The 120385-nt window shown below is 40.9% G+C and overlaps 9 protein-coding genes across 12 annotated transcripts; 4 read left to right on the top strand and 5 right to left on the bottom strand.

The window, feature by feature from the left end:
• Window positions 1-11009: 11009 nt before the first annotated feature.
• On the top strand, window positions 11010-20753 carry atp1b1a (ATPase Na+/K+ transporting subunit beta 1a). Its single transcript, XM_061077515.1, has 6 exons — window positions 11010-11252; window positions 15223-15351; window positions 16706-16861; window positions 17441-17625; window positions 19212-19295; window positions 19380-20753. The coding sequence occupies exons 1-6, from the start codon at window positions 11159-11161 to the stop codon at window positions 19635-19637; spliced, it is 906 nt and encodes a 301-aa protein (XP_060933498.1). The 5' UTR covers window positions 11010-11158; the 3' UTR covers window positions 19638-20753.
• On the bottom strand, window positions 20511-36080 carry nme7 (NME/NM23 family member 7). Its single transcript, XM_061077514.1, has 12 exons — window positions 36009-36080; window positions 34130-34234; window positions 33777-33943; window positions 33260-33370; window positions 32370-32420; window positions 31965-32172; window positions 31766-31871; window positions 27703-27767; window positions 27121-27189; window positions 26769-26870; window positions 21342-21449; window positions 20511-20821 (listed from the first exon to the last, which is right to left on the bottom strand). The coding sequence occupies exons 1-12, from the start codon at window positions 36009-36011 to the stop codon at window positions 20789-20791; spliced, it is 1128 nt and encodes a 375-aa protein (XP_060933497.1). The 5' UTR covers window positions 36012-36080; the 3' UTR covers window positions 20511-20788.
• A 680-nt stretch (window positions 36081-36760) lies between these two features.
• On the bottom strand, window positions 36761-43077 carry dnai2b (dynein, axonemal, intermediate chain 2b). The gene is made up of 12 exons (XM_061077513.1): window positions 42895-43077; window positions 42353-42514; window positions 41319-41440; window positions 41084-41226; window positions 40895-41008; window positions 40675-40814; window positions 40453-40575; window positions 39409-39632; window positions 39188-39323; window positions 38927-39073; window positions 37510-37734; window positions 36761-37092 (listed from the first exon to the last, which is right to left on the bottom strand). The coding sequence occupies exons 1-12, from the start codon at window positions 43075-43077 to the stop codon at window positions 37042-37044; spliced, it is 1770 nt and encodes a 589-aa protein (XP_060933496.1). The 3' UTR covers window positions 36761-37041.
• Window positions 43078-43667: 590 nt separating this feature from the next.
• Window positions 43668-48957, top strand: zgc:172121 (uncharacterized protein LOC337599 homolog). Its single transcript, XM_061078038.1, has 8 exons — window positions 43668-43861; window positions 45113-45180; window positions 45286-45458; window positions 45551-45654; window positions 46613-46774; window positions 46853-47058; window positions 48488-48567; window positions 48658-48957. The coding sequence occupies exons 1-8, from the start codon at window positions 43763-43765 to the stop codon at window positions 48744-48746; spliced, it is 981 nt and encodes a 326-aa protein (XP_060934021.1). The 5' UTR covers window positions 43668-43762; the 3' UTR covers window positions 48747-48957.
• Window positions 48958-49996: 1039 nt separating this feature from the next.
• Window positions 49997-56252, bottom strand: LOC133010727 (basic immunoglobulin-like variable motif-containing protein). Of its 3 annotated transcripts, none has more exons than XM_061078354.1 (10): window positions 56070-56252; window positions 54699-55255; window positions 54489-54618; window positions 54145-54240; window positions 53159-53263; window positions 52973-53067; window positions 52764-52896; window positions 51242-51325; window positions 50757-50853; window positions 49997-50668 (listed from the first exon to the last, which is right to left on the bottom strand). In XM_061078354.1, the coding sequence occupies exons 2-10, from the start codon at window positions 55174-55176 to the stop codon at window positions 50366-50368; spliced, it is 1521 nt and encodes a 506-aa protein (XP_060934337.1). In that variant the 5' UTR covers window positions 55177-55255; window positions 56070-56252; the 3' UTR covers window positions 49997-50365. The 3 variants fall into 3 exon arrangements, with proteins under 3 accessions (XP_060934337.1, XP_060934339.1, XP_060934338.1); XM_061078356.1 differs by having other exon boundaries at window positions 52764-52890; XM_061078355.1 differs by having other exon boundaries at window positions 54699-55252.
• A 240-nt stretch (window positions 56253-56492) lies between these two features.
• Window positions 56493-60296, top strand: si:ch211-201h21.5 (uncharacterized protein LOC555526 homolog). Of its 2 annotated transcripts, none has more exons than XM_061077768.1 (6): window positions 56493-56578; window positions 57547-57735; window positions 58800-58982; window positions 59064-59175; window positions 59253-59389; window positions 59883-60296. In XM_061077768.1, the coding sequence occupies exons 2-6, from the start codon at window positions 57613-57615 to the stop codon at window positions 60246-60248; spliced, it is 921 nt and encodes a 306-aa protein (XP_060933751.1). In that variant the 5' UTR covers window positions 56493-56578; window positions 57547-57612; the 3' UTR covers window positions 60249-60296. The 2 variants fall into 2 exon arrangements, with proteins under 2 accessions (XP_060933751.1, XP_060933752.1); XM_061077769.1 differs by lacking the exon at window positions 56493-56578 and adding an exon at window positions 56609-56662.
• Window positions 60297-61272: 976 nt separating this feature from the next.
• On the bottom strand, window positions 61273-87504 carry tmem131 (transmembrane protein 131). The gene is made up of 41 exons (XM_061078869.1): window positions 87136-87504; window positions 84546-84607; window positions 84387-84427; window positions 81906-81974; window positions 80575-80695; window positions 77662-77778; window positions 77451-77573; window positions 77249-77329; window positions 77000-77150; window positions 76503-76559; window positions 76345-76406; window positions 76149-76257; window positions 75256-75364; window positions 75011-75164; window positions 74736-74906; window positions 74074-74184; window positions 72764-72898; window positions 72367-72471; window positions 72188-72274; window positions 71904-72056; window positions 71736-71811; window positions 70682-70796; window positions 70421-70559; window positions 70214-70323; window positions 70063-70135; window positions 69799-69947; window positions 69550-69692; window positions 68439-68625; window positions 66348-66533; window positions 66077-66232; window positions 64653-65092; window positions 64365-64549; window positions 64134-64264; window positions 63934-64052; window positions 63690-63845; window positions 63454-63595; window positions 62910-63025; window positions 62728-62809; window positions 62537-62637; window positions 62275-62426; window positions 61273-62193 (listed from the first exon to the last, which is right to left on the bottom strand). Exons 1-41 carry the CDS (start codon window positions 87305-87307, stop codon window positions 61927-61929), a joined length of 5415 nt encoding a protein of 1804 aa, XP_060934852.1. The 5' UTR covers window positions 87308-87504; the 3' UTR covers window positions 61273-61926.
• Window positions 87505-97459: 9955 nt separating this feature from the next.
• On the top strand, window positions 97460-101447 carry cnga3a (cyclic nucleotide gated channel subunit alpha 3a). Its single transcript, XM_061077928.1, has 8 exons — window positions 97460-97630; window positions 97871-97960; window positions 98500-98673; window positions 98819-98878; window positions 99331-99504; window positions 99634-99735; window positions 99823-99929; window positions 100024-101447. The coding sequence occupies exons 1-8, from the start codon at window positions 97536-97538 to the stop codon at window positions 101418-101420; spliced, it is 2199 nt and encodes a 732-aa protein (XP_060933911.1). The 5' UTR covers window positions 97460-97535; the 3' UTR covers window positions 101421-101447.
• Window positions 101448-103253: 1806 nt separating this feature from the next.
• ube3a (ubiquitin protein ligase E3A) lies at window positions 103254-110729 on the bottom strand. The gene is made up of 11 exons (XM_061077927.1): window positions 110480-110729; window positions 109316-109362; window positions 108893-109164; window positions 107592-108805; window positions 107360-107504; window positions 106267-106472; window positions 105966-106130; window positions 104832-104987; window positions 104665-104738; window positions 104407-104550; window positions 103254-103665 (listed from the first exon to the last, which is right to left on the bottom strand). Coding segments are annotated over exons 2-11 (2499 nt in total). The 5' UTR covers window positions 109318-109362; window positions 110480-110729; the 3' UTR covers window positions 103254-103544.
• Window positions 110730-120385: the final 9656 nt, after the last annotated feature.

Here is a 120385-nt window from a genome sequence, read left to right as displayed (position 1 = left end):
ATAGCTGTTATTTCTCTCCTTCTTCTGTTATCTCTCTGGTAGCTACAGGATAGTTTTGATTTTTAAGTCAAAGATTGAATTCTAAAATAAAGATTCAGAAAGTAAAATGTAAAACAGCAGAGTATGTATTGAACATTAAAAATCAAAGTAAATGAGAAGAAATATAGACGACAAAGATCATCTGCAAATGCAAATCCCCTGAACCTTGTTTCGGGAAAGTGTGGAGGGGAATAGATGATGAGCTTTGTAGAAGACAAACACACTAACACTCTCCAACTAAAGTAGTAGGATATTACACAATCAGATTCAAAGTACACCATATCATCAATATGCTGTTGTTTGTATAAGCTTTTTTATTATTTTTGGGAACAGGTCAACCTGAGAAAAACGTTGATGTAAAGCTGTCTTGGCCAACAGTTTGCCCACTGACTGCTCTTACTGCCCCCAATATCTTTTCATGCATAACTGGAGAGCCACTAGCTTTTTATTGGCTCAGGTTAAATGGCAGGTTCTTAAGAAAAGATGTTCTTTCTCTATCAGTATAACTTTACAGTCTATGCTGCGCCAGGTCCTACAGGTAATTTCTCTAGTGACGTACAATTAGTCTAGTTTGTAAGGTGACACTAGTCAATTCCAGTATATTTTAGTTTAAAAACACAATTTCCCATATTTCTTAACTGAGACATTGAACTGAAAATGTGCAAACTTAGGTTTAATGAGAAAAGGCCTTGTTTCTTGGCATTGAGCACTCACTGTGGTGTGTCATTGTTTCTGTTCGTCCCATCATCAAAAACACAAAAACACTATCAGAAACTTTTTTCTGATTTGGTACTAACGTCGGGGGCAAGGATAAACTGACAACAATTTGAGGGTCAAAGGTCAAGGTCAAATTTTTTGCCACATTCAAAATTCAAAATTAATTCTTGTGGGCCCCTTTAGGAACAGAATGGGAGATGTGACCATAAACCTGTATCTTAACTGATTGGCTCAGGCATTCAAACGTGAGATGGTCATTCTAATTGCTTCCAATGTTCCTTGAACAACTTGTAGGACTGCACACACTCTTTTGTGTTTGAAGAATCGAGGACACAATTGATTAAGTGTCTATTGATAATAAGACCTATTTAGAAAAAAAAAAAAAACTATTTCAATCCCAAAATCAGGGGTTCTAATTGTGAATGAATAGCATTATACTTCACTTCTAAAAACACAATTATCTCTGGTATGCAGGGTTATGCAACTGCCACTGTGAAGATGTCAAAAGGTCCCACAGCATGGTCTATTTTTCTGTAAGGCCTTTGCTGTTTAATAGTGCTTCACTGATGAAATCAAGAGGCCAGCCAAAAGGCCACCATAATAATGTCTACTACAAAACAAATCACTTTGCTTTAGGCTGCAACCTCATTAGAACAATGTGTCGTAGTTGCTCGGAGGATGTGTCTGAGCCATGACTGGTGAGGCAGGCAGGCAGAGATAAGCCTCACTGACAGCAGTGATAATGGGAGAGCAGGAATGAAAGTAATCAGGCCCCAAGTATTTCAAGCGCATGATATCCAGTTCTCATTTATTTGTATGTATGAATGCCACAGCTTTCCCGTCCAGCTTCAAGGTTATCCGGGTAATGATATGCAGTTTGATATGAGACCAAAGGTTTCTTGATTGTAAAAATGAACAGAGGAATGCACAGTTATATATTACAGTTTAACTAAATGCACATAAATGTCACACAAACACCACAAACTAACCTTATCTTGTTGTCAAGTATTGATTATTTATAACTTCACATATCTGTGAATCATATTTTGACAATGCCACTCACAATTAAATGAATGTATTAGTTCTGCCTGGAAAACCAGAACAGTTCAATAAGTTTCACCTCATGTCTCATCTCCTCTGACAGATCCTGGAAAGTCGGACAATCAGACCAAAAACAAGTAGCACTACTGCAGCAATATCAATTATTATTATTTAAATCCAAGTGAAATTTGGACTTTCTTTACTTTTTATTGAAGAAAATGTGAATAAAAAATAATGATGTAAATGTGGAGCATATGAAGGGATGAAATCAGAGCGACAGTGGTAGACCATGTTACCAACCAGGGCATGAGCATAGAGGAGACTGGGCAACAAGCCGAAGGTAAAAGGAACAGTACATCATAAGCTAATATACATGGATGAGACAATGTTCAACCTTGCAAAACTAGGTTGCAGATAAATCATCACACACAGTATTAGTAAAGACAACGTGATAGCGACATGTGGTTGCTATGAGTCAAAATTACATCCTTTACCCTCATCCACTCCTAGGCCCACTTAACACTGCTCATATTATCACATTTCTGGACATATTTCACAACAGTGTAATTCCTAATGACCAGGGGCCAGAGCAGCTAAGGTGCTATATCATTTGCAGACGTGTTAGATCCACATTTGGTTCACAGGTCAACCACTTTACATCGCACTTAATCCACCATCTATACTCTCTGTTCTTGAATCCTATTGAAGAATGCATGGTGTTGGAAGGTGTATAATCACTAACCCCAAAAACACAACCATTCTACAGGCAATGGGGTCATGCCATGCCTGGGTATGGCATTCCAGGTATATAGGTTCTGAGCTGCTCAGCTTAAACAAAATTAATGTGGATGAAATCTGATGGCTGAAGCCACAAATAGAGTGAGATTTAGCCAAGGAAATAATAGAGAGATTGGACGACAGGACAACTCACCAGCTGAGATTGACTCCATTTGGTAGGCAGGTGTATCTTCTGGACCTCGATACAGCGAACACACTCTCTGCACCACTACATATACTCTGTCACTAAATGATGTCAACAACGTAGGATGGAACCACTCGTATCCGGTATATTTTGGCATCATTTTTGTACATCGGGTGGAGTCTTAGACATGACACCATTTCAATATACAGTCATTGGATCAAGCCTATTTTTTTCTGGGTTTTTTTCTTTCTTGCACAAATGGTTTTGTTTTCATGTGCAGCGCTTGTTGTTTGTTGGAGTGTTAGAACATTTATATATTTGTTCTTGCTCAGCGCTGTTTGTCCTACACTATAGAAAGAAGCAAGGGGTTAGCTAATGTTTGTCGTTTCTCTTTCATTAGCCTTGTTAGAGAGATGTCAAGAAGGCTAGATATGTCGGCCCAAATCTAATAGGGTTGACCTCTATTTCTTGTGCCTGACCCCACATATATTGGACCAATAAAAGTTTCAATACCGACAACAACAGTTGGTACACTATTGATCAAGTAAGTACAGAAGATAGAGCAGAGACTAATGATTATATATTGTTTTCATTGGCACATCTGAATATATTTTAATTTTGTTGAGATAGCTGTGATCTCTAAAATGACCGACTTTTAATAAACATGAGTATTCTGTTTCCTGCATACGACAATAAAGTCTTACATCTGAGTCATTTAATGGAATATCTCTACAAACAGGGATGGGCATCTATAATCGAATTGGCAGTAGAGGCTGGTGGTGATCATTAGTCTCACAGTGGATAATGTGGAAAGTGACACTAATTCGGCTAATGCTGTATTGCTTTTCAACGTCTGATGTTATTCAAATTACTGTGAGGAAATTAGAGTGAGGGAGATGTTTCACAAACAACTGTATTTGTATTCTTCCTCAGGCTCCGCTCGGAATTTCAGTCTGTGATTTTAGCTTCAAATGTAAACCATGTTCGACAGTTTTCATGCATGTCATTTACAGGCCGATAACACTTAATGTGAGCTGTAGCACATGGTGAAGAAATCTGGTCTACAATCTTTATCCAAATCATCCTCAATTAATGATTTGCATACAATGTTAACATGATCAAATCAAGCAGATTTCTAGTTAAACAAGGAAAAATGCTCGAGCAAATTCATAAATCACACTCCTGCACCGGACATTAACATCTTCACAGGGTTTGTTAAACTGGTTCAGGTGGTTCTTTTAACGACTGTAGCATAGAACATTTCATATGAAGTTAGACGTGAGAACGAATAGCAATAACGACATCACTCAACGTGCAAAGTGAACAGTTGTGATTACATTTTGGTTTATTGTCGAAATATCGATCATGTGAATTATTTGTTCCCAGAACTTCAACAGCTAGCAACAGTAACATTTTGTAATAGTTTGACATTTGGGAAATAAATGTCTATTCACTTTGTATGCCTGAGGTTATGAGTAGATTGGTGAGACTCTCATTATAACTACTGGATGAAGGTGAGGTCACAGGAGTCAGCCAGCATATAGCTCTTAGCACCTTTGAAACTCAACCCTTGTCCCATTTTTATTTATTTGGTTAATTAACATTAAATCATATTATTAATGTAACTTTTTTTTTCCAATTCATATTATCTACACCTACAGTAAAACTTGGAACATTATTGCTCCATAATAAGCATTACAGTGAAAAAGGATTATGGAGCTAGAATATGTAGTGGTGGCGAATTAAAACCTATTGATAATCATTTTGATTAATAAGATAACAGAACTGACAAATTCTGACATTATCTTCTGAGAGGATCTGCTGTCGCTGTGGTCCCAGTATGGAAAAAATGTGACGTGCTGTTTATTGATTTAGTAACGTAACTCAGACCCTGCAGGGCAGACTCTCCATCCGCAAACATCCTCTACTTTCTACTCTGCCGGTGACTCACACTGAGAATCTCTGTGGTAAAAGCTCTGAGTCCCTACTGATCAAATTGCAAATAGTTTCTGTAAAGGAGTCGCATATTTTAAACTTTAACTGCACTGTGAAATGAAGACGATGTCCCAAATCAGACTGTTCCAGTGATCCAGTGAATAGCTGCCAGCAGGATTTACCATTAACCAACAACTTTTACAGATATTTACAGCCTTGTAAACAGACACAGCATTTGGAAATTCAAATAATGATGTTTGAGATATTAATAATTTATCGTATTGAATTATTAAGTATTGAAGAGATGAGTTTGAGTGAAACATTACATCAGCCTACTCTGTTTTTCTGTGATAGCTGGTATCACATTCTGTTGTAATCTGCCTGACTTTCAGATATCAATTCTAACATTGATCAATTGATTCATCCATTCAATTAAATGAAGGAGTTATATGAGTATAGACTACATAAGATATCATCTTTCATTCAAATATAGTGATATTTATCGTAGCAGGAGTATAATGTGGGAAAAAGGAAACCAGCATACACTCACCAGGCGCTTTATTAAGAACCTGCACTAATACTGGTCTTCAACATGTATTTCATGTTGTTGATTGTGTCACATGATCTCTGTACATTCATGCTGCCAATCTCCTGTTCTACCTCCTCCCAAAAGTGTTCCACTGGATTCAGATAAGGTGATTTGGGAGACAATTAAACAACCTTTGAATGGCTATAATAATATTTACTGCATCCTTCAAAACTCCTTTTAATCCTTTTGATGATATAACATTCAGCTCCAGTCTGTTTTTCTTTCAATTAATGTGGTAATTAACTATGGGAAGGACCATAGATACTGTAAAGCACTTTATTTATTTCCTGTGATAATTACTTTGGGATGCATACAATTTTGTTATTTGTGTCATCGTGACATGTAATTTCAAATGTCTCCATTTACATAATTATTATACATCATTTTTTTCATTCCATGTTCCATATAAGCTGTTTGAGTCTTCAGTCATGTGTTGTGCTGTGTGATTGCATTGTAAGGCCTGCTTACTTACCTGCTGGAAATAATAATACAGTCAGACCATGTGGCCTCAGAGCATCCAAGTGCTGTTGAGCAAGTGTTGAAGGATAGTGTGCGCCAGCCCCTCCCGGAATAATGCTTCAAATTAGAAATTCAGGTCAACTTTTCCAGGCGGCAACACAACCACAAGGTATTTTATTGAACGGCTCACAACAGAGACTTGTTTGTACTCTATATGAATGCAGCACACAGAAAGGATACGGTCAACCCAAACTGAGGGGTGTAAAAAGACTATTCCACCAGACACTGGATCAGGAAAATTCAAAATCCTACTATATATGTGAATGATTACTAGATTTAAGGTTACATTAAATCACCATGTTCATATTATTATAATTCTTTATTAAATAGTATTAAAATGACTTGCCACGATGACAACATTTCCAAACTGATACCCAATTTTTATGAATATCCCTGGTAAAATCATAGAGAAGCTAATTTCAGTCACAAAACTGCATTTTATTTGGATTTAATTATTTTCCATATACTTACAAGTTTTACTTACAAGTTTTGAATCTATCACTGATTTGAATCTATCACTGTAAATAAAATTGCTTTGTGTTGCCACACTAAAATCCAGGGCCACTAAAGAGTAACAAAGAAACTGTAAAAACTCCAAGCCCACTGGGATTAGGCCAGGTATTCCTGGGTTGCACCAGTGCAACCCTGGATATTCTGTGATGAGTCGTTCCAAGCTTCATTCACCCCCATCCCAGACCCCATGAGACTATCACATTCTCTGTCCATGTTTCCTGTCACTTGCTACTGTCTAATAGACTCGGAAATGGTTGAATTATGTGGATGTCCGACAAGGAACCATGTACATTTCTTTAAAGTTTTTGATGCCCTATACCTTCAGCAACTAGGGGTAGAGGACTGACTTTTAACCTGATCTGGTCTGATGTGGTTTCTTTCTGCAAACAGTAGCTAATACTATACTAGTACTATACAATTTTTTTTACAGTTACAAATCCATCTAAATTACTTATTACCCAAATAAGAAGAGTTGAGCATTTTAAGTCCATTCATCCCCTTTTTCTCAGACGATTGTTTTGATGGTAGGCTGTTTGGCCCTGAGTAAGTATGTATCACTGCACTTTCATACAGCCAGTACAAGAGGACATGTCAGACCTGCGCACCTCATAGACATGCTGTTATTGATGAGCTCAAGCCCAGCTCACACACTGCATACCAGATTTCATCCACAACCTATCTCAGAATGCTGCACCTCCTGACAATCTTGGCAAACCCTTGATCTATGTAAACATTGGGCTGCTATGTTATCGCTGCAGAATCAATAGTCTCACAAAGGAGTGTATTACATTGTTTACTTTTAATGGTGTGAAAACAGACCAGTACTGGCTGTTTTGCTCGTTCTAACAGACTTACTGGTTACTCAAACGAAGGAAATTAGTTGTAGTTTGCAGCATTTTGACTTGCATCCAATTCGAGAATAAAAGAGGAATTTAGAGGAGTTCTTTTTACATAATAGAGGGGTATCTGGTTAGTGTCAGTTTATTGGAACTTAATGTCTTTCCCCTCGTTTCCAGAACACATTTTTTTCTGAAGTTGTCTAGAAAGGGCTATGGCAGTTAATCACGTTGTGTTCCCTTTCCACAGTCAAATTGACATTTGTCGCAACTTTTTGATGACTTTCTACTTCTGGAACTGATATTTTTGTGTTATTTTTGTCTTATAGCACCAATTGGTGCTCATTCTGACAGCTGATACTTTCATATACAGCTGGAGGCAAACTACAGTTGATATAATGCATGTAGCATACAGTAACTTTAAGCACTTCCTGTGAGCCATATATGGGTATCTATAATGTGCAGCAGAGAACAGAGGGCAGTAGCAGACAAAAAAGCTGTGGTATGTTTCAACAGCTGCCACTAGGGTATAACAAAACATAAACACATTTCAGTCAGACAACTCACGTTCAAATGTTTATTGCAACAGTAGAACATGTTAGTGTTTGGCGTCTAAGCTCCGACTGAATCCCTCCCACCGCTATGATAACATAGATATGATGGAAGTGATGAGCAAATACTTGTAAAAGGGTTAGGGTTGATAACATGATAACTTGTAACTGTGACTACAGGACTTAAAACTGTGAGAGGACAAATTAATTAGTTAGGCTACTAGTAATTAACTTTAACACAGTACATAACAGCATATTTAACTCTTTGCCTACACTGCATTTGAAGCATCTCTCCAAAAGCACTCACTCTAATTTTTATAGCATGTGTAAAGTTATAGGATATACTTATTGTTTACCATCTATTTTCATTATTCACAAATAAACAAAAACTATTGAGATCTATTGACTGGTCTTGTTCTTAAGAGAGGGGTCTTCAAACAGGTCCTAGAAATCCTCTAATGGCACGCCCTCCTTTCTGAGCAGCCCCCTACCCTTCCATCGCCCCACTGTTATTTGTGACAGAAACCTTAATAGCAGCTAGAGCTGCAGCTCCCTCCTCTGTACTTATCTTGCTGGGCCGATCAGCAGCTGTTGATACAGTGAGCCAAAGCATCCTCCTATCTGTACTCTCAAATATGAGAATCTTGTGTCATGGCAGGTACAATCATCTTTATCTCATCCCTTCCCCACAGGGGTACCCTAACATGCAGTGCTGGAGCCCCTTGGCAATATGCACTACTTTCTAAGGTCCAATTATCTGTTTACAGTCTCTCATATCACTGTTATGCAGAGGATGCTCAACTATACCCGTCAGTCCTGCCAGGCGACCCTATAGACTCGGCAAGGATCTGGGCTTGTCTCTCCAACATTTCCAGAATTCTTCAATCAGCCTGAAAGGTTACATGTCACTTTCGTGGTCATTGGCCTCCACTATATGCCCATGGCCTCCAAACCTAAACTCAAGCCACATATTGTTTACGATGTGACATCTGGATATGTAAACATTGACTTGAACTCTATTATACAGGCTCTTTTCTCCTCCTAGGTGCGTCGTCTGGCACTGCCATCCCTGCACACAAGTCCATAATGTTCTCTTTTGTGGTTCCCTGATGGTGGAATTAGCCACCAAATGCTATCAGGGCAGGGGTGTCCCTCTCTATCTTCAAGAGACTCTTGAGGACTTATCTTCTCTGAGAGCAACTCCTCTCCCAACACCTCTAACACACTAACATGCCTAACTGGCGCTTACTGTGCACGTTTGGTCCCTTCTTTACATAGTCTCCTGTACTTTGTCTTATATAACAGCACTTGGTACTTACATCAAGGTCTCCAGCTGTACGGACGCTTTAGTGTTAACACTTAGAAAAGATGACTGCCAAATGTAACTCTAACACAGTGTGCAGTGGTAAGAATATACAAACGAAGCAGTGACCCACTCACCCCACCGTCATCATTTTATGACTCATGACCAGGTGACACTGAAAGTACTGCAGTGCACTTCAAATCATCATAGGATTCGGCTAAATGTGAGCAGAAAACCAGAATATCGTTGATGCATTATTTAGAAACATTAGCTGGGGTGAAATATGTTTTCTTGCTTTGGCTGCAGGAGTGATGCTTCCTTTTAAATCCCTCTTTACTGGTTTTCAGTCTGTGATTTTGTTATGTTTATGTTAGTTGTATCCTATTCCACTTTGTTACCCATATTACTACATATTAAACACATTGTCAGTTCTTCTTCAGCTATAATCTGGCCTCTTGTTAACATAAGAGTGTAACAGTGATCGCACAAATCTAAAATGGCTCTGGTTCCAAAAGTTAAAACCCCATTCATTCTCTCCATTGACTTCCAGGGTGCTTCTTTGCTAATTTTACTTTGTTGTTAATATAGTAAGCAATATATATTGTAGTTTGTGTCTTGAATATATGTACATTAATTGCCTTTCATAGTGTATAATTGTAAACTATCGTAGTAATGCTGAACAATCCGATCGTAGCCGATTCTAGTGGTTGTGGTAAACGTTTCCAGGGAAACAGGTTGCTCCACCAATGAGAGATGTCACTATTACACTTGAGGCTTGTGTGTGATGTAGTACTTCTCCTTGTCCTGTTTTTCCTAAAACACAATTCATAATATATGAACTTCTGGCCTCTATGGAGTAACATTGTTTCGCAATTTCGCAGTTTGTGGTAAGTCTACCTTGAATGTTTAATATATTATGGATGATAATCAAAATCTATACATTTTTACTTCTGGAACCATACTGTTGAGCTCTGCAGCAGCCATTTTGACACTCCGAAAATAAATACTGGTGTTCCATTAAAACTTGGAGCTCGGAAGTTGCAACTTCGGAATTTCGACTTGGAAGGACGGAGGGATCTCACCAACCCCGACTTTGAAATCAAAGATGGCCTCTCCGTATATACATTTCTAAAACCAGTAGCACTGTCTTTGCTTAGATTTTAAAACCAATAGCACTGTCTTTGCTAAGATTTGAAAACCATTAACTCTTTGCTTACATTTAAAACCAATAGCACTGTCTTTGCTAAGATTTGAAAACCAGTAGCTCTTTGCTTAGATTTTAAGACCAGTCGCTCCTCGCTTGTATTTTAAACCAGTAGCACTGTCTTTGCTTGTATTTAAAACCAGTAGCACTATCTTTGCTAAGATTGTAAAGCCACTTTACAATGCAATAAATGACTGTAGCCTACTGTCTTTTATTGTATTTTAACCCAGTAGCGCTGTCTGCATATATTTAAAACCAGTAGCTCTTCGCTTATATTTAAAACCAGTAGCATTGTCTTTGCTTGTATTTAAACCCAGTAGCACTGTCTGTGCTTAGATTTTCAAACCAGTAGCTCTTTACTTGTATTTAAACCCAGTAGCACTGGCTTTGGTTAGATTTTCAAACCAGTAGCTCTTTACTTGTATTTAAACCCAGTAGCACTGGCTTTGGTTAGATTTTAAAACCAGTAGCTCTTTGCTTGTATATAAACCCAGTAGCACTGTCTGTGCTTATAGATTGGGCTCTTTCTATACAGTCTGTGGCTCGGGGCCTTGCTTCGCCACCACAGTAGAGTTTGGAGACTGGATGGGCTGGAGGACACTGGTTGCTATGACAGGGTTTAAAGACGACAGTTGGACATTTTGTGAGGACCCTGCTCACTCGGTCGTGTTCTTGCCTGTAACAACCCCTCTCTCTCTTTGCCTCCTCCTCCCTTCTTTCGCCTCTTACGCAGAAGGCAGCGGAGGGCTGTGATTTGCCGGAGCCCCCCTCCCTCTCGGGGGGTAACTTATTACTGGAGCCGGCGGGCGGAGCCGCTTCCCCACACCGATAAATTGTGTGTGGTACAAGTGACGGAGACGGCTGCGAAACGTTCCTTTCGCATTTCCTGTGGGGGACAGTCGACTGCATCCTGAGCTAGAAGTGCCCGAGCCGCAGCCGCGAAATCCCAGTCGAGTGAAGCAGGTGGGGGACGGTACCGAGGAGCTAACATGTCTGGAAATAAAGACAGCGACGGCGGCTGGAAGAATTTTATCTGGAATTCCGAGAAGAAGGAGTTTCTTGGACGAACGGGCTCCAGTTGGTGTAAGTACTCGTTCGACTGGTTCCCCGTGTGTGCTGTGAAATGACCGGTGGTGTGGCAGGGAGGGACATGTGGGTGTTCGGAGGCTTTTCTCCGGTGTGTTTCCGTGTGTGAGTCCGGACTCTCAGCACCTGTTAGAGCCCGACGGCTCCGACATGCTGCGTCGTGACTTCGCCTTTCAATGGAGTCTGCGGGGAGAAGTTGGTTTGTTAAATCACAAACTCCACCGTGGAACACGAACCCAGCTTCTCTCCCCCACACACATGCCACAGGTGGAAATTTAACACTATTCCACACTTAGATTATAGCTAGTTATAACCACTAACTAATTATTAACAACCGACTGCTGTGTGATGTGTGACATTTAAAATGGACATGTTTAATATGTGCTGGTTGGAGATGTTTCCCCGAGGGCGTTTCACACATGAAGCCGGCGGTTAATAAACGTCCTTTATGAAAAGGTCACCCTGAAGGACAGGGTGTGCAGGGCCAGGACTTTTTCCAATCAGCCCCTCCTGGTGAAAGTTGCCTGCTGTGTATTCTCACTGGACCACCGCCTCTTTTTAAATATAGAAGGAGAGAAAACACAGGACGTTTATTCCTCCGTGTTAACGAACAGAAGCGCGGATCTGTGGCTCCTGTTCGACGGGGGCCCGGGTCTCCTTCAAGCCGCCTTTCACCCCAACCCCCAGATTAACGGCTCTCGTTCCACAGGCTGTTCTGAACACTTTTAAGGCGAGCCCGCCGGAGAGAGTGGATTTGATAGGATAACTGCATATACTGTTATATAGCGCCCGTTAATCTCGTTAAACCGGTTTACCAATTAGGACTCGCTTTCCCCCCCTTCCCTTTGTAAAAGACAGCCGGGTCCGTCCAGACACCGCTTGAAAATATGGTGCTGTGAGCAGATCACGACTCACATGTCTCAAGGGCCGCCCCTCCATCTCCCTGCTATATTATTCATACACTTCCCTGTGAAGGGAAGAGACGTCGAGCGGCGCGTTTCCTCCAGTTTAAACCTCGCAATCCCGAATATGTTAGTGAAAGCTCAAATGAGCAGTTTACAGATCCTTGTGTGTGTAAACCAGGTTGGCAGGAAAACCTGATCCTGCTGTAGTTGTCGCCCTCGATTTCTGCTCAGTGCTCGTCAATGGCGAACTTCGAGCTAATTAAATGTGGTGTTTTACATTGAAGTGGTGCTACAGATGTGTCAGTGAGACTCCGGGAGAGTGATGTCGCACTATTCTAAAGTGAGCCATGTTGTTCTGAAAAAGCAACAGGTACGCATGTCTGTGCCCTTGAGTTGCTGGCGCCATGGCGGCTGATCGATGCAGCCCATTGGAAAATATGAAATGTGCATTCATCAGTTTGCAGGCAGGTATTCATATTTCTGCTGTTTTCGATGCGGGGAATGGGTTGGAAATGTCAGCTGCGCTCATTTCTTCACTCATTTGTGTGTTCGTGACGAGATGTGTTCACGTCGACGTCTGAGGAAAAACACCGCAGAGCTGTCGAGACGTCAGGAAAAGTCTGGAGACACGAGTGTGGCGTGGACGTGGTGATGGTTCCCTTCATGAGACGCTGCAGCAGTCTGGTGGGGGAGGTGCTCCCCATTCAAACAGCCGCTCACCACTAGTGGGCCAGCTCCTGCGCTATTTACATGTGTGGGCAGCAGTGTTGATGTATGGCCTCTCTGACTACAAAATGGTGTTGCACCCACACCTACAACCACACGTGTTCTGACACAAAAATGGATCCCTTGTCCTGTAAAATCTCAAAGTAATTGGCTCTAAATGTAATCGTGGAGCTTCAATGCCCTCAGCTGCAGTCAAATAAGCGGTTGTCGGGCAGAAAATAGGAAACACCAACACCTTCCAAGAGACTGACTCACTCCTGATTTCCATACAAAAATGTAATTTGTTTTTCAAATAATACAGCATGGGCTGATTAAAATAGTTTTGTTTTCTCCTCATTTGATCACATTTAAGTCTGCACAACTCTTCAGCACTATCCAAAACATGCCAGAGTCAATTCAATTAATCAATCAAGTATCTTTAAAGTCATGTTCACAAATTGTAATTTGACTCATAGGTTTGAAGAAGGTGCTTGCGACATCCTCTGCCCTTAACCATCAACAAGAATGAGGAAACTCTAACAAAACTTTTAGCTTAGAGAAACCTCAGAGAGAGCCGCAAGTGAGGGATCCCTGCCCAAGTGCAATAGATGTCGCGCGTAACAATAAACAACAATATTCATTAGACCTAACTGATTCACTCACAAGCTACCAACCCCAATCTGAAACATAATGTTGTTTCTGAGCCGCAGTTGGCACATTGTGTAAAGGCAATTCATTCAAAAAAAAAGATTTGAGAACTTAGATGACACTATTAATGTCATTTGTAAAACAAGCTTCTCTTTGCATTAAGAAGCAGGTTTTGTGTCAAACTGCGGTGCAATATTGAAACAAAAAAAAATCCTGGATGTCTCTTTTGAAATGTATTCTTATATTCCAATTATGGTTTCAGTTTCAGTATGATACGAGTAAAACTGCCCAGTGTGCAGCATCTGAGCATTTAACACAAGGATGTTGCTCTCCATTTTATGTGCAGGAAACACTGCTCACGTGTTCTAAGGCAAACACTGGCAGTCTAAGAGGGGCATGGAGGGAGTAGGCCCGAGTGAGTCTGAGATGAATTTCCTCTCCACAGTTTACAGTCAGTGTCAGGAAGTTAGGCTGTGGAGCTGAACCTGTGATCAACCAGTCAAACTGGTTTCACAGTTGCTGTGGTGATGAAAGTTTTACTACCGACATACAACACAAAACCTACCAAGATCACACATATAAGAGTATTTCCTGCCGCTGATCTTGAATGAGAGTACGCAAACAGGAAATGCTAATTTCAAGTTGCTCCCTATAAAGCCAGATTAATCTATGTGAGCTCAGTGTTTTTAGATTTTATACCTAACCTGTTGTAAGTGTTGACAAAATGGGGGAAGGGTCTGCTGTGTCGGGAATGACTACTGACTCATCCAGTTGTACCAGAAACTGTGGCACTCCTGCTGTTGCATAATTAGGTTCAAATTTAAATTGGGTGAAACAACTTCGCATTGTTCTCATGTGGCTTTGGCAATGAGAGAAAAGGGACAATGTGTGGAGGCTGTTTGTGGAGGACCTAATTAATGCCATTGTCATGGTTTCTCAAGTTTTTTTTAAAGATTTGGCACAAGTGTAGTGTCTATCTGGGATAATAAAAGCTTTACTCAATTGTTGTCACATCTGGTATATTCTCTTCATTCAAGACAGGGGCTGATCTTATTCTAATGTGTTTAATTTAAAGCTCTCTCAAATATTACTTTTTGTTCTCTGATGTTTATTGGTCATGAATGAAAACTAGTTTCTCTATTGTAATAGTCAAAAAGTTCATTGCTTTTATTAATTTATTATTTGAGTTTACTAGAATGAAAAACCATGGAAAAGCAGCAAACTGTCACCTTTGAAAAGCTCAGATCAGAAAATGTTGTTGCATGCCCCTTCACTGGATATAGCGTGGCTGGATGATTTACTGTTTTTGCTCGTTCATCAATCTGTCTGTCTCATGAACACGGTATCCCAGGCACGCTTTCAGGGAATCTTTTCAAGTGTGTTACGAAGATTTTTTTGGGAGTCAAAGATAAACTTGGTCAAAGGCCAATTTCACTGTAACCTAACAAATCGTTTTGGCCATAACTCAAGAATTTATACACTGATTATGACAAACTACACCTACTACCTTTTTGTTACATTTCTTTAAAAAATGACTCCCCTACATACTACATGAGTCTGTAGAGAGGCATACAACCACAATGCAACAATTCTAGCTGCTTAAATTCCTGAAGCAATTGAATCAATAATCAATGTAGTTGCAGATAGATCAGTTAATTTACATTTTTGTTGTTCATGGATTTTAAAGACATTCATTTTCTCCTCTACAGTTAAGATCTTAGCGTTCTACGTGATATTCTACGGATGCTTGGCTGGAATTTTCATCGGGACCATTCAGGCTTTGCTGCTCACATTAAGTGACTTCAAACCCACCTATCAGGACAGAGTGGCTCCTCCAGGTAAATATAATCTAAAATGATTTATTCCTCTCCCTTTGCCCTTTCAAATCATGTGCAGGATTGTGCAATTACCTAATATTTGTGTCCATGGCTCATGCTGATAAAAATGACTGTTGGGGTGTGCCTTTAAGCAGTTACTCTATCACAAGTCTGTCTGACCTTAGATAGGTTCAGCCATTTTGTCCTTCACTACTCTCTGCCAGTCAATGTTTCCCCCCTCGGGCAACATGGGAACCGTTGAAGCTTACACCCACTGTGACTGAAACAGCTCACGTGTGCTCTGATCATGCGTCACAGCCTGCGTGTTTATACATTTGCATATTCATGCATGGCAGTCGGAGTTTGTAAAGAAGTTTGTAAAAAAGGTTTAGTTTTGTCGCAGCTTAGAGGCCACTAAGCTTGTTTAGCTGGAGGAAAATTCCAACCTGTAATCTTATGAGAACAACACCATTAAACACTGCTACAGTCACACTACAAGAGTTTTGAAATTTCCTGCAAGCTTGGAGACGGTGCAGATATTTTTAAAGTGCAGAGCCTTGTCGTGTTTGCACAGCACATGCTGTAGCCGCAGTAGTATTTTTAGCAGCCATTGTAAATGAGTGGCTGCATGCACACGAGTTAGTTTGCCTGGCGTTTTGTCTGTCAGCCGTCCACGACTGTTAACAATCAAAGAGCAGCCTGGCAAAGCAACAAAGTAAGTGTGGAGCGCTTTGAGCTGAAGTGAGTTTCCAGCAGTGGCATGATAAAGGAAGCGGAGAGTTTCTTTTTTTTCTGAGCTCAAGCCTGCCTCTCACTCTAGGGCTAAAAGTTTCCATTGTGAGAGAGACACACGTGAGTGTGGCGGGGTGGGGGCAGGGGATTGGTGAACTTTCACAAGGCTCCAGGAGAAATTCTAATGACTGAATGTTAGTTCTCTCTCTCTCTCTTGTGCACATTCAACACCGATCTCGCTCATACCTACAGCAACAAAAACAGACCCAATAGTTTGATTAATGTTCTGTTTCCTTTCACTTCTCTCACCCATCTCATTCTCTTCCTGCCACGCCTCACTGAGGCCTTGTCCACAAGGCCTGTGGAAAATTACTGCTACAGAGAGCTGACAGAGACCATCTGAGGAAATCCCCAAGACCTTACATTGTGTTACATTGTAAACGGGCAGGGACCAGTATCTCTGGGTCTGACAAAGAACAGCTTGCATGATCTAGAGTGCAGCTCCTCTTATACGCACTGCCTAATATATATAAAAATATATATATAATTTCTCAAGTTTTTGCATTAAGTTATCTTTGAATTGACCTTGCATTCCCCTTTATTTTGTTGTATTTTATAAAAATAAACAATATCTGTCTTTCAGGTCTGTCACACACCCCACGCTCCGAGAAATTTGAAATCGCTTTCAAATTGTCTGACCCGAAATCATATGAGAAGTACGTCGCCAGTGTGGAGCAGTTCCTTAAAAAGTACAACAAGGAGAACCAGACTAATCAGATGTTTTTTGAAGACTGTGGAGGCAAGTATAAGCCAATCATCATTCAGGGATTGTCATACTCTCTGGCTGATCCCTGATGTGTATGTAACAATCGTCAAATCAAGATTTCTCACTGATATGCATTTAGATTCATTAACTACCTCATTAAAGTGCATACCTCCGCCAAGGCCCACCCTTATGAAACCACCTTTAAATTCACAAGACTCTGACATTGATTTGGATCCTCACCAAATTGAACACACTCATAAATATCAGTTACCTAAATGTGATTTTTTTTTTGTCTTGTTCAATATGTTTGTTGATTTATTCTCTTAAAAAATCAACAAACATATTGAAAAACTCATCAAAAATCCTGGATATTCCCTCTAATCTGGATTCTGTTCTTCCTTGGGTAATGTCCCACGGCTTTATAAAATTTCAGGGAAATTGGAAAAAGTTAGTTTCTGCATAATGCTGCTTACAAACAGATGAAACATAACTTTAGTGGAGGTAATATGTTCTCATAAGAAACAGTGATATCTCTAAATAAGTCATCCTAATTTTAATCTAAATACAAGTAGGTTATTGAAAAAGATCTAATATATGTTACAACATCTGCAGAAGTTCCTGCGGCGTACAGGGACCGCGGACCTCTGGAGAATGATCGCGACGAGAAGAAATCCTGTCGCTTCCACAAGACCTTGCTGGACGCCTGCTCAGGAGAATTCGACCCCTCTTTTGGCTTCAAGGAGGGAAAGCCCTGCCTGATTGTCAAGCTCAACAGGATTGTCATGTTCAGACCAAAAGTAGGTATACACCTCCAACACAACAGCTTTGTGGGTCCAACATACATTCTTTAAATATACATTCTTTAAACATACATTCTTTAAACATCGTCTAAAACCACCCACCAACCTGATGACACATCTGTTGGGATCAACGAATGAACCAGGCATTGTTCACACCTGTAGCACACATCCTGGGTGTTTAATAATTAAAAAGGCATTTTACAATCTCTTTGAAAACCTCAGCGTAGTTTAACAGTAATTTTCAAAGTACATTGTTTCTGAAGACCATGCAGACACTGAAGGTGTTTCTGAACATGTGTCATTTCTTTAAAGGGACACGTCACTGAGTGTATATATAAAAGTATTTTTCCAGATTCACATTTTGTGTCTCCAGAGGAAGCTGTCTTATGAATTACCTTAAGTGCTGTTATTAGAGTCAGAATTGGTTGGTTCTTAAGACTACAATTTTGAATAAAAAATAATTTTATTTAGAATGCACTGAGCCGACCATACATCCATAGCTCGCCTGCGGGTAAAATCCGGAGAACTGGCTACGAAGTTTACCAAGAGTTTTCCTTTCACACTTGCACAACACATTGGGAGGTTCTCTGCACAAACACGTTCACAACAGCAACAAATCCTTCGTATTATTCAGGTGAGAGTTGGAGCAGCCGGGTGCAGCAGGCAGAGGCTTATTAACTCCGCTGATGAGATCACGTGATTTTCTTGACACCGGCGTCTGCTCTTATCATCACAATCTCCCTTGACGTCTTCGTTGGTGTCTTCTTTGTCTTTTTTCCCCCGGGAGATATCCGTTTTCCTTTTCTGAGTTTTTTTTTAGGGGATTTTGTTTAATGAAAATATATTATATAAGCTAAAAAATACACATTCAACTCATTTTAAAGGAGCTGTTTGTGTCTTGTCCTTTAAAGGCTGCTACAAAAAAGTTGTTATTTCAGGCTGTTTATCTGATCTCTGGTGCTTCCCTTGTCGCTTCATGATAGGGAAGAATGTGTGGAGCAAAAAAAGTCAATATATGCGCTTCTGCAGCATCAATATTTTTCAGTCTGACACTATACAGAAACTAAAATAGTGGAGAACTCTTCTGTAAGGACAAACTTTGGGATTAGAAATCAGTAAGGCCTCAAATTGTATTATATCCCAAATAATTAATAAGTATGACAATTGCAGCAAAGTAATTGTGCTGTATTCAAGGTGGCAACATATGTTCTAAAGCCCAGTTTTCCACTGGTCATAAAACCCACTAACATCAGAGTTTTTTCTGCAAAGAGAATGGATTTAATCTACGTTCACTCCCTGGTCAAATGACTCTACAGTAGAAACAGAGTTTCTTTAGCTTTGGTTCCAATTGTTAGTGACGGGAATGCGACACCCAGGTGAACACGCTAACTTGGTGAAACCGCGAAATGAGAGAGCACCTCAGTTCTCGTTGCGTTTGTAACGTTGAAAATTAAACACTGGCGGGAAAAAGGGGTATATGTTGCGTGCTAGTTGCAAGATTTAAAACCACACCTACCAGCGCTGTGTTCCCGCTAACTTAACCACCTACTCAGGATGTGGCTCAAATACTCTCTTTCTTTTAGGTTCCCGCTAGCAATACATCACTCCCAGAGGCTCTGCAGGGCAAAGACATGCCCAACCTGATCCCCATTTTCTGCAAGAATAAGGTACGTTTGATGCGACATCTACCCATGATTTATAAGTGCACTGTAAAAAAAGTTTGACCTAAAACCCAACTATCACATTTGTAGAGAGAAGAGGATGCAGACAAGATTGGAGAGATCAAGTACTTTGGCATGGGTAACGGCTTTCCTCTCCAGTACTACCCGTACTACGGCAAACTGCTGCAGCCTAAGTACCTCCAGCCCCTGGTGGCCATCCAGTTTACCAACATCACTCGGGACCACGAGCTCCGCATCGAGTGCAGAGTTTTTGGAGATAACATTGACTACAGCGAGAAAGACCGCTACCAGGGACGTTTCGATGTTAAGATCACAATCAGCTCGTGACCTCAGCCGTGACGAGCACTCTCATTTTAAAAAACAAAAATAAAATGTAGAGAGAATTAAAGAGTTCAGATATACACCACTAGTCTTTGAACATTCATAATATACAGGACCTACACTTAATCTGTGTGCTTTACACTAGCTTTTCTGTGTGTTTGTCGAGGGTTAGAATGTAAAATACAAAAAGTAGCAATAGCAAATATTTATTCTACTGTAAATGAAAATATTCCTTGAGCCATGGGATGTGTTCATCTATTACTGTAAAACCGCGATTCCACTACTGACGTGTAGCGAGCTGTGTTTCTGTCCCCAGAGTATTTCATCCTGATGTGGTTGCTATATATTTTTGGAGTGTCCAGTGCTGTAGTCTTGTCCTGTTGTAATCTCTTGTCTTATGTCAGCTTTAGTGGTCCAAGGTGTGTGCGTGTGCGCGCTCGTGTCTGTGTGCAGGTGTGTTAGTTTATGTGAGCGGGTGGAGTGTGTGTTTATGTGCTCTGTTAACTGAAATACTAGCATGGTACTCTGAACCTTTAAGGAGTAAATGACTGCGCTCCATGGAATCTTTTTTTTGTTGTTTTTGGTGTGTGTTTGTGTTTCTTTATCCAAGTTGTTCATGTTGACAGTGGAGGGATACACTTGTACAACTTTTCTTTGCCGTTCACTTTAGCTGTAGGATTTGGTTTGATGACATTTCTGTTTGATACTCTTGCATCTGTTCATTCTTAATTCTTAGTGTAGAGCTTTGTGGGTCCAGCCTAGAAGACTGTCACCTCCATCGAAACCGTGGCAACTCAGTGCTTTGAAATCTGTCTTGCTGGCGACATCACCTGACGTGATGCAACTTACTATTGAATGTTTTAGCCATTTTCATGGTGGAAGAATTTTATATTTATGCAGTTGTACATTTTTTTTTCAAAGTGTAATGTATGAATCCAATACCAAAGTCGCTGGTCAAAAGGTTAGAGAATATCAGAGGCAATGCAGTATCCCATGTAATAAGATGTGTAGTTGGTGTGAAAATACTTAATTCAGTGTTGAAGATCAAAACACTTGTCAGGAGTCTGCTCTTGTCACTATTTAATCTGCATAAGGCTGAAACAATAAACAGACAACTCTCAAGTCTTTGTGTTTGAAGTGAGTGTTTCCTCTTCTGCTCATCCGTCCAAAATCTTGAAGAAATACTGCACCTAGAAAAAGAAAAAACAGTTCATTTAACAGCACGCACTGAATCAAACCCTAACCTCAAAGTATTAGTTCGTCATCCATTGTGCTGCAATCAGAGCAGTCAAGTTTTACAGCGTCATTTCTCCTCTGTACACAAGCCCCTTTCTTGGCCACTATGTCTAAGTCTTAGGAAAATGGCAGCTCAGTCTGGCTAATGTGTAACAAGGGGGCATTTGTCCAGGCCACAGATCAGGAGTTCTCCTGAACAATGACGCTCAATGGGTCAGACCCACTCTCCGTTAAACAATGGTTTTGTTTAAAATTCCTCTGCCATTCTTGTTCTCCTCAAAACCAGTGTGATCTAAGGGTGACCCAGCCCACAGAGCGGAGTCATGGGACTCGGCTTCACAGAGTTGAGGGGGTTTGGCAAGGTAGTTACTTATGCATGGCCCGGACGACAATGAGGAAACCTATGTGCAGGGGCACAGCAGAGTGGGTGTACTCACTCGTACAGTGTGTATTTGTCAGTGAAATGCCACCCACCTCTAGAACACCGTCCTCGGGGAGGTCTGTGCAGTGGACGCCGTTCTTCACTTTGTCTTTGCCGTAGAGAGCACGCAGTGTGGCTGGACGAAGGTGCCGTGCAATTTCCTGTTGAATGAAAACATCTGGATTGATGCACTGATGAAACTGACAAATTCACATGTAATAGATTCAACTAAATAACCCAATATCAGGTTGACAAGAAGGTGTTTCGAAATGGAACCTCCTGAGTGATTACTCAGCAGCTGAACATGTGATATGTAGAGGAAAAGACAAAACACTGACACTCAGCAAATATTTTACACTGAATGTAGGAAGATAGATTAACATGACCTTACATTTCATAATAGATGACAAGCTGACCTATAATACTGCGAACGGGTATGATAAATGTCCTTTACTACTAGTAAGATTACTATGTGATTAATTATATATTAAATATTAGTTTAGAAATATATGTAAAGTGATTTTCTGGAGTTGCAGCTTAAAATGGACGTGGACCTTTTACCTTCTTAACAAACCAGACACCATTCCATACTGTTTAAAAGGTTCTCATCACTACACACTAAAAATATAACTACAGAGACATGTTTATTTCACAGCTAAGCAAAGACTCCAGAGTTCCTCTTTATATTGCTTATAAACATTCAGCACTTCCTCTTCTCTTAGGCGTGTTTCCTTTCAACATGAGACACTCCCAAGGTCAAAGCTGGGCTCTGTAGCTCTTTGCTACTTGGTGCCTCCAGGAAATGCAACCCTCCCACAGGGTCCACCATCAGGAGAGGGACAATGTGAATAATTAATTCACAGAGATGGCTATTAACTCCAAAGGAATGTTGACATTATGTAACATAGTGCTTGTGTAGTGCCTCATACATGGGGAAAGCCATGTTTCACACGCAGGTTAAAAGGTTGGTAAAAATAATACACTGAAAACCGATGAAAACAAACTACTGTGAAAGTCTTTTTCCAGTTTCTCAGAGACAAATATATACAAGATGGAAATACAGTTGCTAAACACCACCAAAAGAAAATAATCTGATGGGGGCTTGCGGCAGCGGAGTTTTTCCTATGACAAGCTCTTACTCTCTGGTGGTTTATGAGAGCGGACACAAAAGACAGGAATAAGGTTCAAGGTCATAAATCCACTGAGCCTTCTTCTCAAAGCCTTATTGTCTTTTAAAACGAAAAAGCCTTCTGGAAAAACATTCTCCTGGTTTAAATAACTGTACCACACAACACGGAACTGACAATTGCACAAAGGATCATGTGAACTGAGGAAGGATCATGGGAACTGTGGATCGCCGGGATCAATTGGGTTCTATTTTAAGTGTGGAAAAAAACTTATTTTCATCTGCCATCCATAATCTATATTGCTTATCCTGTAAGAGTCGCAGAGTGTCTGGAGCCAATCCCAGGGGCCAACATCGTAGATACACAACCATTCAGGCTCACAATCACATCTACGATCAATCGCCCCTTATCCGTCCATGGGTTTGGACTGTGGGAGGAATATCCGGAGAAAACACAAAGACGATGGCGAGCGTGCAATCTGGTTGTGAGTGAGACGACAATGCTAACCACTACATAACAACTACATATTTGTTATGTTTTATTACAATGGCCAATAAAACAGCCTCAGAGAGCAGAAACTGGAGCTTTTCATCATGCTTCTGTGCACGTGAATCGTCTGCCTCCAGACTTCTTCTGCTCTCAAATCTTTTTGTCTGTCAAAATTCCCCAATCAATAGAATGCCAGGTGAAGAGATGACGAAAATAAAATTACCAGCAAAAGTTCTGGCTACATTTGCTGTTGGTGGCCATAAAATAAGAGGGAAAGAAACAGGGTGATCTCTATGTCTAAGCACAAGCAGGGTCAATGTGAATGCGAGCGCAGGGTTTTGAGTGTGAACATTTCCAAATCTGAACATGAAAGCAGTCCTGCTCTCAAACTGAAAGACCACACTCTTGAATCAAGAGAGAAATCGAAAAAAAAAACACGACACATTCTCATAATACGAGGTCTGCTCAGACTCAGATTGTGTCTGACAAAGCTAAGCACAACATCCTGTGCAGGAATATCTGCAAAATGTGTCCGGCATCAGCAGCAGCATGTCCTTTCCATGTCCCCTGCCACGTGAGACTGAGGCCGAACACAGCAGGGGGACATGAGAGGGAGAGCTACCTAGATAAAAGAAGTCTTTTCGAAGCAGCATTCTGTGTAATTGAATCAGTTTCCCATGAGTGACCTGCTGTCAGAGTTTAATTTGATTGTAATGAGTCCCATAGGGTGCTACACTGATGTCCATGTAACAGACTGGCTTTTGTGGCCAGTGATGTCTGGGGCAGAGTGACTTGTGGATACACCACCAGCCATTAAAAAGTCTCATGTCCGGTCCTGTCTGTGTGAGGGAGACACTGAAGCCTAGAACTGTGCCCTTTTCTACACCTGTGTCAGGTTTTTGTTTGATGTGATACGTAAAAACCAAGCACTTCTTTATCAAAGATTCCCCTCCCCCTGGACCAGGTACTTATAAACTGCAGCCCCCCCCCTCTTCACATAAGAAATACCAAGGCAAGCCTACAGTGGAATAAAGGTATCACAGACATTTACATGACATATTTCCTACTTACAAATAAAATGAAAGTGAATGTTGTACAAATGCTTCATAGAGCCTTATACCTGATAACACTTCTTTCAAAGAAAGTAATAAAACATCCTGTTTACTTGTGCTTTTATGACCATTATATTGTTTTTATTCATTTATTACTACCACTACTACAACTGTTAGCACATTGCCTCCTCCGCACATTTTTCTTCCGCTCAGTGACTAACTGGATAAAGAACCCCAGCCTGTTTTGTTTTATGTATACAACATGATGTGAATACAAAAGCCTCCTTATGAAGTATATCTTACATCACAGTGGAAACTATTTCTACCTGCTTGACAGTAGTTATAGTTTCTCCTTATCAGCATCATATTGTTGGTTTAATCAGAATAAGTCTACTTGCATTCCTACTCAGATGTATTTTTGAGACCAGAGCACTAAATTTAGCACAGGAGCCACCGGGCTCCACAAAAGCATTACGCAGATGGATCAAAAATCAATGAGCAAAATCTATTTAATGTTGGCTCATATAAGAGGACATTTAGGGCCTACTTGATCATCTATCTCTGTGAGACAGAGAGGCAACACAACATGTTGTGAACACTGCTTATAGAGATGTTTATGGTCCATTAAGTGGCTCACTAAAAGTTTGTGTAGAAAAATAAAACCTTATGGAAGACGCTGGGCCAGGACTGTCTAACAGAGGACTGCTGTGTCCGTCCACTCTGATATCAGGACACATCTCAAGACACAATACACTAGGATCCTTTATTGAAAGATGTGTGGCCCCTGTGGTGAATACTTCTTATGTCAAAAAGGTCGATTGCATCTGGTCGCTCCTGTAAAATAAGTCATTTAAATAGTCCGCCATCAAGTCTAACATGATGAAGTGTTTGAGGTCACTTCATCCAAACGCCCAGCTGCACAGTCATACGTTTCTTCACACACAACCTGTGCTATTTATGGATTGGTGGTTTGTCAACTGGAATGGATCAATATGCTGTTCTCATCACAAAGAGCAAACACTAGAGCAGACATAGACATTCTGACCTCTTCATACAGTCTGAGGTTACACTGATTGTCCAGTCCAATCTGTCCACATGATAATGACGTCTGGAGTGTCGACGCACACCCCGACTTTAAAAAGACAAACAGTCTGTACTTTGGTACTTTATCAGAACAATGTAACATGGCGTCACACATGTGCCCTGCTGGTGACCTCATCAGCTCGCCTCTCACACACTGATCTAGTTTGCGACTCTTACTTGGAGTTCTCAGGGCTGCTGTGACTTTCCGCTTATCTCCAGGATCAAATGACTGAGCTTCGCTGAAGAGTAGGAGTGTGAATGTTTAGGCTATTTGTAAGATAAAACCGAGGTGAGTCTGAGATCGTGGCAGGATCGACCTCGCAGTTAGTCACTCAGTCAGGTCTGAAGCAATCAAAGAGGTTACAGTGGACGGAGAGAGAGAGGGCGGGAAACAAAGTGGAGCAGCTGAAGGGGGACAAATTACCCAAATTTAAACATTAATTTATAGTTAGAATACGTTTTTTTAATAATTGGTTTTAATAACCCACTGGATTTAAATATAATGTGTGGGTTCATCAAAGTGATTATTTAAATGTTGCTATCAATAATAAATTACAATGCCATTTATAACACAGGGCTGGTAATCATGGAAAAACTAGCGGGGGCAGACTACAGTGAGAAAAGGCAACCGATACACCCCCCGCCCTCCCATTGGTCCTCTGGTCTAAGCTACGCCCATATGAACGCTCACTGCCTGACAACTGTCAGAGGACTTATTTTCTCTCTTTTTCGCACACAAATATATTTATTGAGGGCTATCAGGGCGTGAGGAGGATTTAAAAAATTAAGGTTAAAAACTGTTTCAGAAACAACTTAGTAACCCTACCCTAAATCATTATCATTGTACTCTACACACATGGGGCTGATGTGGGTGACTACTAAACAGAGGGCAGTAGCAATGGCTTTATTATTTTGGTGTCAATGAGGTGTAGGGCCATGTGACCTAGAAATCATTAGCTAATTAACAAAGCCCCTTCCTGCTGAGCAGCTTCAATGTCAGTAACATTTTGGCTGTGGTCTGCACGGCTGATGGTTAAGCAGAGAATTTTTACAAACAATGTGACCAAATACAAAAATAATCACAAACAGAAGGGAAAGCCGAGTCACAGACAAACACTGAACATGGAGGGGAAATGTGCAGGTGGGTGCAGTCCCTCATTTTTAGTGTAAGCACACAATGATTAAAGGCAAAGCCTCTTATCATTAGATTTCACATCACGCTCCGGCACAGCCCTGCAGCACTGGTTCCACAGCACCCAGGAACATGCATGAATGTGTGTTTTCACGCACACAAGCACACACTGGCACCAACACACACACAGTCTATTTCACGAGCCAACTCTTATCTAATCGCATAAGCCACAAAATGTTTACAGCGTACACTACACAAGGGCTAACAAAAACTTCCAGTTCCTCTCGTCTGATTCACCATTTTTTAAATGAATGAGCTCGAAATCAAATAATGAGATCAGCTCAAATTCAGGAATGTGAGGCTCCTTATACACCTAGTGGTGTGTGTTTTTTTTTTTTACTGCAGATTTATCCCAGATTACATAAACCCTGAACATGTAGCCAGGCTTATGTACAAGACAGAAGGAGTATATTGTCTGCTATCTATACAAGCCTTAAAACAATGTAAGAAACATGAGAACCTTGACTTGTTCGAAGGGTAGCTAGTTTAGAAGAGAGTGAGGATATAAGAGACCATTTTGAATATGTTTTGACTCACTGGATCAGCAGGTCCACAGAACTCCCTGAATGTCTGCGGTGCGTCGGTGCCACGGATCTCCAGGACCATGCAGGGTCCAGTACATAGCTGGGTCACCATACTCTGCAAGTGGAGGTGGGAATACAGTCAATACTGTGATTTTGTGACTTTTGATTTATAATAAAGAATTACACTTATGATGATAATAAGCTTCATGGGGCTACTGACAACATCTGACACACTTTTAGTGACTGTTTATGATCCTGACATAAGAAGAGATGTTTGTATTTGCATTACTATCAGAAGTAGCAATTTTCAGATCTAAGATACAGGGAGCTGCCATGATTGCACAACAAGTAGTGTTTATACTCACAAGATACTCTGTCACAACACCTTTGTAAATTTCATAGAATTCTTCTGCATTGGCTCGGTCCACATTGAACTGTCAGGATATAAAAAGAGTAGAGGAGGCAGTGAACTTTTGGCAGTAAAGCGAGAAGAATGTGTTTTGAAATGTAAGAACAGTCCAATTATCATAAAACAACTCTTGTAGTTTCCATAATGAATTAACAACATCAAGGATATGAGATTGGATCCCTAGAACAAATGTGCTGCATCAATCAAAGCACTAATTCTAATCCCATTACATTATCCCTATGTCCTACAGGGATTGATATATTCTTGTGCTGCCGACCAGAATGTGCATCACATCTGATGTGGCAAAACGAATGGACTGTGAGAGGTCACCGTTGGCAGCAGTGACGCTGACTTCCATTATGAGGTCAGGCTGGGTCAGAGCAAATCAATACAGGACACAAACAGGTTATACTAGATATATGTGGGCGTATGAGCAAACTAATTACCTTAAGAGCAGATTTACATGAACACAATGAAGGGGTGTATGGCAGATCAAAGCACAAAGACATGAAATATTGAATTAAAGTTAAACTTTTACCATCTGAAGAGCTGAGATTTCAAATCCAGCCGCAGATATGGAGTTGAGGATCTTCCCCGTCAAACCTGTGAACACGTCAGAGCAGTTGATGTCTGTGAGCTTTAATGGGCTTTTCTACAAGTTAAGACATAAACTGACAAATAAACAGTTTAGTGCTGCAATAAACTCTTCAGTGTGATATTTAAACAAGTCTGTGGATCTTATATTCTTATTTAATCACTTAAGTGGTTTATTATTGAATGTGCTGCTTAAGAAGTGATTATAATGCAGTATTATCATATCGTGCAACATCACATCTCAGTGTCTCCTTTAGAAAACATGTTCCGTCTCTCAGAGGAGACATTATTTTTGTCCAGTCAGTCAACACATTACAGATAGGGAGTTTTATCTCTCGTCACCGTGGCCATGCATTAATGTAAAATTGGTGGAGCTGCAGGGACAAAGGTGCAGCAGTGACAGTGAAGGTCAGACTGCTGCACACACATGCACAGCACACGCATGCACACGCACACGCACACACACTCATGGTCTAATTGAAAGTAGGTGCTAGTCTCATAATCTCAGCCAGACATCGTGATAACAAGAGGCCTGCGTACTCGTCAGGCAGGACAACGACTGTCTACATTTTCCACTCTTTCTGGAGGCGGCTGTTGTGTAATCGTGACTTTCCGTTTGGACCAGGTGCCGCACCAGCGTTGATGAGCTTCTCTTATTTGAGTAATGGTTCAGTCACAGCTCGGTTGCATGTGTTGGAGGCAAGTAACCACCCCCTGAGTCCTCTGTGCCCTCCCCAGGCAGCAACCTGCAGAGGATAGGCACATACTCAACGCAGCTCCAAAAAGCAGCTGGTGCTGTTGCTAGGAGATCCTATTCTGGGTGCCTGGCAACAGAAGCTTCTCTATTCCAGTCATGTCTGATTGCATTTTCAGACACAACTTCCTTTGTCAGCACCGTGATTGGGTGCGCCCTGAACACGTAGCTGTGGCGTACATTAGCCTCTTAAGTGATCTTGAGGGAAATCAGAGCAAGCTTTCTGATTGTGCTGGTCTCAGAGTCTGCAAGTCTGATTTAAGATCCCAGTTTGGGCTGCGCTCGACCAACCACCCACACTGAGGTACTATTTTGGGATTAGACCACAAGTGTCAGCACACGTCAGGAGGTAAACAGTGTGGTCAAATTAAAATATAGAAAATACTGTAATCGGAGCAATTTATGACCTTTCAACGACGCAACTCAAAAACAAAATAATTAATTCTTCAGCTTCACCTTTTTAAGAGAACCAACAAAACTCTGAAAACAGTAGAAAACAAGACAGAGCTTTGAATATATATTCATATGCTGACACTAATCCTAATTTTATACCATGACGCATGTCTACTCTATGTTTTGGAGAAATGTATTATTGCAGGTGATTTCGAGTTCAGTTGCTCTATCGTGCCCTGCAGCAGAATAAAACGTGCCTTTACTTGTGTATGTTTTTTAACGGTTCCTTTCCCAGAGACCTTTCTCACACGGGACATTTTGACTTGTCAAAACAGGAAAAGCACAGGTGTAACTCCAGTAATAACACCAATCGTGGCACCGTTCCATATAGGTGTGGTAGAAAGTCCTTTTCAACTAGCAGTGTGCACAGGATCAGGGTCCTGGCACACCTACATGTACACATGAGGAGGAATTAAAGATTACACAACATTAAATGGTCCATTCACATGAATACTAATATCAAGTCAATTCTGCCTAGTCCTTTTTATTAATGTATTCCCTTTCAGATTTCCCTGTTAAATAGACAGCTCAAGCTAGGACAAAAGTCTCCTTATTAAAATGTCTTCTCAGCTCAGAATGTTCAACTTATATTTTGTCATGTGTTCTTTTGAAAAGAAGAGAAAAACTGAGCACAGGAACATGCGAGGAGACTAAATATAAATCCAATCCTATATCAAAGAGATTACTGCCAAGGAGAAACACTCAATGATAGGACCATAGATCAGATTAATATACAGGACTGTCTCAGAAAATTAGAATATTGTGATAAAGTTCTTTATTTTCTGTAATGCAATTAAAAAAACAAAAATGTCATGCATTCTGGATTCATTACAAATCAACTGAAATATTGCAAGCCTTTTATTCTTTTAATATTGCTGATTATGGCTTACAGCTTAAGAAAACTCAAATATCCTATCTCTAAATATTAGAATATCATGAAAAAGTATACTAGTAGGGTATTCAACTAATCACTTGAATCGTGTAATTAACTCGAAACACCTGCAAGGGTTTCCTGAGCCTTGAAAAACACTCAGCTTGGTTCAGTAAACTAAATCACAAGTATGGGGAAGACTGCTGATCTGACTGCTGTCCAGAGGACCATCATTGACACCCTCCATCAGGAGGGTAACACACAAAAAGAAATTTCTCAAAGAGCAAGCTGTTCACAGAGTGCAGTTTCAAAGCACATTCACAAAAAGTCTGTTGGAAGGGGGAAATGTGGCAGGAAACGCTGCACAACCAAGAGAGATGACCGCAGCCTTAACCGCATTGTGAAGAAGGGTCGCTTCCAGAATTTGGGGGAGCTTCAAAGACAGTGGACTGAAGCTGGAGTCCAGGTATCAAAAGCCACTGTTCACAGACGTGTCCGGGAAATGGGCTACAATAGCCGTATTCCCATGGTCAAGCCACTTCTGAACTCAAGACAACGGAAGAAGCGTCTGACTTGGGCTATGGAAAAGAAGCACTGGGCAGTTGCAGAGTGGTCCAAAGTCCTCTTTTCAGACGAAAGCAAGTGTTGTATTTCATTTGGAAGTCAAGGCGCCAGAGTCTGGAGAAAGGCTGGAGAGGAGCAAAATCCAAGTTGCTTGAAATCCAGTGTGAAGTTCCCACAGTCAGTGATGGTTTGGGGAGCCATGTCAGCTGCTGGTGTTGGTCCACTGTGTTTCATCAAGTCCAGAGTAAATGCAGCTGTGTACCAAGAGATTTTAGAGCACTACATGCTTCCGTCTGCTGAAAAGCTTTATGGAGATGAGGATTTCATTTTCCAGCATGATCTGGCACCTGCCCACAGTGCCAAAACCACCAGTAACTGGTGTACTGACCATGGCATTACTGTCCTCGATTGGCCTGCCAATTACCCTGACCTGAACCCCATAGAGAATTTGTGGGGTATTATGAAGAAGAAGCTGAAAGACACCAGACCCAACAATGCAAATGAGCTAAAGGCCGCTGTTGAAGCATCCTGGGCATCCATAAACCCTAAGCAATGCCACAGGCTGATTGCCTCCATGCCCCGCCGCATTGATGCAGTAATCCGTGCAAAAGGATTCCCAACCAAGTACTGAGTGCATTAATGGACATTTTCAAATGTTTGATTTTGTTTTGCTGTTATAAATCTTTTTTTTACTTGGTCTGAGGAAATATTCTAATTTTTTGAGATAGGATTTTTGAGTTTTCTTAAGCTGTAAGCCATAATCAGCAATATTAAAAGAATAAAAGGCTTGCAATATTTCAGTTGATTTGTAATGAATCCAGAATGCATGACATTTTTGTTTTTTTAATTGCATTACAGAAAATAAAGAACTTTATCACAATATTCTAATTTTCTGAGACAGTCCTGTATATGGGAGCAGGTTGACCCTCTTGACTTTAATGAACTGTGTCTGGTCTCAAACTGTATGTCATGAAACCAGTCCAGCCAGCCACTCTTTGTGTGCATACTTCAGCTCTATACAGGGACTTTCAAATTTCACAGGTCACAGCTCCAGTGGCATGCTCCATGAACACGGATCAGTGCAGGGATTTGGAAAAAATCCAAAGTGAAATTTGGTAACCATGTAGTTCCTCTGTGTGACACAAACCCATGAACAGCCACAGGTAGAAGAGCCTATTCAAGTCAGTGGAATTCTTTTTATACAACATCTACATCTGAAACTGGGTTAATTATGGATTTTTACACAGCTGACATTTGTGAAATGAGTAGGTAGATGTATAGGCATAAATAAATACTGCTAGTTTTAGCTTTGGTATTATGGATAATGAAAATCGTTTCATCACTGTGAGTATATGTGCTCCTTACCTTCTGATATGGCATGAGGTTTGATGATGCAGCATGTGCAGTCTGTACAGAGGGCTGTGTTAGAGGGACCATGGCCAATTGTGGATGGGAAAAAAAATTCAAGCTCCTAATAAAAAGAACAAACAGAATAAATGTAGGTGAAAATATCTAACAGTGTGGAGCATGGGTGACATGGGCACGTATGAACATGAACATGTACTTTTGCTGCTGCAGCAAGTGAGTCAGAGCCGTGTCCAATGTTTTTGACGCCATCTGTTCCAAACTGGGCACGGGCACTCTGCGGTGCCTCCCTCCGTGCCACAGCCGAGTCTGTGGGTCCCACGAGTTTCCTCCAGGTAGAAATGGCCTCATCACCCATCAGCTCCATGGCAACTACAGGCCCCGAGGTCGCAAACTGCACCAGGTTACTGCAAAACGAATTGTTCATTTAAAATGGCATATTTACAGGCAGTAGGCCAGCATCATTAAATGTGTCACAATGTCACCACAATGTCATTAGGATCATCTTCACGGGCTCAGTTAATGATACTGGCCGGCTTTAGAAAATCTTCTATTGCTGTTTGTACTCGCTCAGAATTGGAAAATCATTTACAAGGGCACTCACTTGAAGATAGGCTTTGACTGATGTTCCACATAAAACTCTGCCGCTTCTTTCCTGTCATTCGAGAAAACCATAAACCAGGGAGTTAATAAGAGTTAATAAGTGACCAAATTATCTCAAGTAGTCAGTAAAACTCTGTGTGACAAACTAATGACAAAGACATTAACAAAGGTCAATAGTATTTATGAGTGCAATTGGATTTCTTAATAATAAAAAAACAAGATATATCTGAGGTGACGGGTGCTTAAAGGGTCATGTCCTCAGATCTTTGGGGTGAATTATGGGAGTTGTAGCAACCTGCTGAGAGTTTACATAGTAAACACTTTATTTGAAACGTGTGTGGATTCTACCTTTCTGGAAAGATATTCTGTAAACTGGTTCTAATTATAGAGAAAACTGAGACAAATGAGTTGATTGATATCAGGTTTACAAGAAGTTAGTGATTTCAGAGGAATACCTGTGAAAGAACTGCAAAGAATAAATCGGAAAATTGTAAAACCTCAAAATTTCTAAGATATTAGATATGGACCAGAATTAAGATCCTGTAAAATCAGAATGTAGTGACACTAGAACAGGCAAATGTTCTTCATTTATGATGATAATCAAGGAATATGGCAATATATACTTAAGGTCAAAAGTCAGCATTCTATCAATTCACGTTTTAAAGACATTTACTGGTCCAACAAAGCAATTACACCACGAGCTAGAAATTAATTAAATGCTAACATTGACAGGCCCTTGCAAAGCCATATGTTCCTAATGAGTGTGAGACAGTCCATCTGTTTATGTGAGAATACTGGCACCACACAGCCTGTCTGCCTCTGTGACAAGAGTGTGTCTGATACTTCACTTGTAGTATCATTAGACTCTGCCCCGCGGGACTTTGCCCTTACCAAGTGAGCTTTGTCATCTTGGCTTTGGTCACAATCAGGTTGGAGGAGTATATCATTTCAAGGACATCTCCGATCTTTGTAGCTACGTCTGGCTTTATCAAAGCAAGAGTCCTAGAGAAAAGGGGAGAGAAGGACAAATACGCCACATAAGGAGAGAAAATGCATCAGGATGTGAAGGGATCATATCCGATACTTCACATAACAGAACAGAAACATGACGGAAACACTCCCACGCTACAGTGATATAAATATATTTTGATTTCATAACATATTTACATGTTAATTTATCCATTATTTAACCAGGAAAGTCCCATCGAGGGTCAGGGAATCATGCTCAAGATAGGCAGCAATGAAATAAAGCTTTTCAAATACGTATTACATAGAAAACTGAACAGAACATATAAATAATATTCAAAGAAATATTATGAGCCACACTTAAAAGGTTTCATTTCAAGTGGCATGTAACTGGAGGATATTTGGATATTATGGACTTATCACACTAAATAAACATTCATACCTTTCTTTTTTGCTGCCAAGTTTGTTTGCTGTGTACAGATCTCCATAGTCAGTCAGATTAAGCTGTCGTGACAAAACGCTCACTCGGTTCCCAACAAACAGGTCCTCTTGATGGAGGTCGTCGTATATGGTCCTTCTCAAAAATATTCGCTGGTTCTTTACATCAAACTACAAAAAACAAAATCATTATTGATGGTTTTTAAGAAAATTAAGTACTATAAAATTCAGCAATAAACATGACATCTTGTAAATCTAAAATCTGTCCTTATGCTGTCGGATGATATTTATATATTGTCTGGTGAACTTCCTCTATAAGTAACAAATGTATTGTTGAATGCAGCAGTAACTATCTACCATTTCCACTGAGCCATCTTTGGGGTAGTAGAACAGTTGGTAAAGCCGCAGGAGAGCAGCCATGGGGTCATACCACTCCACATTAAAAGCAAAGCGTTCCTCCTGCTAAAGTCAAAGACAAAAATCAGTTTAATGAAGGGCACAAAATATCTAATACACAGGTTTATAAAGACATAAAGCAAGAAAAAACAGGAGGCTCTGACTCAGCAACAAATATGATTAAGATGTTTATATGTTTAGACCTCAGTTCAGGAAAGAAATTAAATCTTTTTTCACAATAATCTTAAATGAGATCAATTAAAACACTGATTTGTGTGAGTCAAGCATTTGAAATTGAAGAGATATTCCTGTCAGGGTAAACAGCTCCATGTTTTTATTGTACACTTACTCGCTACGTTTGTATACTTACTCGTTACATTTGTAATACAGCCAATAATGTTTGGGAAGTTTTATTCCATTTACTATAACTCACATATTTACACTGCTGTGAATTATTTTCAATGTATTGTTTTGGCATTTTCATGTTAACGTGTATTTTAGCCTCCTTATCAGTCTTCACTTCTGAAAATGTATTTCAGAGAATTGAAACTAGCAATGAAAACCATGTTACTTTTAGAAATTACTGAAGTAGACTTTTCAACCTAACAATCAACGTTACGTCCACAGAGCAATGACTAAACCTTCACAGAACTAAACGAACAACTGATGTGAATTGTGTTAGATTACATAAGAAATGTAATGCAAGTTGATTTAATGCATACAAAAACACCAGTACGTTCTTTAAAGGACTAAGGTATGATTTCTTTATTTACAGTAGCATGTCTACGTTCGCACAAAATCAAGGTTAAAGTTTATTTTTTAATCGGCCTACTTCAAATCAAAGAAATGCTATCAAATGACATTTGTATGGTGACCGTTTTCGATTAAGAGTGATTAAGGAATTATCTTATATAAAAACACTTGTGTGATGACAGATCTTACATGAATTGTGTTATCTACCAAAAACAATTTAGAATTGTTAGCACTGTCACAGTGGCCTGTGTTTGGTTCCCAGCACCGTCTGTACAGACAGTCACCATGAGAGCTCTAGTTTCCTGCCACCGTCCAAAGTCACGCAAGTCAGGTGAACAGGCTACTTCATCCTGACCCTCGTGTGAGTAGGTTTGTGTCTGTGAAGGACAATGAGTGTCCACATTCTTGTACTCTGCCCATTGTTAACTTGAAAAAGCTCCAGCCCCTATGACCTTGACCCCGCAAATATAAATAAACAACGCCTCTCTCCTGCTCTACAAACACAGGGGGGATGTAAACTCTCAGTATTAAGGTAATAATGGGTGAAGTTATCTTATTGAACTAACTGTCCAAGAATGAGATGTTGTGTATAGCACACACAGATCTACAACCTATTGGAGATATGTTATGTTTTATCCTATTCAGTTTACCCATTATTACGGAGAGTCAGAATGAATGCACACTGAAGCCACTGCCTTGGCATCAGTGTCTTGCCAAAGGGCACTTCAGCAGAACAGGCGCTCTTTGTGATTGTGTTACTTCTTTCACTGAATCAGCCACATGTTTTCTGTTTGTCTACAAGTTCCAATGACTATTAGTGTTTGCCTGCAAGCTAGCTAACTGAAACAGTCTGGTTCTTTACAGTGAAAACCATAGACAGCACGACCAATAGAATAGCCGAAAGTAGTTATAACTTATAAGCTAAAAGCTAATAACATTAGCGTATCTGCTGTGTAGTCCTGTGGTTGATATGCTAACATTAGCAAACAAGCTTCCGTATAAGCACACCGCTGTTTCTATCGCTGTATCGTGTAGTTCATAAACTACGCCCATACGATAATAGACGACCAGTGATAGTTAAACTTACCATTTTCACACAGTAGCGACCACTACACCACGATCTGTTGTCACGTTGCTAACGTTACCAGGAAGGGCAAGCTCAAATCGTGGCAGCGGCAGATCGTAGAGGAACTTCCGGTGTCAACAGAAACCGCCACTGATGTGTAAAGGCGGTGCGGTGAGGTGTCACACTGCTTAAAGGCAGCAACCTTTGATGCCACACTGTGTGGCATCTGCCTCTGTTGCCACACTGTTTCAAGGCAGCTCCCTCGGTTGCCACACTGTTTGGAGGCATCTGCCTTTGATTCCACACTGTTTGGCGGCATCTAACTTTGATGCCACACTGTTTGGCATCTACCTCGGTTGCCACACTGTTTTGAGGCATCTGCCTTTGATTCCACACTGTTTGGAGGCAGCTGCCTTTGATTCCACACTGTTTTAAGGCAGCTGCCTCGGTTGCCACACTGTTTTGAGGCATCTGCCTTTGATTCCACACTGTTTGGAGGCACCTGCCTCTGTTGCCACACTGTTTGGGGGCTGTTTTGAGAGGGAAAATTACGATGCAGACGTGAGTAGGTGAACTAAAGCAGTTTAACGATCCAGTTCATCATTATTATTAAAACCAACTAAGTAATTCGTGCTCGTTGTATAAGAACCTTCAATTGAAAAATATATAAATCAACTAATTAAATGATGTTCAGATAAACAGCTGAGCCATTAATAGTGGAATTAAATCAAGAGTTTAAATATTGACACCACATTGTTTTATCCGGTCTGGGGATAAATTTCAAAAAGTATCTTTATTAGAAGTACAAATTCAATAAAACACCTAAAATCAAAAGAATGTTAGATTACAAAACTGTTGGTTTTATTTATTTTTATTTTCTTCATAGTCCTATCTTCTTAAATCTTTTCTTGTAAAATGTGTCCTCGTTTGATTTACAGAAATTCAGTCAATGACCATTTCAAACAGGTGAATTTCCTGTTTGAAGGTGAAATTACAACATTCATTACAACATTCACTTGAAACACAATACATTTTGGAGAGAAACATGTTTATATCAAGTTTCTGCCTCGTCTTTCACTTCTTTTTCTTCACAGACGTCTTTCTCCTGAAAAACACAATTGTTCATATATTTAAACGTCAGCTTGAGGGAAACTGTTGCTGCTGAGTAGAAAAATACAATTCACTGTTTAATATCAGAAAACCTGAAGACTTCATGTTCTACTAACCAATTGTACCTGGTGGTTCTAAGGCTGAATTTAAAATGTTCTGAATTTGAAATCTTACTTTTTAAATTTCAAATGACAACAGTAAAGGAGGGTTGTTGCTCCACATGAGTAGAATGTTCCTAACAATGTGAATATATGTTTTAAATGTTTTATGAATATCTATGTTTTTTGGGGGGGTGGATTAGTTTTAACCAAAAGTGTCTACAATCATGCATCTGGAAATACAGAACGAAGGAGGACAAAGGAGGACAAAGGAGGACCAAGGAAAGACATGAGCGAACGAGGAGATGAAGCACCTGGTTTGATTCGTCCTCCCTCTCCTTCCTCCTCTTCTGCTCCATCTCCACCATGCTGTAGAAGTCGTTCTCGGCTCTGATGATCAGCTGATCAGGACTCTCCTCTCCCTCCTCCTGACCTGCTTCCTCCTCTTTGCTCTGCTCCGATCGACTTCTCTCCTTCAGACGAATCTCTCTCTGCCGAGCCTCCAGGATCTTTTCTCGCTTTGTCTCGCGCTCAAACATCTGGAAATACAGAAACACAGTGATCAGTCATCTGGGATAGTCCACAGGTGGTCCTGCTACAGTAACATATATCGTTTACAGTAAACTGTACTGAGCTTCACTCCTTGTAGTTTCATCACTTTTTCTCCACGTCGGAATTTATCAAAAGATGGTTTTCCTCCTAAGTTCTGCATCGACAAGAGGGAATGGATTCTGATGCAACTGTTTTTCAATATAGTGAAAGAGTAACTGTACATTTGAGTTCAGAGCACTTTTCAAAATCTAAGTTTTAATGTGCTCTACAAGTGCAGCAAAATAAAACAGCCCACAGTAATTAGGAATCACAAATATTAAAAGATGACATTAACAACAAAATAAAAATTTCAGGTAAAATCAGGAAAGGCTCTCTGATAAAAGTTTGTTCCAACAAGGGATTTAATTAATTTAATTTCAATGACTCAGCTGACCCTTTAACTTTTAATCTGGAACACCAGACGGCCTCTGCCTGAGGATCTCATTGTACGTGACAACTCATAAATTAATAAAAGGTCTGATATGTAGCTGGAGGAAAAGCCATGGAACCTTAACATTTTGAATCAGTAAAATCTTTCTAAAAAATCAGGGACCCAGTTTAAAGATGCTGTTTTAGTTAAGGTGTGATGAAATAAAAGTATGTAAAATCGTTTAAAATTAACTTTTAGCCTTGCTGTGCTGCTCAAGAGTTAAAATGCTGTCAAACCATACACAAAGGTTCTTTGCATCAGGTTTGATTCTAATCCAATAACAGACCAACAGGTGGCAGTATTTGTTTGGTTAAACAATCTAACTTTTGTCTGCGTTCAGCTCCAGAAGGTTTCTGGACATCCAGCTCTTAATCTCAGAAAGACAGCATAACAGGCTCTGTGGGTCTAACAGGCAGGTACATCTGCGTGTCATCAGCATAGAAATGAAATGAAACACCATGCTTGTTTATGATGTGATCCAGGGGGAGCATGAAAATAAAATTGGACCCAAAACCGAACCCTGGGGCACACCACTAAAGCGCCTAAACAAACGTGCACACTTGGACACCACAGGCCAAAACCCCAGGGTTCTCTTTCCAAATGACAGCAGTGACATTGAGTTTCTGAACATCTTCACCCGGGACGCAGTTCTCCTAAAGCTAAGATTAGGGTATTAAACATGTATCTGCAGGTGTTTCAGTGTTTCTCACAGCAGCCAGCAGATTCTTCTCGTTCTTCTGGAGCGTCGACAGTCCAGAGCAGATTTCTAGCAGCGTGGCCTCGCCCTGCTGAGAACCACACGCCACCAAACGCCCGTTATCCTGAATGCAGAGGCTGTTCAGAGCCTTGTCACACACCTAAGGACGACCAGGGACAACAAGAGCGACAACATACAACAACATTAACAACAAACAACAACATTAACAACAAACAACAATGATATCTACTTTTTATGGGGGAGATAAGAGCACCTTGAGACTGAGTGTGGGGTCGTTCTGTTTGAATAGGATGTCCCAGACGTCCAAGACACCATCCATCTTTACTGTGAAGAAGACAGAGGGTCTGACTGGACTCCAGCAGGCATCTGTCAGGAACGACATCTGATATCTGAGGGGAAAAAAATGGATGTCAAAATTTGGTGTAAGTTTGACCCAAACTGAGCAGGAGGTAGAGTGGAGGGTCTGAGTCCTACTTGGTCCACATGATGGATGATTCCTTGATGTCCTCAGACCAGATTCGGGCCGTCCAGTCCCCCACGGTGAGGAAGTTTTTGGGAAAGAAGGGATTCCTCTGCAGGGCGTAGATGGGTCCGTGGTGACCATCGTACGTACAAACAATTTTCTCAGCCGGTGTCTTTGCCTTCCTGTTACAGGAAACGACGATACCCTGCTCTGTCCCCACCATGAACTTAGTGGGCTGCAGAGAAATAGGACAGAGTAACAAAGACAGAAACACAGGGTCTGAGATTAAACTGCTCAAACTAATCTGAATCTGTTGAATTACTTCTTTAATGCAACGTTTCATCAATTATGTTGTGAATCTCGTTTTTTAAAGATCTCTGTTTCTTTTAAGTTATAAGGGCTTTCTCTTTTTTCAAATCTTTTCTAGGTGTTGGTAGAACCAAGCAAATCTACGTTATCCATTATTGTGTTTCCGTCTGCATTATCTTTCTTTATTTTGGTAATATTTACATTTACAAAAGATTTATTGAATTTGTTTACCATTTCATTGACATCATAAATGTCTGAATTGTCTTTAATTATATTGCATTAATAAGTTATTCCTCTACTTTCTGCTAGTGAATCATATGAGATGACAGCTGCTTTTGATTGCTCTGTGTGACAAATAGATATTGCATCCCTTTGAATCTTTATGTTCTCACTGGGCAGAAATCCCATCACTTTCTTAATGAGATCTACAACCATCATTTTAATTTACAGCCAAAGGGGGGCTGGAGCTAATCCCAGTGTACAGTACATTGATGGATCCTGGGCAGCGGCCAACATACAGAGAACAACTAAACTAACTACAAACAACCATTCACTCTTATCTTCCTCCCTAACCCTATTCTCTCTGGCCTTGGTCTGTGGGAGAAACTCCACACAGAAGGACTCCGGCCGATTCAGGATTTGAACTCAGAACCTTCTTGCTGTGAGGCAACAGTGCCAAAGGACACAGTGCATGGGGGCCTTGTCACATCTTGAACTCCATGCTGGGTAGAATAACAGAAACTCACCATGGTGGCTTCAAATTCCAGTGAGATGGCTCCTAAAGCCCGATTTAGGTTCCCCTCCCTGCCCAGGTCCAGAACCAGACGTTCTGTGGGCTCACTCAACTTGCGAACATCCCACCACAGAACCTGACAGATAGAAGAGGAAGTATTTTTTAAAGATTAGTTCCCTTGTCCTAGTTAGGCCTCTTCAGCCTGACATGCTAATCCAAACAATCATGAGTCTACCTGTCCATCCGTGGAGGCAGAAAATGCATCAGTTCCAGTCTTGGACTGCAGCCAGACCACTTTGTAGACCGGGTCCCTGTGACTCTGCTCCACAGAGGAAAACTCCACAGGCTGGCTGCCTCTCCGGGTGTCCCAGTAAGCTAAAACCAACACATTCGTATCTTTATAAAACTTGTCACAGACAGAAAATCACCGCCTGTCAGTCTGGACCTGAACGTACCGATCTGCCCATTGAAGCTGCCTCCTACCAGAGTGTGTGAATCTTTGGGATTATAATCCAGACAGATAAGTGGAGATGTCGGCTTGAGTGTCATCTCTGGTCTGTTTGGGTTCTCTGAAACATACAACATCCATCTGTGAACAGACTGAAATCTGTGGTGCTTTTGAATTCAGCTGCTTTCTGACCCACCAATGTCCCAGATGTAGGAGTCCAGGCTCATGTCTTTGAAAGCTTTCTGGAACTCGAGGCAGGAGTAGGCGGCCGCCAGCTTTCTGCCGCTGTCCGGATGCCATGACAGACCAGTAATGGTACGTTTCACCTCATTAGGATCTCTGTAGGCACAAAGGAGAGGGAGTGCAATGAACAAAACAACCTCATCGATCAATCGGTCACTGTCTGTACATCAATTTTTTGACAGTTGCACCTAAGAACATTGATAGTCTTGGCGGAGGGTGGCTCCTGAATGTCCTCCTCCTCCTCCTCGTCCTCCAGGTACTCCTGGTAGATGTCCACAGCATTGTTCTGTCTGATGCAGTGCTCCATTACCTGGACCAAACCATGACATTACATGGTGAAATCATACAGTGACATCACGGCCAAGACACGTTCCTCTCATCTGCTGACAGCAACTTTATCCACAGTGAAAGTAAATAAGGGCAAAGCAAAAATGACTCAATGTCAACTGAGGTGAACTGGGTGGATGTGGACTGAGGTGAATGTGGATTGATGTGGACTGAAGTGAACTGGGTGGATGTGGACCGATGCGGACTGAGGTAAAGTGGGTGTATGTGGACTGATGTAGACTGAAGGAAAGTTGGTGGATGTGGACTGTTGCGGACTGAGGTTGACTGAGATAAAGTGGTTGGATGTAGACTGAGGTTAAGTGGGTGGATGTGGACTGAAGTGGACTTGGTAGATGTGGACTGATGCAGACTGTGGTGGACAGAGATAAAGTGGTTGGATGTAGACTGAGGTTAAGTGGGTGGATGTGGACTGAAGTGAACTTGGTAGATGTGGACTGATGCAGACTGTGGTGGACAGAGGTAAAGTGGCTTGATGTGGACTGATTTGGATTGAGGTGGACTGAGATAAAATGGATGGATGTGGACTGATGCAAACTGAAGAGTACTGAGGTAAAGTGGGTGGATGTGGACTAAAGTGGATTTGGTAGATGTGCTGGAGTGATGCGGACTGAGGTGGACTGAGGTAAAGTGAGTGGATGTGGACTGAAGTAAAGTGGGTGAATGTGGACAGATGCAGTCTGAAGTGGACTGAGGTATAGTGGATTGATGTGGACTGATTTGGACTGAGGTGGACTGAGATTAAATGGGGGGATGTGGACTGAAGTGGACTTGGTAGATGTGGACTGATGCAGACTGTGGTGGACTGGGTAGATGTGGACTGATGTGGACTGAGGTGAATGTGGACTGAGGTGAACTGGGTGGATGTGGATCTTACACTGGCCAGCTGCAGGACGCTGTTGCTGTAGCCCTCATCTTTTTCCACCTTCTTCCTGAACCGGATGGTTTGCTCCATCTCCTCAGGGTTGACATCTTTGGGCCAGCCCCCCTCCACATGGTTAATCCCACAGCTGTTGGACTCAAAGCGCTCCGTGTTCACCTGTAGAATTTGACTATTTAATACAGACGTAATTTGTCACCTGTCATTTCAAGGACATTAATGAATCTGTCCAGGGTTGGACCGGCCATGTCCAGTCACTACTGGTGTTTCCCAGGGCTCTGTCCTGGGGTCCCTTCTGTTTATAATCTATTTACTTCCTCTCGGCATATCTTCTGTAAATTTAAAATTAATTTACATTGCTATGTAGATGACATCCAGCCCTACCTGTCCACCAAACCTGCTCCATCCTCCCGCCTGCCTCCCTCACTTTCTGAAACTCAACAGTGATTAAAACCCAGGTTCTCCTTGTTGGCACCAAATCCACCTGAACCAATCAGAAAGTCTTTCAGACGGGTGTGTCTGTCACAGAGTGATCTCACCTGGTGCTCGGACATGTCGCAGCCCACCTGCTGGGCCTGCTCTCTGGGGGTCTTCAGGATGAACTCCTGACCCAGACCCGGGTCCGGGAGCACGTCCACCAGCAGCTCAGCAGGCCGGTCCGAGAACAGGCACTGGCGGCCGAGCTCCCCGCGGAGCTTCGTGTAGACGTGAACGATCTCCATGGAACCTCTGGTACCGTTCCACTGTTCCACTGTTCCACCGTGACCCGCGGGAATGCTGTGCTCCGTTTCTATAGTAACGGTGGTGAAAACCCGAGGTGCGTTCAGGACTCACTGTAACGCTCCGTTCAAGATGTGGAAATCCAACTCAATTAATGAAAAAGCTTTAATATACATGAAGGTTGTATATAAATAACAGAAACATACTGTAGCATCTGTACATGTTAGGCTCCGTTAGTAATATTTACATATAATATAAATAAAGGACATGAGTAAAGAACATGTCACATTAGGGAAAAGCCCGAGTGGAAGGTGCTGTGTTCTTGCTCACGTGGTGATTTCACATGTCAGTGACAGAAGTATAAAGTCACAATGATTTATTCATTCACGAGCTGAATTATATAATGATACAACACTGTTCATCTTCCGCATGCGTCACAACATTGTGTAATGCGACATCTAGCGGTGAGACGGTACAAGTGTGAAGAGCTGAATTGCCTTAATCCTTAAAGTTTCGAGCCGGTGTAAACGCACCATTTCACCCTCCTCTGTAACCCGGAACAACAACAGTTTACAAAGCGACCTCATGTATATTTATCCTTCTCACTGTATGAAGTCAGTGTCTGTTTGTCTGTGTTATAATAATAGTTACAACCTAGACAGACGTAGATAGAACCAGTGTTTCTCTATGGCGTCACGTCTGAGAGCTGACATGGCTGATAATAAACCTCTGATTCTGGATGGTGGACTAGCGACTGAGGTGGAAGCACAAGGAATACATTTACAGGTACAGCTTACTGCTCCATACATAAACACGGGTCTCTTGCCCCCAAGCCAGGAGGGAGTTCACATTTAAATATGTATGATCTTATTATGCAGGTAGGCTGCACTGAACAGTTTCATGTTGATAACCAGCTGTTTTTATGTGATAAGGCCAGAACTATCTCTGTGCATCTTTATAAATTCAAATGCAGGATTATGCACTTTGTATACCGGCTGAGATGACTAAGTAAACACTGCTGGAACTAACTGATTAAACTGATATGGCATAGAGCTTTGTTTCAATGGTAACAGTCAATGTGAAATAGTAGAATGACATTTTTAAAAGAACTATTAGGAACATTCTCTAAAGTGTAAATGGCAACACCACAATCTGATGGTGAAGCATTAGAAGTAAATCTTAAAAGTAAAACTTCTTAGATCTAAATGAACTGTGTTAATATTGATAGGAAAATGTAGCAGAGCTGTAGAGTAACAGTAAGAGTACTCACTATACAGTCAAAATGTCTCTGTCAGTGCTTTAATATAGCATAATATGGGTTATTAATATTGTTGGTGCAGCAACATGTATGCTGCTTTTTAATGTTTTTTCGGCAGTACAACTCATGTTACCCTGCAAAGCAACTACAGCTGCTTACATTTGTTTAATGGAGACAAGATATAAAGCAATAATAAAGTATGATGCTGAGCCACTTATACTTTACTTAACTTAAGTAATCAAGCAAATATAGAGTAGTTACTTTTCTCCTCTCTGAAAGATAAAGGGCTTCACACTTCCAATGATAAAGGTCCAAAGGTTGTTTATATGCAAGTAGATATGGCTGGGCAATAAACAATATCAGTTATTATTGTAATATTATTTTTATCAGTAGCAATATAACAAAGGTTCAATATATCAATACAATGCTTTGTGCAAACACAGTGAGGAGGTATAATATATCATTGATCGACCTCAGATTTGTAAAATATTTTGCTGTTTGTCAAGTCTTTGTCATTCTCTGCTCATAAAGAAGAGCTTAAAACCAGAACCTTCACTCAGGAGCAAAATTCCGTCTTAAAATTTAAGAGAAATAATACATTTGTTTTGATAATTATTAGACTGATATGAAGTTTTTATTCTGATATAATTTTTGCCTATATCGCCCAGCACTACAAACCAAGACATCCAACTCTGTATAGACAAAAAAAGGGATTAATCGTTTTATATCATCAGTGTTTTAAGATATAGACTGATGCTTCTTGTGTGTCTCACACGTAGGGAGATCCTTTGTGGAGTGCCAGACTGTTGCACACTAATCCCGAGGCCATAAGAGAGGCTCACTACAGGTGGGTCCACGGGAAATAGTCTGGTAACAAAGTCACTAGAATAGAGGTGTACAAATAATAATCAACTGCAGAAACCATGTGTTTTCTATTTTTATTTTACCACAGTTTCCTCCGCAGTGGAGCTGATGTTATCACCACAGCCACATACCAGGCAAGTATCCCAGGGTTCATCACTCACATGGACGTGAGCTCTGAATGTGCCAGAGAGCTGTTGATGTCTGGTGTTCACCTGGCCAAAGAGTCAGTGAAGAGATTTGTCTCTGAGAGCCGTGCAACAGGTACAGACTCAGACACTCTGATGTCCTCTGAGCTGAGTGGACCCAGTGCATCTCTGTGCTATTTGAATGTTGTGATTTGTTTATCTCTTCAGAGCGAAAATGTCCCCTGGTGGCCGGCTCTGTTGGACCATACGGGGCTTTTCTGCATGATGGTTCAGAGTACACTGGGGCGTATGCAGAGAAGATGAGTATTGAGGTGAGTGGTTCTTCTTACTGTGCTCATACTGGTTCATTTAAAGTCATTATCGATGCTGTGTGAAGTTGACACATACAGAACCTGAATGGCACCTACACTAGTGCATAACTCCACCTTCACATGATTGCCTGTTCTTATTGTAGAAATAAAAGAAAAGAGAAGTGGTCTGATAATCTATGTGATTTATTTGTCACAAATTCCTGGATCTGCGCTTTAATCCACATCTGCACCAAAATGTAATGTGTTTGAAAAAGACTAAATTTATAAACTTCCTGTAGGTACTGAATCGAGTTCAGGTAGTTTAAAGGATACACAATAGGTGGAGGGATGAATGGATGGATGCTTTTTTACTTAATAAACAACATAAAATAACTCATTACCATGCCTACCTAAACAAATTCAAAAATATTCAGGAAGTTACCTACATAAATTATGTCATCAAAGCATCTGAAGACACATTTCTCTCACTATCACCACAAACGTTAGGGGCCATTAGGAACTAGTTAACTTCAAAAACATAAAGTGATTTACGGTGCATAATAGACGGACATAAAACAAAGGGTAGAAATAAATTCTTAAAACAATTGGCACAATAAATTTAAGCAAACATACTGGTGCATAGCAACCTGTTCTCAAACAAAGGGATTTACAGCCGCACCTTAAACAACCTCCCCTTCAAAACTCCTCCCCTTGCCCAGACCCTGACACCAACCCTGATCTCACACAATGGGCCTAATTCTTGCTTGAGATTCATTAACAGGGTTCCTCCCAGACCCAGGCCCCTTCCAACAAGTTTAATGGAGATTTATGCAGTATTTTTGCATAATCCTGCTCACAATTAGAAAATGCACAGGGATGAAACATGAAACATAACCTCTTTGGTAGAGGTGACTGTAACTTGATAATGGTGTTATTAACTTGATTTTCAGAATCTCAGGTTTGCTTTTTCCCCCTGAAGGAACTTAAAGAATGGCATCGGCCACGTATTGGTTGCCTAGCAGCAGCAGGAGCTGACCTCATTGCTTTTGAGACAATCCCAAGTATCAAAGAGGCGGAGGCTCTGGTGGAGCTGCTGAGAGAGTTTCCCAACACCAAAGCCTGGCTCTCCTTCTCCTGTAAGGTAACCTTGTACATGAAGAGTATAAAGTTGATCCATTAGTGTTTTAAAGTGACTCATGGTCTGTACAAAAACTCTCAGGATTGCAGGTGTATATCAGACGGCAGCCTGTTCACAGACACAGTGAAGATTGCTAACAGATCCCCACAACTGGTCGCTGTAGGAGTCAACTGCTGCTCTCCAGCACTGGTGGAGCCGCTGCTGGACTCTGCAGGCTCCCTGCTGAGCCCAGATATGAGCTGGTTGGTCTACCCCAACAGTGGAGAGGAGTGGGACACTGACCAGGGGTGAGTCCAAAGTCATGAGCTGGGTCTTAATTCAGGGGCTGCATTTAAAGACTGATTACGTCACAGCGGCAAGACCATCCCATTTTAAAGCCTCCTTCAAATGCAGCTGAGAAATTAATCCTTCCATCCACGAGAAACAAAGCATCCTTCACGGCCCAGCCTATCCCAGGATTCATTGGGCTTCAGTGACAAACCATTTTCAAAGACATAATGGGACTGGCAAGTAACGATCCTGATACTCAAGCACGTTAGGATCAGGCTGCATCTCACCGGAACAGTTCACAGTACACGTGTTAAAAAAAACAAGGGGCATTAAAATGATTTCGTAATGTTCAACTCCAGCTCTGTTGCTAGGCAACCACAATCCTTTTCTGTAGACCAGACCATCTCATTTCAGTGGGGCCCACGAAGGAGGCAGTGTTTTTAGGCCAAGTAGACACATCCCCGAAGGATGCAGCTCCTGAATTTGAACAGCTATGGAGTTTTAATGAAAAAGTCACAGCTTTAATAGCCTCTGTGTTTTTATCAACAGATGTGACGTGATGTCAAACGCATATAGAGATTAAGGAAAAATTGGGCTCTTGTGTAAAGGCAATGTTTTCCTCACCTCCATAGTAGCTAATTACCCCTGTATCAGTCATTATGCGTTTTAACATTTGAGCTATTGATTGAAAACAGATCCCGAACTAAGGATCTCTTTCCATTTGGTGAATAAGAGACTGAGAATCTTTCCCTGAAAATAATACAGCATCTTACAACAGGATAGTCAGGAAATCCCTTAAAGGAAACTTGAGATACAAAGATGTTAGTGAGGCTGCTCTCTGACTTGTTTACTTATTTGAACTCATTTGAACCCAACCATGCTCTTTGCAGCTTCATATTTAGGAAAAAAGAGAATAAAATATTTCATAATTCTCTGTATCAGAATATAGTTAAAATAAAATGATCAGAAGAAATCTAATTTAACTGAGCCCTGTGACCTTCCAATGAGAAATCTTACATATCGTTCAGATTTCTTTCAGTCTGTCTTTCGATTTTTTTGACAAGCTTCCATCCAATCAACTTTCAACTTCCTCCGTGTGTTAACATAAAGTTTTTTTCAATTTTTATTCTAAACAAAATTAAAAAAACAGATTTGAGGCAGATAGTGCAGCAACCAGCGACGTCTCAGAATGTTGATTTGTGAGGATGTGAATAGCAGCAATTTCCCTTAGGCTTTTTTAAACAATGCCACACACTAACAGACACATATTCACAAACCACAATTTGCCTCATAGTGCTCAACAATCTGTACAAGGTGTGACATCCTCTGTCTTAAACCCTTGACTAGGGTGAAGAAAAACATACTTTTAGTTACTATACATACAATTTGACTTTTCCAATGTGCACAGAGGCACACAACAACATCCGTTTCTTTTTTCCTACAAAGGTGGATGACTCCAGGAAAAACATCAGCATCAATACTTGAACTCAGTCATACATGGATGAAGCAAGGTGCCTTTTTCATAGGTAAGAAGAGCTGTTTTCTCTTCTCTTTTGTCTTTTTCATCAGTCTTTTACTCTGAAGAGCTCCTCTCTCTCTCTCTCTGTGTCCATTAGGAGGCTGCTGCCGTATTGGTCCTGCTCACATTAAAGATTTACGACAACATTTAAAAGGAAGTTGTGCCTCTGCAGCCTCTGCAGTGTGACTGGACTGAAACTGTAACAGTGACAAAGACAAAGACGTCTGCTCTGGGAGTTTGTAAAAATCTTCATTTATTGTAAAATAAATTAAATAAACCACTACATCAAAACCATGTGGGTACACGATGACATCTGTATTGGGACAAAGACAAAGACCTTCTTGGTAAAAGTGTAAGAATAAATTAAATCTGTACATAAACAGAAAAAATAAAAACATGGAGTCGTTCACATTTTGTTTTAAGGTGCGTGAAGGATTCCACCATCACTTCTGTACAGATCCCGTCTTTTAAAAACTGGAAGGGTCTCACTGAAGGTTTCACTAAGCACAACAGCTGCTTTCACAACATTTGGGACTGGACGGAATTTCCACTGAACAAACCACTGTACGTCAGGCACAAAACAAGCCCACTCACTGTACCTCTACTATGGAATATGAAGGGATGATCTTTGATCTGAATTCACAGCTAAATATGTCATTGTCATGTTTCCTAAGACAGCATGAGTTGAATATAATGAACTCTAATACAGTATCAAAGCAGGGAGGTAAAGACGATGTGACGGAAACATAACTAAACACAAAGAAATGGGTTTGATCAAATGAAAATAATCCTGTAGTGTGACTGTCACATGGGAATGTAAATACACAGGTGGACAAAATAAAAGAATCACCTTCCAGTGCTGTAGCCCCGTGTTCCTAATGTTTTAAGAAGTGTTGATTCACTGATCTTCATTTTTAAGGGTTTAATGTTTGGGTCAGGAGATATCTACTGTCTCTCTTTAACACTGAAGTATTCTTCTGTTTGCAATGCGTCACCAGGATTTTAAAGAAAGACTGCACTATTTGAAACTGATGCTCAAGCAATCCAGACAGGAAATAAGGGGCACTTGTGTAGCTGATTGTGTAGCTGTGACTTGTATATGGTTGTTTACAGACCCTCACCAACACTAGCTTCCACAGAATATTTGATTAAATTCAATGCAAACAAGATTACAGCCTCAAACTGACTGCTAAGTTGAATCTAAAGCTTAAGTTAATATTAAAAGAAGAGAAGTCTGGTGTTATTTTGTATTTTTCTTGTTAATAACAAATCCCAACATTTATCCTCCGAACAAGAAATGCTTGTGTATCCAGAACTCATGCCTTTGTACACAGAACTCTGTTATTGCTCAGATATGTCAAATGTTAGTTCATAATAACAAACAGTGTACTTTATTTTTGCCATTGTGCTGGGGGGGGGGGGGGGGGGGAATACCCGCAAGAGCATTAACTGTATTAATCCACTGCTTTAAGTTTTTCTGTTCTTATTCTACTTCTGTTTAAATATAGTTTGATTAGAAACTACAAGGCCCAGTTGTGGTAGGACATTAAGTTTTGAAACCATATATAAGTGGTGCATTTTTTAAAGGTTAACATCTTCAGTATGAACTTATGGGTTTTGAGTTCAGTGCCACAAACGGAAGGCAGAACGTACAGACATATGGACTGATTGTTTTTTGTTTTACATTTATCGACGAATAAATACAGAACAAACCCAGACTTTATCTGTAACTGTATCTTAAGGATACTGAATTGTGTTATAATGTCGGTTATTTCGTCCTCCCCTGTATGTCCCGCTGAACCTTTTCAGTCTGTGATGTCTTCTTGGAGTTCGCTGTTAGGGGAGCTCTTCCGTCTGTACTCTGTGGTGTTGGACAGGCGTTTCCAGCTGGTGTCTTTCTGACTTCCCATACTGTGCGAGCGTCCCAGGTGGGCCAGGCGTTTACTCGACGTACTCTCCTCCGTGTCCTCTGAGACGTGTCCGTGGGCCCGCTCCGGGCTGGAGTGGCGAAAGTCGTGGCGCAGGTTCTCCAGATTCATTGCCCAGGGGCCGAGCTTCTGCCAGTTCACCCTCTGGAACGCCATGATGCAGTGCAGGTTGCCGCCCACCTGTGAGCCAGGGAGAGTCTGTTAGTTCTATCCCACATGTGTTTACTTAAAGAACAACATTAAAAACAACAGATGTGAGGGGAGGAACCTTTTTGGTTTTGCGCTGCTGGATCCCCCTCTCTGTGTGACGAATGTCCAGGTATTCTGGGTTCTGTGTGTTGAGGTCAGTCACAATGTCCAGCCACCTGAAAAGAGTGGTTTCATGTTACAGAGCGATATGGTGACCGCCAACTTTGCTACGCCAACATGATTTTCATAGTTGTAGTAGACATTTCCATGGAAACAGCTAGCTCTACCGATAAGAGACGTCACTTTTACACTTGAGGATTGTGGGTAGTGTAGTACTTCTTGACATTGTGAATAAAACAGTTGATATTATACAGACATTTGGCTTCTACGGGATTTTATAACATTGTTTCACAATCTCATAGCTTGTGGTAAGTCTACCTTGGATGGTTACAATATTAGGGCTGGTTATCGGAATCTTTTTTCAGAAAATAACAATGCTGAGCTATGTTCATCTCAACAACAGTGCTGATAAACTTCAGCAGAGACTGAGAAGAAACAGCTTACTTTTTACAATGAATAGCTGGGTGTTTCCTGCTGGGCTCTCCGATGAGAATCCAGTGCTCCATTTCATTTGTGGGTAGAGGGCCCCTTTGCACAGCAGAGAACAACTTGTCTGTTTATAAACTGTTATTTATACAGTGTTTATACAGTCAAACAGTTAAACAACTATATAACATCAAATTCAAAGGTTGAGAAACAGATCAAGGTTAATAAGAACATGCAGAGCTCAGACAATTCAAGGAGAGAGAGGCTTGACTGTGAACATTTCTCAATTGTGTTGACAGCAGTCTTTTTTCTGTAACCTTGGAGCCATCAGGAGAGAGCTGGGTACACGAGCGGTGCACAGACAAAGCATGAACGTTGACACCCAGTTCGCAGAAGTCTAAGCGAGGGGAAAATCACTCTTGTATGAGATAAATTATATATCTGCAAACTCAATATGCTCAAAGGAAGAACTGCATAGGTCCTCAAGCAGACAAATCCCCTGAGGGGATGCTGCATTTAATCACTAACCTCGGCCGGCTGACAATCTTAACAACACATATAGCCATATAGAAAGCTCATAGCCAACATGACAGGCAGATATATGGCTACCATAAACCACTGTGTCCCTGTGTGGAACATCAGACAGAATAAGCTACAGCTGTGTCACCACCATGGACCATCCCTCAGGTCAAGGAGAGCGCTGCGCAGTGAGACAGTCAGAAATTAATCTAATGCCCCCAGACACATTGCCTGATGGATCTGGAGCATGATGACAGAGCTCAGCGAACAAGGGGTTCCAGCTTAATCTCGATAAATATTATCAAGCTGCGTAGCACAGAACCTTGCTGTACTCTGATGGGAGGGTTGTGGGTCCGCCTACACCGTGCTTAAGGGACACGGCTGGATGAGTGGGCAGAGTTGGTTCCATAGGTCAGGAATTGACCAAACCAGTCCTCTCAGCTTCATCCAAATCCAAAAATTGTCCATTTGAGACATGGGTAGACGGCAGCTTGTTCTATGTCGAGGTCACCTCCGAAACAAAGTCGGGGAACATGGGCAAGAGGTTCTTTACCAATGTCGGCTCAGGAGGAAAATACCACAACACGACCAGTTTGTCAGCTGCACGGCAGCATTGAGAGTTCAACAGTCATTTTGGCTAACTGCCACAGTAGCAGCACTATACTGGTCCAACGTCTCCTGGTCATCCTCCGACAAACCGTGAATATACAGTCGGATGTCCAGCATGTAATTATCTTCATGATGAGCAGCTAGCTCAGGTTGTGGTTGGGTATCGCTCACCATGGAATCAGGCTCAAGCTTAAATAACCCCTCGACAAACTTGAGCTAACTTCGATCTGAAGTAGCTATAGTTGACGGATGTATAAGTGCAGGTGGGACCTCAAACACACTATCATAGGTCACGCAGGGGCATAATATCCCATACTTTATGTGTGGTACTAAGTGAGGGTCTAAACAACTAATTGATGATTCACAAAACTAATCAACACTCTGCAATGACAATAATCAGAGGTGGACCTACCTGTAAGCTTTTGCTGCTTTGAGTGGTGTAGCTTCAAAGCCCACAGGGCAGAAGTAGTGGTTCTGACAGTGGTAAATGTAGGCCATGGACTCGTCCTTCAGCCCTTGGGTCAGCTTCATCAACGCTCCTTCCGCTGAAAAGATTAGAGCAGCTATTACTTGTTTAAGCTCTTTATGAGCAGATATATGGGAGGGGGCTGTGAGACTAACCTGTTTCTCCTGCAGTCTTGTGTTTTCCATGGGGTTTGTACAGGATGTAGGAGCAGCCTCTCATTCTGAAGTTTTCGTTGATTTGTCTGAACCACCTGTAAGATCAGAAGCATTGATTAAGGAGTTGGGGTATGTTTCCTGAGATGGAGTGAATATTTTAAAAGGCCAAAGGAGACGTTTGTGTACCGCATAAGAGTAGCGTTTCCGGTGAAAGGACCAAACTTTATTTCATCAAAAGGCGGCTGAAAGCCAAGAATATGCAGAGCCTCCTCCTGAGAGATGGGTGGGAGACTGGAAACACAAATAAAGGTGCACATATTAGTAAGCGACTGCAACTTCAGTGCAACAGAAAATATGCAAATCATCTCACATGACAGGAAACTAATCCAGAACAATAGAACAGAACAACCGCTTTCAGATCACGCTGATTTCGATCTGTCTCATCAACAGTTGATTGACGGGTCCTACATTTTTTGACTGAAAGAGAGCAGTGTTCTGGGACCTGAGGGAACAGCTGTTGATCTGGAGCTGGAGTAACAAGTACTGGCTCATGTCCATGGTGCGTCTAACCGCCTTTTTTTCCATCATGTCCACTGACAGCTGCAGAAGCTGTAGAGACGACAGTTACCATGTCCGGCTCTCAGGGAACACTGTGTTGCTGTCTGGTCTGATGACAAGATTTTTAGAGTTGAATGTATCCATTGTATGTATCCAATATCCATATTGCTAATATTACAAAACAGGCAATAAAAGTATTTAAATTTTTTGTTTCTGTTGCATGTTAGAGACGTCATCAAATAGCGTGCTCGCTGGTGAAATGTTGCGGAGGATCTCCTGCTGTGAACAGGGGTTATTTAGGAAATTATCAATTTCTAAACAAGAGTAGAGCGCACTATTCTGAATTATTTTTAACTCAGTTTAGTTATTCCTCAATGTTTTTATCAGTTTGTAACTGAGATTTCTTTCACATTTCATTTGCTGGTGTGAGTCTGACACAGTCTGGTCTAGAGCATCAACTTTATTGATAAGTTCTGTTCAAAGCAGATCTAACTGAGGGGTGTGACTTATTTTAATGTCAAGAAGGAAACCAATGAACACACTGTACCTACCTTACTTTGTCATGAGCTGCATTTTTACATGAAATCTGAGAGAGAACACAATGTGCAGCTCACCTTCCTGCACCCAAAGTGCTGTATAAAAAGTTCCAAACGGACACCAAAGAGGAGATTCCACATGAAGTCTTGTACTGGGGCCGACTGATGCAATACCTGAGATAATAAACAGATCCACAGAGTAAACCAGTATATCACATTAACAATGTGATGCAATATTGTCCTCTCCAGTATAAAGTCTCTAAAGAATAACAAGAGAAAACAGTGCATGTTTACCAAAATGCCTGACTAAATCAGGTTTAATATAACTCCTGTCCTTGCATTCTCCAGTACAAGTTATGGTTTCCTGTATGTGCATCTGCAATAGTTTACTGTGCATTAATTCAAAAATGTTGGAACATTACCATCTTCTGAGGTCTAGCACTTTTCTCTGTTTGATCTCCTCCGTGGAGGCATGAGGAGGAATGTCCTGCAGATTGCGGCTGGGTCTGTCCGATGACTTCATCTTCTTGGTGCTGCATTTCTTCACATTGCCTGGAATACAGTGTGAGATTGTCTTACTGACAAATTGGATAAATTCATATCACAGACTTCAGTTAGGAGATCTTTCTTACTTGTTCTTATATTTCTCATAAGCACGGCATCGAAGTCTGCTGTGTCGATCTCCCAGGCCAGAATGGGTTTGGTGTTGCCAGAGGACCCTTGCTCCATTTCATAGTCCCCGTCTGATCCCACATGGGCCCCACAAGAGCTAAAGTCAACTGAGGGTTTGGTCTTCATCAGCGTGGACCCTTCATCCTGCTTGTTCTGTGCATCGTCCCTGGCTGTGCTCGGGGGACAATACACCGAAGCAGCCTGGTTGAGGAAAGCATAGTCTGAGCACACTGTGTAGAACTTCTCTCTGGAGTGAGTGACCGGGCAGGTCCACGGCAGCTGGAGCTCCACGCTGGAAGCCCTCCTGGCTCTGGCGGCGTCCCGGGCCAGGGAGCTGATCAGGCCGCGGCCCTCCTCCCCATCAGTTGTCCTCTGCTGCCCTGATGGCTCTTCTGGCCCAGACAGGTTCCCTCCTTGCACTTCTGATGAATTCGGCATTGAACAGCCACTTTAAATATATGATGGACAGGAGAAACCGCTGGAGCTGACTGTGATGCTGAAGTGATAGCGGCCTCTTCTGGGGATGAGAAGAGAGGCTTTTATAAAAAACAGCACAGCGATTTAAAGGGATGATATTGAGGTGGTGCAGTGACAACAGGGTTTCAACACACAACCCAGAATATCATTGTTTAAACTTACAGTGATGTTAGATAAGATAAAATAAGACTATTAATCAAGTAATTTATTGTTCCAGCTTGCTCTGAGGTTACAGTAACACACTGTAAAATACAGAGAATAAAACGATATAGAATTAAGTCGAAGAAACACAAGTGTAGACAAAATGAAAATATTGAATTTATTATAATAGAAAATAAATATATGAACAGTATTCACAGTAAATGCAGAACTAGTGTCTAATAGAATTAACAATAGAAATGACAGAAATTTGCAAGTAACTTGAAAAACTGAACCAAACTGGCAGTAAGTTATGATAGAAGTAATGAGCAATATTGCACATGACATGGAACATAATACGCTGTGTGCACACAAATAGTTATATTGCACACAAATAGTTGTGCAGATGATAAGTTATATTGTATTACAGGTGAACAGTTATATGACAGATGAGTAGTCATATTGCAGAGTTGCTATGGGAGTGTCTGGCTCTTAGTGGTCCTCCCTGCAGAGGGGGAAGGTCTGTGTCTCGTCGGTGGCCTCAGTACCACTGACGCTGTGATGGTGTGACACCACCAGGCACTGGGACGAGAGGCCATGATGCTGAGTAGGACAGGACCACGCAGCATCACCTCTAACCTACAGTATGTCCCACAGTGAGGACGCAACCTGCTGCTGGTGTTGTTATTGTTATTGAACATTAACAGACAGCTCACCTGTGACGCCGCTGTGCGCTGGTTAGCCTGTGTGCAGCTGTTACGTCTCCATGGCAACGAGGAGCGAGGTGTCACGACAGGAAGTGTCCGTGAGCCGGGCAAACGTCAAACTCGCCTCACTTGCCTTCAGCTCGCTGCACATGAACGTGGAAAATGTTCAAACTCCTCCATGTTGGTCCTGCACCGTCCTGCTGCTGACACCCACTTCCTGCTCCGCCGCCCGGGCCGTGCCATTCTGACCTCCCAGCAGGGGTGTTCTGGTGCTAGAAAATTAATCTGGTAATGACGCTGAAAACACTAAGCTGGAAAACAATTTCAAACCCAATATTTAATTCACATGTCCACACGGGAAAATGGAATTATTGTTCAATTAAATTTAATCAAGAAAATGGACGGCATTTCCTCAGCCCGTTTGCCCCCCTGTTCGAAAACAATGGACCGATCCTGGTGTTCCAAAGAAGTCCCTGCAGTCTCAGCAGAGTCTCTTTAAACTTCACTTCAGACGGGAGGTAAGTGTCACTGTAAACACTGTGATCTGACAACATGTGGCAGCTCAAACAGGTGGGATCCACCGGGACCCGGGGGAACAGGTGGTAAGGCTCCTTTAGTCTCAGGTGACAGGTTCATTACACCTCTCTGTCACTTTGACCCCACTGGGATGACTTGATATCGTATCGCAAAAGTTTTATATGATACATGAAAGCTCACAAAATATGTCTGCGCTCATTCCTCACAAAGGGGAGGCCTTTTGACCCTGTGAAGTCACAGTAGATGTGTACATGTGTATTACAGAGGCGGTAGGCTACAGAGGAGGAGGAGGAAAGAGGAAGAATAATAAAGACCAAAAAAATTGGGGTAAAAGGGGAAGGGGTAGCGAGAGAAGGAGGAGGAAAAGTGGGAAGACGTAAACAATTTGGAGAAAAAGGAGGAGAAGAGGAAGAATAAGTAGGAGGTAGAAAGACGAGGAGAGGAGGAGAAGGCAAACATGAAGGAGGAGGAGAAGAAGAGGGAGAATGACTATAACAAGACGAAGATAGGGAAGAGGAGGAAGAGAAGAAGACAGAAGTGGAAGAGGGTTGAGGATGAGGATGAGGAGAAGAAAAAGGGAGGAAAAAAGAGGAGCAGAAGATGGTAAGAGGAGCAGATGGAAAAGGGAGGAGGTGGAGAAGAGGAAGATGGAGGAAGAGCAACAGAAGAAAATGTTCTAATAGTTGTATTCATTTTCTCTAGAGCAACTGAAGAACCACAGGTTTATATTAAACCCCATTTCACTGCTGCTGAAACGTTGATTAGGCGGTTTTCCTCGATACATTTCAGGTGAAACAGTGAAGAAGAAGATGGTCACTGCGAGTACCTGACACCTTATGACCACTCGTGGCTTTAAGAGTGATATTTTTGACAGGAGAAAATTCTGAAGGGATAATTCACTTTCATCGATAGACGGTTTTGACAGATTTCTGAAATTTGAATCTTACAGATAACCATGGCAAAGTAACTGGTGATCATCGACACCGACTGCGGCATAGACGACGCTCAGGCCATCATGATGGCCCTGGTAGCACCGAACCTCCAGATCCTCGGCGTCACCTGCGTGTTTGGAAACGCTGCGGTCGACAATGTGTGTCAGAATGTTTTGAGGGTGCTCTCCGTCTGTGAGCGTGAGGAGGTACTTTCACTCAAGACACACTACATTTAGTCGGATCAATAATTATATACCTGAACGGGAGGGATAGAGATCTAGGATCAGGAGAATGTAAACATGGGTCATTTTGACAGTTTTAAGATTAAGATACATTTATTTGTCCCAAACACATGCACAGACATGCACAAGCACACTCATGCAAGGAGGAAAATTTAACCTCTGCTTTTAACCCATCTGGTGCAGGACACACAGAGCAGTGAGCAGCCATGTACGGCGCCTGGGGAGCAGATGTTGGGGGAGTAAGGTGCCTTGCTCAGGGGCACTAGACCCTGCATTTCTAATGCATTTCGATCCAGGAACAAATGTGTGGCTGACAAACTTTTACTTAATGCAACATGGCCCACAGTATGTATTGTATTGATGTTATACATCAATATCAACCACAGACCACCAGAGTTATCGATATCAGCCGAACTGAGCCCTTTACAGACACATCAGTATATAATATGAAACAATTTTTTTTAAATATGTGCATTTATAACCCTTAGTCTAAAAATAGGCTTATTTTCCTTATTCAAGTTCTACATATTTGGTTTTATTTGTGCTTACTTTTGATTAAAGTAATTTATAATAAAAGTTTAGGGTTGGGCTGTCAAATACAAAGCCTCAATTGATGGGGTTATCAAGGGTTTGATAACGACATCTTAAGAATCATATATTTATATCAGATTTCTTTATTTCCTAATATCGTTGTCCTCATCAGCCCCCAAACATCTATAGTGTTAGGGCTCTGGACCATTCACTTCAGTGACCACAGGAAGATAACAGCTGTAGTCAGACAATTATTTACTCAAGTAAATAAACAATAGAATGATACTTAGTAACCTATAAAGCTTTTAATGGTCCATTTGGTCACTGTAGTGTTCAGGAAGCAAAGTGAGTTGATCAAAACATGGTGACATTTTATAATAAGGTTGTATGAACAGTAGGGGTTAATCTGTCCAATAATTAAAGTATGTCTAACATCATGTATGTCAACAAAGAAATCCCAGTAAAAACTGCACTAATGGGAACTTTCTTTCCTGCAGATTCCGGTGTTTCGAGGCTCTGGCGTCCCTCTGGTCAGAGACAGTAACTCAAGTACGGACCACTTTGGCAGTGACGGCCTTGGAGACGTGATTGAAGAAAAAGATCCACAGTGGGAGGAGAAAATCCAGAAGGAGCCTGCAGCCAATGCATTGATAAGACTGGTGTCTGAAAACCAGAACCAGGTGAGAGGCCCCACTGTGGTGTGCCTGTAATCTGCAGCTGCCCTCTGCTGGTGGTGTACTACTAAAACATGCCTTCCACAGGTCTCCTTGGTCGCCCTCGGCCCGCTCACTAATCTGGCACTGGCTGTCAGACTGGATCCACACTTTCCCCAGAAGCTCAAAGATCTGTACATTATGGGTGGCAACATGGAAGGTAATAGCACAACATGATTACAGTGTTTGTATTTGCAGACGTGCAGGTATAAGTATACGTTTCTTTTGGCTTTGTAGGAATAGGAAATGTGAAACTGTGTGCAGAGTTCAACTTTGCGATGGACCCAGAGTCGGCCTATATTGTTCTCGAAGAGTTTCTCTGCCCTACACACATCGCAACATGGGAATATGCGTGCAGGAACGCACTGACATGGGTAAGATGTGTAGCGCTTAGTAAGCCTGTCTGTCTGTCTCACTTCCAGGAGCAGGGAGCTTCAGGCTAAAGGGACCTGGAGGGGCCTACATCCAAAGTTCAGTCAAGTTCACAACTTTCAAAGTTGTTGGATTGCTATGCGTCAAGGATTCATCGGCAAGGCTCTCTGATCGTTGATGAGTCCACACATAGCGATTGGCAATTGAGTGTTGATCTGGGTCTTTGTCGTTGATTATCAAAACTCGACAGCAACTGACTAATCTGGCCAAAAATGTGTGTAGAATGAACAAGGTTTCAGGGGATTTCCTCCCATGGTGTTATTGCAGCCTCTTTAAATAGTATCTGATCATAGAATTCAAGGAGGGTCTCACAGCAGTCTCCATGTTGCTATGGACTAACTCAATCAACCATTCTCAGGCGCTTCAGGCAATTGCCTGCTTTATCTTCCCTGTTCCAACGCCCCTGCTGGCTTTAACCTGATTTCACTCGTGCAGGACTTCTTCGAGGAGTTGATCAACCAGGATGCACCAGCTGCACGCTTCATGAAGATGATAACATCCAAATGCTGGGCCTACTCCAAAGAGGGTTTGATGAACAAGAGAGACGTATACTTTGGATCGTGCTTCGTCTCCTATGACGCCTACGCGGTGGCCGCCTGTATCGACGGCAGTGTGGTGACGGAGAGCATCCAGTGTCCCGTTCGCGTGGAGCTGCAGGGTTCCATCGCTCGCGGCATGATGGCACTAGATCGCACAAACACGCTGAAGAAGAGTCACAGTGTGTCTGTTATGACTCGGTGTGATATCGCCAAGTTTGGTCAGCTACTAATGGGGTCTCTTAGGCAACCATGTGAAAAGTAACTTGTTTGTTTTGTATACAGATTTGTAAATAAAGCGGATACACACCTATTTGTGATATGTATGATATACAGCAACATTTTAGAAGTTCAATCACTATTTAAATCCCTATTTAATTGACAAAAAGAGTAATAACTACAACTCACTTTTCCCTGAGTTAAACATCTCTTCTTCTACAAAAGTACTGCATGCCATCATTATTTAAGTCTATGTATGCTGATCTACAGTACGTCTATATATGCAAGTGAATGTATATATGCATACATATGTGCACATACATGCATACCTTCATGCAGTATGCTTTACATGTTTGTATATAAAAGGTATTGCACAGACCCTGAGCAGAAACCATTATGCAACGATGACATATACGACGTATATGACGTATTCGCTCCTCAGGTTCGGTGTTTTCATGTATGAACAGTGTTCTGGTGCAGGGGAGTGGCTCTTCTGTAAGTTTGACTGTGACAGACACATTTCTAGTCAGTATGAGACATTACTGTGCTTTTGATTCACTACATGTACACAAACCAGTGAATATTATAGATTCTGTGTCAATGGGCGATATGTATGGCAGGTAATGCTTTACTTCACTTCAGTAACATACCTTAAGTACAGACACTAACACAGTGAACCGTGACAAACATTCATGTTACCACTGCCTTCATATCCACGCCTCAATGAAGAACCACATAAGATCGGGGCTGAAAACTTGTGTTGATTCTGCCCTCTAGTGTTTGACTGCTGAGTTGCACTTTCCACACCAGCCTTAGTTTTTTATTATAAAACAAATAGGAAATATGAACATGAAGCAATGTTGATGTAAAATATCTATGACAAAATAAAACCAAACATGTCACCACACAAACACAGCTTCAAATGGATAAGGTGAATGGCTGTGTGATTCCTGAATGTGTAAAAAATGTCAGTTTTGCTCTAAAAGCTTGGTTCCACTGCCCCCCCCCCCCCCAGCCAAAGAAACCAGCTGTTGCACTTTTTAAAAGGAATAAGAAATATGAAAAACTGGTTATTTTGCTGAAATCCTTTATTTAAAGTGGTGTACCATACAAACCTCAGACTCAATGTATTCTTACAGGAGGTTTTGACAGTTTCAGGGCCGAGGCCACTTTAAAATGGGGAACATAAACTTTCATGAAGCTTTCTGGGCTGCTGCTGTTCTGAAGAATCACATGTCAGATTATGAAAGATCTCTGCTGCCAAATAAAAGCCCAGTGCAACGATTTAAATTCAGAAAAATCAGAATTTGACTTTTCAAACAGAGTTTTATAAGAAAACCAATAAGACGCAAAATGATTTTTGAAAAGAAGATGTGGTTTAAAACAAGATGTCGGCTCCAACATTAATACTGATCTTTAGAGATTCTGCAGCGTTACCAGCCTTACTATATCAACAAAATGTCTGCTCTGGCATTAGCATACCATGCCATTAACATTTTTAATTTCAGGGGCACCTGTTAAAACAAATCCAAATAAAACATAGCATTTCTGCCCCCTTGAATAAAAGAACTGCAGAAAACTAAATGGCAGGGTTGGTAAGCTACCAAGCATTTCAGGTAACGTTGCTTTCTGTTGGGATTCTCGGATTAAAAGAAGAATTTGATTCAGCGTACAGAGTACATGAAATCCACGACATGCTTCTGTTAAGTGCCTTCAAGTGCTGTTTAATTGCCGTTGTCAGAGGAGCTAGGCCAGGGTTCGGAGCTACGCCTGCTCAGGGTTGGGCGCCACATGCTCCACGGGTTGTAGGTGCGACTCATCTCAGTGGAGGCTGGTGGCGACGGGGCGGAGCTGTTGACCAGATCAGTCAGAGTTGTGGTGTTGGTAGTGGGAGGAAAAGGGTGTAAGGCTGAATCTGCGCTTGTTGACCAAATGGAGCTGCCGAAGGGCGTGGTCGTGGACCAGGGACTGCGGCTGTTTCCCAGGAGCGACTAAAAAACAAAACATCATTATAGTAGCATGAACAGGATGTGGATATGTGAGCTGCATTAACACTAAATAAGGGCTCTTACTGCAGTGGGGGCAGTGGGTGAGTTGGAGCTGCTGGGCCAGGAGTGCAGAGAGTCAGTGTTTGGTATGTCCCAGATGGACGAGTTTATAGGGGTCATCTCGGGCCAGGTTTGCTGAGGCTCAGATGATTTTTGGAGATTCATTCCACTGAAAACTAAAAACAAAACAACACAGTTAGAGCAGCCAGTCAAGCATACACTGCTTAAACAGTGACCCTGCATTCATCTTTGTGTTTGTTATTGGTCTGTGGGCCACACGGAATACCTCCTGACAGGTTGAAGGAGTTGTTGGGTCCAAAAGCAGAGAAAGAGTTGACCGAATAGTTTGGACTGCTCGCTGTGTCAATGGGACTCCATAATCCAGAGCTGTGGGAGTAAATACATATATTCAGCTGGGATTGGGTTCGGGTGTCATGTGTGGATGTATATCATACATATATACAAGTCTCACGTTACCTGTCAGAGCTGTCACTTTCCACTGATGTCATGTGTGGCAAACACTTTCCATGGCTGTCAGTTTTACCTGGGCCAGAACCGCCTGACGATACAATTTAATTATTACCTCTCTCGAATATAAGAAACAATAACAGTGTAAGAAGAAGGCGTACTCTCTCAAGTGTCAACTGTTGCATATTCACCTGGGCTTTTGTCATAACCAGCAGCTACAGCAGCGAAAGTGGGGTTCCCATTTTTGCCTGGCAGTGGAGTGGCCGGAGACAGTTTATTTCCTGGGGCCTTCTTCTGGTATATCTCGCTGCAAAAATGTCTGGATTAATTTTAGGTGTAGATAAAAACAACCCGGCTCTATACATGAATGTTAATAAATTTTTAAGCTCAGTCAAAGGAAATGTCCCTGTTGAAAACTGCATTCAGGTGTCTTGCTGCTCTGTAGGCTGGAGATGAAAACTTTATAACACAAACCTCCTAATTCCAAAAACATCTAACAAACTGTTCATCTCATCAGCTTTAAACTTAGCATGTATTAATGGCACGAGGAGGTGAAGGGTGTGTGTGTGTGTGTCTGGATGTCAGCGAGAGAGGGAGAGAGAGGGAGAAAGAGAGCGAGCGAGCAAGACAGAGAAAGTTCTGGGACTGACTTCCCTCTGAACCATAGATGTTTATAAAAAGCTCTGCATACAATTTATTGGTGATGTTAGGTTGTGTAAGTGACGCTGGGGATACCTGTTACTGTTGAGCACACTGCTGTAGCTGCCTCGGGGCAGTAAGCTGGGCGAGGTTGGTGGAGGGGAGCAGGGGGCGGATCTCTTCAGGAAAGGGTCAGCAATAATTGTCTGGAGGGAGATCTGCTGAAGACTATCTGCTTCTGTGGCACAGGACAAAGATCAATCAGTTTAATCAAAAGATCGGACAGGGTCAGACAGCTGAACACGACAGGATGGATTCAGGTCTCGACTTACGGACGCTGTTTTTCGAAACAGGCACATCCCACTCTGGGGAAGCAAAGTCCTTCTCGCCCTCAGAGCTGCTGCTGTGGCCCGGTTCAGGGGCAGAGCCGCCGCTGGACAAGAGTTTTGCCAGCAGAGAGGGGCGCCCGTCGTCCAGCTTCCCATCAACTGCCAAAACAAACGTCTTTGTGTCACAAACACAGCTCATAGTGTCGCGAAAGGCAAAGTGACGGCATTCAAACTGAAGAAAACTCACATCTCTGTTTCTGCAGGGGTTTGGTCTTTGGGATGTTGGTGAGAGGGTGAAGAGCTTTGGAAGTGAAGCTCTTACGCTGCTTGTTCTCCAGTGGTGTTATATATGGCAGCTCCAGAGAACTGAGGACAAAAGTTATTTGTCAAAACGAGGACCAAAAAACTAACAAAAATAATCGCTGTCACTTTTAATTTTACGCAAACCTGGATTTTTCTGCTTGGGTCTCTTTCTTGGTGGTTCCTTGTTTCTTGGTTTTGGGCTTGATGAGGAAATTTGAAGTTTCTTCTTTCACTTTCCCAGTGGTTACTGTCCTGCCTTTCTTTGTCACTGGTTCCTGAAGGAAATAATGGGAAAGAGATTTAATTACATTTCATATTTTTTGTGAATGCAGAGGAAAGAGTATATTTGATAAGAACTCGGACATTATAATTGACCTCTCTGATGTTTGTCTCCACATCTGGGTTAGAGGTCTCTGTGGTGGTGGAGGAGCTGTCGTCGTTGTCGGCGAGGTTATCTTTAAGCTCGTCTCCCTGAGTCTTTCCTGTGGATTTTTTCTCTTTCTCTTCCTTCTTCTTCTGGGCTTTTGTTTTACCCCGCAGCTTCCCTTTGGATTCCAAGACTGCAAACAACATAAGTTCACACACATTGAAAACCTGTAAATGATTACACAGACCTCCTGCCCCTTCTACTATCAACAGGTAGAAACAAGCGTGTGTGTGTACCTTTGCTTTGTATGGACTGAGAACTCTGCTCCTGCAGAGCCTCGACAATGAGTGGCTCTGGGCGGGCGAGATCGTTGTCCATGGCTCCTACCAGATTGGCATAGTCTGGATCGTCAGTGCTGAGGCCTCTGTGAGGCACCGACGACCCAGCTAAGTTTTGACTCTGGAGATCCAGCTGTTTGGTACTGCGAGCCTTGCGGTTGGTTAGCTGGCAGGCAGCTGGAGGACCTTCTTGGCCTGAGGTTGTACTTCCTTTGGTCAGCTGGGAGGAAGCAGCTTGCATAGGTGAGCGGCCGAAGCCCATCCTGGACCTCTTGTCTTGGCTGTCTGAGTCGGACAGGGTGCGAGTGGCGCTCTGTCGGCCTCCGACCCGCGCTGCTGCGTTGCTGGACGCATATAATCCTCTGGAGTTCTGGGTTGGGTCACTGTACTCGTTCGATCTAAATGTTGACAGAAAGGTCTGTTAAATTTCACTGAAAATGCTGCATCTGCCCTCTACAGTCACCTTTTCATAACAACTTTATTTAAACCCTTGAGATGATATTTACATCTCATTGATTCCCACTTAGATCCACAAGCAGAGGATCTCCTGGCAGTGACTCTAATATTTACCTTTCTTTACTTAAGTTTAACATGCTAAAATAGAGCACTTTTATAATCTTAAGGGCCCTTGACGCGCTGAGCTAACTCTACAGAGGTAGAACCAACAAAGGCTGATTTAACATCCTGCATTAATTACACAATACTAATTTCTATTTAAAGTTGAGTTTAAAAAGACCAAAAAGTAGGTTTGAACCTTCCATCTAGAGCCTCCATTCATTATCCAGAATACAAAGACAAGATCTGCATTGATAAATTGATGAGGTTGATTGATAGAAATGCAGCTATTTAGATAATTGAATAATCTTTGAACACATTTATTATGTGCAAATTCTCAACATTTTATGGTTAAAGATTCTAAAATGTGACAATCTTTGAAGTTCTGATGTTTTATAGACCAAACAATTTATTGAATATAATCAAAAATGAAAAAGATACCACTCTAGAAATTGTTTTTTAGGTTTCAACCAGCACAATAAAGTTTTGTTTGGTGCAGCTTTTATCAGTCTGTGGTTTGTCTCTGGAAAAAGGCAAAAGTAAGGAGATGCTGTGCTTAATGGGTGAATTCACTGCGACAACCTCAGATTAAACATGTAAAGTAGTCAGTGATAAGTACCAGACACTGGTGCTTACAGTACCAGACAAACCAAAAACTGTGAGCTGTGATTACAGCAGTGAGCCACAGATACTATTGACTTTTCTGTGTGTCAGAGCCCTTTCATCACAACGTCAGTTAGACTGATGGAGCATTAGTCCAAGTTTTTTCAGAACAAGTTTTTTCAGAGTTAATAACCGACACACTCCATTCTCCATGTTACACTTACTTTGGATCACTGTGATTTTGCACAATTTCCCTGAGATTAAATGGTCTCCCAGTCTCCATGGAGGAGTTGGATTCCACAGACACTCGTCTCTTAAAAGGCTCCCAGATGCTCTGAGCCTCCAAGTAGGCTGTGGCAATCACCAACAGAAACATGGAACTGCAGGGACACGAATACAAGCAACAACTGTAAGTCAGGTTATTTTCACTAAAGTAAAAACAGGTTAGCTTTTTTTTTGTCTTGATGTTACAGGTTTATGTAGAGGGACACTTGCCTCATTATTAGAGACACTATGATGTAGAGCTCCAGCTCCCAGCTCGGTCTGGGCAGGGTCCCTGCACACGCAGCTAACATGTGGTAGGGCAAGGAGGCATTCAGGACAAACACGAACTCAGAGCCTCCACATGTCACCAACTTGAGCTCCCTGATCACTCGGGACGAAGTGAAGTCGGGTGTAAACCTGTAAGGAAAGGAGTTAAATGTCTTAGTTTTAACTAATAAAAGCTACACAAGTGGTGGCTAATTGATCTGTGACCGTACTAAGTGTAAACAAGGAACATGAGCTGTGGCTTGTTAAACGACTACATAAGTGGGGGCTGGTTGGAGGGCCAGGCAGGTATCTGTAATTCATGAACGTGTGAGCAACAGGAGGCAGTCGTTTTCTAAAATGACAAAAAAGTACTAGTTCAACATGGTGTGTATGTGTAGTTTTTTAAATACCATTTGTCTAAATAAAAACAATAAATGTCCTTTATTGGCTGATAAACCACTGGTTATGAGGAGAGCTTTATTTATCTCATTATTTTCTAATGTTGTATTTTTCCAAACATGCAAAGTGTCACGCCTATGAGTTGGTGCAGTCACGAAATGAGTTCACCTGTTAGAAGTAGGATGTTCACTCTGATAAAGAAACATACTGTACTGTAAAGCTGCTTACAGACAAGCACCTAGCTCAGGATAATCTCCTGAGTTTATATCTGAAAATGGCTAGTCATTTTCTAAAATAACAATAAGTGATTCATCAGGGTGTGCAAAATGACAACTTTCCAGCACCATTTGTAACATCAAAAACATCTACTGGGTGACAAGACACCACTGTTCATGAGATGGGCTTTCAATTCTGTTTAATGCTGTCATTTTCAGAACATGCATAGTGACAGGCTCAAGAGCTTGTGCTTGTGCATTAACTGTAAACTTTTCTATTTTCCAACTGATCAAGTAGCTTATACTGATTTGATCAAGGCTTCTTGTGTTGTTTTTATTTGTTATAAGATGAAGGAAAAGTATTTATTAATAGACAGAAATACAGGCAGACATTTTGTGACAGTAACTACAGGCACAATGAATAACATTAGTAATGGCAACATTCCATTTTGATGTGTCAATATTGAGCCCTGCTCTTTCAATGTCTTGGAAACGTTCATAGACCTAAAGCAGTTGTTTTTGTAGGCTTCATTTGTTATTCCAACTATAATGGCTCAAAATGTCAGCTATGAGGAAAATGTTCGACACGTGGAAACCTAATGGATTGTGTGATGTAGATAAAAGTAGGTTGGAAGGGACAGGAGTGTGGCCGATGGTTGTACACTGTTAAAAACAAGAATGTAGACAAACAAGAAGTCCCACCCTGACTGAACAGCTCCACAAGTTTGCATGTAAAAGTTGAAAGTGACTGAACAACTCATGCCAACGGCAGTGAATGTGACTCGCCACGTACTACATGGAAATGAAGAGGAAGCAACAGATGGCGTGACAGCATTATTTCTCATAAGCCACACCTATAATCCGTTAGACATCGAATGGAATCAGCCGTCATCTCCCAAACTGGATCTCCGTTAATGTACAGGATCACTAATGATGTTTCCAAAAATGTATGGCAGAATATTTGGTGGGGGGTAATCAGGTTATATGCATCTACAGCAATCAACATGTATTTAATGTGGGAAATAAATGTTATTATGTCAGAAGTTGGAAATAAACAGACCGACTAATACATCAAAATATATATATGCTCTGTGTTGGTTCACTGAGTAAAATCTGATTTAAAAAACATCCCGATAAATATTTTGTATGAATATTTCTTATTAATTCAATGTGTTTTTTAACTTTTGGGGGATTTCCTTATACTTTGTAAAGGGATGAAAAATGTACAGCAAGTGCAAGTGTGTCCTTCCACGATATAGGTGGACTTGATGGTGAAAAAGGAGAACTGCGGGGAGCAGCAGAGAGACACAGAGTCAAGTCATCCTCTTACTGAAGGCTTTCTCACCAGAGGCTGAGGACGAAGTATTAATAGAGCTTGTGGGTGGATGGGCAGAGGCACAAACACGCACATGCGCACACATACGGCAGTGTGTTCACTTACAGTATGATGAGGTCTTTTGAAGCATTTGGCTTAAGTGCAAACTCTTGACAGTTGAGAACTTTGAATCCATATCCTTCACAAGCTTGGCCATTGATTTCTGCTGGTCTGATGGTGATCGGGAGCAGACCTGTGTTCTCCACCCTGAAGGTTCTTTTGAGAGTGAAGTTCGGCTCTCTGACTTTTGTCTCTGCAATAAACAAAGGGCAATGATTAATGGAGTAATAGCTGGAAACAAGAACAATTTGTTGATTTAAAAGGTCATAAATTAATTTAGATTTAGTGTACTTTTATTTTAGATAATGCATGTGGAAATGTATTTCCTACTTTTTTTTCTGATTAAATATTTTTATGGGGGTAAATATGATTAACTGGAGAACTTATGCACTTTCTACCGTAGGGACCTTTCTGCGTTTTAACAGGAAATAGAGCATTTCCTTTATTTTTCTCAACGTAAGTCAAACTGTGAACAAGCGGCTTTTACTTCCTGTTTTTCATACAGCCTGTTTACTTAGAATTTCATTCTTTTCTTTATCTGTACATCAGTGATCTATCATGTTTAGACGTGCCCTTGCTCACCCACTATCACTTTATGTATTGCATAAACACAGGAATTAGATTTTATTCCTTTCTAGTTTGGTTACAGTCACTATTCATGCTTGAATTTATTATTTTAGAAAGAGCAGAGGATATTAATGGACAGCAATCCAAGAAATATTTTAGATTATAGATACATCACAAGAAAACGGTGTTTGCCTAATAATGAGTTGTAGGTTAGTCCTGAAAAAGGGTCTCATTTTCCTCTAATATGCCAGATTGTTACAGAATAATGCAGAATAAAAAAATAAAAGAAATGCAGGCGTTCATGGGTTCTGTGTGTACAAATTAAACTTTAGATTATATAGACTGATGTTAATACCTGATACAAATACAGAAAACCTGTATCTAGCGGCAAGAAGTAAAATTTAAAAAAGTAACTGTTGTCTTTTGAAAATGTACTGATTACTTATGATCATGTTGTGAATGCTTAGACTTTCTGGTGCTGACAGATTCTGCCTGAGGTAAAACAGACTATATGTTCACACTGATCTGAGCCTCAGCAACACAAACTCACTCTCTGTGCAGTCTTTGAGAAAGGCCTCAGTCATCTTAAACCTCAGTGAGCTGCCTTGTCCCGGAGGCTTCCCTGCAACTTTTAGGCTCTCCGTCGTACCTCGTCCATGAAGTATGATTGTGTCAATAACGGTCAGATTGTTTCTTTATAGAGTCACAGAAAAGCAAACAATGTTAAAAGAGAATCACAAATTTACTTAAGGGACTGTTTGGTTAGTTCCTAAAAAAAAGAAAAGAAAAAGGCCATTACCTGACTATGAGGAGAGAGGAGACACTGTGGTTGTTGATTGGAGTGAATCTTATACTGAATGACTTAACTTCCCCAGGCAGCAGGAGGAGGTTGTACACAAAGGGTCTGGTTGAGCCCTCTACGAACCCAGAACTGGTCTTCAATAGGGTCTGCCAAACAAACAGAGGTTTTGTTAGAGCCAATCACTTTCCACGTGCTGCCTCGGCTACAACAGGACTGTGGTTATTCCAGCCAGCTGATTCTCTAAATCCTTGTCGCACTCACTTGATTTCTGTGCACCTGGAACTCAAGCGTGTTTGTGTTGATGTTGATGTTGGACAAATTGCCTAATGGAAACCTGGAAAATAAAGTTTGTCAGGGTAAGATGAGTGGATAAAGAACAAAAAATGTGCAGTTATTTGTAGAGATTTCTCACCTATCAGCCAGTTTTCCAGAGAACACTGAGGGGTTGGGTAACAGGGCCAAGGGGAGAACCTGGACATAGACTGGGACGTCGGAAGGATTTTGCAGAATCACCTCCTCGTTCTGCAGAGAAAAAACAGACAGATTTCCAAACTCAGTTTAAAAAACAGAACTTTAACAACACTTTTAAGAATTCCAGAGGTGGATTGATTCTACTCACAGAGGAGCTGTTTGTGTTGGTCAGAGGGAAAGTAATTCGTTGTGAGGAGTTGATCAGTGAGGGCCAGGTCAGGTGAGCGGTTATTTTAGCTTGCACATTTTTTTGAAGGTCTGTGTTGACTTCAAAGATGGCTTCGATCCTTCGGTGAGAAAAGAAACATCTTGTGACATCCTTTTAATGGTTAACCAATGCTGAACATGTAATTTAACAGTAAAATCTGATAACCATAGCCCAACATCACTGAATCCTTACTGTACTTACTTGTGTCCTGTATGTTCTTTCAGCTCTTTCCATCGTCTGAGTAGTTTCTGATGAAAATCTACATCAGCATCCCATATATCCTCCTGTAACGCCATCCCGTGAGGCTTGGACTCAGCTGTGGGAGAAAAAAAACATTAGCATTTAATTTGGACACTTTAGGCCAATTTAGATGTGATTGCATTAGAGAAGGAGGTGGGGGGAGCGGCCACCCGACCTTCTAGGCCACTGCTCCACCCCTAAGCCACAGCAGTCCATTTTAAAGTCAAAAAGTGAAGTTATGTTTTAAGAGGCACTTTAAGTGCTAAGAAAAATCTGATGAAGTTAAATCGTGCTAATACACAATACATTTTGTTGTAATTTAAACATCCGGTATATGGTCAGCTCATTACTGTCATTACAACACAACCACAACAAAACAAGTAAACAAGGAACTTCCTCTTACAGTAGGCCTCTCCTTCCACTCCTAAGGACCACTAGGGCCTGGCACCTCTGAAGGGCAACCCTTGTATTTGGGCCTTCTAGCTCTTTTGATTCAATATTGATTCAGTTAGGGATATTTCAGTGTACAATACCAAATTTGGTTGGACATGAAAGAAATTCTCAGAGAGCTTAAGATGTAAACTGAACAAAGAAACCTCTAACTTGGTGCACTATTAAAAATATAAAGGTAGGCCTGTCATGGCAAGTTTTAATGGATTATAAATTGCTCCAGAAATTATTGTGATAATGATATTATTGTTGAGATTATGTCATACCACTGAATTAATAATATTAGAGCATAATCCTGCAAACACACCCTTAAGAATACTCAGTCTGACATTTGAATTGGAATAAAAAATATTATATAAAAACATCGACATCTGCAATAATAACAGGTGTGGAGTGAACAATGATCCACAAACATGCTTAGGGTGAGATAAAAAAATAGGAAACTAGTACCAACCAGGAAATGTGATGTTAAAAATCACCCCACTTTTTTTGAGAGCAATAAATCCAGTCTGAATATGACATTTGAATGTAACAAACAGTCAAAAGGAAAAAAAAAAACACTTACATTTAAACACAAATGGCAGCCCCACATAACAGTGATCACCACACTGCAAGCTGGCATCAAAATAAATATTTGCCACCTGGAAAAAAAAAATATGAAGAAATTAAATAAGATCATGTCTATTGGTACAAATATGGCTAATTCACTGATTTGGATCCTTGAAGTTATTACCTTAGATTTACGCCTGGGCTCCAGCTCGTCTTTGTTGTTGCGGAGCCGTTTGTAATAAAAACGTATATCCTCTGTCAGGGAGCGGATCTGCTGCAGCCTCACTTTCTGTGTAAAAGAGCTCTGTATGCTGAAGCTCTGATGAACAACTTTACCCTAAAGAGAAAAAAGAACATGTCAAAAGATTGTGTCAAAAACACTTCGTGCATTTAACAGGAAGATACTTTCACACGTGAATTCATTTTCTGTCTGTTGCCAGGGTGGAATTACATCTTAATGGTACTCACTGGAAATGAAGCTGGTAAAATGATGTGGTTGGGAGAGCTGTTTAATGTGCCCACTGCAATGAGAGCTTTCACCGGGATGGTTAATATCTGAGGAAAAAGGACAGTTCACGTCAGCATTAGGCTGAGAGCTGGTTGTGTACAACTTTAAAAGAATGTCATCAAAACCACTGATAACCTACCTCATAATCTGTGGTTATATGTATGGCTCCATCATATGTGCCCTCCAGTGCCTTGGCCACTAGTGTCACTCTGAATGCTGCATAGTATCCAGATGCTAGTATCACCTTTTCAGAGAGAAAATGTTGAACATAAGGTTATTTTTTATTATTAAGTACCTCATGGTGCTCTGGGTGAGATTCTCAGCATCAGGGAGCTGTTGGCTCTTAGCTGTAAAGAAGCTTGTTGTCTTTCTCCTAACTTGACAAAGAATATTGACATGTCATTTGTATACGATTGGTTGACAATTCTGCCTGACTCACCTGCCTTCCCCATTGATCATTTTTGGATGTCTACCAAATTCAGCGTCATTGTACCTAAGCCAATAGCAGCTTTGGAGTGACACTGTAAAGGTCTTACCGTTTTGTGATGGGAGGCTGAATTGTTCTGTAGCTCTCTCAGGCGATTCAGGGCAGCAGTTGCGTTTCCCTTCTCTGTCTTCAGCAGCTCCATGGAAAGGCTGTCTCCTGTGACCAGCCAGGACTTAATCTCAAGCTGGAGAAGGGTCAGAAGAAAAATGTTCCAGTATTTTTTGGGACTTTGATTTGTCCTTTTGCAGGTACACAGACTAAAAAAGGAAAGACAAATTCTTCCATTAGCGAAAAAACCTGCTTTGCCTGCCACAGTTGTGCTAAAACTCTAAGGCCTGACTGTCTGCATAGAGAGTAAAAACTATTTGTGGTATTACATTACATAAAATTTATTTTAGCTGACACTTTTATCCAAAGCGACTTACGTTAAGTGCGTTCAACCATGAGGGTACAACCCCAGAACAACAAGAATCAAGAAAGTACAATTTTCATCTAAGTGCTACTAAAGTGCTACTTTATAAAAGTTTATTTTATTCAAGGTATAGTTGGACGAGATGTGTTTTTAATTTGCGGCGGAATATATGTAGACTTTTTCTGCTGTTCAGGAGCCAGGACAGCTAACAGTCTTGATTTTGCTGAGTGGTTAACTCGTAGTGAGGGAGCAACAAGCCGATTGGCAGATGCAGAGCGGGCATGCGGGGGGGTAAGGTTTGACCATATCCTGGATGTAGACTGGACCTGATCCGGTCACAGCATGGTACGCAAGTACTAATGTTTTGAAACGGATACAGGGAGCCACCGGTAACCTGTTAAGTAAGCGGAGTAGTGTGTCAATTTAGGTTAAAGACCAGTCGAGCTGCTGCATTCTGGATGAGCTGCAGAGGTCGGATGGCACTAGCATGTAGACCTAACAGGAGGGAGTTGCAATAGTCTAGGCATGAGATGACCAGGACCTGGACCAGAACCTGCAACGACTTCTAAGTGAGTGTATTCTCCTGATGTTGTGCAGCATATATCTACAGGAACGGGTTGTTGCAGTAATGTTGGCATTAAGGAAGAGGTGACTGTCGGGCGTCACACCCAGGTTCCTAGCAGTCTGGGTGGGGCCTAACACTTGTGGTAGCACCAGTAGCTCGCGAAAGCAAGAAAGCATGAGGCAAAAGGCGCTGTTAGAGATGTCTTATGTTATAATAAGAAGTGTTCAAATGTTTTGGTTCATAATGAAACTGTGCCTGGACAGTGAATTAACTGTGGCTCATGCCAAGGGAGTTTCCCCTTTTATAATTGACTTTTCTTACAGTAGAAAATATCTAGAAATCCTGAGAATCATTTCGTTATCAGCTGCACCATCTTTTTTACCTCTATTGGATTACTGTTGACAACCACAAATGTGATGCTGCTGGTGTCTGTTGCACTGCGTACACCAAAGTCCAGGAGGTTCTCCTTCAGACTGGGAGGCAGGACCAGGGGCTGTTCATGCCAGGCCACAAAGAACAAACACCACGTTACACAGACATATCTTGACCAAAGCATATAATATTTACTCTGTCCTACGTACAAAACACAGGTACTACATAATGGGTCAAAGCTGAGTTGAAACCTGAATTTGACCTCTTGGTATGTGTCATACTTTAGTATATTAGGACATAAAATGTATAAATTCTGTGAATATATATCAGAAACAATAAAACCACAAATTGCTGCCTAGGCTGTACTTATAATAGTCTGGCTAAACTGTAACTTTTAGAACAGCCAGCTACACTGCTGGAGCGCTTTATCAGGTAAAAGCTTCTGAGATATCCACAGCCAGTCAATAAATTGAGAAGGAAATTCAGTTTATTCCACAAATCCTACATGAGGCAGAAGTTAAACCCAGTAGATCTCGGTGGCTGCCATGTTAGCAGTGGCATTTAATGTGGTTTGGTAAAATAATCAGCCTGAAAAAAAACCTTTCTAACTACTATGGACTTTGTCAGCTAGTCTGAAAACAGAACTTCACTGCATCAGCGGTTAGTATGTACCTCCAGGAAGCCTGTGTAAGCCCGGACAGGCAGGTGAAACTTTGATGCGTTTGTGATGAGCAGGATGTTGCTGTCTATGTGGATGGATGGTCGGACCGGCCGGAAGAGGAGGGAGAAGATGTACCGTGACTCATGTTGGGGGATAAGGATCGGTGCACTGAAGTTCTGCACCTAAAATAGAAAGAGGAGGTGGTGTCATTTCCTTTCTACACATACATGCATATTTATCTATACAATCAGAATGACTTCCGTTAAACCATTCTACTGGCACTCACATTAAACATGGTTTTGGCCTCTTCGGGCAGGGACACGTTGTGTATCCGAATTGCAAAGTTAAAGGCATTTGTGAGGAAAATGGGTCGGTCCACCGGGTCTACAGGACTGTCCCTGATATGGAACAATGTCGCTGTGTGGTCAAAGCCCAGGTAGCTGCAAGAAGAGATGACATACCATGTTTTCTTCTATGCTTCATAATACATAAAGGCACCCAGTCTCCATCTACAGCCACGATATCACTCACCCTTCTAAAACTTCGACCTGGTATGGGATTTCAAGCTTGGAGTAGCTCTTCTCTTTTGCTTTAACGGTTATTTTACCAGAGAACTGATATGGTCTTCTCGCTTTTGAGGCTGCAATGGAAACACATGATGAATAGAGTAGATAAGTGAGCTGCAAAAGATACCAGGCCCTGCAAGAGGAAGTTGCACAACACTATGCCAACAGTGAAAGAAACTGCTAGCGTAAGGACAATGTAAAGCTTCTATAGCTGAAAAAGTCAAGAAAAGACAGTGACTCTAGATGTTTCTGATTGTATATGAATAAACCAGAATAGTTTTAAAGGATTTTGATACAAAACATTGTTTACACACAAAACTCCCTCTTGAGTTCTTAGAGAGGATTTTTCTGTTTCTGATAAACAGTGAAAAGGAAACTAACATGATCAAAGGATCACTGTTCAGAGGCTGTGTTCAGTGGAAATGTGCATGTCATTGCACTTCCTTAAGACACGTCTCTCATGTTGTAAAGTTAGTAGAGGGTGGCAATGGAGGAAGTGTATGGTAGGTGCAACTTTGTCAAAATTCCATACAGAAAAAGAAAAGCTTAGTAAAACCTCTTGAATTACTTCCTTGAGTTTGTATGCCTCCACCAACAAGTCACATTTACATTTGTGTAAGTTGAAACATATGTGGAGGGAACTTAATCAGTGTTGAGCACATTTTTACCATTATTACTATATTCATTCAGGAGTTATGGACAATAAATATATCTGAGAGAGATACTGAATTCACCAGAAGGTGAGGGAAAAATTACCACACATGATTTACAATATGTATGATTCAAGATACTTAACCACACATATATTTTAGAAGAGCAAATGTAAATTATTAGTACATAAACAAACACAAAACTTACCATCAAAACTAATACTTGCTACTTTGGTATATCTGCTCTCTCCTGCTTTTAGCGTGACTGCTTTGAAATCCACTGTGACTGCTTCATTTGATGGTGTTGTACGTACACTCTGAAATAAAAATGAAAGGTGTTGTCCGCATGAGGTAAGATAACAATTTAAGCAAATCGATTTTTAAAGTCTTCCAATTAAACCTACTGTAATTGGAACATCTTTTGTTCCTGAATTTAATAGGTGTAGATTCAGCAGTTTTGGACGATCTGTAAAAAAAAAGCAGATGGGAAATGATAATGAGCAAAGGAGGTCCAGAAAAACACTATGTTATTGAAAACTGCAAAATGTAGCTTTGTCCGTACCTTGTGAACGCAGCGTACCAAAGTCAAGCATCTCTGTGGAGGAGTATATGCCAGGGGCTGCAGGGAGTGAGCAAAAATAAAATATCAAAGCTGAAATACAGATAAAACTTCATTGAGAGTTTAAGACAATAAGCCTCATTCACCAATATTGTCTTAAGAATTGTCTTAAATTTGTTCTCAAGTAGTTTTCTAAGAAAACTCTACATCAGATTAATGACACGTTTTTAAACTGCAGAATTGTTTGTATCTGTCTTCTTATATTGATGGAGAACATGTCTTTGTAATTTGAAAGTGTGGGACAGTTTTTACCAATTAGCATAGGTAAATGTTGTTTTTCTATGTTTGAACAAAAGTGTTTTGTGGACTCAAACACCTCACCCACTCCATTGGCATAGTGTTGAGTAGACAATTAGTATACTCAATATTCAATGTGGGGTGAACTATCCCTTTAGGAACAGTTGGTGAATGAGGCCCAATGTCCTGTTAGTAAAACACACCTGACGTGACCTCCACCTCTACAGGCAGGATGATGAACTGGTCCTCGTTGGGGGCGTTGGTTTTAATTCTGATGAAAGCCGTGTGGTTGTCTGCATCTCTCGATGAGAAGCTGGCTCTCATCACCCCCTTTGTCTCAAAAGGAGGAATCTCCTGAAGGCAGAAGGTCAGCATGGGTAACCTGGTCTCAACTGTCAGTAATCTGTAACCCAGGAACGACAACCAACAGGAAGCGGTGACATGAAACTCACCCACAATTTTCCAGTGCCTCCTTGTTGACCTGTGGGCAGCTCCAGATGTAGATCCCCACCACTGGAGTACATCTCAACAACCTGGAGCAGGGCAGAAGAAAGCAACACACACAGAAATGACAAGTCAATCTAACTGTTTATAAAAAAATAACTCGAACACATGCAAATATAACCATCAGAGAGTCTCATTTCCCAAGGTTACCTGCAGTGGTTCACTGTATGGGTTGTGGATGTGTATTAGAGGTGAAAAGCTGCTGTTTACTGGGACTCGAGCCCCAATGAAGGGCCGAAGTCTGTAGGGGTTTGGGATGCCGACCCCAAAAACCTTCCAGACAGAGAAGGAAAGAAAAGGTTAGTAGCACTTGTGATAATAAAAAAAATACTTTAAAAAACTGCTTGATTCAAGTCTGTACCTGGTATGTAAACACTCCATGATGTGATGTGTTAATAAATAAAGTGTTCTCAACATTCCCAACCACTCGAGCGAGAAACACCACATCAAATGATGTGTTCCCTCCTGGTGGAATTATCTGTTGAGAGAACAAATGACACACACAGACCCAAACAAAATATGGTTAAACACTTTTTAACAAAGAACAGATTATGGCCTCTTAGAGTTACTCACACATGTACTGACCCCAAAACAGATGGCTAATAACCACAAAGATCTTAGCGCTTGTCCACAACACCTGACCTTAAAGGTCCCTGCTAGGAAAACATAACAGCTACACTCTAACTTTAGCATTACGGTGGTGACTGTAGTAGCAAGTGGTGTCTGTTCTAGAGTTTTTGCTGCAGATACCTCTGAATTCTTTCCTGCCAATTCCTACCAACATGAACAAGCTCCAGAAAAAAGGGAGAAGCTTATTCAATCTTGTTATAAATACTACAACAACATAAGGCCTCTTGTCCTCACGTCTACATGTTGTCCACTGATGTAACAGAACAGAACATGTCGTGTTGTGTCATCGTTGCTGCTGCAAAATATTCAGTCTCAAACATGCAGATAGTGAAGGGGCGAGAGGCCGGTGGAATTTAGAAAACCTTGCAAACACCCTTGAGAAACTCACTGCTCAGTAGATTAAAACTTGGAAGTGCTGATGTAAAAAAGTATTACACTGTTAGTTTGTAACGGCAAGTTCATCATTCCGGAATCTTAATTTACGTCACAGCAGCACGACTAGGCTGTCCCATTTCAAAGGCTCCCTCTAATGGGGCAGACAAACACTTTCCTTTACCCCCCCACAAAGGCTCCAAAAGGTGGCTCCTTCCCGGCCAAACCTATCCCAGGGTTCAATGCAATAATTTTTTGGCCAATGCTTTAGTTTTACGTATCAACTCAACCAAACACCTGACATTACATGTGTTAAAAACTCAAAGAGACATTAAAACTTTCTCATTATGTCCAACGAGAAGGATGCATGTTTCAGGAATCTTCTGAAGCCAAGACCAAATTTGAGACATATTTATATAAATATACATTCTACTTCCTTCTTATGTATTGTCAACACACTAACATCATGTTTATCTTCCTTAATCGAGATGATAGATAATCCCGAACTTGCAGCTTAAGTACAAATATTAATTCCTTTAGTTTACATTTGATTAAAGCTCTAGTGTTTGTTTAAGACAAAGGTAATTATAGAAAAACACTTTCTTTATCTTTTTTAAAAATGCCTCTATTATTCCCTCTAGGCTCCATCCGGCACAAACAACCTGGATCAACCAGTGAGAGAAGACTGCATGTAGACTGAAAGGTGAAACTAAGGGGAAAAGTGAAAAGCTCACTGCACCTCTTCCCTCTGCTCCTTAAAACGGATTTCTCTGGTTATGGCATAATAACTGAAGGCCAATCAGATAAGCAGCATTTTATCTTCTATAACAAATCTCTACCAAAGGGTTTTGCTGGAAATGTGAAGTTGTTCACACTAATATACAAAGCTTCTGTACAAACACATCCCATGACAGAGGACAAGAGACCTTTGGTTGTAATCCTCCCAACCGCACTGACTTATTTTCCACTGGTGGTCTTTGTGAACTAGACTCGTGTGTCCTGCAGTTTAATTTATTTTTACATTCCACACATGTCTGTTGTAAGAAAGAATGAACACATTTATTCATAGTGCCATATCTGATTTAAGGTTTTCTTCTCAGTATGCTTTTTCCATTCTTGGTGTACAGTCAGCCTACAATGTTAGAGAAAAAGTGCTGTTCATAGTTGCAATGTGTCTGTTAATGGGTGAATGGCAGTAAACTGTACTATAAAGTGCTTTGTGTGGTCATCAAGACTAAAAAAGGGCTATATAATAACACACCATTTACCATTTATCTTACTGTGAGGTTTGCTAAGAAGTGTTTTCTATCAAATGAAGTTGCTTCTCTCATTGTGCAGAAGATTTTAATATAATGTAAAAATATGTGGAAAAACAAGAAAACACTAATGTCCCATATTACAACTCCTTGGGGAATTTATTGGCCAAAACGACAAAATGTCATTGCCTCACTGAAACACGTGTGCTATGTTTGCGGCTAAAGTGACAGAACAGGCCTTTCCTGTTAAGGGAGTCTTCACATGCAGCACATAAAACATGATATATTTGCTAAAACAAGAAATTATATTTTGGAAAAGTATCAGATTACTGCAAACAACAAAATCTGTAAAAAGCCAAAATCTATGTACTGGGGCCTTCACCTCAATGAATGCTAAAATAGGTTGAAAGACAGTTTACGTAGATTTACTTTCCTAGTGGAGTTATGTTGTGTATTTAAAAAGGTCAATTTAAGCAATCTTTACTTTAATACAACTTACATTGTGCTATGCCAGATGCTTGACATCCTTTAATATTATTGCCGTTTACTTTTTCTAGTTTTACTCCCTGTTTTAACACTGTAACTCATCTTGAGTTCATTGGTGTGGTCACATGTTTAAGAGGCTCATGTGAGTTGCATCAGAACTCCCCACAATATTGTAAGTGTTTAAATGTGGCTGATTACTTGTTTGTTGTTCATACATGAAGGAGATCCCAGACTACATGAGGTTACTCTAGTTTAAAGCAAAAAAAGAAGAAGGAAACAGCTTCTCTCGCCGCTGTGTCCTCACCTGTAGCTGTTTACAATGAATATACCATTCATTAGTATTTAAAATGTCTTATGAAGCATGATGATTAAATAACATGGTGCGATTAACACGCAGCCATGTGACTAAAGATCAACGGAACTGTTTTTCTTTCTTGGATAAAAAGACCTCTTATGAGATAAAGATTTGACAATTTAGCTGGTGATAAAAGTCTTTTTAAAAAGCAAGTATGAAAAAAGAATGTACTTACCCTATTCTGGAAAAAGGATGCGTGAAAATGTGCTGTCGTCGCTGATATTGATATCAAACTAATTTCTTCTGGGCTAGGATTATGTAAATAAACTTTCTCCATTTTTGGCATTCCAACAGGCCTATAAATGAGGATAAAAAACATTTGTAAGAGCAAATAAACAACAATACATTTAAAGAAATTAGAAATGAATCGAAGTGGAACCATGCTGGATATCAGATATTAACAGACACTGATAACGTTTCCATGCATGAAATTTGAGAGTTTACATCAAGATAAAATCTGAAAAGAATTAAATTATTTCTATCACAGCAGACGAGAAAAAGAAAGGAAGGAAATGTCAAGAGGGCTCAGTAGGTGTATGTGCGTCTCAAATGTTCCTATACAGAGTTTTCTAAATTAAATTACCTTTGTGATTCATGACAAACTTGATGTTGCTATCTATCTTTATATTCTGCACTTGATTTGAAAAAGGACAATAGCGGTGGTTTTGCATGTTATAACCCATCAGCTGCGGATACTGTACTTTGGTTTCGTTCATTTCAATGTGGTATAAAAATGTGCAGGGACTTGAAACATGGGGAGTCTCCCTACTACAAATAGATAAGCTTGATGAAATAGCTATGGCTGTAAAATAAAAGCCAATTAAACTAAATGCAACTGAATGATTTTCCCTCTGCACCCTGCCAATGTACTGAAGGCTGCACTTGGAACAGGGACATACTACCTGGGTGTGCACCTACTGTCAAGAGTGGAATGTGCACTAATAAGTAGGACCTATATGAAGCAAGGTGAAGCAAGGTGCTGAAGTAAAAAAAAAAACGTGTTGAAGTGCATTCCATAGAAGGCTAAAATACTTCCTGACATCTGTTTATTATGGACTAGTTCAAATCTGTCGCTCCAGAGTAACTCTAAAGTTTTACTAATATGCATCGTATCCAGCTGCCCTGAAAGACATGGCAGCAGTCTGTTAACTGTCCAACTGGAAAATGTTGTTTAGTAATAATAAAATTAGGTTTTTAATTATGTTTGAGAAAAATATTCCCTGCGTATAAACCTTAAGAATAACCTCTTTAACCTTCTGTAAAAAACAAAGGAAACATAACTGTCGACTGTTAATTTCTCTGTTATGTGATTGGTTTCCCAATAAACATATTTGAAACAGAAAAAAATTAAAAAAAAATAAAAAAAATGAATAACCTCTTTATCTCAATAAAAACAACTTGAAAATTATTAAAAGCAGCAGAGTTTGTCACACAATGATAAATGTTATCAAAGCACAGATGACGCAGACGAAAAATAGTCAAATCAAGTAGGAAACTATGACTCACTGTTCGTGAAAATCCAACATTGGAGGTTCAAATCGTATAGGTCGACAGTTCCCACGGTGCGGGGACGTGCTGTAAAAGACAGGAACACATGACAGCAACAGCAGCAAGCTAGGAAAAACACTATCCATGGTTCTGTGCGTTTTAAACAAATGAGAAGCTAAACGCACAGACACCACAGTCTGCGTCCTGGCCTTTTCTTTCACAATGCATTATGCGGAGCATGGGACCACTCCCAACTGCGGGGCTCTATTTCCATATGTAAAACCTCTGTGAAAATCCATAAATAGAAATAAGAAAACCAAAAAAAAATTAAACTGCATCTCTTTTGGTCACCTTCGGAGAGCTGCCTCCCTCAAACAAAGGCAACAAGTTTTGAGCATCGGTTGCACCCGCCTAGTTGTAGAACATAACTGACCAAACCTGTTCAACAACAGGTGTATCTTAACAATAAACAAGGCCGTCCCTAAAGAGAGCCAACCTCTCTCTTTGATGGAGCACAACTGTGTAATAAGAGCCTCTATAAAAATCAACTGAAAAAAAGGCATTCATTGGCGATGCAGGTGTGGTGCATAACTGGGCTTTGACTCATTTAATGGTCAAAAAGGAAACACCTTTATTTCATGTGTATTCTTTTACCCAGAATATAGCAAACTATTTATGAATATTACAAGAGATATGAAATGCGAGACAGAAATGTTGAATTATGCCATTTTTGGCACAATAATTAATGCAGATCCTATTGTACTTCACTCAGATGTATTTACTTTAACATCACCCCAGTGTCAATTTAGCAGGGATCCATTTCACCTATTTACTACCAAGGCAAACATGTACAGGGGCAGACAATGGTTGAGTTCGCAATAGATGGGGTGGATTTCCATCCCCTGAGGCGCTCAGCAATCCACACCGAATCCCAAACCGTGCAGAGTTCATCCGGGATAATCTGTTATCTACAGCCTGCTGTCCCATCTCTCATTAATATAACAACTACTGACAAAATTCTTGCGGGATTAAGAATTTAGATGGATCCTGGCTGTGAATTCTATGAGGCCATTTGCTTGCTGCTTCAGAGCTAATGTGTTGAATGTCAGCGTGTAATTGGAGTAGCCAAGGAGATCATGGGGAGGGCAGTGCCTCTTGGCCTGAGGATCTGCATATGTCCAGTGTCAGGGTAACATTAAGACAACTAGTACATGAAAAAAAGTATTGTGAAAAGCATCTTAGTTCCTGTGGAAGTAACAAGCGTGTTGAAAATTTCCTTTATAAAAGAGGAGCATACTGAGTAATACAGATGAGATAATTAACAAAAAAAGAAATCCCCAACATGACACACGTAATGGGGAAATTGAACAGTTAAAATGTCTCACACAACATAGTCAAACTGAACCTAATTTGAGGGAGTGGTCATGCAATGCCCTAGCAAGATAAACCTTTCGTGGTTTAGAACTATGTACTGTATAAATAGTAAAGGCTCACTGTATGTTGCACCCAGACAACACATATGTGAAAAATTAAAGACATTAGAGGAGGGCTTAGGACATGTGGAGGCTATAAAATATGATGAGAAAGGTTTACTTATAAAGTCATGTCATATTGGATGTTTGTCTAAAACTGACATTGTCAGAGCAAACTATAACTTCCCTGAAGAACTATTCGGTCCGAGTGTTAGTGTCTGCTTTAGAGGCACTTAAGCAATCCTGACTGTGAGGCAATGTGACCTGACCATGAACACTTGTCAGTACAAGAGGTGAGGCAGTACTCTCAAAAACTAAAAAACAACCATCTGCCTTTCTGCTCCACTCTCAGCCTTGTCCTGTTAGCCTGCGTTAGCTCGCCCTGCTCCACTTAGCTCAAGGTAGCTGTAGAAGGACAAGGGCTGGTCCGACTGGACCACAGGTGAAACAAACTGAACAGTTTCGCTGATGTCAGCCATATCTAACAGCCCATGAGTTGATGCCTTGTTATTTAATTTGGCTTCTAGATGCAGTCTTTTCCTGTACTGTGCTCCTTTCTTGATTATGATGCTCAAGCTTTTAGTTTTGGGTGTTAACTGATACTTTTCTGCAAACCAGACTTTCTGAAATTTCTGCTCTCGTTCATTAGGCTCGACAAAATAACTTTTTAGGTGTTTGTTCATATGATCATGATGACTGATAATGAATATACCAATTTGTTATAGTACAATGTCTGCTACTTTTCTTTGTGTTTGAGTCGGGAGAATAATGAAGTGTGCTGCTATTGTTTTTCTATGTCAGCCTAGGTCAACAACTCCTCAGGCTGTACTTAAAGTTTCAACAGTATATATGCGTTACAGCAAAATTGTCCTGTTGAATTCTATTCAGCTATAGCGCACAGAAGATGACTAACCACGGCACCTGCCTACCTGACTACACCCTAACTAATACGTGAGGAATTTAAACACAAACATCTGAACTGGCTGCAAGAGTGGAAGATGTTTCTAAAAGAAAAATGAAAACATACCTTTGTTGGTGATATAAACTAAAATCAATGTCAGATTCTGCCTGTAAAAACAGAGGAATACGGAAAGTCATGTTTAAACGTGACAGAGGGCTGGCATATTTCATATTTTGTTCTGTAATATTTGATATCAAGGTGACAATAGTAAGTTAGTGGACTTACCTGTAAAAGGCTCCCTTCGCCAAAATGCAGAACTTCTAGAATTGTGTCTGACTGAATGAATGCTGTAAAAAAAACATAAGGGGAAAATCTTTTCAGTACCTCAACCTTCATCATCATTGAAAAATGACAATCTGTTGATAATTTGAGTGTGGAGCATTTTACAGAGCATGAAGCCCCACAGGTTAATTAAATAAAATGATGCCGTTAATTTATTTAAAGCGTTTTGAGTGGCATAGAAAGAAACCTATTTTAGATTGTACAATGCAGGCAATAGTTCAAATAGTACAGAAAAAGTGCGCAGCGATTTGAATATATTTCAATGTCAGATATAATAATTAATTTTTAAAAAAGCTCTCTTCTGGCAACACCTTCCAAATCTCAAAAGGGAAGGTCCGATGTTCGCAGTCATCATATCTTCCTGAACCACAGAGTAATATACTGGTTGAGATAACTCACTGCTTGAACTTTAATCTCTGGTACTTTCAGTGCAGACAAGAGTCAAGAGAAAGCGGCTCCACATGGTGTAGAATTGTGTCTGTTCCACAACTTCCACAATGAACACGTCTATTTCCGGACTTCACACGGTGTCAGTCGATCAAGTTTTTTGTAGTAAACCCAACTTTTCTTAAGCTGTATTAAAAAGGCAGTGACTACATTATCATCACCAGGGTTACAGGACCGGATGTATCTTTGATCGATTCTGTCAAAGTATGAATCTTTCAGAGTTCAGAGTCTAAAACTAAACCTACTTGTCAGCATTTATTATGCTTTCTCTTTATTGAGAAGCTTTTCACCCGACACCATTTATGTGCCCACGCTTGTTTGTCAGGAGTGCATCTCACAAAGAAATGTTAGACCTCTTCTGCCATGAATTAGCATTTACTATTTCTTTTCAATAAATTTCCACTTGCAATTTTGTAAATTTCTCTCATTTAGGGTAATCTCTTTTGTGTACGTATGCAGCGGTTAAACAAATACTTTTCCTGCTTTACTGCCACTGTGAAACATACGAGACAAAAAGGAAAAAAATGTGGTGGAACTTCAACTACCAGAGCACTTGATGCAAGTCCACAAAAAGAAAAACTTAACTTTCCCATCACTTTAAATGAATACTTCCCTTTTTGCACAGCATTTGCATCGAGGCAGACACAACACAATTGTTAGAGTGGCTTCGTCTCAAAATAAACAGCAAACCCAAAACACAACCAATATTCATAACAAAAATAACTTATGTCAGAGCATCTTTAACAAATGTTTTTAACGGTCACATTATTTAACCAAGTGCAGGGACACTACAATTGAATTAACTGAAAGGCAATCTTGAGATTTTATCATTTCTTCCGTGTGTCACTTCTCTTGGCAAGGACCTGAGTAAATGTACACATATTTGAAATAGTGAAGCCTGACTATGAGTGATCTAGTTAACCCTGACTCCATTTTCTAGGCTTGGTAGTATTGTTAGCGTTGATGTTGGCAAAAAAAATGACAAAGTAGTGGACTGTGGTGCAAGTTACAGGAAACCAGGGTAAACGATTTAAAGGTTCAGTGTGCAGAACTTAGTGAAATCCAGTCGTAAAGTTTCATGTTGCAGCACATGAAAGAGAACCTGTGGCAGCCTTCAGTTGTCATAAAAACTCAAAGGTGCTTAGTTTGTCCTTTTTAGACTACTGTCAAAACATGGCGACCTCCGCAGAGAGGACCCGATCCTGATGCAAATATTAAGTATTTAAATATAAAAGGGCCCATTCCCGGGTAAAGAAAACAACAATAACTACAATATAAATAATGACACACTAGTGAAAACAATACTTGGATCATTTTATATTCATTTTCTCCCAACAGATCCCTCTCACTGGACCTTTAAAGACACCGGGCACCTTTGAGAAGTTGCCACAGCTACTAACCCGCTGGCCACTGGCACACTGGATGTGACAGCTGAACACCTAGGTCACACTGGATCAATAACACGCGGCTGGTCCGTGCCAAGCCGGAGCAAAGCCAGGGTCAAATCAAAACGCTCAGCCACGTTTACAAGTAACTGTCAACTGACGGTTTGAAACGTTTCCTCCACCGAAGCCAGCATGAGGAAGTAACGCTAGGTGGGCTGTCTGCCACAGTGTTAACTCAACAAGGTTCCCGATTGCCACATATCCTCATTTGCGAGCATTAACCTCACACAGAAGCGAGCTAACACTCATACTAGCCCTTATACTAAAGCTGCTCTTCCCCCGTCTCTGCCCTGTGCTGTTTTGTTTGCTAGGCAGTGTTAGCCCAACTTAGCCATATATGGACGGGATAAAATGACATGACAACAAGCTACACACGAAGCTAGCGTTCAGTGCAACGTTAAAGGCCACACAGAGCTAACTAACGGCAGCACTTTCAGTACGAACTAAGACGTCAGCCCACCTCAGCCTTTAAATGAAATGTGGCTCGTAGTAAAATACATTTAACAAGGCTGGAGTGAATGTTAGCGGGCTAGCGGTGGTAAAGTTGGCCCGCTGAGGGAACCTCAACCGACACTGGGTCGAACAAATGCCTGCGGAAGTTAGCGCGAGCTAATGCGGACGTTGGCAGCTAAGTTACAAACCTTGTTTATTCGCCCGCGTCGCGTGGATAAAAGCAATAAATATAATCCTGAATAATCCGACACACTGGGCTCTTCTTCCTGTGTGGGACTGGCGACAGCTCGGGACTCTCTCTTCACTCGCCATGTTGCAAACCTGTCTGTTACGATAACAACCGAGCGAGTGTGCGGACATGCCCGTGTAAACCTCCGCTGACTCTGTCAATCATCGCCGCTCAGAAACCCTGGAGCTCCGCGGCAGCAGAGACACAGTCCTGAGAGGAGGAGGAGGAGGAGGCTGCGGCCTGCGTCTTCTTCTCTTCCTCTTCCTCTTCCTGCGTGACGCGGCACCGCGCGGTGGGCTGCCGCTGCTGCTGCTGCCTGCTGCAGCGGAGGCAGGAGACCCAGCGACCACCAGCACCAGCTGCTCCAGACCACTGGTCCCCTGGTCCACTGGTTCTACTGGTCCACACCGGGTCTGCTGCGTGCTGGAGCTGGTGGGTGTATTACCAAAAGCAGCAAAAGTCCTTGAAAATCAACACATTAACTCAGCTTTATCCAACTCGGAGGGTTTGGCTGATTCATCCAACTTGCGAAATGCCAAGTGTCTGTTAGCTGAGATAGATAGATAGACAGACAGACAGACAGACAGACAGACAGACAGACAGACAGACAGACAGACAGACAGACAGACAGACAGACAGACAGACAGGCAGACAAACAGGCAGACAGAAAGACAAAGAGACAGACAGACAATCTGGCAGTCAGACAGACAGGCAAGCAGACAGACAGACAGACGGACGTATACATGTAGATAATTTAAGTTTTGAGGTTATAGAAGTAGAACAAGGCAACACAAGTAACTGAGCCTGACTACTGATACCAAATATAACCACAGATTTAAAGATAAATAACTGAAGCTGTACAAAATAGTGCATTAGACTAACATATCCTGTAAAGCAGGCTGAGTCTAATGCTGCTGCCGCTGCAGAGCGCTGCTGGCCTGATGGCTCAAAGTTTACTAATATTGAACATATCGCAAGTCCAATTCGCAAGTTCCACACTTCACTTCCTTGGTCGTAGACAACACACATACCAAGTGTCAAGGTGATAAAATGATGATTGTCTAGATGTACAAGCCACAGTCAGACCGAGACTTCTGGATTATTAGATAGATATCTGCTCCTCCATCCTTGACCATATTGCCACTCTCAAACTCATTCATGAACAGTTCAAACCCTTCCCCCCTGGCTAAATGAATATGCTCAAGCCCTCAAGAGAGTATTCAGAGAAGCTGAACATAAACAGAAGCCTAATAAGGTCAGTCTTGACATCGTAAAAGTCACGTGGTCTGCTAGATCAACATACTTTTCATGTTTGGTCTCAGAACTGTTAAAAAAGTTGTTATCTAAGGTTATTGATTCACTGTTTACAACTCCACTCTGAATTCTGAACCTAAACCTGAACTAGCGGAGGACTTTCCTTTGTCAAAAAAGTGGAGAACATTTGGTCTCATATTGTTCCAGACATATGTATCCTACCCTCTGCAGTGCTGACTAAATTTCAGCCAATTTCTTTTTCAGTCCTAGAGACCATGTTCTCTTAAATTAAGTCCCCCCCCTGAATTGATTAATCCCTTCTAAACTCACCAAAGGCGTATTGACTACAGACATACCATACATGTTATCAATTATTAACTGTTCCTTGGAAGCTGATGTTTTTCTTCCTTCCCTTAAATATGGAACTGTAGAACACCCGTTCAAAAGACAGAATCTTGACCTATGCTCTCTCTCAGAAATTACCTATTTCAAAATATGTTTCTTATCTAAGGCAATGGAGAAAGTTTTAGCTTCTCTGCTGATTTCATTTATGATTGTTAACAATATTTTTTTCAACTTTCAGTCTGGGTTCAGCGCCTTACTTCCTAGACAGTCTTGCTGAAGATATGACCTAAAGTCACACCAAATTCTTCTAATCAGATATCGACGGCAACTCAGGAGCCATATTTATATTTTTAAAATATAATTCTTGCCTTTGTTTTGACGACCAAGTAGAGTAGTTCAGTCGTTCTTTTTTAAGTTAAGTTAGTTAAAATCCTTAAAACTTTACTCACATTTATCTTAACATCTTAACATCATAGCTTAACTAATCCTTGTCCCAAATCCCATATAGGTTCCTGTATTGGCCTCTGTACAGACATACTATTCAGACTTCCCTGTATTGCCTTCAGTTGGTTTTCACCAGTCAGAAAACATAACACCAATTCTGGCTTTGCTGCTTTGAATTCCTGTATATTTTTCAAATATATTTTGAAATAAAAATGCCTTAGGATGTTTGAATTTGTCTCTTTGAGTGGGTTTTCCGGTATTGGTAACTTGTTCCCTCCTGTTGTTCCTCTGTAAACTGTCCATGCTCTCAACTATTTGCCCTTGGGCATAAACAAAAGTTGACTTGTACTGTGAGTTTAATTTTCTGCAAGTTTGAGTTCCTATGTTTTGTGCTGACAATATGTTAGGTGTCATTGGAGTATACCAAAACAAATGTGGCCCCTTTAGTGTAGAGGAACAGTTTTTTTGAATCCAAGTGCAGCAGACTATATCGTCTAAGAGCACTAGAGGCCAGAAAACACTAATAAATGTATGGCTCGTTTGATAATAACAAGGGTGGCAAAGGTTGGTTATTTTATGCTGAGTACTACACCTTCTCTGATTGTCAGTGCAACATCCTCAGTGTTCTTTTACAGAGGAGGGTCAACAAGGATTCTCAATGATTTGCTTTATGAGCTTTGGTGCTATTACTGGCCTAACTGATGGCCATATGATTTGGAAGTAAAGGGTACAATGTTCTAAATCATGTTTTTTTAATGTACATAGTATGTGTGGAGCTAAATCAATAATACATAATTGCAGTCAATTAACATCTCAGTGTTAGCAAAGTTTGTTTTGGCAAATTGCATTTATACTTACTTACCCCCATTTAGAAATATAAAGTTTTTGAAATATGTCTCAATCATCAATAACTAAAAGTGGCTTTAATGACTATCTTTGATTAAACAGTTAATTCATTTTAAAACGTAAATTTAAATTTAAAAAATGCCGTAATTCAGTTGAATTAACTAAGTTTTACATTTTCAAAACTAAATATTTCAGCTAATTCACATTTGAAAGGTGGCAGGGCAAATTATTTATACAGGCCATGATAAAATGTATCATTTCCCCTCCGACAAGAATGCATCTTGATAACAATTTTAGTGTATACATATTTAGTTTTCATTTTGTAACCTAATCCATACAGTCAACTTCATGTGACCAGATTAGAACGTACACTTCAGGATGTTCCAAACAAAATAAATTTCTAATTTTGACTGCATTGTTATTTGGAATCATTGTGCCAAACATGCTTTACCACTACAAGCTATTACATAATTCCTTCAACAGTTTATACCCCACAAACAATAATAATTCATTGAAATGTGTTGCTGTGAGCATCAGCTGTGTGTTCTACCTAAACAAGCACAACTCTGCTTCGCTTTAACCTGTGTCAGTTGGTTGCCTTCGAACCTACAAGTCACTGAAGGCAGTACCTCAATCTGAAGGGAGAGTGTGGGGAATGCCACATGTGCCTCATTTTCTTTCTCTTTTCCCATCAGCACCTCTATTAATACATTTTATTGCTTGCTGTAGAATAATGTCCAGGGTAATTCATTGATACAGATCTAAACAAAGGCTCAAAATTGATTTTGACTGTGGTGTGTCTGCACTCTATGACATATCGAGCAACCCAATCTTTCCATAGTTATTCTTTCACCTCTGGTAAGAACTAAAGGCCTCCAACACACTGGCGGAGCGTAACTTGTGCCACGCCTGGTACCAAAACATTTCTCAATAAAAAATATATTCATACAGTACAAAGTACAATTTTTAGGTATTTGTTTTTACTGCTCTTCCAGGCTAAACTTGAATGACATGATACAGAGATGATTTTACCTCTTTTTACATAAAGTTGTATTATTATTGTGGGAGCAAATATTTTGAACACATTAAATCAAGATATCATCCAGTCATAAAATATTTGAAAAAACAATGCAGTGCGATGCCCTGTGCCCCCTTATTACATGATACTGTCCAAACTGATGTTTACGTCGTGACCAGGGGTCTGAATTTGCTAAATTTCAAAAAATGTTGTTCTACACAATGTTATTCAAAAAATGTTGTTAAGTGCCTGACCTCATCTCTGACATGAGTCACGCAGTCGTTACCATTGCTACCTTTATTTACCTAATAACCCCATTAGATCATTGTCCCTTTTCCAGAGCTTTTATTATGTTGGTACACATACTGGGTCACTAGCAAACCAACATGAACCTAAGCTATTGTTAATGTTTTTTATCCTTCTGTGTTTGGACCAAATATCTGCTGTGAAAAAGGTCTATAGGTCATCCTTACGTCTGGACAAGTGAGTGTAGTTTCTACAGCTTCCTCCAGAGGGCAGATATGTAATAATGTGCATTCTCCCGAGCTGCCCCCTCAGTATATATATATATACACACACACACACACAACGACCACAGTACCCATGCACTACGGATAGAATCCAATCCACCCACTGTTTGCGTTATTTTTTTTATCATATTTGTCTGTTGACTAACGACGGTCATCACCCACATATAAATACAATTTATTTTAGCTCTTATAAAACCTACATGTCTTTGTGTTTTTTTTATCAATGTTATAATTATCTTGGCAGTTCTGTAGATGCTACTTGTGCATCAGTTTGTATAATTAACTGTAGGTTGGTAACAATCTTAAGATAACTTTATCTTAAGATTGTTGTGTTTAACACTGTGTCCCTATTAACCATATTGGAGTTTACATGGGTGCTTAGTAAACCTGGGTCTATTTTGAACAAAGGGACAATCAGTGCTTAGTTTTTAGTTTAAGTGTAGTATGTAATTAAAATTTCAATGTTCTTTTCACTTTCCTGTTTTTCCTGTTTACCTCTTTGTGTTCCTACGTTGGTTTTGGCAGCGGTTAATGCTGCCATTTCCCACTGACATTAATCAAATACTTGTCCCTCTGTCTATTTATACATGACAGTTTGAAACCTCAGATAACCCCATCCTATCAAGGAAAAGTCCATATATTAACCTTGATTTGTCCAAAACACGGAAGAAATCTTTGCATTTAAAATTGCTGAATGGTAAATGATGACAGTGCAGTTTTGCCATTCACCCATTCACACACACATTCATACATTGCAACTATGTGCAGCGTAGTTTTCTCTACGTGACATCATTCACACACAGTCAGGGGCCATTTTGGGCAGTAGTGGAGAGACAGGGAACTAACTGTTGAGCTTGTGGTTACAGGACGACCTGCTCTGCCTCCTGAGCCGCAGTCACCACAATGTTACATTTAGGCGTGTTACAGCAAAGGCATTTTTAAACTTGTCATAGCAGCAGAAACACAAGTGATTTAACAGTATGAACAAAGGCCCTGTTACGTTCAAGTGTCCCAGTGTGTGCAATAACAGGACCCTAAGAGAAAAAAAAGGCATTTATTTGTGACTGTGCCGTTTTCTGCGGCCTTGATTACAACTCACTCTCTCCTTCATTCACCGTGTCTGAGGCCTCCGTTCATTCTCTGCTGTGTTTCTCACCCACTGATCACTGACCTGCACATAAACCCGAATAAAGCTCGAGTGCGGGTGCTCAACGGAGGAGCCAATCAGCCAATCACTGACCCTTCCAAACCATGTAATTCATGTGATTGGAAAGGAGGAGTGTGAATTTACATGTAAGTACACACACTAACACTTGTGTCGTCAACTGATTGCAAGTGGGAACAACAGAAATGAGGGTGATTACAGCACAGCCACAATGACGGCACTATCAGAGGATTATGAAACAAAAAAAAACTCAACAGAAAGCCACACACACGCCACACTATCATTTCCTCATATCTGACATTCTGTGTTTCCTGTTGATTGCTATAGCGACCCTTCTTAAGTGTTTGGTGCCGAATAAATCCGTCTCTCTGTTTGGAATAAAACAATGACGAGGTTCAGCTAATCATTTGCAGCATCTGATGAACAAGGCACAACTCATTAGCACAAGAGGACTCACAGCAGGGACGTGGCCACTTACACTGACACTGGCGGCCAAGACATATCTGAGGGCCCACTTGATGATGTGGCTTGTGCTTATTATTGAAAAATAATCTAATCTTGTGTTTTTTCTTGTTCAGATCATTGAAACATATGTACCAAAGATTTGACACATTCCTGTCAATTCTTTGTTGTGGTTTTTTTGTGCTTACTACATTCTAAGGATGTACCAGTCTGCATGGCAAAGGAAAGTGTTTGCTCTGCAAGTCATTGTACACCTGTCAGACAAAAACATACACAGATTTGAATTCCCATGATATATAGACATGTATATACACACCGACCATCTCCTTACACCAATCATAAGACATGATTTCTCCCCGGCTGTTCATTTATAAATAATATAATTTTTTCATACATTGGTTCAATGGGCAAAGGGAAAATGACGATTGTACCTCTATTAGAATGGAAATTACTTTTTTTAGATGATTTTCAAAGCATGTACGAGTTACAACATATGAAAATAACGAATAACTTTTTCAAAATTAGAAAGAATATATTATCACATGCTAATCAGGCCTCTTACAATAGACTGCATGTCAGACACCTTCTGGGACTCCTCCCCCTTCCTTCCATTGTGCTGCCAGCCGCTCATCAGAACTCATCACACACTCATCGCCATCAGAGCGCTCCTCTGCTCTGTGTTGAATTTCTGAATGTTACAAATGAAGTGGACTCAGAGTGTGATTGACTTGGAAATGCACAGGGAAGCTGGAGACGTGCTGGAGACAGTGTTTCACTGTGTCATGGTTGCGGACTGGGAAAAGCCAGGGTTTAGGGTGCAGTGATTACCACATGCCTTCTGGCAGAGATGTAAAGAGGCTTTCAATAGATCTGTGTGCACCTGGAGACAGTGCTAAACCTAATGAGGTTCAGAGAAGGGGAGAGTGATTGGTCAACCGCTGCTTCTCTTAACATAACAGCTTTCGATAAAAAAGAGCAAGAAGAAGAATCAGCAGGACACCCTGACAACAGGACTGCATATATGTTCTGTTGTAAATGTACATTAGATCCATGTTGCAGCTACAGGGAATTTGGGATTATATTTAAAATGGTCGGATTAGTGTAAAGAAATGTTATTTCTGGATGTTGCTAACTATGGACTCTCTGGAGAGGAGGATTTTTTAGCCATACTCTTTAACTTTCTCTGTTAAGACATATTCAATTGAAAACCAACTGTTCAATCAAATTACCAAAACTGACGGTCAACTGTTCAAAAATTGATTGAAATCATCAAATAGAAGGAGAACACAGTCCAAAAGTGACATATTGTTTTGAGTGAAGGGGCATTAGGTAGCTGAAATAGGTTCTCAAGTCTAAGCTGGGATTAGCAGAGCAGCTCCGTATATTGCCAAGGGATTTCTGTTTTAACCTTACGCCTCGGGTGATGCCGGGGGATGGGGGGGCGATGCTGTGGGAGTGAGTTTGTATGGTGACGGGGAAGAAATACTGTGAGGAAGGAACCTCTTCATCACTTTAATTGTTCACCTCATTTGTTGCTAGTAATGAAGATGTTCGATTCTGATCTATTTTACAATTCAGGATGTTCCATTCAAAAGCCACTTTATGTGTTACAAATTATTTCACATGGTCCGTCTCATCAAATCGAATGCTGACAATTATGAGAAACCAATGTTTATACCTGAAGAATTTGAACTTTTTCCTTATGATATAAGAAAGAGCAGGACGTGAGGCCTTTGGTTGAACCAGCTGTTGGTAGTTAGGTACAGTATATACGGTGATACTACTCATGGCGTTATGACACATACATACATACAAACATACATACATACATACATACATACATACATACATACATACATACATACATACATACATACATACATACATACATACATACATACATACATACATACATACATACATACATACATACATACATACATACATACATACATACATACATACATACATACATACATACATACATACATACATACATACATACATACATACATACATACATTATATATATATATATATAACATTTGGAAGTATTTCATGTTTGAGACATTTGATTGACACATATTGTTTAGAAATGTGTGTTAGTGTGTTATAATCACTGTACTTGTTTTTTACACTATATTAGACAATAAATGATTATTAAACTTGGACAAAAATACCAATTTGGAGCATAACAACAAATGAATTATGACATAAAGTGCATAAAATACATCAATACACGTGGAAGATGTAATGATAAATTGTATTACTCCACTATCTAGTGTGTGTGTGTGCGTGTGTGCGCGCGCGCGCGTGTGTGTGCGTGTGTGTGTTTGGACAGTGATGGACAGGACTCCTCCCCTCGTCTGATCTGGGATTGGTCAGCTCTGTCTCCTCTCTCCTCATCCAGCAGAGCTGCTGGACTAATTATGGAGAGAAGACGTCGATATTTTTGGTGACGTTGTGCGCGAACGAAACGATCGGCAGAATATTTTGACGAGAGGATTTATCTAATATTGGTGATTTGAAGATGGATTTATCAGGAGGTGATCAGAGGAGAATTGCTCGTTTGCTCGGGTTGGAAAAGTCAGTGTGAGGAGGCTTCAGACAGGTGAGCTGAGTGAGAAAGTTATGCGTAGAACCGCAGGAGGTATTAAGTAGTAACATCTTTTTGTTTTATTTTTTGGATTAGGAATCAATAAGGAGAATTATTTACTGTTACAATGTCTCAAAATGTACACGTGGTTACAGCAAACACAAAAACTGTAAACTGGTGGAACAACATTTACTGAGTCTTGACTGAGAGAACATATTGAATGATAGATTTAGATATGTACATAATACCACATTATAATATCATGGGAATAATTAAGTTATTATGTCTTTGTGAAATGTCATGTTTCCATTTAACAGCAGGCCTGTAGGTGTGTTTGAACTGTGTACAGTGGGCCTTGACCTATACAACATTATGAAGAAACTACCAAATCACACAGTCAATTTACATGTGTAAGGGGCTTTAATGTGGATAATGAGTTCTTGGTATATTAGGCTAAAGGCTGTCTCTGTGAATTCACAACTTTACCACAAGACACAAGCCTCTTAGTGGGTCTTGACCCATGGTGCTTCAGAACAACTAATCTCCAGGAACAGAAATAACAGTAAAACTGTGAGACTCTGATTTTTATTTTTAAGGACCCAATTACAATAGAGACACTATTCAATAAATAAAATGATGGAAGTGTCAGCATTCGATTTTTAAACATCAGTTATGAGTGAGGTTCAGCTTCTCTGCTTCAGTTTGTCCAATTTCACGATGAAGAACGCGAACAAGTGTGAACACCCACAATTCTTGATGGAATCAAACCAAAACCCTGTCAAGGGGCAAATTTTAACAAGAGTTGTTTATAATGTTTGAAAGTAATTTACTTTAACACATGGCTACGTAGATAAAACCATAGAAAAACATAAAGGTAAATCCAATTATATTCTCATTGATTTTTTTTAACAACCTTAGTTTACGTGTATTCTCAGTATCAGCCACACACACTCTGGGCTTTGCCTTTTATGATCCTTCAGGCACTCGGCTTCTTGGTGATTCTGTCAGCATAGTTTAGTTCGGTGGGGGTTGGATAACTCCCTGTAATCAGCACTAATCTACATGTGTGCACGTGTTACAAACATTGGCGTTCCCCAGAGATCAGCAAGTCATTATTTAGCAAGGCACACGCAAAGAAAATAGATTTTTTAAGGTTTGAAAAGAAGTCAGATCTCACTCAACATGTTGCATTTTGAGTTTTAATTACACAAGAATTTTCACAAGAGCCTAAAAACCAGCTGAGTGGTATTATCATATAAAAAATAATAGTTTCTTGGGATAAGGTTTTACAGGAGCTGATGTGACCCCAGACCGATCTCAGAACTGAGGAGGGTCACTGCCCTCAGCCACGTACACTTGGAACTGTTCTTTATGTGGCGCCCTAATTGACTTAACAGGCCGTATACAAGAGCAAACATAGCGACTATAGTCTACCTGTAAGCCATAGCTTAGTTATTTTAAAAAGCAGCTGATCGTTCACAGAGCGAGGGGACTGATCCTGTTTAGTGTTAAGGACATAATGAGGATGTATTTTTAGGTTCTCCTCTCAGACAGACTGTGAACAGTGGTACTCAGTGAAGACATCAACAACACAGCTCTCAAGAGCCAATGTTTGATGCATGACTTCTGGCTTGTAAAACCTTGTTGTGTATTTTTGTGTACCTGTGTGCTGCAGGCTCGCACAGCCAGACCCGACAACATGGCAGAGATCGAAAAGTCACTTTCAACCAGACAGCGTTTGTCCTCCAACACACCTGCTGATGAGCTGGCGGTCATTGAAAATGGAGACAGCAGGTCTGATATCAACATAAGAGTCTAAAAATTCAGTTAATACTCACTGTGGTAGTTTGCAGGTGGGATTTTTAAGGAAGTAACTTAAACCTTTACTGCCATATCAGGAACCATTGCATTGCTATTCAATACACTTCCACAATGAAACTGACGCCACATTTTCATGAGCTGTTTCGTGTAGTTTGAATAGATTAATATAAGGCTTGTCACTGTCACTTTTTCCATCCTGCCATCTTCCACTAGAGCTCACTCTCTTTGTGAGGACGTCTCTGAGAGAACAACATCCTCAGAGTCCCACAGACGCTCGTTTACAGGTGCAGCAGCAATGGCCAGGTAAACTTCTGCAGTATGTGGGTATTTACCAATGGTGGAGAGTTTTTTTTTAACCCTTTAGTGGGGACAGACCTCTTAACTATACTCCCAATGGTTGGTTGTTGAATTCCTCTCCAACATATCCCAACGTCCCAACGTTAACCACTACCCCACTATTTGAAGCACTCGCATTAACCAACCCTTAGAGATTTGTAAGGTTTTGAGATAATGGATGCTGTGATTTGGTATCATACAAATAAAACTGAATTGACTAATATAGGATATATCAGGTAAAAGTGGCTTCACCTCGAGCAGCTACACTACTAAAATGCTGTTTCCAACAATTCAATAATGTCATATATGATCATATCCTGTATGTGTTTTGTCAGATATTCGTCTGTAGAATGAGTACCTTCCCTATTCCAAAACATTTTGTACATTATCGGTCTGAACACTTCCCCCACCACTGGTATTTACATAGTAAATATGAGTAAGTATGACCAATAGTTAGTTCCTAGCGTAGTCACCTTGTGCTCTTTGACCTCCCGCTGACCCTTTAGGCTCTCTTACTTCTTCTTCATGCTGCGAAACTGGGCCTCTCACAGAATGCACCCAGAGACAGAGAGGCACGACTCCTTCCTGGATCGCTTCAGAGGCCCTGAGCTCAAAGAAGTCGCCAGTCGAGAGAGCAACGCCCAGTCTGTGGGTCAAAACGACGCGGTCCGTAAGAGAAAGTAAGTACTGGACTGTGAGGCAACACCGCTGACTGTTGACTCCTAAAAGTGAAAATGTCTGGCCTCATTTAATCTGATCTACCTCACATGAGAAACAACCCATCGCTCACTGTGAGAAAACCGTGTCCTTCATTTCTTTCCAAAGTCTCAACAGTAAGTGGCCGCTGGCTACTTACAACATGAATAACTGCAACAACACAGACGAGTAAGTGTGTGCACATCAGAAAATAGAGGTAGATTCTTAGAAAAACAATTTATGGATCCCTTTGGATGTTATCGTGTCGCTGGCGTGCTGTAGCCTGCAGGAAATAGCATAGCCAATAGCACAGAGATCCCTGACAGCACATTGTCCAATCCTCCATTGTGTTTGCTCCATTATCCTCCTGGATTACACAGAAAAAAATCCTCCCTTTGTTTACAATAGGGTTTTTTTTCCGTTGAAAGTTATGATGTGGGTTGTACAGAAGTGTATTGCATTCACTTGAGAGGGGTGCCATCTGCTGGTATTATGTATGACCTGCACCAGATCTTCCAACACTGTTTAGTGAAGCCTCCTGTGTAGACTGCGTCCTTGTGTAGTCTGGTAGCCAGTCTAGTCCCTCATAGACCGACAACGTTCTTTTTCACCACCGTAGAAAGTAAACTTGTGATTCATAGCAAAAAAGAGGACAAGAAAGAGGAGATTAAAAAAGATGAGAAAAAAGACGAGAAGGATGAGAAGAAGGACGAGAAGGATGAGAAGAAGGATGACAAGAAGGATGAGAAGAAAGATGAGAAGAAAGATGAGAAAAAGGATGATAAGAAGGATGAGAAAAAGAAAGAGGAGCCCCCGTAAGTATACCAGTAGATAGAAATGGAACACGTCTATTGGTTGTGGGCAAATGAATCTCAGAGAACATGTGTGTGTAAAAACAGGAACAAAGTCTTTTAACAGGAATTCATTCTGAGTATTTTTTGTAGGAAAGAAATCTGGATTATGGATCCAGCTGCAGACCAGTACTACAAATGGCTGACTGTCATCGCAGGCCCAGTATTTTATAACCTAATGATGATCGTAACAAGGTATTTTCAATTGAACCTGCATCAAAACATATTCTTCATCAAGTGGGATGTTCATAAAATCTGACAAGAATTCTCTCTGTTTTCTAGAGCTTGTTTTAATGAACTCCAGAACTCTTATACAAAACTCTGGCTTTTCTTGGACTACACCGCAGACTTTATCTACTTCGCAGACACGTTTGTCAGATCAAGAACAGGTTGGATTTTTCAAAATGTTTCAAGATAAAATTTAGAAAATTGGGATTATTCTTTGGTTGGATTTGGCTCCTAATTTTGACGTTTGTCTCTCAGGTTACTTGGAACAAGGGCTGCTGGTAAAAGACTCCAAGAAACTGAGAGATAAATACAGAACAACATCTCAGTTCAAGTACGACATGATTTCCATGATCCCCACTGATCTGCTGTTCCTGCAATTCGGATTCAACAACCCAGAGTTTAGATTCAACCGTCTCTGCAAACTGTCAAGGCTTTTCGAGTTCTTTGAGCGGACTGAAACCAGAACCAGCTTCCCGAACATGTTCCGAATCAGCAATCTCGTGCTTTACATCCTGGTTATTATCCACTGGAATGCTTGTATGTTCTTTGCCATTTCAAAAACAATAGGTTTTGGGACTGACACGTGGGTGTATCCCAACATCAGCCACCCAGAGCACGGCCGCTTGGCCAGAAAGTACATCTATTCCCTGTACTGGTCAACACTGACCCTCACAACCATCGGAGAAACGCCTGCACCAGTCAGGGATGTCGAATTCCTCTTCGTCATCGCCGACTTCCTCACTGGTGTCCTGATTTTTGCTAGTATCGTCGGTAACGTCGGTGCCATGATCTCAAACATGAATGCCTCTCGTGCTGAGTTCCAGGCAAAGATCGACTCTATTAAGCAGTACATGCAGTTCCGAAAGGTCTCCAAAGACCTGGAGGCCAGGGTCATCAAGTGGTTTGACTACCTGTGGACTGAGAAGAAGACCTGTGATGAGAAGGAGGTGTTGAAAAACCTCCCTGACAAGCTCAAGGCTGAGATCGCCATCAATGTCCATTTGGATACTCTAAAAAAGGTGCGTATTTTCCAGGACTGCGAGGCGGGTCTCCTGATTGAATTGGTGCTGAAGCTGCAGCCGCAGGTGTTCAGTCCTGGAGATTACATCTGTAAGAAGGGGGATATTGGCAGGGAGATGTACATCATCAAGGAGGGGAAGCTCGCCGTGGTGGCTGATGATGGAGTCACTCAGTTTGTGGTGCTCAGTGATGGCGCGTACTTTGGGGAAATTAGTATCTTGGGAATCAAGGGCAGTAAGGCAGGCAACAGGAGAACTGCCAACATTAGAAGTGTGGGTTATTCCGATCTCTTTGCCCTGTCCAAAGATGACTTGATGGAAGCACTCACCGAGTATCCAGACGCCAAGAAGGCTTTGGAGGAGAAGGGGAAAGCCATCTTGATGAAAGACAACCTAATCGACGAGGCGGTCGCCAATGCCGGCGCTGATCCCAAAGACATGGAGGAAAAGGTCATCCATCTGCAAAGCAACCTGGACTTGATGCAGACAAAGTTTGCCCAGTTGATGGCACAGTTCACCTCCAGCCAGACGAGGATAAAGAGCAGGATCACCGACATGGAGTCCAAAGTGAAATCCATACAGCCGCAGGATCTTTCTGAAGTGGTGGCCGACAAAGACAAAAAAGTGCAGTGAAGTGAGCGACACCTCACGACTTGACAAAAAAAAAGACGAGATTTTTCATTCATATTAGAACAGTGACACTTTTGAAAAAGGCCCATGTTTATATCTATTTATACATCATGTTTGTTCATCTTAATGTGTCAAATTGTGTACAGTGTATGCAGCAAATGTATATTTTGTGTGCAAGCTATGATTGAGAGCCAGTTTCATGTTGTCATGCTGTTGAGTATGAAGCACAGTGTAAGCAAACAAATTCGGATCAGTATTGATGTAATTTCCCCAGAAAATATCTTCTAAGTACAGAGGAAACTCACTCACAATTTCACAACTTCAATATCCATTCGACCTTGTATGAACAAAATAAACCTACATGCCAGGTCTGTTTGTAAGTTATTCTCTGCAGTTGTAAATCTGCAATGTTAATGTTGTTAATGTGAATAAACATAAAAAATGTTTGTATAACAGATATGACAGACTGTAGGTTTTTATACTACCATTTTACAGGTTTTCTGCAGCAGTGGGAGCATTAAGACATTTTGTTTCCCTGCTGGTTTATCATACCTTTAACGACCCTGACAACTAAAAACTACAAATTATGAAAAAAGGAACCCGACTCATCTTATATTTCCACAAACGTCTGTCTGTCTTTTGAACAAATTATTCACAAACCGTTCATCTTATCGGCTTAACACTTATTATGTGTAATGTTAATGGCCTTGTTCAGTTTTGAATTTGGAGTGATTTGGACACACAATACCTTCATTATTAATACAAATGTAATAAAAAGGGGAAAAGTATTTCTTCAGTCTGTGGACAGAGTTGAACATTTCCTCTACGGCCTTGGTTGAACTACAGCAGCAGTTGGAAACTGGCGGCCTGCTGGCCAAAATTGTCATTTTGATAATCTGATTATTTGTATTTCCTCATATAAGACTGAGACAGACATTCATTGGTGTCATGGGTGCTGATGTCCGTAATGGCTTCAACACTCATTGAATCCTAACAGCGTCTTGAAGGCCATTTGAACTGAGATTCACTGCAGCATCTGGTGATACATTTTTAATGAATTTGTCACTAAGACACAGTCGTGTGATGCTTTGCTATTACAAATGTATTGACCTCAGCAGCTTTGAGTGATCTTTACCATGTTTTTAGTAGACACTCTTTCAATATTTAAGAAAAACTTTATAGATTTTTTTCCACCTTTTATTAACTTTGCATAATTCTTTCTTTACAGGGGATTTTCCCATTATCTGCACATAATTGATGTACCTGAGTTATTTGGCCTAATAAAAACATCTAATGTGACTCTTCTGCTCCAACAGGCATTACACATTTGGTGATCACACCCACTAATGTGCAGTCACTGGCACTTTACAGGAAACAAACCGAGAGAAGAGAAAAAAACCTTTTTTGAGGATGTGAGAGTCTGAATCGACAAGTCAGTAAATACATTCTAAAACATTATCCAAACCAAAAACGCCTACTCGGGTTCACCATTTCACAACACACAGTATTCTTTTCAAACGTTACACAACACAGAAATACTTTAAAATAACCTATCGGTTGGAGGTGAGTTTGTTCTGTCACTGGCAGGAAACAGTTCAAATATATAAGCTCGTCAGTGAGGCTGTAATAAAAAGGCTTCACCTCAATGACATTCATAACCAAGAAGCACCGTTACGCCCAGTCCACTCAGATGTAGGAAGATGGGCTAAGGACCGACGACTGCTACATTATGAAGAACTGCAGAAATATAACACAGGTCAGACTAAATCAAAAGAATAAATGCATGTGCTGGCATTACCTAAAACACTGTGTATACATGTAAGTGCACTTTCACAGTTTCACAAATATTTGTTTTTATGTTGGCTCAGAAACAAAACACACGTGGAAAAGAGAACGGATGTAAGTGCCATGTTAAATCTCTTTGGAAAAACCTAATGTAAATGAAACTGACTCTGAGAGGAAGAGAGGCCTCGGAGTAAAAGGCTGACACTGGAGCTCGACTGATAGAGGTGAGTTAGGCACAGGGTTACTGCAGCATTTTGTGTCATGGTCTCATTTCCATCTGTATTTCTGCAGCATTCCCTTTTTTGTTATAATGCATTCAGAAAACTCTCCTCCATGGATCTGTCACAGCATCCCAAATCCTTTGGCGTAAGTGATGGCCTTGAGGAGTCTTTCTTTCAGTTTCTCTTTGGAGGTGTACTCTGGGAGCAGCAGTGCATTGAAGCAGGTGTGAGAGGTTGGTAACCTGCAGGAGAGGATGGGAGTAAAAAAAACTGATTAACATGCAGTTGATAGCAAGCCACTAGGCCAGGAATGAGCCTAACCATTTGGAGCAAGCACCTGTAGCCATGTAGACAGGAAGAGCTGGGGACTGAAGGGCCTACTCTGTGGTTAGCTGACAACCTGCCTTACCTTCTGAGATACAAATTCTCTTAAAAAGGTACATTTAAACAATGGAACAACAACAACTGTGTAAGGTTTTTGCATCTTACTGAGTTTTGGTCGCTGAATCCTTCCAACTTATTCCACAAATCTCTGGCTATACGTGCAACGAACATGACTTCACACTTGTAAGGCCCAGGGAAGTGCAGTGTCACATTTGGTGTGATGGTGGTTGGTCTGTTCAATATTAATTCCATTAATAAACAGGGCTTTACAGCAGGGCGGAGCCTTGATGGCCAGTTTGCAGGCCGAGTTGAACAAGTCATCTTCTATATTCTATATATATTCTCAGATAAACTATCGCAGTGGGAGGCAACTGGGAGCCTGGGGGCCAAAATGAATGCCAGATCATGTTGATAGTTTGATAACTTTTTTTTCGCCGGATCAGACTGGTGTTAATACTCATCATGGCAGCAACGTTCATTGATTTGCCAGCAATTTGTCAAGAGCATCAAAGCACAATGTTTGTTTTGTCGCTGCAATGCTTTATATCAGTGATGAAATACAGAGCTTTTATTTTGAAATGCACCACACTCTTCTGTACCTGTCTGTGTCGGAGCCGTTCTTGGCGATGATCATTTTTAATTTGCCGAGTCCGCCAACTGGTGCTCTGTCTGTGCCGGTAGTAAACTGAAGGAACAACCTCTTCTGCTCTTCAGCAAACGAGTGAATCGTTTCCCAGAAATATCTGTGAGCAGAAAATAAAAAGTTACTCTAAACTCCACACAAATGACCTGTCAATTCTAAAATATGACCTGCTGCTTAAAACATGCTGTCAGATTCCAGTTAACGTCAGACTTACTTTATAATATCACTATCTTTGCTATAACCTCCATCATATTCTGTCGTCTTTTCAAGTGCCTCAAAGTCAAGTTTCTGTGAAATCACAAGAGATTCATCTGTAAGTCATAAAACACAGGCTACAAGAAAGCAGCAAGGAGTTAAAAGAAAAAAGGTTAACTTCCTTACCCTGCTCCCACAGATAAGCAGTTCCACTTCCTCTGGTCTGAACAAATATTTCAGTGGGGACTCGTTTGTGACCATTAGGAAACCTTTTTTGAAGGCTCTGAATTGTCGTTCCACGCTCTCGTTCAGTATGTATTCAGCATAGAGATCCACAAACTCCTGTGAATTAGTTTTGAAAAACAGAGTCACTTTATTCTGTGCTTTTAGGAGGGAGATGGACATTTTTACATTATTAACAGCTCAATCATACACAGTGTTGTGAAGTGTATATTTCCACCAAAAGCGGAACAACTAATTGTGTTATGTGATATTTTTCTTTAGTCAGGAAAATCCAAACTTGATATCAAGTTCCTGTCTAGAGCTCTAACTTCCACTATAAGTGATTTACTGCTATTCTTGCGAGGAAAATTTGTCAAAATCATATAGTCATCACTCACATATAGAACTGTTGTGGTTTAACATAAGATTATGTAAATTCTTAAAAATGTTCACACGTTTTTGGCCTTATTTTAACTAGTATTATCGATACCTGTAGACTGTATATGAATATGAACGGCATGACAGCTCCCAGAAAGTGAAGCCGAATTACATTTATCGCCCCCTGGTCCCTTGCTGCATTATAAGTCATAATCCCTGTCTCCTCCATGTTAGAGGATAGGATATGGCACAAACTAAAAACTCTTACTTTAATCAAAGATGGTTTCTTTCATTTTAGGTCCTTAGTACTTCGATTCACCCTGTGGTTTGACTTGATGCTGACGATTGCCAAGTGTGTGCATTGGTGGGACCGCACTACTGGGACCTAGCTCCATCCCCTGAGTGCTATTGCATAGATTCTGGCTTCAAATTACATTTTTGGGACAAGACGGCAGTATTCATATCTCCGCCACTTGTCATTTCAGTATGACAACTGGCTTGTGTAAAATATTGCATGATTACATTTAGGTAGACATCGCTCTAAATGATGAACTGAGCCACTTAGCAGCTTAATTACTCTTCTGTATTGATGTCATGCTACTCAATGCTCACTACATTATCACATTAAGACCATGATCTTGTGCTTGTCACTTTTGGCCACATCAGCAGAAATTCCCCAGACTCATTTTAAACACAACAGTGGATTTTCAAACACATCACCTGTCTGTTCTCTTTGGTAACAGGGATCTGGTCTCCCTCCTCCTTTAGGTCATATAACAAAGGGTTTCCAAAAAGGTCTGTATGGGATATCTGGAAGGTGAGCGACATGTCTTCCTCCACATTGTCAGTGTATTCAAGTAAACCCTTCAGACTTTGGTAGAGAGGCTGCAACAACAGAAACATTTGCTGTGAAGCTCTGCAGTGAAACGACAGGAATCAAGCATTTTTACAAACTGCTGCATGACTGGTAAAACATGATATCTAGTCTGTTTTGTATTAACTTAAGAGAAAGTTACTATACTGGATGTGAGTCAGACAGGTCCAAGTAAGTCCCCTTCTTCCCCAACAGTTTCCTGTAGACGACCATAGGGAAATGGACGTCCAGGATGCAGTTGTTGTAAATGGCGAGTCCCAGGACGATTCCGATGAGTGTGTACTGCGCTTCATTCTCCAGTGAGGACGAATTAAACCAGAAGACTTTTGTATCATTGTCGTAGGTGAACATTCCTGTTCAGAAAAATCACAAAATTGAGAAAAAATTGAATAAAAGTGCATGTTTGAAATACACGTATCTAGTGAAACGCTTAGTTTCAAAGATCGATAATTTCAGGTCTGTGTGTGAAACATGAAGACAGCTAGCTTAGTATAAAGACTTGAAATCTGACCAAAATTATGATTTTAGATCCTCAGTTTTTTTCCAGGCAACCAGGACAAACACCAGGAAGTCACTTCTCCTCACCAATAAACAGCTCAACAAATATCCTCTTGTAAAACCCAAAATTGTTATTTTCACACTTTGAAAGAATGTATTAAGTGAGGTATAAAGTGCTATGGATTTGTTACCTTTGGATAGAGCCAGATGACTGTCTCCATCCTCTCTAGTCTTTGTGCAAAGCAAAGTAAACAGTCTCTTGGCTGTAGCTTGATATCTAACAGGCCGATATGATGAGAGTCATATCAGTCTTCTCATCTTCCTCTCAACAAGAAAATTATTTTTTCTAAATGTAGAACAATAACTTGAACATGATGTGATGCACTGATGCATAGGAAATAAATACAAAATAAAAATTGAGCACTAGTAACGGCGCTTACATCAGTACTCACAAACTCCCTCTCTTTTCCTGAATGGCTTCTGACGAATCATGTTGTTGTATACTTGTCATCTGAACAAACTAATCAGTTACAGAGGTTTGGTAATGACTCTCAACAAACCTCCAAAACCATCTACACTGATATCCTGTAAGTGGCCTGGATCCAGATTTCTTTCCTTTGGCTTGCCCTTTTTCATTTGTTAATTATTTGGGTATATTTTATGTGTTTCATACGTCTCTGACAAATTAAAAAGAATGATCACAAAAAAGGAGACAAATAAAAACATTGTAAAATGGTCTCACCGATATCAATATTGAAAATTTCCTCCAAGACCAACAAAAAGAACTCCTTCGACACGCCTCCTTCGTCTACACCTTGCTCCCCCTCAAACTCAACAAACAGCTGCTTCTTCAGGTCAGAGGGGTTCTCCATGGAGATCATCTCCAGCTGCAACACACAGAGGATTCAATGAAACAGCGGGACTACGTCACATCAACACCACGGCCAACACTCATGTGACTTCCTGGGACTCACCCTGACCAGGGCGTCATCGATGATGTGATCTCTGCGAACTTTGAGCTTCAGATAGGGGTTGGGCTGCTGTCCCTGCACCATGCTATAGAGGGCGGTGAGGCGCCGTTCACTGTACATTCTGATCCTGTTGTCATAGTAAAGTCCTTGGTTCTTGGTGATGACACTGAGGATGAAGGGGCAGCTCTGAAAAGAGAACTTGGTTTCGGCGTTGACCTTGAAGAAGGTGAAATCTTTGTCCATCTCCACTACATCGTTCACTGACTCGTTAATAAAATCCTCATGGGCAATGAGAGGTCTTATACAATCTAAGGACCGAACCCCCAGTTCCTTCTCCAGGGGGTCTATCCGAGGACCCTTCTTATAGAGCCGCTCCTCACCCAGCAACTCGTGAAGGCTGAGCTCATCCGACTCAGAGTCATCGTCATCCTCCTCATTGTGCTCGACGTCTACGTCTCCGCCCAGGATACTTGCATAGAAGGCAACCTTTAAACACTGAGTAGCAGCCACCACAGTCTCGTCATCGTTGACTAGATTATCACTATCATATTCGTTGCTGACGACTGTGAAAGTGATGAGCTGCTGGAAGGTCTCCATCATGCGGCGGATGTGTGGGAGGCCGTACGTTGACCAGAGTTTTGACAGTCTTGCAAGAGCAGTGACAGGAAGTTTGCTCATGGCTTTGCAGAACTGCGGCAACGCCACTTCAAGGTACTCTGGACTGTGAAGGTTACTGTTCTCCAACACAATGGTGAAGATATTCAAGTAATCTGGGTCATTTTCGTACACATCAAGGTAATCTAGGTCAAGTTCCATGTTTGGGGTGAGGTAAATAAGAGCATTCACGAGAGCGCTCTCCACCTGGTCGATGGGTAGAAGTCTGCTGTAGACTCTCCTCACGGCGTCAACGTCCACAGTGACAAAACAGGGGTCGAACATTCCTCTAGGATACTCGTCTTCTGGATAAGCATCTGCAGAGGAGACACCGACCTTTTCCAAGGGTGGCTCACTCTGCTTCTTGTGCTCATCCACATCTGTTGGGGTTAAAGAGTCCAGGTCATCTGTTGGATTTGGTTCGTCCTTCCTAAAACTCTTAATCAGGGTTTCTGCAGTGGAGAAAATTCTGCCAATGACGCGGATGAGAGCAGAGTAGTCTCCCTGCTCCTCGCAGAAACTCAGGATCGAACACACATTATTCTCTGTGAGATAATGGACATCTGCAACAAAACGACACATTGAAAACTGAATTAAGACAGTTGACTGAATCAATGTCGGTGTGCAAAAGAATCCTAGAGTCAGCTTACCTGAGAAGTCCTCGTCGGGACAAAGGTCCATGTCACTCATCTTCTCGTCAACACTGGAGTCACAGGTGTCAGATTCTCTCTTGGAGGGGTGAGGACAGAGTTTGGCGTTAATCTTAAACATCTCCAGCGCTTTGGCAGCGGCTGAATTGTTATCCAAAGGTTGAAAATTGGCGCATGATGCGCAAAACTCATTCGTGCAGTTGCCATTTCCACAGCCTTCAGTTAACTGCTGAAAGTAGCGCTCAATGAGATGCTTTGCAGTCGTTCTGTTCCTGTGTATGATATTCAAACAGGAAGTTTGCCGGGTGATTTAGTGTCATCAGTTATTAGCAACAAGCTTAAACACATAACTGCAATACAAGTAATAAACCCAGCAACCCAGCAGAACTGGATATTGAACAAGTCGTGAAAGGGGTCACTTACATTCGGCTGGATTCAAGTTTCCTTCTGTAGGTCCAAAGGATGATCCTCTGAAAGGAAAGTTTAACAATATACATCATTGTTTCAAACATATATTGCATTTTTACTAGTTATCCTATCTTAGTCTTTGTGTAGGAACTATTTCAATAGTTTGATATATTGTGATTACTTTTTATTTTTATTTTTGCATTTATATTTGTATACACCAGGGGGAACTGAGCACTAGACCAGGTAGGATTCACAATAAAGGTAGCAGGTGTGTTAATGAAGGGAAGCACCAGGAAGGGAAATGTTTTTTTTTACCAGAGCCTGGAGCTCTGGAGATTCCAGAAGTGATAAACAACCGTATTGATAACAATGGATATTGGGTGTCATATTTCAGGCATTTTATATGTATTTGCCAAATATGAATTTTTAAGCTGATGCCAATATCAATATATGAGAATCTGAACCATCTTCACATAAATACAACAAAAACAAAATAAAAACTGAGATGAGTTTTTTGAGAGCTGTGTGCGAGATATTTGTTAGAGTCTGATGTTTTACAGTTGTAAAAATCAGGAGTGACACTGCTGCTAAAAATCTCTTTTTACATTTGTCTATTGCGACACACACGTCTATAGTATCAGCTGGTTTTATCATCTCGGCTCTACTAAGGGTGTTTAATAAACATGATCCTTCTTCATACAGTTATCATACTAGGGACAATATAAGACAAATGTTTCAGCTAAAAGCTAGTTATGAAATTAAATAATGTGAGGAAAACTAAATGAGGTAGTTTTCACAAATACACTGAGGGAGTTTATTCAAAGATTTGAAACCCTGCTCATATTTTACTGTCAAATACTTAGTCACAGCTGAAAACAACAAAAACAAACAAACAAAAACACACAACACAGACACCAAATAATAAACAAAACAAATCAGAGAACTCGAGGCTGTAAGAGAGATGTGATTCAGCAAAGTAAAGAACAACATAACATCAGTCGAGTTCAACACAATTCTCCAGCATGATGATGCTAAAATCTGAGCTGTCACATTCAACAGCCTCGTGACAGCGCGTCACAAAACCAACCGTCAGATAAACAAATCAACAAACTTCTGAGCTGCGTGTATACACACACATTTATAAATAGTTGTGACATGTGCATCGGTGTGAGTACCGACCTGTGATTTGAAGGGTAGCTGCCTCTGCCTCTGTGTGTGTGTGTGTGTGTCAGTGACGGTGCAAAAAGCAGCGATGTGTTGTGCCAGTTTGTCCGCGGCTGATTGTCACTCGGGCCCCTTCACTGTCCGAGGTTCCGCTTCCGGTCTGCTCACCTCGGGGAAACTCAGCTGCAGCGACACGGCGTGAACGAGACTTTTAGTCAGAAGATCAAAACAACACATGCTACTCTGCTACCGTGTAAACAAGAGAGACTCGTATCCCGGCATGCAGCGCGGGGGCTGTCAAACATCCAGGCTCCCGCCCCCTCCTCCTCTTCCGCCTCTTCCTCCCCCTCCTCTTCCTCCTCCTCCTCGTCCACCCTCTGACATACAGAAACACACCACACATCATTACAGCTGCACACATCTGGATTTGGTTCATTTAGATTGAAGATGACTTTATAATCATATACTTTCCTATGAGGCGATGGAGCAGACTTCCAGAGGATCAGACAGGAACTGCAAGTAAACTAAAAACCTGTCTGTTCCTTCCCGCTTTCATGTAGTGTTTTATCATTTCATGGCTTGTAACACTAGTTTTATTTATTGTGATATAATCATATACTATGATATACTAAAAATTATCATATTTTTTTTATTTTCTAATGTACTCTGTAGGATTTCATTCTAAGTATAATTTATTCTGTCTTTATTAACTTTTTTTAATTTAATTATCATTTGCTGCGTTATGTTTAAAAATGTATGTGTGCATTGTTGTCTTAACTCATGAATGTTTTTTTTATAACATTTTGTCAACTGCTTGTCAAGCACTTTGTAGTGCAATTTATTTGTTTGAAAGGGGCTGTATAAATAAAGTTTGATTGAGTGATTTATGATCTCTGGGTTCTGCACAAAGGAGCAAACTTTTGTGTGGAGTGAAGTGATCATACGATCTTGCAAGTGCCCAGAGGAAAGTTTAGTGCTCACTGTGATTTTGTGTTTGTCTTGTGATAAATAAATAAACATCTTATTATTCTAATCTGTTTCTCCAAGATAAATAGGAGCAATTTAAGATCTGGCTACCTAAGACAAGGGGAAGGCTATTTCTCATGAGCTAGATTTAAGAAGTATGACAAAGTAGTGTAAATCTCATATTGATCCTGAATTGAGCTTATGTTAACGAGAAAATGGCAAGATGAAGAAGAGATCTTAATGTGAATTTGAATTTCCTCTAAGGCAGTAATGTTTGAACTAGACCGACAACTGAAAGAGGAGAGAAAGGCAATATCAGAAATCACATGTAGGGCTGATAAGCCATCTACACATATGAACAGGTCACAGGGTAAAGTCTACAGCTAGAATGGAAAAGCTCCATCCTCACTACCCTGCTCTCTGTCACACACACACTGTTCAAAAGACCTTCACAATCAAACATCCTCAATGTCTAAAGTTTAGACTAAAAGTTGATGAATGCTGTGGGACTAGCTTGTCAAATACAAAGTGTGGAAATGGTCAAAAATCCTGATGATTTGAAATTTGACCAATAAATAAAAACTGTTGATATCCTGTGTAGGTTTAGGATATTGAAAAATAGGCTTTTCTTAAAGGCTGGGCCTAATATTCATAGATCTTGGACAAAGTTGAAAATGGGGTCTTTGCTTTCAAAACTGTTCGGGGGCGAAATTGAGCCATTTTGCCTCGATCATGCACCACAATCATAAAATATATATATTTTTAACAAGACTGGACAAGTGTAAAGAGTTTTCTTTGCAAGCAGGATAAAAAATGGACAGGAAAAAGAATCTTAGCTGTTTCCATTATATGTTCCAACCGATTCATATCAGTGAGCGTAAGCTGAATAGGATCACCTCAATGAAATGAGAAGTCAAAATCATCATTAAATGCAGTCGCCAAAATCCAAACAAAGTTGAATCAAGAACTCTCTAAATGAGTTTCACTAAAACGGAATATTAAACCCTCCATGAAGGAGATTATATTCCTGGACTTCTGTGTTGGACCACATTAGTTTTAGGTAGGTGTACCTTATACAGCTGAGTGTAACTATACAAACCACTCAAAGGTTTCCTATATGTTCTAGCCTCAAAACTACACACACTGTTACTGTTAACTTGACATTTCCTACATTCTGCTAAAGCAAATTTTTTTTGCATAAACTCCAGATCGAAATTATCTGATAGCTTAATCTGGCATGAATCATCTCTTCTCATTTTGAGATTAATGTTTTTGTGCGTTGTCCTTGTTTAATAAAATTTAAAATAAAAAAAAAACAGCACTGAGCAAGAACTTTTCTCTTTGATGACTTCTGTTGAAGATGTGTGCCAGGTGAGGGAAGCTGGTGGGTGAGGTGAAATTAATCCAGATAGTTTTTTTATTGAATGGGAGGAACGTGTTGTTTCACCATTCTCTCCCAGTCACATAGTGGTTTACAGCCCATCCAGGACGCTGCTCTTTCCACCTGCCTCTCTCCTCACCTCAGCTCCACAGAGGAAATGTACTGTATGACCTCCAGCACATGATCCGAGGTCCCCCTTGGACAAAATGAACGGCCGCCATATATCGTGTCTGCAGGAGACTGTCAGGGAAGGATCAGGCTGCAGAAAGATTCTTCCTCTGGGTGTGATGAAGACAGGATATAAGCTTTGATGCAGATAAGAAGCTATGGGCAAATGCAGATGACAGGATATGTGCAGTGTTGTATTGAATGGCTGGAATTATTGAATTATTTCAAAATAAAAATGACAACTGAAGCATTTCGTTTTGTTGTAAAAGAATTTCGGGTTTATGCAAAAATAAATAAATAAAATGTGCTTTAACATCAACATACATTTTACAGCATAAGGTAATGCTGGCTGTTGTTACTGTTGTTTTGAGGTCATCAGTGCATATTGGATATGAGATGACTGCTGAGCTGCGTGTTGGGAACTGTATGAAGAGGTTTGAAAAGTGGCCTCAGTATAGACAGATATGGGTTATCAATACTAAAGAAAACTATAATACTGATGCATTTAGGTATTTAAATGTTATAGTAGTTGGTCAACATGTATCTCATTTTGTTTAGGCCTACTCAAATATTGTTAGGTGGTTTAATCTTCAACAATACATCATATATTAGGAGATGATGATATGTAGCGTGTGTGAAATCTGTGAAGTAAGAACTATTATATTCAGTCACATTCCACCACTTATTATGTGCATGTGTCCCAGGAATTTATACAAACTTAATGTATATACAATATAATGCTCTTTAATTATTCCTATCTCTAACTATTGTATTATTATATATTCAACATGATCTATATACATTTATGTAATAAATATAATACAGCAAACTTCATTTTACTGAATACACACACACATAAGTCACATAAGTCAGTGTAAACCAAAGCTGGAAGAGCACAAATCATGTTCCCTCGCTGTGTTGATGGAGGCCAACACAGAGAAATCTCATCCATAACCTCTAAATCATATTCATAAACCATAAACCAAACCTGACGTACGAGGCAGGTAGTCAAACCGCTGCCATCTCATTCTACAACAGGGCCTTTGTAAATGATGCATCATCTAATCCGTGTGCATTGCTCTCATGGTGCTGAGGAGATGTTTGTTATTCTGTCAGCATACAAGCACAACACAGTGTTTCATTTCGTTTATGTACATATCTCACTGTCTCACTTCAAACTGAGATGGTTTCATCTTCACAGATTCACCGCAGGTCGACATTAAGTAAATACAGGAGTCACACATGAGAATACAGCAAAACCATAAATGGAAAAAAGCCATACTCCTAGTACATTCATATGTTATCAGTAGACATGTCCCTGAAAGCTATCAAGCTACTCGTGAACACCCAGAAGTTAGTGTAGAACGTGTGGACACTTCAAATAAATATGTCATGTTGAATAAAAGAATATGATGCACAACTTTAATTACCAACCCTTTGTCTCACTTTGAGCAGGTAGATTATACATCACTGCAGAACAGGGCTGCAGTGATGTACATGAACACTGGGAGACGCTGTAAGCACACAAAGCGTCAGGCTCACAAGGTCTTTTGGCCCATTACACCATTATTACATTATACTATAGCAGGTTTTAAAGAAAAACATGTGTATAAATGATGCATATTTCCAGTGGTTGAAAGTAACTAAGCAAATTATGCTGAGGTACTTGTACTTTAATAAAAATAAAACAAACTTTTCAAAATCCATATGACAAAGTGCTTACGCAGACTAGTCATACAATCATCAGTTTTCAAATGGAACAATTTAATTTAAAAAAACACTAACACTAACAGGCTAAGACTAAAGACTAAAGACCTCTGCGGGAGGATCTCAAAGTTTGTGCTGGTGCATACAGTACAAAAAGGTCAGAGATACAAGTTAAACAGAGATCTACGCCAGTGTAAAGAGGCTAAAACGGCGGGATGTGCCTTTATATTCATAACATGCAGCTGGTCAAGACAAAATATGCAAATATTTAAATGTTTCCTGTCTGTGTTAATGATATTACAATTATGGGATCTCTACAATAACATTTGAAAACGTAGATAAATAAACACAATAGATACAACTTATGAGGTATGACTCTCCCACCAGTGTGTGATATGTTTTATCTGCTTTCAAAGGTTGGGAACCACTGATCTAGACGACAGTATTTTCCTGAGCTCATCAGACCTTTGTCTAGAGTTGACTTATATGTAGGATGTGCATTTTGAAAATAGCTTGGACAACTTTGTTGAAATATGGAGACGCATACCGGAGATGCATATTCAGCGCAACCTAAAATATAGCAATCGTGAATCATATGATGCATCTATTCAGGATGAGGATTATGGGTAACTTTGCATCAACATGAATCTCTTTGTCCGTTTTACTTTCATCTGTTTGAAAAGATGTGAAGACCAGAAAGAGACATTTACAGGGTTTCATCATTTCTTAGAAATCTTTCTATATGGGTGGTTATGTTTTATGTTTCAAATGGAGGAAAATATGGGTTTATCGGCCACTGATTCAGGTCACGATCTAACACTGGACATTAGCCGACACTGGCGGTGATGATTTTTCACTGTGTTTCATAATCTGTGGTTGTATCATTGGCCTCCCAGCCATTTGATATGGATTAAGGGCGCCTCAAATTGCCATCATCATGGCATGTCTCTTTTCCTGGAACATATCAATTAGCTTCCAATGTACTGTTGGCAATCTGGGAATGGGACTGCAGGGTGGTGCAGAGTTCAGGAGAGGACGCTGAAGGTTACATGTAGGACAGATGTGTAGGATTTTTTTTTATCATGGTTGTTAAGTGTTTCCTGGAATTGTGTCATACAGAGACAGGGGTCAGTGAGGCAATCAAGACAGAGCAGATGTCTTCTCTGATCAGTATACATGTCCTACACAGACATGGAGGCCACGTCTCTCATCAGCCTTTTACTATTCTGTCTCATTGTCCAAACTCATAAACCCCGGGGGAATTTCTATACTTCAGCAGAATGAGATGTCATCACAACAAAGGGGCAAATGGTTGATTGAAATGTCTATGAGGCAAAAACAAGGAATGTGACTTGGTATTGGTTTCTGGCTCACAGTGTTTTCACAGCATGTTTAAAACACATCCCACTCTTTTTTATGCTGAGTTTGTTTATTGTGGTTGTCTTAGCTAACCTAGCCGCGTGGCTCCAGGAATGACAATACTGATGATGACAATGAGGATGTATCCTGTTCACTGTGGTGATCACCTGAGTTATCATCTTGCACTGCCATGTGGTTGACGCCTTGATGACTATTGGATGTATCCTTGGTCCCCAGATGATAAACCCTAATGGACCCTAATGAGTTTTAATGTAGAGCAACTAACAGCCCAATACAAATTTGTTCAGTCATTCATGGTCCCCAGTGGATAAACCCCGTCAGTGATCCCTTGACTTTTTATCTTCTGCCACCATGATGTCTACATACCTGCCATGAAATTTGATATTCATGCTCCCCTCAGGATGAACTGTAATTATTCTTAGTTACTTTTAAACATTACATTTTCATAAAGTGTTATCATCAGGTCAATTTTTGTATTTGTTCAAAATTATGATTTATGACTAAATACTACAACTTATTTTCCTTAACTAAATGGTCTGGTCATCATTAAGTACCTCAGTGTGAACCTCAGTGGAAGAATGCATGACTGTGCGATGTGTGTTGCTGAATCTAACTGTTTTAAGTTCAGTAGTGCGTTCATTTTATCACTATTTCTAGATGTTACTTCAGTGTTTTGATTATATTGGATCATTAAAGAGCAATTTAACATCTCCTCAACGGGTTGTTTTTACTGTTGCACTGCAGTGACCAAAGACATGACATCACTGATGGGTGTGGTCACATGTGCAACTTCTGACCTTACCCAGCAGGTGCAACACAAACAGGGAGGGCAGTGGAAACACTGCTTTACTTTTTAAGAAATAAATGTAAATACATTATGACATGAATTTAAATTTGTCTGAGAACCAAGAGCCTCTCTCTCACCCACAGATACAGAGGAAGTGGGGACAGTCAGTGACTATAGGTGTTTGTCTATCTTTGTGAGTGTCTCTGCCGTTTCTGTTGGATGGTTTCCCGCAGGGGTGGACTGGCCATCTGGCATACCGGGCATAATCCCGGTGGGCCGTTGACCCAATGTGGGCCGGTCTGGTCCGCTATGTTGTTTTTTTGTTTTTTTTCTCTTCTTCCTCTCTAAATTCCCTCCAATTGGGCCGGCCAATTGGCTACAGAGGGCTAGCAGTGTGTTGCCAGCATCGACACATATTATTGGTCTATTGTTTGTCATTGTCAATCAATCATGGGCTGACAGGTTCAGAGAGCCCCGACAGTGCTGTCAATCACAACACAAACCGGGGGCGGGAGTCGCGGGACTGGCTGCTGCTGAGACAGAAACTTAACTTAATGGATAATAAGAGTAAAAAAACGCCCGGGTGGCGCTGAGAAGCATCGGGAAAAAAAGCAGAAGTCTCTGGAGGTGGAGGCTGCTAAATATGCCAAATAGACGGACCTATGTGGTGCCGGGTTCACCAGCCCAGCAGCAGCAGGTGCGCCGGGAGACGAGCGAGGAGGACTCGACAATGATGAGCGAGTGGAGGCAGACATGTGAGCGCGCATTTTCAATTTTCAATACACTCTCCAAACTGGCTCGTTACTTGAGCAGCGGAGGTTGGCGTCGCACGCCTCTACCCACGGCGCACCCCCCCCACTCTCTCTCTCACTCTCTCTCTCTCTCTCTCACTCGCTGCCCCCTCCCTCCTGAGATGTGCAGGTCCCGGTGGCGTGTTTGCCGTCGGGGGGGGGGTTGGTCTATCCCTCCGCAGGTTCACCTTCAGAAATCTTGTTACGACTTTTACTTCCTCTAGAATAGGATAAGAGATAGTGTCTTATTTTGTGTGCCTAGATCTGGTTTCCCTTTGCTGAGTTATCATAAGGGGCATTGTGTATCACTCTTGCTACTGATGAGAGGTCCATGTTTAGTGATATTTACAGAATGTTTTAGTGGTTATACTGCGGTTTATTAATGTTCTTGGGCAGACACAAGAGGCACTTGTTTATAGTTAATTCTTTGTTGTCTCTAGATGCACTGGTCCATTACTATTTGAACCTCAGCATCTAGGGTTCAAAATTGGTAAAACTATACATTATATGCATATTGTTGTTGTAATTTTTCAGTCAGTTGAGATAAATCTTGAGGAGAAACATTTTGGGTTGTTTTGTGTCTGTAAAGACCTACTATAAAAAGAGCTTTGCATTTTTTATTTTAGTTCTTGTACTTTTGATACTTAAGTACATTTCAACACCAGATACTTTTGATACTTAAGTACTTTTAATATGAGCTACTTTAAGACATTTAGAAGACATAAGTTACGTCAATTTAATGGCAGATGTGCTCGGCTAATTATGTGGGCCGGTCTGAGCCAAAAAATGCCCGGGCCGTTTTGTTCTCCCAGTCCAGCCCTGGTTTCCCGTGTCTGTGGGAAGTTATACTAAAAAGAGCAAAAATGCTTTGGCCCAGCTACTCCTACGCAACGTGCAGAACAGAGCCTTACAATTGCTCCACCACCTGTAAGTTAGATGGCCCTGGATTGCAGAAAGCCTTCATTTGTAATTTTGAAGTAAAAACGATGGAGTAACCTCAGCATATCTTAACAAGTTTAAATGAACAAGCAGAATTCAGTTATTGGAAGAGTGGAATGGAGCTGTATGACTTTATAAAAAACTCCTATAATCCAGTTATCTGACGGCTTCATCGGTCCAAGTTATTTACAAGGCAGCTTTGGAAATTGAAAAAGCTCTGATTTAAGCTTGTTAAAACAATGTGTCATGGAGCGGGTCAAGGCCACTGTAATGACCAGAATCAATGAGGCTCCTCTGTGATAAAATGCAAATCAAACTCTATTAGCTTCTGCAGAATAAGACTCCTCTCTGTCTGTAGACTGCAGGTCATCAAAAAAATAATTAAAGAAAATGAAAGACGACTACAAGAAATCCTTCATTTCCACTGTGGAGCCTTTTTAATTATATTATCAATCTCTCTCATGAATTCTCATAGCAATATATGTGACACGTGTGACAAAAAAACATTATACTGCATGTGCTGCTTATCTAATGCCACAGGGAGCAGATGAACCGCCCAAAATATTGTAGTGTGGACACTAAAGCTTTGCACAATGGCACAAAAGTTCCACAGTGCCACACACAGTATGCAGAAAAAATAGCTGATCAATTTGGCTGGTTTACACTCGGGCTTTGAAAGAGATGGAGAGAGCAGCCTTGCAAGGGCAGAGGAGTCATCATTATCTCTGTGTTTAGACGAGGAACCTGCACTAGCAAAGTGCAGTGGCGGTCAGTAATTGCAGCACCTCGCTGGAGTCAGCATCAGCAGAGGCTCATCTGTCCCTTTTCCCTCATCATACCTTAAAAGAAACATTAATAAAGTCCATCGTGTTGGCGATGTTATGCACACAAGGCAAAGACAAAGTGCTGCTACACCAGGCCAAAGATCATCCATCTTCTGAAGGACTTTCACCTCACACCTTAGTACAGATGTGAGTGGATGAGAGCAGAGACTCTGAGGGCTGAAGTTATGCACATGCACTGTAAATCACTGAGACATTAGACCACTAGCTCCTTTAGAGCCTGGAACTGCAATGAAAAGCTAATGGACAAATGTGAGCTCAAGGTTCGAGTCATGTATGTGTAAGTATGTCAATAGTTAAGTCAATGTGCAGTTGCAAACTGGTGCTTGTTTCTGTCTGAAGCACCTAGGAACATCAAGAGACGTTTTCACTTCATCAGGATTGTTGGACCTTGAGCAAAAACAACCCCCCACTTACTGTGTCATGATCTAACCACTGGGCTATTCATAACTGTGGTGCTGACTTTGAAACTAATTTAAAGGTTATCGTCTCTGTTATTCTAGTGGCAAAGCCCAGTGCAGTCAATAATGTAAAGACTTAGTCAATATTGTATAGACTTGTCACGTTTATGTTTACGTCCAGAGGTCAAATACTTGTGACACCAGCCATTTGAATGTCACTCACTTTCCAAAGCGGCTCCACTGACCTTAAATGGAAGTGTTAACTTTTGCCGAACAGGGGCGGCTGTGGCTGAGGGGATAGAGCGGTCGTCCACTAACCAGAGGATCGGCGGTTCGATCTTAGTCTTCCCCATCTTCATGACAAAGTGTCCTAGATACTGAACCCCGAATTGTATGTAAAAAAGGGCTCTACCTAGAGGCACCATGGTGTCAATGTGTGTGTGGATGGCAATAAACTTTACTGTAATGCACTGAGTGGTTCATAAAGACTAGAAAAGTACTATATGAATACAGACCATTTACCATTTTAAAACATGGGCATTGTGGCCACAAGTGGAAA

Source organism: Limanda limanda, chromosome 9 (genome assembly GCF_963576545.1).
Source record: "Limanda limanda chromosome 9, fLimLim1.1, whole genome shotgun sequence".
NCBI classification, from domain to species: domain Eukaryota; kingdom Metazoa; phylum Chordata; class Actinopteri; order Pleuronectiformes; family Pleuronectidae; genus Limanda; species Limanda limanda.
Note: the sequence above shows the minus strand (reverse complement) of the source record. Positions and strands in the feature narration are given on the sequence as shown.

Excerpts from the sequence above, each read along its gene's own strand:
- ube3a (XM_061077927.1), bottom strand. Across the intron at positions 104,988-105,965 it reads TTACCAAAGAGAACAGACAG|GAGTTTGTGGATCTCTATGC; the intron begins GTGATGTGTTTG and ends ACTAATTCACAG. Across the intron at positions 104,739-104,831 it reads TGCTTATCTGTGGGAGCAGG|AAACTTGACTTTGAGGCACT; the intron begins GTAAGGAAGTTA and ends GTGATTTCACAG.
- cnga3a (XM_061077928.1), top strand. The coding sequence starts at position 97,536 with ATGGCAGAGATCGAAAAGTCACTTTCAACCAGACAGCGTTTGTCCTCC. Across the intron at positions 98,674-98,818 it reads GACGCGGTCCGTAAGAGAAA|TCTCAACAGTAAGTGGCCGC; the intron begins GTAAGTACTGGA and ends TTCTTTCCAAAG. Across the intron at positions 99,505-99,633 it reads AAAAAGAAAGAGGAGCCCCC|GAAAGAAATCTGGATTATGG; the intron begins GTAAGTATACCA and ends TATTTTTTGTAG.
- nme7 (XM_061077514.1), bottom strand. Across the intron at positions 33,371-33,776 it reads CTTGGCAGCAAAAAAGAAAG|GACTCTTGCTTTGATAAAGC; the intron begins GTATGAATGTTT and ends CCTTTTCTCTAG. Across the intron at positions 32,421-33,259 it reads AAGATGACAAAGCTCACTTG|GAAAGAAGCGGCAGAGTTTT; the intron begins GTAAGGGCAAAG and ends CTCGAATGACAG.
- dnai2b (XM_061077513.1), bottom strand. The coding sequence starts at position 43,077 with ATGGAGATCGTTCACGTCTACACGAAGCTCCGCGGGGAGCTCGGCCGC. Across the intron at positions 42,515-42,894 it reads GCGACATGTCCGAGCACCAG|GTGAACACGGAGCGCTTTGA; the intron begins GTGAGATCACTC and ends CAAATTCTACAG. Across the intron at positions 37,735-38,926 it reads AGAAGAATCTGCTGGCTGCT|ATGTTTGAGCGCGAGACAAA; the intron begins GTGAGAAACACT and ends CTGTATTTCCAG.
- LOC133010727 (XM_061078354.1), bottom strand. The coding sequence starts at position 55,176 with ATGCCGAATTCATCAGAAGTGCAAGGAGGGAACCTGTCTGGGCCAGAA. Across the intron at positions 53,068-53,158 it reads GGAAACGCTACTCTTATGCG|GTGGTTCAGACAAATCAACG; the intron begins GTACACAAACGT and ends CTGATCTTACAG. Across the intron at positions 51,326-52,763 it reads AAAGCAGCAAAAGCTTACAG|GGGCCCTCTACCCACAAATG; the intron begins GTAGGTCCACCT and ends TGCTGTGCAAAG.
- si:ch211-201h21.5 (XM_061077768.1), top strand. The coding sequence starts at position 57,613 with ATGATGGCCCTGGTAGCACCGAACCTCCAGATCCTCGGCGTCACCTGC. Across the intron at positions 58,983-59,063 it reads TGTCTGAAAACCAGAACCAG|GTCTCCTTGGTCGCCCTCGG; the intron begins GTGAGAGGCCCC and ends TGCCTTCCACAG. Across the intron at positions 59,176-59,252 it reads TATGGGTGGCAACATGGAAG|GAATAGGAAATGTGAAACTG; the intron begins GTAATAGCACAA and ends TTGGCTTTGTAG.
- atp1b1a (XM_061077515.1), top strand. The coding sequence starts at position 11,159 with ATGTCTGGAAATAAAGACAGCGACGGCGGCTGGAAGAATTTTATCTGG. Across the intron at positions 15,352-16,705 it reads GGACAGAGTGGCTCCTCCAG|GTCTGTCACACACCCCACGC; the intron begins GTAAATATAATC and ends TCTGTCTTTCAG. Across the intron at positions 17,626-19,211 it reads TTGTCATGTTCAGACCAAAA|GTTCCCGCTAGCAATACATC; the intron begins GTAGGTATACAC and ends TCTTTCTTTTAG.
- tmem131 (XM_061078869.1), bottom strand. The coding sequence starts at position 87,307 with ATGTCCGCACACTCGCTCGGTTGTTATCGTAACAGACAGGTTTGCAAC. Across the intron at positions 63,596-63,689 it reads TGTTTCGAAAAACAGCGTCC|AAGCAGATAGTCTTCAGCAG; the intron begins GTAAGTCGAGAC and ends CCTGTGCCACAG. Across the intron at positions 62,427-62,536 it reads CTCCTTCAACCTGTCAGGAG|TTTTCAGTGGAATGAATCTC; the intron begins GTATTCCGTGTG and ends TTTTGTTTTTAG.
- zgc:172121 (XM_061078038.1), top strand. The coding sequence starts at position 43,763 with ATGGCGTCACGTCTGAGAGCTGACATGGCTGATAATAAACCTCTGATT. Across the intron at positions 43,862-45,112 it reads CACAAGGAATACATTTACAG|GGAGATCCTTTGTGGAGTGC; the intron begins GTACAGCTTACT and ends TCTCACACGTAG. Across the intron at positions 45,181-45,285 it reads ATAAGAGAGGCTCACTACAG|TTTCCTCCGCAGTGGAGCTG; the intron begins GTGGGTCCACGG and ends ATTTTACCACAG.